Source organism: Arvicanthis niloticus, chromosome 23, assembly GCF_011762505.2.
Source record: "Arvicanthis niloticus isolate mArvNil1 chromosome 23, mArvNil1.pat.X, whole genome shotgun sequence".
NCBI classification, from domain to species: domain Eukaryota; kingdom Metazoa; phylum Chordata; class Mammalia; order Rodentia; family Muridae; genus Arvicanthis; species Arvicanthis niloticus.
The window spans coordinates 7,187,881-7,327,851 of NC_133430.1; the positions used below are offsets into that span (position 1 = coordinate 7,187,881).

Sequence of the window (139,971 nt, forward strand, 5' to 3'; positions counted from 1 at the left end):
CACTGTCTCATCTCCACAGGGAGGTGAATCATCACCAACCTGAGTGGTATATCCAGAGACTGAGCACATCCCCACCCCTGCACTCCTAAGGGTAGGTTACCCACCCAAGCTCTCCTGCCCAGAGGCCAAGTCTATAAAACTGAGGTCCCTTCCTTGGGAGGTCTTCCCAACCATGACCCCTATAAGAGAGGTAAGCCCTTGCTTTTCTCTGCTGCTCATCTCTCACACTGTAGGTCTGGTAAAACAGGCCAGCCATAGAAGCTCCTCTCCAATGGGGATACAGAGCTGGGAGCATTGGGCACTGACATCTCTCAGACATTCCTATGGCCTCATGAGCTCAGGCCTGAAGGAGGCCCCTCCCTAAGGAGTCTTATTCAACTGACCTAGCAAGAGCACCCCAGGCTGGCCTTAAGTCCATAGGACATTCACCAGCCCACCCTTTGGCTTCAGATGTAAAAGCTAGGTAGTTTTCTTTCTCCACCCCGGTAGCATTTCCAGTGGTGGGCAGGAAGCACTTGTCCCTGTTTTTGGAGTCCCCAGTAGCCTGCCTGTTCCCAGGATGCAGACTAGGCTGAGGCAGGAAGAGGCAACAGTACAAAGGTCAGGAGGGGAAAAAAGAGGACACAGGATCAAGGTCAAGTTCCAAGAGACCTAGACAATGTAAAAGGCAAATGTGTCCCTTGTACTACCCATTCCTCACCCGGAGACACAACACTAGATCCCAGTGCCCTTGCTGGAAACCCTCAAACACAAGGCAGCATGAGGCCTGGGCACAGCTTACAGGTGGCTCAGAAGGAGTATGCCCGAGTAAACTGACTACCCTGGCCCAGGAGCCTTCCAGCAGGTGAACCAGGATCTGCACCTACAGATGCATCTAGGGCTTCCCAGGGCTTGGCACTGCAAAGCAGACTCTTGCTAAGGAGGTTGAGGGGTGTGCTGCTGTTCTGGCCACAATGCAGGCTGGGACCCAGGAAAATATCTAAGGGAAAACTGAGGGCCAGAGACTGGAGTCAGGCTGGAAGGGAAGTTCCCAGGATTTTGCCCCATGATGAGTCCCGAGCCTCTGAGTCAGGTGCGCCCAGGATGGGCTAACTGAACTCACAGCCATGGCTGCAGGGTGCTCCGTTGCGAGTCAGGCTCAGTCTGTAGGACCTGGGGGCTTCCACGCTGAGGTGACCCTCAGATCAGTATAGGGTATGGACAGAGGATGACTGAGCTGAAGGCTCCTACCTAAGAGCAGGTGGGTCTGGGAAAGCAATCAAGAGGGGATCATTTAGCAAGGCATGGAGTGCACACCTCTAACACCAGTGTTCAGAAGGCAGAGACAGACATTTCTGAGTTCAAGGCTAGCCAGTTTTATAGAGCACGTTCCAGGTCAGCCAGGACTATGCAGAGAAACCCCCACCTCAATAACTAACTAATGAACTAGCTGATAAGAGGATGACTTGAGCAGAGCTGCAGAGACACAAAGGCTCATGGGTAGGTCCAGGGCCAGGTGGAGCTCCAGTCTGGGCTGGGTAAACTGGAGTTGGATGGACTCTTCAAGGCCCAGAGACTTTGGTTACCCCAAGGGACAATAAGTAGATTGAGTTTGCCAGCCTTGGCCAGGGTCCCTTCTGCAGGACATCTAGCCACAGTGAGACCCCTATGGAGAAAAGACATAACCTGGGCCTTAAGATTATACAGCCTGTGTCTCCCACAGCTGAGCAGGCTCTGTTCCACAGTAAAGCTGTTCCTTGACCTTTACCTGCTGGCCAGGAGCCCTTCCCCAAGGACAGATAGCCAGGGTTGGTCAGGCCAGGTAGCACGGTGCCCAGATCATCCAGCTTACAACCCTTCAGCAGTCCTGGTGCAGAAGGCGCCCACTTTATGTTGACCACGCCTGGGGACCTCGCCTCAGTCCCTTAGGCTAGGTATTATGTCAGCGCTGAGACCAGGTCCTGGAGGGAGGATAAGTCCCTGGAACAAGGCTAGTGGTCCTAGGGAGCCTGAACAGCTCTGAGGGCACACAGGACATGGGTCTCCAGGACCTACAGTTGATTTACACGGAGAGCAGGCAGGCTGGGAAGCCAACCCCAGGAACAGTGAGTTAGGTCCTCATAGGAATGTGGGAAGGAGCCCAGGACACAGAGCTCAGAAACCCCATAGTATCTACTCAGGGCAGAGGAAGCCAAGCGTGGGCAGCGGGCCTGGACCACAGCTGAAGGACTGCCCTCTGGCAGCCAGGAGAATAAGCACAGTGGGGCAAAACATTTATTGCTCCTTTAGGTATCCTCGGGTATGACATACGACAATGTGTCATTACCAGTACGACATGGGTAAGTCTCTCAATGGCTAGTTCCATGCAGCAGCAGCAGCTGCAGGGTAGCTGCACACCAAGATGATCTGAGCATTGAAACTCCCTCCAAGCTACCCACATACCAGAAATGGACACCAGGCCCAAGGTGGCACATGCAGCAAGTCCACAGCCAGGGCTCTTAGCCTCCTTGATGGCCTGCTCTGTGACCCCAGCTCCAACAGTGACAGGCCATTGGCAGCATGGCCCTATCCTGCTGCACTCCACCTCCACAGGATGATGACGCCTAACCCCAGATGACAGCACACCAGGAACTCACACACGTGTGCTCACACATGGCCTGTGCAGCACAAGATTATGGAGTCACCTCCTTTGATCCTAGGCCAGCCTGGTCCCTCCATCAGCCTCAAGGAAGTACAGGGAGATAAGAGTAGGGCCAGGCCTTCTGGTTAGCTAAGCTCTGGCCCACCAGGGGCTGGAGCCCTGGACCAGGGATGGGACAATCCATGCCCCTGTAGGTTAGCCCAGGCGTCAGGCAGTGCCCAAAGCTTCCGCCGCCCTCCACTTGTACCATTTGGTCTCAAAACCCAGGCAAGCCTATGGAGAGGAAACTTCATGTTGACAACAAAGAGCCAGGAGAGGGCTTGTGCTGGGCAGTGGTGAGGTGGAGGCTTCTCTCTCAGAAGACAGGAATGCCTCCCGACTGAGCAGGGCCAGCCTACTCACCCCCCTCAACCACCCAGGAGGCCCCCACCCCCCCATCTTTTTCTAAACACAAGCCACACAGGCAGTGGCTGACCATATAAGGCAGCCTCTGGCCTCCCTGCTTGCCCGGGATGCTCCTCTGGAGACCCACTAGCCTGGGGTCTTGGTGGCAAAAGTCAGGTAGCCAGTGTGGCCCACAGTCTCCTTCATGGGTGTGCCACTACGGAAGGGGCTTGCATCAGAGCCCACGTTGACCTCTACGTCGTTGGCCCCCAGGTCAGGCAAGGGCAGACTGACAGTGCGCACATTGTAGACCTGTGGCAATACCTCCAGGGTGCTGAGCTCTGTGAAGCCATGGGCTGCCAGCGCCTGGCATGTGCGCTGCACCTGCTCAATGCACGGAGAGAAGGAGCAGAAGCGCCCACCTGCAGGAGCAAGACTCAGGGTCAGAGGGCAGTGTAGTGGCACCCACAACCCACCCTGGACCTGAGGCTGGCTTAAGACTGACTGTAGACTGTAAGCCTTCAGACCAAGTCGCAATACAAGGGCCTTGGGAAGCTATACATTTGTACCAACCTGCTGGGCCACCTTTGGGCAGAAGCCCAGGTCAGTAGCCAGGCCCAAGACTAAGATGCCTAGGTCTCCCTGCCACCAGGCATCACCATCCTGCCTTGTAGGAGGCAGTGGAGGGCTGGGGGGGTCAGGGCTGTCAGAGCCAGTCCCAAGAATAGCTCTAACAATAGGGCAACATGGGGCGGTGTGTAGGCTGCTGTCACAGAAAATTAGAGGCTGTCGTTGGCTCTTGGGAACAGGAGGAGCCTCCAGCGAGCAGATTTGAGCTCCTCCCTGCTGCCTCCCACTGGGGCAGCCCACAGGCTTTACTCAGCCTGCCCAGAGACTGTGAAAGTGCCCGATCCCTATCTTAGTGCTCATGAGTAAGTCATGACAGAGATGGAGCTTGTACACATGACCCTAGGCCTGGTACCCACAGTGCTCCCTGACACAGGACATCTGCATGTATGAGACAGGCCTGATGCCAGGATAGAGTTCACTGTCACTAAACAGCAAACCACACCATATACTCCTTGCCAGAGGCCACTAGAGACCTAAGGACCCAGAGCATGAAGATCTGGGGAAAGAGCCTAGAAGAGGCGGACATGGGTCACGGGACAAGACCAAAGAGAAGGCAGAGGTGCCTCTGACTACTTTGTAAGGAGGCTCATCTACCTGGCTCAGACCTCACCAAGGCTGGACTGACCAATGACCCTGCATCAGGGAACTTTCAGGTGTAGTCCTCCAGGCTTCCCTTAGGCCACCTCAGCAGACAGCAGGGACACAGAGGTCTGGGAAGAACCTGAGGCAGCAGGAGAGCCTCACCTGCCCTCTTACAGAGCTGGGCCCTGGTTGCCAAGCCTGCTTCTTCTCCAGAAAAGGCGAACTCCCTGGGCTCAGCAGCCGCCTCTCTGGCTCACAGCCGACCTTCTCCAGGCCTTCCCATTGCCCCGCCTCCACACTCAGCATCTTCCCTAAAAGGGTCCAGCTGTCTGACTCTGCAGCATGGGTGTCGGGAGTCTGCAGGAAATGGCTGGGGGTAGGGGACTGCCCATGACCTCCATCTTGGATCCTGGCCCGTTCCATCATGCAAATCCTGCCTGCCTGCACTTGGATGGAGCTGTCAGGGCCCCAGAGCCCCAGTGAGTTCCCATCTTGGCTGGAGCATGGGACCTATCTTCTCTAACCCTAATCTCCAGCCAGCCTGAGCCAGTCCTCACAGTGGGCCAAAAGGAACCCTGATCTGGCCATTACTATGGTGTGGCCCTCAGGTACCTGGATCTTCCTGGGTTCCAGATGACCCAGAAGCTCAGACCCTACCAGTCCCTTACCAACACCACTGACGCACCTTCAACTTTGAGGGCATCCCAGGCATGGCCCACGGCTTCCCAGGGTGATGGAATGTCCAAGAAGACAGCGTCAGCCACGTGGACCACACCGAAGCCACTGCGGCATACATCCTGGGTGTGCACTGTCACCCACTGGCTCACCCGATGCTCCTGGAACTCCTCCCGGGCCTTGTCTGCCCGCTGTTGGTGGAACTCTACCGTGTGTAGGTGGCCAGTGGGGGCGATACTGCGGATGATTGCATGGGATACAGAGCCACTACCCGTGCCTGGCAGGAGAAACAAGGAGGGGGCCCTTGAGGACCATACCCACCCATCAACAGCTCCTCCTCTTCCTCCAAAAGGAGGAAGGAGTTCATGACAAGCATATGAGGGTAGAGACGGTGTTACATCATGAGCTACACGTCTGCTCTGGCAGCCTTGGTCTTGGGTTTGGGGTGCTGGGGCTGGAGTTGATGGGCTGAGCGGTATTGACACAGGTAGGGACAGGGCATCCCTACCCAGCACACACACAGAACAGACGTGAAGCATAGACTGAGTGAGGCCGACACAGGGCAAGTCTAGGCAGAGCTAATTCTGGGCCTACACTATCCTGGGACCTAACCTCTTCTACACTATAGTTAACCCGTGGGTCCTGCCAACAGCTGCATATTTCCCCTGTGAGCTTCTTGACGCAATCCTCCCTGCGATGCCAACCCTGCTAAATCTTCCTGTGACATAAAGCCAATTACACCACCCTTCCCATAATGTCATCAGTCTGTCAAAAACCAGACTTTCCAGGCAGTGGTGGTGCACACCTTTAATCCCAGCATTCGGGAAGCAAAGGCAGGCAGATATTTGAGACCAACCTGGTGTACAGAGGAAGTTCCAGGATAGCCAGGGCTACACAGAGAAACCCTGACTTGAAAAACAAAACAAAACAAAACAAAACAAAAAGCAAACCTCAGCTCTTCCTTAGAGGCAAGGCTACCCTTCTTCACCTGGACCTGGGCTAGCTTCATATACTCCAGGACCTGGGCTAGCTCTGGCTCCACTCATCCCTATAACTGTCCTTTCCACAGTTCCAAGTACCCGTGCTTGGTGACCAGCAATGTGCCCCACTGTAGCAGTGCGCTTGCAACTCCCGTCCCCCCAAACCCTAAGAGCAAAGATGGACCCCATCCAACCCTGATCACTCCAAGACCCAGGAAGGGACACCAACTGTTCCGTCCCCCATCCACAGGGCCAGCCCACCTCCAGTCTACCGGTGATTCCTTTCCCCTTCACCCCTCACCAGAGCCTCATCCCCCAGGTTCCTCCCTCTTTGCTCTGAGCAGCCTCTGTTCTTTCACTACTGTCAATCAGACCCATCCCTGACGCAGCGGCAAGGCTTACCTTCCCATTCAAGGGAGACTCCAGATCCTGACAGCTACCCGAAAGACACCCCTCTTGCCTCCCAACTTCATTCACTGCTCCTTGGCCCTCATGTCTAGCCACACTGATCCATCTTCTTACCAAAATGCCCAGGTGCTATTCATCTACCTCAGGGCACTGGTGGCGCTTTTCTTTGGCCTTTGGTAGTACCTCACCATCTATAGCTCAAAGGTCACCTCAGACCCCTGACTTCAGTGGTCTCATCTCACCAGGCTCACTGCCTGTCCTGTCTTTCAGAGGGTGGAGAAGGGGCCTGGTACCACATGGGAGCACAGGAGTGTGTTGACTGAAACAAGGCAAAGGCCTGAGAGAGGATAGCATTGCGTCTGAACAAGGTACGAAGGGAGAGCAGTTAGAGCTGACTTGCTCCAGAAAGCCAGCAGCAGGGAGAATGGGAACTCTTGTGACTCTGGACCCCAGCTAATTAGCCCACAAGAAACACACCACCAAGGATCTAGCCACGTCTGATCCTGGGGTCATTCTTGGCAGAGGTACATGGCTAGACTGCTGCACCCAGCAGCCATGGTGTCTAAGGGTGGGTATTCGAGAGACAGCTAGCTCAGACACGTCTGACACCAGGCCACCCCCCTGGCCTGGTATCAGTGACAGTGATAATCTTTGATGGAACTAGGGGAGGGCCTGGTTGTAGGTATGGGCAGAATTCTCTCTACCATGAGCTCTGGGGTTACCAGGCTCCCCAGGAAGGGGCAGCTGGCCTAGAGATAAGCAGTCAGCACCTTGGCTAGCATCAAGCACGTCAAGCAAGCCTAGCTCTGACCGTCTTAGGGCACCACCTCCTCCTCCTCTCTCTTCTGCAACCCAGGTTAGTCCCCGCCAGCTGCCATTCCAATGACAGCAGCTAGTACTGTTTCTGTCTTCCCTCCCTGCAGTCACACTCTCCCTAGCAAGTGGAGTTGCTAAATAAAAGTTAGGATAAAAACCAAGTAGCTCATCACACAACCGCAGGAAGGGTTGGCTGCAAACTTAACTGTGGGTGTGACTCCTACTGTCATGTACATGCTCAGCTCTGAAGACAGCAGAGGAGCTCACCTGATTCACAGACCACAGAACCGGGCCGCAGCTCCAGCATCATGGTGAGTAAGGCAATGTCGGTGGAGTAGAGGATCTGTGTGCGGTGGGGTAGGTTCACTGTCCAGAGCTCAGGAGTGGGGTGCAGCACATACACCCAGCCGCCTCTGCTGCAAATCACCTTGGAGCCAAATGGGCGGCCAATGAGATCCACCGAGTGCCGAAGAACTCCGTGCCGGGTCTGGGTCTGCGCCCCTCGCTGCACACGCACCGCCACCATCGAGCCATGGCCCAGTGACAGGATGGCTGTGTCGCCTTCCTTGATCAGCTCCTCGTATGCCACGAAACTCATGGTGTTAACGTTTGCCAAGTGTCAGGGACCTGGAGAAGTGGTGTGTGGGTGTGAGGTCAGAGGACCAGGAGGCAGGATGAAGATCTGTGGTCTGGAGAGAGAGGTCTGTGTGGGCCTGGGTTCTGAGCAGGGTTAGCTAACTTGCTTAGGCAACCCAACAGAGCTGCACTCTAGCCTAACATATGGAGCCATTTTGGAGGGCTCTGTTCTCTCGGAGGATACAAGACAGAGTGTGCAGTAGCAGAAGCCCACGGATTCTCACACAGGAAGGGCCAGATATAGTCTTTTCTCCATCCCCCAGTGTGAAGGCGACGGCCTCTAACAGGCGTGCACCAGCAGGGGAGAGAAGCCACCTCCGAGCCCGGATTCCCCGTAACCCCTTGCCCAGAGTCTCCACAGAGGGCTCCTGACGGCAGGGAAGGCCGGCTTTCCGCTGAACAGCACGGAACCTGCCAGCAAGCCCGGAGCACAGCTCCAAGCTCGGAAACTTACGCAGCATAAGCCGGCTCTGGGCTCCACACGTGGCTCCGCGGCGGCCGCAACACTTCCGGCGCCCTTTGATGACGTCGAACCGGCGCGGGGATTGCTGGGAGTCGCCGCGCTGTCCTTTGCGCGCTCCCAAAGGACGTTTCCTGGCTGCCTTCTCCGCGGCTGTGTTCTTGTGTGCATACTTGCGCGTTGCCTAGGAGATCCGAGCACTGTGCAAAATAAAAGTCCCCTGTTCGCCAGCGGATTGTCCGCGTGCGGCCTTTTACGGATGCCTAGTGCATGAAGCATCTGCCCGCGGGATTCGCCTGACCCTAAAGCACCCTTTGACAACTATGCAACCCCAGGGCCTCCCCACTATGGCCCACCAGGACATTTTGTCATTGCAAACGGCTCTGAAACTCCCTGTCTGGGCTCCAGGATAAATGCCAGAAAGTGCAGCCAAAGGGCAAAGGGACCGGGGTCGGTCGGCGCAGACTTTGGCTAGGGCTGGGCCGAGTATAGGTAGGGTTAGTCTAGAGTATTCTGCAAAAGTGGCCCTAGGCCAGGTCCGGCCTGAGAGGCAGGGGACATAGCGTCTCCTCCTAGGATCCCTGGCATCTTGAGAGCCTATGAAGTGGACTCACTAGTGCCCTGGGAGAGGGACTGCTGGAGGCCAACCAGAAAGGTGAAGCTGTAGTGATGCTTTGTCTCAGCAGAGCTGATCCAGAGCCCCCATGGGCTCCTCAAGAAGGAAGATTCTTCCTCAGATGTGTGCAGTGGAGAGGGGGGTAGGGATGGGGCAGAGAGAGTGGAGGGCCTTACTGCAGACCTTAGCTGGCAGAACTGGAGAGAATGAAACTTTAGCTATTTAGAACCAGTAGCAGTGACCAACTTCAGGCTGTGCTTTCCAGCGAAGAGGCTCGTAGCCTGGTAAAATGGGGGTGACCTAGCCTGCCTTTTCTAGAATCCTGCTGGCCTATAGGCCAGGCTAGGCCAACTTGTAATGTCCTTGCCCTAGAAACTCAGGTGCATGACTTCAGACCTCCTCAGATTTCTGTCCTGGCTGACTTTATGCCATGCTGTGAAGCTGCACTTTCAGCTGAGACATCCCGGCCATATCCATGGCTCCACAACCCCTGTTCTAACAGGGTACTTCATTCCCTTGACGGTGCACAGCCCAATACACATCCTAATTGTTCCTCTGGAGAGTTAGACTTTCCACTTCTGGGAGGTTCCTCTTCCCCAGCTTCTCCGAGGCATGGAGACCAGGCCTGACTGCATCCCCACCCAACCTATGAGGTCAACAAGGGGGGTTTCCCTTGGTTCCAGTTACCTACTGTAACTGGCTGGCTTCCCAGTACTTCCTGTGTACCTTCTCCAGTCCACCTTCTCAGAACTAGCCATCTGTCATGTGTTAACCTCAGCCTGGAGTCTTCAAGCAGAACCAGCCTCCTTAAGACCTTAGCTGGTGAGGTGAGGGTGGATAGATTTCCCAGGGTAGTTTATACACTGAGTTCTCCTAACAAGAACAGATGCTACATGGCGGCCAGATACCTCTCATGTCATTGAACCCTCTCCCCTACAATTTTATGACCACTTTACAGATGGGGAACAGAAGGTTAATTTGTGTGATATCATACAGCAACAAGGTTCAAACAGGACCGAATTTTGTCTTTGCGACAGTCTCCCTATATAGCCTTGGCTGGTCTGGAATTCATTATGTAGATCACTCAGAGATTTGCCTGCCTCTGCCAACCAAAGACTGAGCTTAAAGGCATGCCCCACCCTGGCCTGAGGGATTGCAGTTCAAGGCCGAGTTTCAGAGAACTGATACCACACTTGAGCCAGAACAGAGGCAGCCCAGAGGAAAAGAGGCTGAAGATGCTTTGGGCAGAAGCTGTTCCAACTGCACCTCTGACAGGGCCCGGGTCACCCTGAGGCCACTTTGACTGGTTCAGCCTCTCTTCTGACCCCTGCCAACTTCCCCTTTGTGTACCATGAGCAAGGGAGCAGAGAGGAAGAAATGCACCCTGGGCACAGACTGTGGATGGCCTCTGTGGAACCTGGAGCCCCGGGACCTAGCTGTTTCTCCACTTGCCCTGCTGGACTGGACCATACTCTATGAATAAAAACCTTAGGACTCCTTTGAGGCCCCTTCCTTCTCTGTGGTTAATGTACGACTTGGTGTGATTTTGGAAGGAAATGGGACCATAAATCTGTGGGATGATGTCATCCAGTTTCTTGCTCGGAAACTGCCAGACCAGCTACTGAGTCGGGAGGACAGCAGCGGGTCCACAGTCAGGAAAACAGCTGGATCAGCAGACCTTCATCTTGTTTCCTTGCTCTGAGGACCACCAGGGCTTCCAAGCAACACCCCAGTGGGTTCTTACATTGATATTTCGATCTGAAGGCTATGAAGACCCCTTCACCTCCCTACCCTGCTGTCACCTTCACTATAGCTGTCGTATACTCTGCTCTATGAATCTGCACAATGTCCCAAGGGTAGACACCCTAGGACCACTGGAGGATATCTGGACTTCTGAGCCAGCACTTCTTTGTGTATCTGCAGTAGAATGGGACAGGGGTCGAAGGTCACAGGAACCTCTGCCGGTGCTGGGTGTGGTTTAATGCTGGGATAGGCACCCCTGGCAGTCCTGCCTTCTAGTCCTCACCTCTACTGGAGTCCTGGTGTTGCTCTGGCAGAGCGATGGAAAGGGGTAAGGAAGGAGAAAAGGCTAAGAAGCTGTGAATCCTGGAGACAAAGAGGAAGCCTTAGGCCCCCTACCCCACCTCCAGCCTAGATAACAAGCTTGCTTCCTATTTCTGCAAACAGAAACTTGAGCACTTGGGGCTCAGCAGAACCAGCTTCCCAGAAAGGCGTAGAGACTGTGTAGGCAACTGCAGATATTTCCAAGATGGGAAGGGGCTGCAGGGAGCATAGACCACAGGCTGATGGCACACCTGCTGTCTAGTCAGAGATAAGGGCTCATGGAGCCCAGGCTGGCCTGGAATTTCTAATCCCCCCACCCTTTTTTTTTTTTTTTCTTTCTGAGACAGGCTCTCTCTATGTAACCCTGGCTGCCCCAGAATTCACTATGTAGACTAGGCTGGCCTTAACGCACAGATATGCATCTGTTTCTCCTTCCTGACTGCTGAAATACCTCCTTATGTGAGGTTGTTTTATTGACCTGGGCATGGTGGCTCAGTCCTATAATATCAGAACTTGGGATGCTGAGACAGGAAGAGCCTGGTCTACAGGGCTCTTTGTCCCAAAACACAATAGGTTGGAGCTGGCTAAGGTGAGTGAGAGACAGGAAGAGTCCCTGCTGTAGTTCTGGGGACAGAACAGTGGTGACTTTTCATGCTCACCCAGGCAGCAGGCAGGCAGCAGGCAGGCAGCAGGCAGGCAGGCAGGCTTTCTGTCCTGAGTTCTTCATTCCGGAGCCTTCTACCCGGGCACCTGCACATTCTCTCTCAGCCTGGAATTCCTGTCATACCACGCAGTTTGCTCAGGGCAGCCTGCCTCCACAGAAAGGCAGGGTCTCTGTGCCTCTTGTGTACTTCCTTCCATATTCATTGCATCCAGCACCTCATGTGTGGCTGGAGGTGCAGATGGAGCAGCCTTCCCCAAAGGCATCTTTCAGCTTCTTTTCCTATGGAGCTTAAGTGTGCTATCAGTTCTCAGAAGCTAGGCTTTGAACTGCAATCCCTCAGGGCAGGCTGACCACGTCTTTAAGTCCAAAATTGGGTAAGCTGAGGCAGGTAGATCTCTGTCTGAGATCTGCGTGGTGGTCTACATAGTGAATTCCAAGACTATAGATAGAGACTGCCAAAGACAAATGACTGAAGATATACTGCCAAGTATGAAAGGATGAAGATTTCTCTCGTTCTTGCTTTTTAGCCCAGAAGTAAGGGACTGAGTGGACATTAAACATGAAAGTATAGATTTTTTTTTTTTTTTTTTTTTTTTTTTTTTTTTGCTTTTTCGAGACAGGGTTTCTCTGTGTAGCCCTGGCTGTCCTGGAACTCACTCTGTAGACCAGCCTGGCCTTTAACTCAGAAATCCAACTGCCTCTGCCTCCCAAGTGCTGGGATTAAAAGCGTGCTCCACCACTGCCCGGCAAGATATTGATTTTTTTGAGACAGAATTTCTCTGTGGAACAGAGCCCTGGCTGTCCTGGACTCCCTTTGTAGATCAGGCTGGCCTCAAACTTACAAAGATTTGCCTGCCTCTGCCTCTCAAGTGCTCGGATTGAAGGGGTGTGCCACCACGCAGGACTTCACCTCTCTATTTTATCAACTGTACCGTCTACCATTCTGCACACTTTTCTACCCATGGCCATCCCCTTATGATCATCAGGTTGAATCTAAACTTGTCGTTTCCTCCACACGTTTCCTGATCTATTTGTAGAAGGAGGGACACTGTCTTTCTATAGGCTAGAAGCTATTCCTAGAAGTGGGAATGCTAGGTCATGGAGCAATTTTAAAAATTTTAATAAATACTGCCAAATTACTTTCCAGAAAAAGATGAAGCTCCTGGCAGCTGCAGGCAGACTGCGAACGCCTGTCTTCACGCATTCCAACTCACAGCCGGCACTGGTTGTGGTCAAATTCCAGGTTTCCCCGTACCTGCCTGTGTGGGGCACCAGGAGTGAGACTGTTTCAATGTGTTGGATCAGATTAGTGAGCTTATTTCTGACTGGTGCTTCCTCCACCCCCAGTTTGCCTGCCGACAGTGGGTAGGTCTTGTGGGTGGGGTGGTAGAACTCGGTCCCCCGAGAAAAGGTCCAGGGGATGGGGATTTGGAGATTCAAAAACAGTCTCTAGGAGCTAAGTGTCTTGAATCTTTCAGGGTCTGGGTCCAAGGGTCTTGGCTTGGTTCTTTAGAGCCTGTCCAAGGTCAGAACACCCTGGGTGCTTCCGGGCGGGATCGCAGCCAGACTGCGCCTCTGGTGTTGCACCAAGAACACCCAGGAGATGCCCGCAGGCACCTTGAGGAAGGTCAGCGGCTCTGTACCATTTTGTACCGCCTGGATGCAGTGGATGGATGCCGTATCCAATGTTAAAAACCTGGACTCTCTCACCATGACCCCCTCTCCAGCCCTGTCGGCCAGACGAGGGAGGCAGTGAAGGCAAGAGCCTCAAGTACCAACTGGCTTTCCAGACTCAGTTTCCTGCCCTGAGGCAGTGTGTGTGTGAAGCAGGTCTAGGGTATTTACAGCCCTGGGGTTTTGTCTGTGATCCTGCGCGAGCGCCACGGGGGTGACCAAACTGCGCAGTGGGGTCGAGACTTGGGGACTGCTGGGGTGGGCCGCTGGGGGTGTCAAGGGCTGCTGCTTCGGACAAAGCGGCGGCACCACCCCAAAGGGCGGGCCAATGGAATGAATGGGCTATAAATACCCGCCAATGGGAGGCCGGCGACGCGCCCCTTAAGAGCTCAGGGAGCAGCGAGCGGCCGTCGTCGTTCTTCAGCGCTGCGCCAGGAGCTGCAAGCACAGGGACTCTTCACCCCCTGCACCGTCCGGCATCCCGGTGAGCAGGTCCAAGGGTCGGGGTAGCCCTGCGGGGCGCTACGCGGTGGGGTGCGGGACAGGGAAATCACACGCAGTCTCCCTGCCGGGATCGCGCATCCGACCCGCCAGGGAACTTGGGATGCGCCCGACTCAGACGATACAGACCCCACTGACCTTGGTGGCGTCCGGGGAAAGCCTCGGGGGTCGCGAGTGGTTTGCAGGTCCCTGGATGTGTGTATAAAGCTCCTCTGATCCCGCTCTTTCCCGCAGCCCGCTGCTGCCGCCATGCCCTTCTCCAACAGCCATAACACGCAGAAGCTGCGCTTCCCGGCCGAGGATGAGTTCCCTGATCTGAGCAGCCACAACAACTACATGGCCAAGGTGCTGACCCCCGAGCTGTACGCCGAGCTCCGTGCCAAGTGCACGCCGAGCGGCTTTACGTTGGACGACGCCATTCAGACTGGCGTGGACAATCCGGGTATGCACATCCCTGTAGCGTCAGGCTTCGGCCTCCCCAAGAAGCCCTCCCCGGGCAAGGAGTGCATTGCTCTTCCCTGAACCTTCGGCGGGTTGGGGTCCCCTGGTCCTCTCTGCCCTTAGCCTTAAGGGCCTCGGCTTGCTTCTGCCTGGCGGTGACGTCACTGTTGCCGCGCCCCTCCTCCAGGCCACCCGTACATCCTGACAGTGGGTGCAGTGGCGGGCGACGAGGAGAGTTACGACGTATTCAAGGAGCTTTTCGACCCCATTATTGAAGACCGGCACGGTGGCTACCAGCCCACTGATGAGCACAAGACCGACCTCAACCCAGACAACCTGCAGGTGCGGGACGTCAGGGTCCGGGCGTGCTGGGGAGAGGGGTCTCAGCGCTCACTCCGGCCACCACTTTGTATCCCCAGGGCGGCGATGATCTGGACCCCAACTACGTGCTGAGCTCGCGGGTGCGCACAGGCCGCAGCATCCGCGGCTTCTGTCTCCCTCCGCACTGCAGCCGCGGGGAGCGCCGCGCCATCGAGAAGCTGGCAGTAGAAGGTAGGAGTCGGGTATCAGCCGCCAGAGCTGCTGCGCTCTTGCGCGCGCGCGTTTCCCCAGGGGACTGAGGGTCGGAGACCCACCTTCGCCTGCGGGGACACATTGCCGCAGGCGGGGCGGCTGGCTTGCTCGCCCGCCCACCCAGTCCTTGAACTCTGCACTCCGCAGCCCTGTCCAGCCTAGATGGCGACCTGTCTGGCAGGTACTACGCGCTCAAGAGCATGACCGAGGCGGAGCAGCAGCAGCTCATTGACGACCACTTCCTCTTCGACAAGCCAGTGTCGCCTCTGCTGCTGGCCTCCGGCATGGCCCGCGACTGGCCCGATGCTCGCGGCATATGGTACGAGCCCCTCCCCCCCTGGGCCCCCAGTCCCCGGAAGGTGGGACCCGGCCTGAATTCCTAGCTTGTGCGGTGCCACCCTCCGCTCAGGTGACCTTGGTTCTGAGGATGACTGAGGTCCCTGCGCTGCGGGAGGCCGCGCAGTCTCCAGGGATTCAAGGGTGGTGACCAGTCTCTTTGGCGTCTGTTCTCCGCCCTCCTCCTGGGAGCCGGCGCTTCTTGTTTTCTCTCCTCCTTTTCACCCCCTTATTCCGCCGGGATTGTGCCAGGTGCTAGTGACGCAAAAGCCTCCGCACCCGGGGCAGGGCTCCTACCCCTGCAGACTGCTCGCGCGGAGGCGTGCTTCCTCTGGTGGGCTGCTCTGGCTGCTCCAGACCCTTGCGGGCCATGACTGTATATGAGGTGCCCTGTTCTCCCTGCCTTCCTCCACTGTTGCTGGGATTGGAGTCTTGGTGACAGCCCACACTCCAGCACTCGGGAAGCTTTTTGTTTGAGGTCTCCCACCTATGGCGTCTTTCTGGGTGTGATCTAAGGCTATATTCTGGCAGGGACTTTGTCTTGACTATACCCCTCCTCCAGGCACAATGACAATAAGACTTTCCTGGTATGGATCAACGAGGAGGACCACCTGCGGGTCATCTCCATGCAGAAGGGGGGCAACATGAAGGAAGTGTTCACACGATTCTGCACTGGCCTCACTCAGGTCCGGCCTGGTCCTCACCCATGGCCTGCTCACTAAGGGGTTTGGTGCTAGGGAGGGGTGGGGGCAGTCCACATTTCCCAGGGTCCTTAAGGTTTCCAGCCAGGCTTCCCCTATTAACCTTCCCTTCTCCACCCTCAGATCGAAACTCTCTTCAAGTCCAAGAACTATGAGTTCATGTGGAACCCTCACCTGGGCTACATCCTCACGTGCCCATCCAACCTGGGCACCGGACTCCGGGCAGGTGTGCACATCAAGTTGCCCCACCTGGGAAAGCACGAGAAGTTTTCGGAGGTGCTCAAGCGGCTGCGGCTTCAGAAGCGAGGCACAGGTGAGGGGCAGACAGCACAGGTGGGGGCAGAAAATGCAGGTTTCCTCGGCCCTGCTGACCTGCCTGTCTCCCACCCCCAGGTGGCGTGGACACTGCTGCTGTCGGTGGAGTTTTTGATGTCTCCAATGCCGACCGCCTGGGCTTCTCGGAGGTGGAGCTGGTGCAGATGGTGGTGGACGGAGTGAAGTTACTCATTGAGATGGAGCAGCGGCTTGAGCAGGGTCAGGCTATCGATGACCTCATGCCCGCCCAGAAGTGAAGCCCGGTCCTCACCACCACCAGGCTGCCGCTTCCTAACTTATTACCCGGGCAGTGCCCGCCATGCATCCTTGATGCTTGCTGCCGCCTGGCGGCTAAGCCCTTAGCCTCGCTGTAGAGACTTCTGTCGCCCTGGGTAGAGTTTATTTTTTTGATGGCTAAGCTGTTGCTGACACTGAAATAAACTAGGGTTTGGCCTGCCCTATGTCTCTGAGTGTTGCTTCTCCTTTCCTTGGGACAGTTGTGTGTGTGTGTGTGTGTGTGTGTGGCCTGGCCTGGCCTTGTGTGTCATCTCACCTACCAGATGAAACATGAGCCATAGAAGATACAGGGCAGAGAAGGAGGGAGCCTCTGAGTCCAGCCTGAGCATCTAAGGACATTTGTGCTTATAGGGTGGAGCCTAGTATTTCCTTAGCTCCAGCCAGCTAGAGAGTCAGAAACTTGACATCTTCCCCAGTTTCTTCCGTGTTCCTGGCAGTTCTATCTCCTCACTTCCTTCCCCTCTAGGCTCCAACAGACTCCCAATTCCTAAAGAACCCTCTCCCTACTTCCTCCAGCTCCCACCCTCCAGGTTGAGGTGCTTCCTCCTGATCCCTCCGCCCAACTCTAGCCCCAGACAGCAGCAAGGACTTTGCAGGTTTGCAGCTTCCTCTCTGGGGCCCTGGTGGTTGGGAGGAAACTACTCTCTCCTAGCTTCTGTGCCACGTCATCTAGGAGACAGGACAGTGGCTAGAGGGGCTGTGCGGTGACCTGTCCATGGGACACATCAGGGGTCCTGGGCACAAACAAGGTTTGGCTGTCTTCGTGGTGACTTATCCTGGTTGGGCCTCATGAAAAGATCTGGCCCACATATGAAAGCTGAGAAAGGAAAAAAAAAAAAACCAGGCCCGGGACTACAGTTCCCCGCCCCCACAGTCACTCTTCCAAGAAGTCTGCTGCCACCTGCTGGTCAGACTCACCATAGGCTTAACCGATGATCAAGCCAGACTTTATATCCAGTAGATGGGGAGGCACCTTTGAGCTATGAGCTTACAGAGTTGTGTCCTGGTGTTTGCTTCAATGGCCAGACTCCAGCTATGGCTCATCTAGGTGGTGTCCAGGTTGGGGAAACTCTAATAGTGTGAGGACTGACCCTCTAGAAAGCTGCCAGAATGCACCTCACTAGGTGGGCTGGCTACAGGACAGGGCAGGTTCCCTAGAAGTACAGAGAGGTTAGGGGTCTCCGCTTCTCTCCTTAGTGTCCTGGGATAGCACTCACTCCTGTCTTCAGTCTCACATGTCCTAACAAATTTGCAGCTAGCACTTCTGACTTTCCTCCTGCTGCTTGAACCTAGAAGGGTTCTACTGGCTCAGGCCCCTTCCCACCAGTAGGGTTGGGGCCAGCTAACCTGATGTGGCTAGGGTAAAACAGATACCATCCCACTGGAGGTGGGCACAGCACCGTGTGTGTTCTCCTTCCCCATCCAAACCCCAAGGATCCACAGAGCTACAGCCTGAAACCCCACTCTGCTTACGCAGGATCCAGAGGGCAGACCCTGGCCTAGAAAGATGTGTTTTTCCCCAGACAGTGGCTCTCGTGAGCATCTTGGACCAGCCACTCAGCCTCCGGCACAGCTGGCTCTCTCTACCCCACCAGCTGTCCTTCTGTTTCCAGAGTTGAGCGGTTTCCTGGCCACGGGCACTTCCTGGCCTCTGTAGGCTCAGATACTCAGGACTCTTCCAGGCCCTGAAGTTCCTACCCCGACCTCACCCAGACAGAAGACAGAAGAATCTTGTTCTTGTGTCCCCTCCGCTGTGCTGCATGTTCCATTGTAAGCTGTACTGGTGTTAGGTGACACAGGGCTTGTGTGCACTTCACTCTCCTGTGCTCAGCAGACCTATGGGACATCTTACGGCAGTCCAGACAGCCCTGCTTTTTCTCTGGATCTGAGGTTCAAATGAGTGTGCTGAGCTTTCATGGGAGTGGGTGCAGAGAAGGTGCTGTGCTCACTGGGTGCAGGGGTGTCGTGAAGGCACATCTCCCTGGGACAGTCCGGCCACACTAAGTCGGGGATTGCCCTGATTTCTTGCCAGGAGCAAGCAGAGAAGGGTTTCACCAGGAGCCACCAACACTGGGGTAGTCCAATGAAAGGGGCGGGTGTTCTGTCCACTAAGACACCAACCTACCATACTAATAAAAACCCCAGCCCTGGCCCTGGCCCTGGCCCTGGCCCTGGTAGAACTTCTAGACGGCTGACGCAGGAAGACCACTATCCTCAAGAAATAATAAAAAAATACAACTGTTCAGAGGATGAAAGAACTGGTCAGGATTGTTTACTTGAAAAAAAAAGAAAACAGAAAAAAAGCTTGGACAACCCCACCCCACCCCTCCTACTTCATGCAAGCAAACTTCACACTCAGGGCTGTGAAGACAGGCTAAGGAAGCCGGGAAGCAAGCATGGGTTATAAAACAGCTCGCACTGAGAGCCCACACAGATTATGTATGGAAAAACCCCCAGAACAGTCTGGCTGTGGGTGGTAACAGGTGATTTCCTTCTTTATACTTCTTTCCCCGAATTTCTTCCACCGAGCATGTACTGCTTATGTAAGGCATTTTCTGTCATGTTGAGGGTCAGTCTGCGGGCTCTGCACATGCCAGATGAGTGCTCCACCATGGAGCTGCAGTCCCAGTCCTCCCTATGGACCTGAGGATGGAACTGAAATCCTCCCGCTTCCACTAACCAGCGGCCGGGATGATGGCTGTGTATCACCTCAGCCTGTTTTTGCAGTGTAATGTTTAGAATTAAAGCAAGGGCTTTGTTAGTGTTTGGCAGGCTGAGCTATAGCCTTGTACCAGTAAAACTGGAAATATTTTTCTTTCTTCTTCTATTTATATTTTAAGAATTTAATGTGTCCCAGCTGGTGGGAGTCCCCTAAGGCAGTAGCAAGAAGGCATCCACTGGCACCCTCCCCTATGATGAGGAAACTGAGGCTCAGATAGAAAAGCCTGACTCTAGGTCAAGCCTAACTCAAGCATGGATTGATTCCTCCGCTCTTTAACGTCTGGGGCTTGCCGGGCCCTTCAGGGGTGGGTCCAGCTTCTCGCAATAGTAGCTTAGAAGGCTGCAATTGCCCACAGGGTTCCTTACACAGCACTTCTATTTCTGACCCAGCCTGGTACTTAACAAACCTCCCAGATGCCCGAGGCAGCTAGACATTGTACCCACAGGGATTCAAGTTAAATATCTTTCCCACTGGCCAAAAGGAGAGTCAAACTACTAGTGTAGTGGGCAACAGCCTAGAGAAGCAAGGCTTTTCAGTTGGCTGGGACTCGTGTCCTGCAGCTACCGGGTGTCTCTTCATGCCCTTACTCTGCTTTGCTAATGACACCACGGCTCAGGCATCCTGACTACCACACCTTGGCAGATACAGTCCCTACTTGAACAATAGCTGGGTATTGCGGCACATACCTTTAACAGGACAGAAGCAGGACTGGCAGGAGCTCCCTCTGGCCAAAATTTAAGATACTGATGGCTTAAGGTCCCCTGGTTGTTCCAAACCAAACCAAACCAAACCAAACCAAACCAAACCAAACCATCTACTCAAACAACCAACCAATCAACCAACCAACCAACCAAACAAAAAACCAGGTAGAACCCAGTGTGGTGCTGCACGCCTTTCATCCCAACACTTGGGAGACAGAGGCAGACAGATCTCTGAGTTTAAGGCTAACTTGGTCTGTAGAGCGAGTTCCAGAGTGGCCAGGACTATAGAAAAACCCTGTCTTGGAAAATAAACAACAAAAAACCCAAACAAACAAACAAACAAAAAGAAAGAAAATCTGTTCTGTTGAAAGCAAAGACTGGCTCTGTTAGATGCTTCTGACCACTCACCAGTCCTGCACATACACAGGGGGCGGGGTGGTAGTGGAGGTGGTGGGGCTTGGGTACACCAGATGTCCAAGCTGGTTGGTTCTGGCTTGACAAGGACCACCTGTGTTGCTGCCTGGCCCAGAAGCCTCATCCTGTCCTTAGTCCCACAGACAGAAAGGAGGGGCCAGACATCGCTTTTCTCTGGCCTCCAGTCAAGGATTACATGAATTTGCTTTTTTAGCAAAGCCCCAGTGTTTGCCTAGGTTCATTAATGACATTCCACTCAGTAGTGCAACTCTGAAGAGTACACTCACTGCCACCAGAGCACAGGACATAAAGCTGCTCTGCGTGACAGGGTGGGTGCCCTAGGACTTACCAAATGGGGGAGGGGTGTGGCCAGTGGGTTGGGGCTCAGACTTGGGAGAACTGAGCTGTACGTCCAAGAGTCTGGCCTGAAAGATAGTGGTGGGCAGCAGATGCAGGCCTAGACTGTTCAGGGCAGCCTGGACCGGGGTCTCCTGAGGCTAGGGCTTCTCTACCTAGGACTATCCACTACCTCCCTGAATGTGTCTGTGGGGCCCAGGCCTGCTGGCAGCTCCTGTGAGGAGGCAAGCCAGTGCAGATCATGATCTAGAAGGCATGGTGGAGGCACACTGCATGCCAGGCCTTTCTAGATGCTTGGTGCAAGCCATCCCGTCTTGGTCTGGGACATAAGACAGCACCCATCTTACCGGAGGAGCGAGGGCACTCTTTGGTGAAGTACTGAGAACAGAGCCACTAAGAGAAGTGCATCATCAGACTTTATTGGGGACTTCCTGGTGTCATGGCCCCACATAGCATGAGTGGGAGACAAGCTGGGCTCTGTGCCTGCCACCTGCCTTCCCACTTCCTGCAGGCTCGTTATGCCTGTCAGCTCTGCATCTTCTCTGCCTGCATCCTGCTGGTGCAACCCCTTGGCCTCCTACGCTGTCCCTTCCCGTCTGGAAACCGAGCTTCTCAACAAGGGGAGTCTCCCTTGCTCATTTTTATAACTCTAGGATCAACACAAGGTCCTCCAGGGTAGCACCTTCGTTTAACCACCTACCATTTATACCTCGATAAACAGACCTTTGTTTAACCACCTACCATTTATACCTCGATAAACAGATCTGCTGTCTGACTGGCAAAGGGCATGGAGCAGTTAATCAACAGAAGGGAGGTCTCCATTTTTTTTTTTTCAACTTCTGATTCTAATTTAATCTTCAATACCTGACTCCTGATTACTTAAAAGTTCGCAAGACAGAAGTCTCTGGGGCAGCTCAGGAAGTAGCTATCTGTCTACTAGGAATAAGCAATTGTTCAGCTTCCTGAGTCCCTGACACTGAAGGCGTAGAAATGTACACAGAAAATGTAGAAGGTGACAGCTTAGCTCTGGAGGGTGGAGAGCGCCGGATGTGGTAGAGCAGGGTCTGCACAAGGCCGGGTCAGGGCAGGAAGCACAGCAGCAACCACTTGGTCCTCCTTACTTTGATTTACTTATTCTTTTTTTTTTTTTTTTTTTTTTTTTTTTTTTTTTTTTTTTTTATCATTTTTGAAACAGCTGCTCTTTGTAGCCCTGGCTGTCCAGAAACACCATTTGTAGACCAGGTTGACCTCAAACTCAAGAGATCCTCCTGCCTCTGCCTCCCAAGTGCTGGGATGAAAGGTGTGTGCTACCACCACCTGGTTTATTCTTTTTGTTGGTTTGTTTGTTTTCGTTTGTTTGTTTTTCCGAGACAGGGTTTCTCTGTGTAGTCCTGGCTGTCCTGGAACTAACTCTGTAGACCAGGCTGGCCTCGAACTCAGAAATCCGCCTGCCTCTGCCTCCCAAGTGCTGGGATTAAAGGAGTTCGCTTTTAACCACCACTGCCTGGCATGGTTTATTTATTTTTTATTTTTATTTTTATTTTTGGTTTTTCGAGACAAGGTTTTTCTGTGTAGCCCTGGCTGTCCTGAACTCACTCTGTAGACCAGGCTGGCCTCGAACTCAGAAATCCGCCTGCCTCCCAAGTGCTGGGATTAAAGGCGTGCGTCACCACCGCCCGGCGGTTTATTATTTTTAAAATATCTTTGTGTGTTCATGTGCCATGCAAGCAGATGCTTGTGGATGCCAGAAGGGGAGACTGGACCACTTGGATGCAGATACAGCTGAGGCTGTCTGCTGTGGGTGCTTAGGAATTAGGTTCCCTGGAAGAGGAGCAGCATTTGAACAGCTAAGCAACCTTTCCAGCGCATTTGTTCTTTCTGGCGAGACTCCTGAAGGCCCCAACTTATCAAACCCCAGGAATCACAAGATGAGCGTCTGGGGTTATGGAAAAACAAGCAGCCCTGATTTTGCAGTCAGCTTTGCCACAGCTGACATAAGAAGACCCACAGCCAACCAAAGTCACAGCCAGGAAACAAAACAAAACACAACACAACAAAACAAAAGCAGATGGGGCCTGTTTCTTTGGCCGTGTCTCAAAAAACAAAGCAATAGTAACAAAAACCAAAAACCAAACTGTTATCACCTTGATGATAGTGTACTGAACCTCTGAACCTGTAAACCAGCCCCAATTAAATGTTGTCTTTTATAAGACTTGCCTGGTGACAGTGTCTGTTCACAGCAGTAAAATCCTAAAACAGAAGAAGTTGGTACCAGGGACTGGGGTATTGCTGTAATAGGCCTGACATTGCTTTTGTTTGGAAGAATGTGGATTTGGAGGTCTTTGGATTTGGAAAGCAGTGGAATGCTTTAAATGGGGCTTAGTGGGCCATCCTAGTAGGAATATGAAAGACTTTGTTACAGAGAGTGATTTGAATTGTGCAGACCTGGCCCAAGAGGTTTCATTGGAGAACAATAACAAACAAACAAAAAGAACTTCAGTATATGGCCTAAAAGACCGTTTTTTGTGTTATTTTGGAGAAGAATGTGGCTGCTTTTTGCCCTGGTCTGAAGAGTCTGCCTGAGGCTCAGGTGAAGAGACTCAGATTAATTACACTGACAAAGGAAGTCTCAGAAAAGCCCACCATAGACTTTGTTCTCTAGTTAAATCTCATGAAGAGCGTTTTAAACAAGCACAACAAGCTGAGAAAGAAAAAAAAATATAAAACATAGTTTGAGTATTAAAGGGGCATCAGGAAGTGAAATGGAGCTGAATCCGAGGTTCTAGGAGATTGCAGATGGGGCAAGATCCTACCCAGCTAAATTTAGATCCAGCATGGTGGTACACACCTTTAATCCCTGGAGATAAAGCCAAACAGATTTCTGAGTTCAAGGCAGGCCAGCCTGAGACAGACCAAGTTCTAGGTAAAGAAAAGCTTAAATGCAGGCATGGTGGTACATACCTTTAATCCCAGGAGACAGGCCTACAGTTCAAGGTCAATCTACAGAGAAGATCCAGGACAGCCAAGCTTAGGCAGTGAAGGAGTTGGAAAAGAGGAAGCAAGTGATAATGTAATAGAATTAGAGGCCCTGTCCCAGATCCTGCAAGCAGCAGAACTTGGCAGCTTTGGCCATGTCCCTCTGGCTTTATGGTCAAAAGAGGAGACCACTGGGACAATTGATGCTGGCTAGCTGGAGCTAAGGAATTAGTGGTGATTAAGAAGAGACCAGCATCACCGAGGTGAATCTTCTTTTTTTTTTTTTTCTCGAGACAGGGTTTCTCTGTTAGCCTTGGCTGTCCTGGAACTCACTCTGTAGACCAGGCTGGCCTCGAACTCAGAAATCCGCCTGCCTCTGCCTCCCAAGTGCTGGGATTAAAGGCGTGCACCACCACTGCCCGGCTTGAGGTGACTCTTCTGGGAAATGTTTTCTAAAAGCACAAAGAAGCTGTCTTCCAGAGAGAGACAAGGTTGTACCTTGTGCTGCAGCTGGACTTGGTTAAGCGTAAGAGTCATCCAGGTGACTAAGACACAAACCCATCCCAAAATAAAACAAGGTAGGAAAATAACGATTATTCTTACCCAGCTGTGACCCCTGTGAGACACAGTAATGGGCAGTCTGGCAAGGTATACCCATGTGGGCAACAGTGAAACAAACATTGCTTGAGATAGTCTTAAAACTAAGCCAGGTGTGTTGGTGGTACATGCTTTCAATCCCAGCACTCAGGAACCAGAAGCAGGAGGATCTCTGGAAGCAAACATGTTCAACATAATAAAACCGTCTCAAAATAAAAGGCAAATGGTAACAACAAAATTGCCCAAAGTACAGGCAGGTTAGTGGAAGGCAAAGCGATAGTCCTATCTAATAGCCTGGATCTACTCCCAGTCCAACCTCTGGGTCTCCACCCACTCTGTCCTACAGGAAGGGTTCTGATGGCTGGAAATCAGTGTTAACCGACCCACAGCAGCTGCCTGTCTGCTGAGGTGCAGCCACAGGGGAGTGTGGGAGACAAGGACACAGGTCTCAGCCAGTAAGGATGCCCTGCTCTTTCCAGACATCTAAAACGTCATTAATGTAAGAAGGAACCAAATTGAAGCCATTTTGAATAAAAACTTCCATTTTGAATAGGGGTCAAATAAAGGTTAAGTTCCTAAGCCCTCCCTGGCTGACTGACATTCTGGTTGGCTGGTGAACGCTCATCAGGTCGCCCCACCAAAGTTGAATAATCCACCCAATGGGACCAGGATAAGTGTACCACAAAGGCAGGTTCCTAAGAAGCCCCCTAAGCCTAAACACTGACTGGCGGGATAACTTGGCCTCGTCGTTTGTGGATTCCAGGCTTTAAACTGTACCATTTTGGCTCTGGGTTCGAGCTCAGCTCCCTAGTCTGTTCTGTGGCTCTAATTGATCAGTAGCTGCCTGAATACAATCGGTTTTTGTCATCTGCTTAAATACTTACTAAGATGAACATTCAAAGATGTACTCAGTTCCCCTGCACACTGTTGTCTCTGACTGGTCAGGTTTTGCTGCCTAATTCAAATAAGGATCTTGCTTTGCTGGACTCTTTTGCTTGCTTGGGCTGTTTTGTTGGCTTCTGGACCCCCAAATGTTAGTGCTTCTGCACACACCCCTTCCACGCTTCAGGCTGTCACTATTCTGGGTCCCTGGGATGAAGGAAAAGGAGATGAAACTTTCCTACCCTATACAGGACTTACATTGTTGGGTGGGGAGGGCAGATGGCCCAGACTGGGTAGATTTGTAAACAAAGCCCATAGTCAACTGTGGGTTGTCATTGTGCTGGCTGCTGTCCAAGGAGCACCAACGACCTCCCACTTACCTCTACCTTTGTGCTGGGCTCAGTGCCTCTCCCCTGAGAGGGTCTATGTTGTCCTGCTGTCCTGAAAATTGCCATGTAGATTCTCCTCCACTGTTCCCCTCCAAGTGATGGGAGTTACTTTCTTACTAGGTTTGTGCTGGCTGGCAGGGTGCTCTCCCGAGAGCCATGTGAACCACAAGTGGGCTAAACCAGGAGAGAGGCGACTCCTCATCCTAGTGCTTCTGGAAATGGAACCCACACCAGACCTTGGATGTGCTTTGCCACAGGCATGCCCTGAGACATTCTGTCAGAGCTCTTGCAGAGTGGCCATGATGCGCTGGTTACCTGTCTGTCCTGGCTGTTGTCTGCCTAGCAAGCACAAGACAGGTGTTACTGCTGCTGTTCTTGATTTCTTTGTTTTGTCGAGACAGGGTCACATGGTATAGCCCTGGCTGTCCTGACACTCACTCTGTTTACCAGGCTGGCCTCAAACTCAGAGAGATCCCCCTGCCTCTGCCTTATAAGTACTGCAATTAAAGGTGCAAGCCATCATACCAGGCTGTCTCCTTCTGACTTCTGGAGGAGGCAGGTGGGGGAGGTTAGACCCATCAGTGTTCACAGAGTGGAGTCTGCACTCATCCTACTGCTCAGAGGTGCTAGCATGTTTCAGGCCTTTGGTTCAATCCCCAGAAGCACACATTCCCTAGCCCAATCTCCTATAACTTTAAAAAAGTTTCCCCAGACATAGTAGTATTCTCTAAGAGCAGTTCAAGATCAGCAAAGGGTACATGAGATACTCTCTGAAAACCAAAGGAAAAACCAAGGAGTCTGTACACTAGACGGTTAGACCTACCCAAAGCACACACCTCAACCACTAGGCTTCTCTGTCTAACCTGTTAGCCACCCACCCTCTGTAGCCTAGACAAGGTCTTGCTGTGGACAACTGTCTTTAAGACAGTACTGTCAGCTGTAAGATTCCTACACTGGTTGTATTGAGAGACTTACTATTGACTTTAGTCTTTCTGCCCTGCCATCTGAGGAAAGAGACCACAAAGGCGAACCACCGTACCTGGCTTAATTTTGAACCGGTCCTGCTTCAGAATGATGCCCCTCCCCCGGGCCTTCCCACACTCAAGATATTTTATTATTACATCAATCAATCAATCAATCAATCAATCTTGGTGCCTTTGCTGGAACTGGGTTTTGGTCTCCCTACAAAGTACTTGTGTTCCACCAGTGAGCTAACAATCAAAGTGGTGGCCTTCTTGTTGGCCTCAGACTGACTTTTGTATGGTGGCCCAGCATCTCCAGAGATGAAAAGAGGCCCTAGGAGCCTGGCGCCTTTGTCTCTGGTAAGAAAGTTTGCAATATTAACCCTACCCTCAGAACCATGCGGCCTCCCAGGTTCCTTAACTAATTTGAGATACTCCCAGGAAGTAGACAAGAAACAAACAGTGCCACTGTGTAGGTCTGAAACAATTTTCAATATTAATGCCTTATTTTGGACTCTAAAGAAAGGACATGGGCCCCATTTGTGGTGGGAGTTTTCCTGTTTTACCCTAAAATGCTGCCACTGAAACGAACATCAATAATAAGTCTTCTAGCTAGGCACAGTATTACACAGGTTCAATACCAGCACTTAGGAGGGAGAGGCAGGCAGATTGCTGAGTTTGAGGCCAGCCTGGTGTACAAAGTAAGTTCCAGGACAGGGCCACACATAAACTCTTTCTAAAAAAAAAAAAAAAACCCCAAAAACCCAAAAAACAAAAACAAATTAGTAACCTAATTACAACCAGTTAAGGAACCTGGTGGGTGTCTATATTTCTTAGAGGGAGTTACTCATTTGATCCATAACATTTAAATGCAGTCAAACAGCAAACAAAACAAAACCCACAAGAGAGTTTGCATTCACACAGAGGGTGGCCATGCTGATCAGGGTACATGGCCGACTTCTAGAACCCCACTGGCTTAGAGACTATAGAGACTGAGAAGCAATAAGAGTCAAGTTCTTTTTTCCTTCGCTTTGGCTCTGGCTGGCTTGAAACTTGTGTAGACCAGGCTGGCCTCACTCACAGACATCTCCCACCTCTGCCTCCCAAGTGCTGAGATTAAAGTTGTACACCGCTACACCCAGCCTGAGCCCTTTTTGACAGACATCTGCTGAGTTCTGTAGGCCATCCCCTGACTGGATTTCTAGGGCAGGATTCTTTGAGACAGGGCCTCACTAGGCAGTCCTAGCTGTTCAAGACTTCTTGCTACAGAGATCTGCTTGCTGTGGTCTCTCCAAGTGCTTGGATAAAAGGCATGATGAAAGGCATGTCATCATACCCAGCTTAGGGCAGGATTCATGGATCAATGGCTGGTCATTATTCCTAAAGAACAGCTCAGCAGCTCTACCTTGATGAAGGAAGTCATATATGGCGGGCTGGCTAGCAAAGCTACAGTGACCTAGAGCATTCATGTGCATGATCTACATGCAGACCTCAAGAGAAGCCCATGCGGACCTAGACAGTACCCATTGTTGTGACCCTTTAAAGGATCTTTTAAAGAGAATGAAAAAGCTGGCACCAGACCAAGAGGCTGGGTAGTCTCTGCTTAGCAGCGCACGGCTACAGCAGCACATCTCTCTAGAAGCTTTGAATCCAGGGACTAAGAGATAGTAAGACTTCAGGGGCCTTCTTTCTACTGTATTGCTGTCTTTATCCACCTGCTGAAGGTCCTGGAGTATCTCTCTCTCTCCTCCTAGTTTAGCCACTTGCAAGCCCCTGCTGCTGCCTGCTGTTCACACCAGGTACCGCCCCTTTGCTCTCTCACTCACCCTAGACCAATCAAAGGGCCCATTCGGCCGCCTCACTGGGAGTGCCTGCAGCAGGCGACCCGCTGGCCATGGCCAAGGGCATCTGCTAGGCTTTCCTGGCTTGTTCTAGTTCTCTCCTTTTGCCATGAGACTCAGTGAGCCATCCTCACCTTTCCCCATTCCTTTGTAGGTCCTGGAGGCCCTGTCCTCTGGGTCCCCAAGCTGCTCTGCAGTGGATGTCACACACTTCCCGCTGTGTTCCACTCCATGTCTTCGCTTGGTTTCTTTTCTTTCTTTAAAGTTTTTCAAGACAGGGTGTTTCTGTGTGGCCCTAACTATCCTGGAACACTCACTTTTAAACACATGTAAATGTGGGGTGTGTGTGTTATATATGCATGTGAGTGCAAGCGCCCACGAAAGTGCTGGATCCCATGGACCTAGAGTTACAGGTGTGTGAGCCACCCTATGCGGATGGCTGGAAATCGAACCCTGGCCCTCGGTAGGTGCAGTATGTGCTCCTAACCACGCAGCAATCTCTCCAGCTACTAAGTGTTGACTTCTTGTTGTTGACTGACTGCTGGAATGTAAATTTCGGGGTCTCTGGTCTGTGTTTTTAGTCATCTATGTTGTCTTGTCCAAGTGTCTTGACCATGGCAGACAAGACAACAAACAGCTGTGGCTTATGCGCTAGTCCAGACTTCAGGATCAGGCAACAGCCGCCTAAAACAGCACTCTCAAGCAATGTGACAATTTCTTTGTGACATTAAATTGTTAAACTAGGTGTCAAGTTCATTACTCCACCCCCTAGATCTAACCACGTAGGTGTTGGGGAGAAGCTGGAGGTCTGATTCATGTGTGAATCACAGGGAGGGTGAGGACTATCAGGCACCACGTGGAAAAAAAAAAACAATTCAGTGAGGCCAGGGCCTGGTGTTTCCTCATGGGAGTGCATGGGCCCCAAGGACTAAGCAGCCACCATCCCCTCCCAGGGAGCAGGAGGGCTGGGAGAAAGGGTGCTTCAGATCTAATGCTGGGGTCAGTGCAGAGCATCCAGCGCTCGGAGCTTCACACACATCCGCTGCGGCTCTTCAGCCAACTGGAGGCAGCAGCAGGCTTCAGGGCTGCCTTAGGCTGAGGCTTCAATAGAGCATGAGGAGACAGTGCAAAGTTTTACTGAGAAAAAGTGAATTTTTAATTATCTTGTGAATCTACTTAGAAAAACACACACAAGCAATGTTCACAACTATAAATTTAAACCTTTTGCACTAAAAAAAAAAAAAAAAAAAAAAGGTCACGAAACAAACACAAAACCACAGGCATGAACTGTAAACCTGTATTAATTATCAACTAGTCTTAAGGTTAATTCTTAGCAGTAATTCAGTATTTTCCTTCTTGGCAATTGTAATGTTTTAGCACCAAATGATCTCCCACAGAGGTACTGGTAATGCCGGCTGCCAGAGTGAGGAGACGTTTCCAATACAGTGCTCCCCACACACACCACAGTGCTCCCCACTCACACCACACTCAGGAGTCGCGTGCAGATGGTGTCACACTCTGACTCCCAGGGCAATGGAAACAAGACAGAGGCACGGTCACAGACTTTAATGTAGTGCATTCGTAGAGAAGGCCAGCCTTCGCTCCCAGGCGCGCTCTCGTCCTCAGACTTTAATGTCATGATTTAGAAGATGCAGACGTTATTGCCTAAATATGACTCTATACATTTCCATCAGTGCTCTGGAAAACACCTTAAATTGCTACTTAATTTACACCATAATTACTGGGTTACAGCTTTAGCTCATTGGCAATTTTGGAAGCAATATTTTTGAAAGCTATGGATGTCCCCGATATCCGCTTAAACCGGACTCCATTCAGAGACAGTCTTGGCAGCTTACAGACTTCCATTTCCCACTGCACCAGGTTCTCTGCATGCCCGTCGCCATGGACACAGAAGAGCAGGAAGCGCTCCCTCTGCTCGTAGTCGCAGCTGTTGGCGTCCAGCACTTTGCGGATCTCCCGCATCATGTCGCTGGGATCCATGGAACTAGTGGTTTTCATGCTCCAGGTGAAGCGCAGGGAACGGGGCTTTGCCTCTCTGTTTTCATCTTTTTGTTCCGAAGATACATTGCGACTGAAATGCACAGGGCAGTGTGATTTTTAATTGCACTGGAAAAAGAACCTCTTTTTACCTTAGCTAGTTATCAACTTCTCCCATGCACCACACGTTTACCAGAGGCGCACACCTGTATCTCCAACCCCTACACACAGAGAGTGCACGCAAGATTCTACCTGGCTGGAAAACGTCCAGGAGCCATCTGTACTGGAAATCTTTGAAATCAGGCAAAACAGAGTGCACTCCTGTACCTGGGGTGGGTGCAGACCAGCAACAGCCTTCTGCTCTATCACGGGCAGCTTCACTATTACCAGCAGCTATGCTTGCCACAGAAACCAGTGTTAAAGGCTGCTGACTCAGTGTTCCCAGTCAGGCGCCGAGTGCACGGGTAGGCCGCCCATTCCCAGACACTACCATCTACCTTACTGTCTCTACTTCTTACAGTTTCTCTCCTTTGTTACAATTCTAATTTCAGCGTTGAAAATACCCAGGTCATGTTCCCAAGGTACCAGCTGCTCAGAAGGCTGAGAAAGAAGGATCAGAGGAGCCATGAGCATGAGGTGACCTGAACAACAGTGAGACCCATCTCAAAACAGGCAAAACCAAGCACTACAAATACCCACAACTTAAGATGATCTCACTTTAATGAAACAGGGAAAAATGAAATGCTACCACTCGCTGTCTGTGGAGAGCTGAAATGACGGGTTTGCACAGGTGAGGGCTCAGAGTGCAGTTAAATTGCTACGTTAGATAGACACTGCACGGGGTACATAGGCAAACGCAAGCTTGGCAACACTTTTGGGATCAAGAAACCTTATGTGAGGAGGCAGCAGCAGCACAAAAGAGATTAGAAACAGAGGTTGGGGGTTGCTGTTTCTCTCTCTCTCTCTCTCTCTCTCTCTCTCTCTCTCTCTCTCTCTCTCTCTCTCTCCCTCCCTCCCTCCCTCCCTCTCTGATACTCTCTCCCCCCTCCCTCCCTCCCTCCCTCCCTCCCTCCCTGACAATAGGGTCTCATGAAGCTCACACTTGCCTTGGCCCATGGGCCTCCTGCTCTACTTGTCAAGTGTAGAGACTCTAGGTGTTTGCCACCAGTACTGCTGAGTTCTTCTTTTGAACAGAGACACAGCCACCAAACGAAGAGGTAGGAAAGTGCAGGATGCACTTAAGACCCTAGATCAGATGGCATACCCCAAAGTGCTGGCCCTTACAAAGCACCTGCATGGCAAGCCTTATCTTGCTCTGTACCAGGAGGCAGGTTCCATCACCTCCTTCCTATTGTAGATGGGGCAATATATATCTGGAAAGGCAGAGCCCACTCTGTGCTGAGACAGGCCTGGGAGGAGACTACTTGCTCACCTCAACTCTATCTTAAAGGAAGTCTACACAGTGCTCAGGGCCTCACAGAGAAGTAGTCAAGCAGCAGGTGGCAGTGAGGATTTTCACTCGCAAGGGTAGTCTCACCACAGTCTGTACTGGGAAGGACAGCAGGAGGCCTACCATACAGACATGGAAGCCTGAGTCTATCTGTGGTTCTATAGTCACACAATGAGAGCTACACAAAACCAAAAGGCAAACATACAACTTCTATAATCATCATTTAAAAAGAACACCGAGTTGGAGAGATGGCTCAGAGGTTAGGAGCAACGTCTGCTCATCCAGAGGTCCTGAGTTCAATTCCCAGCAACCACATGGTGGCTCACAACCATCTGTAATGGGATCCAATGCCCTCTTCTGGTGTGTCTGAAGACAGCTATGGTGTACTTACATACATAAAATAAATAAATCTTAAAAAAAAAAAAGAAAAGTAAAAGAAGAAAAAAAGAAACACCAACTCAGCCCCCCTAAACTTACTCAAGGCATCAAGAGACAAACGTGAACTGGGGCTGAGGCTGCTTAGGAAGCTCTCCTGGCACACTGGTGCCCTCTTATGGCTGATGGGACAAAAAGCAGTCTCCTAGGTCCAGCAGGCAGAGCCAGCAGCTTCAAGAACATTGTAGAACCAGAACCTCACCACAGTACCAGGCCCCCTATACTTGAATGAATAAGCAGAAACCAGCACTGGTCACCCTGACATAATAACAACGAGGTAGGTAAGCACTCAGGCAATATTCGAAGTAAAAGTCATTCCCTCACCTTGAGCCCTCATATCTCCCGTTCCTCTCATATTCAGTTGGAAGTCTCAATGGACAGAACGTAGAAGCAAAGGAAAGTGGGAAAGAGAAAAGAAATCTTACAAACCAGTACACAACCAATGTACATCAACAAAAACATTACACAATGAATAAGCCTAGGCATTTTTCAGTTACAGCTGAACTAATTCCCTCCTCCTCCTCGTCTGACTCCAGTGATCTGTGCTCTGAGGACAGAGGCAGGCTGCATATCAGGAAAGTTGTTTTCCAGTTCTGCACCACTCATGGCTAGGACTAGAAGCTGTTCTGTGTTCTAGTACCGCTCGACACAGTGCAGTTTCCATTAAAAAAGAAATGAAGTTATCAAGAGACCTCCACATTCAAATATAACAAATTTGTGAAATGAAAAATTAGCTAGCCGGGCGGTGGTGGCGCACGCCTTTAATCCCAGCACTTGGGAGGCAGAGGCAGGCGGATTTCTGAGTTTGAGGCCAGCCTGGTCTACAGAGTGAGTTCCAGGACAGCCAGGGCTACACAGAGAAAACCTGTCTCGAAAACCAAAAAAAAAAAAAAAAAAAAGAGCCACAGGCAGATAGGAAGGAACTGTAACTAACTTTACTTTCTTCTCTTCCTCTCTCCCTCTCCCGCCCTCTCTCTCAAAACAGAGTCCCTTTTATGTGTCCTAGTCTAGTCTAGAACTCAACAGAACTGGCTTTGGAACTCAGAGGTCGGCCTGTCTCTGCCTCCCAGGTGACCAGGATGAAGTGAGCCACAGTAACCTAACAGCAGAGCGGCTTCTGCTTTATATGCACATTCCAAGAACATCAGTATTTTCTGTCTCTTATTGGCAAAACCAAAGACATTAACCCAACTGGCACCTACTTACTGTGGTGCTCTAGTAAAACAATGAATGGCCTGCGCTTCCCTCACTGAGAAGCAGCTTATAAGAACACTGTACTAAACATTCCTGCTGTGAAGTTACTGAGCTTCTACATGAGCCAAACAGAATGAGGCTGGAGGGTTTTCTGTCCATCTCCAGCATTGGAGACAGCCTTGCCAACTCAATCCTCAGTCAATAATGGTAACAACTAACACAATTATCACTTACCTTCTGTACGCTTGCGGCTCAATCATTAATTGTACACTGATTACTGAACATATCATCTTTAAACAGGAGCATGCTAAGTGCTATTAGTACCAAGACAGAATTATCTGGATGCTAAATCATTCTACTGAAGACAGACAGTGCACAGGGCATGCACAGGCCTTTATTGAGTGGGTGCTGCGGTGCCTTTAAAATGCCCAACAGAGTTAATCTATTTCTTTCCAGTTTCCTTTCAAGGAAATGAGAATTTAGTTCTTAGCAGAAAGTTTAGTTTTAAAGCAAAGAACAAAAAAATAATAAAAAATAGGACCAAAAGCCAAACCTGATGTTAATTGCAGAAGCCATTTGGGGAGGGTGGGTGAGCACTGAGGAGTAAGTGTACATATAGAAATCCTACCTTTTGATAAACCTGAATGACATGTTTCTAAAAGAAATTAAGCCAAAAAAAAAATTAACAGAAAAGACTTGTACAAATTAAACAGAAAATCTAATTAATTATAGAAAGAATAGAAAAAACAAACAAAAACAAACATCAGGGCTCCTCTTCTGGTCAATATAAATAAAAAGAACATTTGTTGAAAAAGTAAAATTACTATAAAAACTTGAGTGTGGCTTTAATTTGAAACATAAAACTTGTTTAGCCATAGTAACTAAATTCATTACAAAATCTTTTAAAATAAAATTCAGTCTTTAAAAACTATCATGAACAGCGGTGTGTGGTGGTACATGCCTTTAATCACAGCACTTGGGAGGTAGAGGAGGCAGGTGGAACTCTGAATTTGAGGCTAGCCTGGTCTACAGAGTGAGTTCCAGGGCAGCTAGGCTATACAGAGAAACCCTGTCTTGAAAAACAAAAACAAACCCCAAAATTCCCACAAAACACACCCAACCAAACGACAAGTGATCACAATCATTACCATGCTATTCTTGATTCAGGCCCTTGCTGTATATATCAGAGGCTGCCTTGCGTTTGCAACCTGCTTCCATCTGAGTGCTGAAATTACAGACTGGCCACCATGCCTGCAAATTCAATGTCGCCTAACAAGTACTTTATGATGTACATGTAATAAATACGATTTCTCAAATTTCTAAATATTAACTTATGAGCAGAACTCTTGCCTTCTGTTGCATAAACACAAAAGCTCTAATTACAAGTGATTTAGGCATGAGGGGACCATCACTGAACCACGTGTGATGGCATGGTCCTACAGTACAGCTGTGACAGAGGCACGAAGGCTGCACACTTGAGGCCAGTCAGGTCTATTAATGTCAAGTTCCAGAGCCAGTGCTGCACAGCAAGATCATGTCTTTATAAAAGAGGGGCAGGGCTGGCAACTCTTCTTAGTAGTGTTTGCTTAACATGTATAAAAACTTTGGGGTTCATCTGCAGTACTTCATGAAATGGGGCATGACTGGGCATATCTGTCTTGAAGACAGGATCAAAAGTTCAAGGTCATCCTTGGCTACATAGAGAGTTTGAAGCCAACCTGGGCTATATGAAACCCTGTCTCAAACAACAATAACAACAACAACAACAACAACAACAAAAAACAAAACACAACAACAAATTTAAAGAGACACAGGCTGTGCCGAATAGAATCTGACAAGATCCTTCTCACAATAAGCATCTCTGGGAGAGTGTAGGTAGGAAAAGTCCAGCAGTGTTATAATGGACATACACATATATTCACCAAACGATGGTGCTAACAGAGTTTTTGAATTTTCCCTTTTGGGTTTAACTTTGCACTGCCTTTTAGGGAAGTTCAAACCCTTGACCGTGTCATCTGTAACTGTGTTGGGCTCCATCCACAGTTATTCTGGGTTAGATGTAGCCTGTGAACTGTAGGTTAGACACACTTGCAGTCTATGCTGTAGACAACTGCCGTCCACATCCTACAGACCAAACAGTGGTACACAGCAGGATAGACACTGTATAGAAGACTGTGCATGGAAAATGCTTTTAATTAGACCCCACAAAAATATATATTATTTCAAAAAGTTTTCCAGTCCCAACCTCCTCTCTCGGTGCTGGAGATCAAACTCAGGCCTTCTGAATTAGATCACTGAACTACATGCATAGACAGCAAGGTTTTAAAGATGATTTCTTCATCTGTTTTAGGTGTATGAGGCTTTTGCCTGTGTGTCAGTGTGATGGAGCAGCAGCCATCAGCAGACATGTGGGTGCAGGAACAAGCAATGATGCTTTACCCTGGGCTAGCCCTCCAGCCTCTCACAAGGTTTTTAAAATGCATTTTAGTTCCTGATTTTCTAGGTAAGTCAAAAGTTACTGCTGAATAAAACTTAATGTACTTTTCTTAATTTTTTCTACCTCAAACCTTTTTAATATACAAGTAAGGTAGAGAGAAGATAGTGGAAAACAGACCTACTCTGCTTGGGGGTCATGTGGACCAATGGGAGTCCTGTGTCTGAGCTGGAGCTATAAACTGCCTGCAGGGTCTGGCAGATTTGTTTATTTATGTTTAAGTGTGTGTGCGCACCTGTACTTGTGCATACATAGATGACATCAAATCCTCCTGGTGTTCTAGTTACAGTGTCTGTGACTCAGATTAAGTGGGTATTAGGAGTCAAACGCCTGTCTACTACAAGATCAGTATGGTATTCCTAAACACTGACCCATCTTTAGGGTTGGAAGATTCTGCTAGCCTGGGATACAGAGGAAAATTCTGCCTCAAATAAAAGTAAAAAGTAGAAAATAAAAAAACTGGAGGTGGAGGTGGGAGGTGGGGTGCTTGGTGAGATTGCTCAGTGGTTAAGAACACTAGACACTCCTCCAGATGATGCAGGCAGCTGAGTCCCAGCACCTGCATGGTAGCTTACAACTATCTGTAACTCTGGTTTCAGGGGAATCCAATGTGCGTACAGGCACTAGACACATACATAGTACCTTGACGTACATGCAGGCAAAACATTCATATACATAAAGTAGGATTTTTTTTTTTTTTTTTTGAGACAGGGTTTCTTCTCTATGTAGCCTTAGCTATACTGGAACTTGCTCTGTAGACCAGGTTGGTCTTAAACTCCCAAGTGTTGGGATCAAACACATAACCCCCACTGCCCAGCCTAGATTCTCAAAAAAAAAAAAAAAAAGACGGAGGAAAAGAAAACAAAAAACAACTAGAAGTGCCTATAAATTATAAAATATGATCCAGAGGAGGCAGTAGGTTTCTGTGAGTTCAAGGCCAGCTTGGTCTACAAAGCAAGTTCTAGGACAGCCAGGACTACACAGAGAAACCCTGTCTTGAAATACCAGAAAAAAAAAGGTGAAGAGAGAAATAGGGAATAGAATATTCAGATAGATATATACTCATTGTACATGTAAAAATATATGTACTACTTATAGAGAGATAGCATATATAAAATGTGCATGATACAGATTCACATAATATACAAATATAATGTATATGTAGAGAATAACTATACAGCCAGGTGTGGCCTTGAATATCTTTATTCCTCTAGCACTAGGGAGGCAGAGTGGATCCTTGTGAGTTGGAGGCCCGCCTGGTTTGCACTGCAAATTCCAGGACAGCCAGGGCTACAGGAAGACTCTGACTCAAACACTGCCCTGGGAGCCAGAGTACCTGCTCCTTCACAGGACCCACACAATGTCCCACAACTGTCCAGGACTCCAGTTTCAGGGGACCTGACACCCTCTTCTGTCCTCCTCCAGCACCAGGCATGAGTGTGATACATAGACACACATTTGAGCAAAACATTTGTACACATAAAATAAATAAATCTACAAGAACAAAACCAAACCCAAACAACTAAAAAACCCAAACCAAACCACATACGGACAGCTATCTGCATATGTATTTTAGCACAAAATAGCCTTCAAATATTAGCTGATCTTTCCTCTTTAAAAATGTTTTATGTGGGGGGCTGGAGAGATGGCTTAGTGGTTAAGAGCACTGACTGCTCTTCCACAGGTCCTGAGTTCAATTCCCAGCAACCACATGGTGGCTCACAACCATCTGTAATGGGATCTGACATCCTCTTCTGGTGCGTCTGAAGAGAGCAATGGGGGGTGTACACATATGCATAAAATAAATAAATCTTTTAAAAAATGTTTTATGTGTATGATATCCACTCACATACTATGTTTGTGTGGGTATGAGTGTGAGCACATGGTCCATGGCTGAAGGTCAGAGGACAACTGAGCCATCTTGACAAGCCCACTGTGGCATTTTGCAAGAATCTACATGGTGTGTGTGCAAGTGAGCTCGGAGGCCAAAGGACAATGTCAGATATTCTGCCTATCACTCTTTGCCTCACTCCTGTAGATAGGACCTTTTTTCCCCTTCCATCCCTCCTTCGATATGTGTGGGTCTTTTGCCTACATGTAAGTGCACCACATGCATGCCGTGCCTATGGAGGCCAGAGCAGGGCATCAGATCCCCAGGAGCTGGAGTTGTGGCTAATTGACAGCTGCTATGTGGGCAGAAAACTGAGCCTGGGGCCTCTATAGGAGCAGCTTAACTGCTGAGCCATCTCTATAGCCCTTAGAAAGGGGTCTTTACTGAACCTGAAACTAGTATAGTGGACAGGAAGTCTCAGCAACTGTCTTGTCTGTTCACCACAGTGCTGTGGTCCTAGGCATGAGTCAGTGGCCACATGCTTCTTTAGGAACCGCTTTGACTGAGACAAGTAGACGGCTCCCAAGTGCTGGTATCTTAAATCACTGCTAGTCTCACATTAGCAAAGAGTAAAAAGGAGACAAGTTGGAGGGTTTTAATGATACTCAAATTATTATTTAAGTGTCAGTTCTAGGGGCTGGTGAGATGGCTCTGTGGTTAAGATGCTTGGTAACAAGCCAGCCATGGAAGAGAGCAATGGCTGTGGCTTTAGACACATTCAGTGACACTGGTTTCCTTGGTGACTGCTAAACTGAAATGGGCATGCCCTGTGGACAGTTGTGTGAACAGAACAAATAATTCTTCCCAAGTGCTGGGCGACTGTTACTACTATGTCATTCTACTTTAGAACTCTTGAGTCTAAAGTTGGAGACACGTAAACTAGATGCACACGAGCTAAGAGAAGACTGGCAAGGGCCCAGGCAGCAGCCTCTCACATTAGGAGAGGATTTACGTTTTCTCTTTGTTTTTGCTGCAACAGAGTCGGCATCACATGACACTTACCTCCTTGTGAGTTTGGAAGTTAATTTACTAAAAAGATTAGTGGAACCTCGGCTTCGAGTCTGGGACAGCGGTGTGGCTTCATGAGACAAGCTGGGTGAGGCAGGTGGGCCATTATATGTTGCAGTTCGCCGCTCCCGAGGTTGGCCGTGGAAAGTGCTACGGCTGGCTGTGCCCCTTGGGAAACGGATGCGATCTGGGGTGGTCGCACTGCTAATACTGTGGGTAGAAGCAACTGGAGTTCTCTGATCGGGAACAGTGCTAGGAAAGCAGAAAGAGAAACATCTTTGTTCCCAATAGGACACAGGAAAACTTACAATATACCTTTCACAAAGTGAAGTCAATCAGCCATTGTGAATCCAGATCCAAAGGGTATTTTACAGGACTTAGGAGCAAAAGCTCAGTGGGAAAGGATATAAAAGGAACAGGACAAGAAACAAAGCTCAAAGAATTTAGGGGTACAGCATATGTACATTTTCAAAATGAAGATTAATATATAGTGGAGAATAGCTAACCCAGCTTCCCCCACTGCTTCCCTTTCAAGCTGCTTCCACACAGAGAACTGTGACAAAAAGAAAGAAATACTTGCACATGAAAAGGAACAGCCAACCAAAAATTCGTGGAAGCACACAGATGGTATAAGTATAAAAAAATCCCACATGCTGAAAGCAGGTTGGGGAGGGGATTTCTTATACCCTCTGTAGTATGCCAAGGCACGAAAACAGGCACACAGACCCACACACAGACACCACAAGGAAACAGGATGTGCTTAACTAAAACTGTATGGAGGAAGAACACCTGGTGAACAACTGGAACAAAGTCTTGGACCATAAAATCCACAGCACAAACTAAGCGGCAGTGGGTACACATGAGCTTCACAGGAATGTGCGTTTTCTTACATAGCCTTGAAGGTATCTCCTTCACTGTCTATTGGAGGTAACACCATCTTGGGGTGCCCAGAGGCTGACACGGACATCGACCTCTGATGTCTCAGCCGACAGGTAGATGTGGCACAGAGTGAGGCAGGGCTAGCTGCGTAAGCGAGCACTTCTGTCAGGCTGGGAGAGGGTGTGGGTTCAGGCAGAGGCAGAAACAACAGTGTGATGGAACAGTGACCAAAGAGCAGCCTGCTGTCTAACATACACCCCTTCTCCCCAGACCCCTGCACACCTCCTAAGAGTAAAAATCTCTTTAACTTGTTTGGGGATTCTGGGACAATTGCTGACCTGTAACTGGTTGTGCAAATAGCAATTTTAAAAGCTGATTTTCTTAAAGAAAATAACACTTTTACATGTTTGACTACTTCTATATGTGCCCTCCAAACTCTGACTAAAATAAAACACATCCTAAAGGAGATGTCTATATAAATGTACTGGTGAAATGAATTTGGCACTGGAACATGGTACCCCTTTAAATGAATGACTAAATCGTGGGCATACGAGTTATAATCAGATCATCCTATGTCATTGGAACATCACAGTTTAGAACTTTCCCATTGAGAAGACATTTACTCCTCATAAACAACATTTAGGACTCCTAATGGGCACAGAGGCCCTTCTTATCAAGATGGGGAAGCTCAGCATATGGACTACTCACAGAGAGAGTACCACAGTGACTTGAAGCCTTCATTCAGTATTACCTTTACAACAGCTTCAGACATACCCGCATAGAGCAGTCTCCTAGGAATTGGTTCTCTTTTCACCTTTACATGGGTTCTGGAGATCAAAGTCCATATAACTAGGGTCATATGGCAAATGACAAATGCCTTTCCCTGTAAAGCTGTCTCATTTGACTGCTCTGCCCAGCTGCTAACAATTTTTATCTAACTGGATGGAAGCATCAACATGTGCATGGAACACATCAAGAAATGAGAAAGCAGGAGAGGTTTGGCTTCTCCTCTGGAGAAGGTAAGTGGCCTTTAAAGACTCAGAAGGGACAGGCTTGAGGGTAGAGGAAGAGGTTGTTCTCTTTCTCCAAGAAGTAGCTACAGGGGAGACTGGCCCAAAAGTCTGGGTGAGGTCTACAGATTCACAGCATGGAGAGGGCAAGTGCAGACGGATACTCTGCAACACTGACTGGATCCTCCTCCAACGACAAGACCTATCTAAAGTACAGTTATTTTAATTATGAGCTATTTGGTGAAATTATTGTTTTTAAACTGTGGTGTGCGTGTGTGTGTGTGTGTGTGTGTGTGTGCGTGTGTGTGTGTGCGTGTGTGTGTGTGCGTGTGTGCGCGCGCGCAAGTGACTAGCTTGGAAACTCTAGGATCTCAATTCCCTGGAGCTGAGCCCTCTCTCCGACCACCACCCTCCACTCGCTTTTTTGTTGTTTTGTTTTTGAAACATGGTGTCACTGTGTACCTCTGGGCGTACTGGAACTTACTATGTCATCAGGCTGGCCTTGAACTCATGGAGGTACACCCCCTTCTGCCTCCCAAGTGCTAGATTAGAGGTGAATTCTCTAAATTTTAAGCTGGTACAATCAAATTCTCAAAACCATTCTATTTATGATACAGCAATCATAAGAGGCGACATATTCTACGTGTTCATCAGGTTGGTTGTTATAGATTCAAAAAGTATCTAACACTGGCTATAAACACTCTAATCTACAACAATCTATAAAAGCAAGGTAACAAGATATATTAAAATTTTAGAAGTTCTGGGCCCAAGGGGGCATTTTTTTTTTTTTTTAAACAGACAAGTCTTTAAGATCCCCGTCTCAGCTTCCCAAGCCCTGTGATTATATATATGTATCACCCTGCTTAGTTTCATTTTTAAAAAAATCTAATAGGAATAGTGTTTTTTTTCCCAAGACAGGGTTTCTTTGCATAGTCTAGCTATCCTGGAAGTTGCTCTGTAGACCAGGCTGGTCTTGTATTCAGAGATACAGCTGCCTCTGCTTCTCCAGTTCTGGGATTAAGGGCAGGCATGAAGACGAAGCCGACCACCACCACCACACCACCACATCACACCACCACCACCACCACCACCACACCCACCACCACCACCACCACCACCACGCTCCTCTCTCCCCACAATAGCATTTTTCTTAACATTCAAGCAGAATGAAACCAGCATTCTACAAAGTATCCTGTGCTAACCCTAATCCTGAATCATTTGGATTCAATTCAAACTCACAATTGAGAAAATATCTCCGTAAGACGGGCCTATAGGCAGGTCAGTTAGGCATTTTCATGATTAATGCCCGATGTGGGACGGCTCAGCCCACTGTGGGTGGAGTCACCCCTGGCCAGGGAGGTGAGAAGCTAGCAAGCAGCTCTCTCCCATGGCCACACTTCTTGCAGCCAGGCTCCTTCTCTGATCTCCTTCAGTGACAGACTGTAACCTGTGTGGTGAGATACACCCTTTCTTCCTCTTCCAGTTGCTTTTGGTCAAGGAGTTTTATCCCAGCAACAGAAACCTTAAGACATGCCCCAACTGTTTTGTGTTTGGGACTGATTTCCTTTTTCTTTTTTTAAAAGCTGGAATTCTCTAGGATGCTAGGAAATAGGTCTGAGAGCTCACATCAGGACTCTGTGAAATGTTTTGGTGCTCAGTAAAAGCACACTCAGCAGCTAGGCCCACTGGTGAAGGCCTACAGTTCCAGATACACAGGAGGACAAAGCTAAAAAGTCCAAAGTTCAAGGCCTGCCTAGACAACTTGTGAGACCCTGTCCAAAAGACTAGCCATACAGCCAGCTCACTGGTAGACTTCTCTAGCCTTAGGTTGAAAGCCCAGTAGTGGAAAAAAAATAAACAGAGAACAATAATATCATCACCGCACACGGCAAGAAGATAAATCTCATTATCTGGAGAGCCTTTAGGATACTTCAAGTTCAGAGTATAAGAGAGAAGGTACTGCTGGGCAGTGGTGGCGCACGCCTTTAATCCCAGCACTTGGGAGGCAGAGGCAGGTGGATTTCTGTGAGTTTGAAGGCAGCCTAGTCTACACGTTAAATTCAAGGACAACCAGGGCTATGTAGAGAGACCCTGTCTCAAACAAACAAACAAAACACAAAGTAATAAATAAATACATAAATAAGGAAAAGAAAAGGCACAGGGCTAGGGAACGGCCTGGTGGCAGAGCACCTGCCTAGAAGCACAAGTCCTTGAGAGCTGTCCTTGTCACTCAAGAGTAACTGGAGAAGGAGGAGGGAGACCGATGCCCTTGGCACAGGGAGTGCCTGATGCCAGACTACAATAAACAGTAGCTTACTGTTGACACCACTGCTAAAAGCAAGATGATGGTTTTAGTCCGATCACAAGGCTGATCCCCGGCTCTACCTCCAGGCCTCAATATAGAGCTCCTGGGCCCAGGTGACCTCTGTCCAGACACCAAGGTACTAATTTTAAACAGTTACCAGCTTCACTCCACCTTAGAAGCCCCTGATCTACGCAGGTAAGGAAGGGACCATAGTAGGCAGACAGTTCTTCCCACTGTGAATTATGCCCCAAATCTGACCTTTCCCACACTCCTCTGCCACATGAGTACCAGTCAAGGGTACTCAATAGTCACAGAGACCAGCTCTAGACAGCTGTGGCCATGTCCCACCAATTGTGCTTACCCAGGAGGCCATGGGCAAAAGACACACGCCTCCCGCCTGTTCGGCATCAGTGTGACAACTGTGGGTCTGGGGCCCTCACTGTGATGATTTGTGTCCTGACCCCCATCTGACACTGTAGATGTAACTGAAGGCTGGGCAGCGGTGGCACACGCCTTTAATCCCAGCACTTGGAAGGCAGAGGCAGGTGGATTTCTGAGTTCGAGGCCAGCCTGGTGTACAGAGTGAGTTCCAGGACAGCCAGGACTACACAGAGAAACCCTGTCTCGAACCCCCCCCACCCCCCAGAGAGAGAGAGAGAGAGAGAGAGAGAGAGAGAGAGAGAGAGAGAGAGAGAGAGAGAGAGAGAGAGGGTACTTAGCACTTAAGACATGCATCACGCATGGTTTTATCAGAGATCTTTGCTGGGTTGGAATAACCTCACAGTCCAACATATTTAAGATATAATGGAATGGGCTGGTTTCACAAGTCCATGGACACAGAGCACCCACAGCTCATGTGCATTTCATTTATTTAGTTTTTTCCAAGATTGGGTCTCTCTGTGTAGCCCTGTCTGGCCTGGAACTCAGAGATCTGCCTACCTCTGCCTCCCTACTGCTGGGATTAAAGTCCTGTGGCAGCACTTCCTGGCTTCTGTATTTTAAATGAATAAAGGAATTAAGATCTACAGGTGAGCCTGGCAGTGGTGGCCTTTAATCCCAGCACTGCAGGTGAGAGGGAGATGAAGTCATGATCTAGAAACCCTGGGCAGAGAGGAGCAACGCTCATCTTGGTCACCTGAAGATTCAGCAACTGTTCAAGGGAAAGAACACTGCCTCACTTGACTGGTCTGGTTTGCACCTGCTAGGTCAGTACTCTACAACTGAACAGTCTGTGATGGTCTTACTCAGCAGGGACAGGGAGCTAGGCTTGAACCAGGAAGCACTTCTTCCTCAACATCCCTGTAGCTAGGATTGGAGGCCCTTTACACCACACCTAGTTTTTTTTTGTTTTTTGTTTTTTTGTTTTTGTTTTTAAAAAAGCATTATTTATTTTATGTATGAGTACACTGTAGCTCTCTTCAGACATACCAGATCCCATTACAGATGGCTGTGAGCCACCACATAGTTGCTGGGAACTGAACTCAGGACCTCTGGAAGAGCAGTCAGTGCTCTTAACCAATTCCCCAGCTCCATTTCATTTCTAAGATAAAAAGTGTAGGAGAATTTTAGCAGAGTCACTGTGTATGGCATGAATTTGGAGAGATGGCATCTAGGAACTGAAGTAGCGTTTGTAAATAGCCAGTGGTTGTTATGTGAGGTTTATGAAGTTGCTCTTCCTGAAGGATTCAGAGCCTTCGCATAACTTAAATTCAGGGGAAAAGCTGGCAAACCGGGAAGTCTCCTACGGCCAAGAACTGCTTAGGGAACGGATCCTCCAGACAACTTCTAGATCAGATTAGAGGTTTTGGTACACAGAAAGTAACTTCTTAAAAGTGCCTTTTGTGTAACAATAACGAGGCCTCTGAAAAGCTGGAGTTGAGTCCCTCAGAGGTTGGTCCTCCCACTGCTGAGAAGCCTAACTTCATCCTGCAGGGTCTCTCTTGCATAACCCAGAACATATTACATTTGGTGCCAATCTCATGCAGGTCAGAGAAAAGAGGGGGTCTGGACACTCCAGAACTGGAAGTAAAACTGGACTCACAGGGTAAGTGAGACTCTAGGATTCAGCAGGGACCTGAAAATTCCTCATTTAGGGTGGGGATTGTACAGTTGCAACAGAGGCAAATTTAAAAAGCTCCAGAGATAAAGAATTAAAAAAATAAAAAAGTATTTTCCTGGTAGAAGGAGGAGAAATGTTTGATTAAGGCCTACAAATAGAAAGGCTCCAGAAGAAAAAAAAAGGGGTGGGGGTGGGGGTGGGAAGTCTCTTCCTGGTAGAAACAGAGGGAGGAAAAAAGGCTCTTCCTGACAGAACATGATGGTGGTAGTGGCCGATCGTCCAGCTAATGCTCAGCACTGAGCTCTATCGCTGGGCACACTCTTAATCTGCTTATCACTACCAGAGAGTTGGCTCTACTCTTTAAGTGGCTTCCTGGAAGCTCTCAGTTACGTTCTATAAGCACTGAACACCCGGGGAGAAGGGATGCTTCTTTGAGCTGTGGAGGTAAAGGATCGGTGGCTGATGATTTTGAAAGTAAATTTGGGGCAAAACCAGGAGAGACACTTGGCTTTAAAATATTCCTGGGCAGCTGGGAGAGGTAGCATACTCCTGCAGTCTGAGCGCTTGGGAAGCAGAGGCACTAAAGTGGGCACCCAGAAAGATGTGCAACCACCAAACCAGCAGCCAAGGATACGTATCTGTGGAGTGTCACCCCGAGATTGAGATAAAATCCAGGGATCCAACTGGATGCAGAGATGTGGACACAGAATAGCGTACAAGAAAAGGACTAACAGATTGGTGGTTTTGATGCTCGATGAAGCAGGAGAGTCAGGAGTGTCTTCATTCATATATTTGCCTCACTCATGTCTCTCTTTAACTTAGTTTACTTAATGTAATGACGACAACTGTATGCCTATGATTTCATTTTAGAAATGCAATTGTATTTTAATACTTTGTATAAAGGAAATTTTGGTTCAACATATGACTTAATTTATTTTTCTTGTAATTCCTCACACAGTGAAGATTAAAAGTGCCCCCCCCCCCCACCAATGTAACACCTGAAACCAAACAGCTTATTAAATAACAGGGCTGCTAAGTCCATAGCTCATATAAACACTTTCTTACTGACAAAAAGCCTAGGTGCTATCCCTCTGGAATTCATGCCAGATACAGCGGCTTTGCTAAAATCCTGTCACTGAAAGAAAAAAACAGGAAATACAAATATAACATTTAAAGCCAATCTGCCACAGAGGAGAGATCAACCCCCAAAACTCCTCAAACAAAAAACCCACACAGGTTCCACCTTACAGGTGTGAGGTGGTACTGGGACAGGCTAAAGAAACATCTTCAGGAAGGAAAGCACTTGCTGGGCAGTGGTGGCACATGCTCCAGCACAGCACTGTGGGTCCAGCACAGCATTTCGGGGGCTGAGGCAGGCAGGTCTTCCAGGTCCAGGCCAGCTTGGCTTACAAAGTGAGTTTCAGGAAGGCCAGGGCTACACGATTTTGGGAAACCCTGTTGTTGAAACGCCTCCAACACACAAAAACCCAATAACAACAAACACCCAAGCAAACAACAAAAAAGGGAAGCATTTGTCTGTCTGCTGTCCTTCTCCTTTTTAGTGTGTCAAATGTGGTGTATGCTCCAGTTTGTCAGATGTTTTCTAGCACTCTCTACCTTTTACTGCCTTGAGACAAGGTCTTTCACTGAACCAGAAGCTCACCATTTTGGCTAGGCTGACTGGCTGGCCAGCTCCTGGGATCTGCCAGTCTACACCCTATAGTACTGGAATTCCAGACATGCACAGTCATGCCTGGCTTTTTACTTAACACAGGTGCTGGGAATTCAAACTCATGTCCCTCATGTTTCCAGAGCAAATGCTCAAATTTATGGAGTCATGTCCCTAGGCTGAGCTAAGTTTTTTCAATGAATCTGGCTGAGAGAAGCAAATAGATCCTCGGAGGATACATGGGAATCAACCCCAAGGAGGAGGATATTCTTCAGAACATAGAAAGGAAATGACTGCAAAGTGACAATGTCTGCAAACTATTTCCAAAGATGGAATAGTGATATAGAACAAGTGAGCTGGTAAGTTGGAAGAACAGGTGAGAGGGGGTCAAGTGGATGCACGTGCAGACAGCCATAAGACAGAGCAGCGGAAGGGGCTGGGCTTGTAACGGTCCAAACGCTCAGCAAATTATCTCCTTTTTATGCGGTTCAGGACCCCAGCCCAGAGAATGGTAACCCGCACACTTTAACGCCCCAAAGGGGATTTTAGTAGTTCAACAACTAAGAAACTTTACAAAACCAAACCAAAACAAGGACCATGAAATAGCAGCTTTTGAGTCCCGTGGAATAAAATCTCTAACCAAAATTCTAGGCGTTAACCGGTATCTCTCCTAGTAAGTCAGCTGTGATCTAGAATATACTCAGAAGAGTTGAGAATGGAACTGTCATAAAAGAACATCTACTGATGGCTGTGTTGAGTTGGATACACTTGGCCCAGGGAGCGGCACTATTGGAAAGGTGTGGCTTGTCTGAATAGGCGTGGTCTTGCTGGAGGAAGCGTGTCACTGAGCATGAGCTTGAGAGCCTCCTATCTACCTGGGAGACAATGTAGAACTCTCAGGTCCTTCACTAGCACTGTGTCTGCATAGACACTGCCATGTTTTCCTGCCTTGATAATGGATTAAACCTGTGAGCCTGTAAACCAGCCCTCAATTAAATGTTGTCCATTGTAAGAGTTGCATTGGTCATGGTGTCTGTTCAAAGCCAGAAAAACATAACGAAGATAAAAGCTGGTATCAGGGACTGGGGATTGATGTGATAGGCCTGACCATGTTTTTGATTGGAAGATTGTGGATTTTGGGACTTTGGATTTGGAAAGCAGTGGAATGCTTTAAGTGGGGTTTAGTGAGCCATCCTAGTAAGAATATTGGTTCTGAGGGTTATTTGAACTGTGGGGGCCTGCGAGGTTTCAGAGGAGAACTTCAGTATGTGGCTTAGAGACTGTTTTTGTGCTATTTTGGAGAAGAATGTAGCTGCTTTTTGCCCTTGTCTGAAGAGTCTGCCTGAGGCTAAGTCTAAGGTGAAAAGAATCAGATTAATTGCACTGATAAAACATCAGAAAAGCCTAGCCTGGTTTACTTTCATGAAGAGTGTTTTTGATCAAGTGTATCAAGCTTAGCAAGGAAAAAATGTTTGGTTCAAGTAATAAAGGAGAATCAGGAAGTGAAATGGAACAGAATCCTGTGATCAAGATGAACAAATGAAGAGACTGATGATCTCAGGGCAAGATCTGCTTCCCTACCCCCCAACCCCCTACCCCCACCCTGGCTAAGCTTATTTTTTTGTGTGTTTGCAGTTGAACAAGAAACAGTTGTGTCAAGTAAGTTGTTATTACCTGACTTTTCACTTGAACTTTTAATCCGGAATGAACTACAATCCAGAAATGGAGGGCACACTTGTGATCCGGATCTTGAGGCTGGAAGGCAGGCTTTTGATCCACAACTTAAGGAACAGTGGCTGTGGAAAGCATAGGCCCAGACATGGTGGCACACACCTTTAATCCCAGGAGACAAAGCCAGGCAGATCTCTGAGTTCAAGGACATCCTGGGACATAGCAAGTTCTAGGTGAAGAAAAGCTTTAGTCCAGGAGTGGTGCTATACACCTTTTATGGAAGCATTCAGGAGACAGGCATGCGGAGGTCAAGGTATCTACAGAGGAGGTTCTAGGACAGCTAAGTTTAGGCACTAAAGGATCTGAAAAACAGAAAGCTGCTGATAATGTAATAGAACAAGTGGGCAATGTTCCAGTTCCAGCAAGTAGCACAACATGGCACCTTCAGCCATGTAGCACTGGCTTTAGAGTGAAGAACAGAAGGTACAACTGGGATAATTGAAGCTGCTTAGCTAGAGTTAAGAAGTTAGCAGTGATTAAGAGGCGAGGTGAAACTTTTTGGGAAGTATTTTCTAAGAGCACAAAAAGCTATGTTCCAGAGATAGCCAAGGATGTATCTCATGCTGCAGCTAGACTGGGTAATGTGTAAGAGTCACCCAGGTGGTGAGTCTACTGGTTTTGAAGGCATGAAGGGGTGACAAAGAGCAGCTGAGGCCTAGAACTGTGACAGGGCAAGAAAGGCCATTGGGGAAAGGTGTAGCCTCAGTTGCAGGTGATGACCCAGGATTGAAGAGGTCATTCCAAAATGTTGACCCCTGGCATCATGAGAGGGTACTGGTGAAGCCTAGTTGCCCATGTGTTGGAAAGGCCAGTACCATGGGATGACTGCCAAGAACAGCAGCAGCAGTGGAGTGGAGTCAAGCAGAGCTGAGAGTGCTACAGAGGGCACAGCTGGAGAAGTAACCCAAGCTGTTTGTAGGAGCCCAGAAGATCATGTGTGGAACCCAGAAACTGGAACAAGAAGCTGTAACGTTGAAGACCCCAAGATGTTACAGACGCCAGAGCCCTGGGATACCTGCTGAGGTAAGCTGCTAACAGGGAGTGGAACCAGCCAAAAAGAATTGTACTGCCGTCAACAAAGCAAGGAAGAATTGGACATCAGACATGGAGATGCAGAGTTTGGAGTTTGCTCAGCTGGCTTTTGGTCTTGCTTTTGTCCAGGATTTCCTCACTATGCCATTTTGGAATGGTAATGTGTATCCTGTGATGCTGGAGATATGCGATCTCCTTTTTTTATTTTGATTTTATAGGGGATTACAGTTAAGTGACAGGATGAATCTCAGAAGAGACTTTGGACTTTTAAACATTGTTGAGATTGATAAGACTATGGAGACTTTTGAAGTTGAACTAAATGTATTTTACATTATACAATGGCTAGGTATGGTCCCCCACAGACTCATGGGGTTTGAACAAGCCTATAGGGGCCAGGGAGTGGAATGCGGTGGTTTGAATATGCTTGGCCTAGGGAGTGGAACTATTAGGAGGTGTGGCCTTTTTGGAGAAAGTGTGTCACTGTGGGGGTGGTCTTTGAGACCCTCCTAGCTGTGACAGTCCTCTCCTGGTTGCAGTTGGGTCAAGATGTAGAACTCTCTGCTCCTTCTCCAAAACCATGTTTGCCTGGATGTTGCCACGCTTTCCTTCTTAATGATAAGGGACTGAACCTCTGAATCTGTAAGCCAACTACAATTAAATGCTCTCTCCCTCCCTCTCTTTTCCCCCCTCTCCCCCCTCTCCCTCCCTCTCACTCCCTCTCCTCTCTCTCTCTCTCTCTCTCTCTCTCTCTCTCTCTCTCTCTCTCTCTCTCTCTCTCTCTCTCTCTCTCTGTCTTAGTCATGGTTTCTCTTCACAGCAATGGATACTGATGACCAGCCTAGCATCACAGAATTTTCCTGAGGAAGGCATCAAAGGGGGAGTCAGTGGTTTCAGTGGCAGAACTTGGTTTTGTGAGAGTAAAACTTGCCCATTTTTGGTAATATTTACTTTTCTTTAACTTTTTGCTATTCTAAGACAAGAAGCTGGCTTCTGGTAAATTGACTCCTGCTATTCAACAGGAAGTGATTAAGAAGAAAAAAGGCTTAATTGCTAGGTATTTTTTCTCTCTGGCTTAAGGACCTCTCACTGGCCAGGAGAGAGTTTTGGAACTCTTTGTGAATCAGAGAGAAAAGAAGAGAAAGAAAGAATGAAAAAAGAAAATTCATGCATGAAGAAAACATTCACTCATTCTCGATGATGCTGAGGAAATCTGTACCCATTCACTACTGGGTTAAGCAGAGAAGAGCTAACTGCTTCTTTATTGTTGTCCTCAGTATTTGTGCTTTCTTGGGGAAATTGATCACATGGTTTTCCACACATTTTACATTCCATAAGTTCATGACATAAATTGATAAGACTTAAGGAATAACAACAGAATTGTTTACATGTCTTTCCATTTAGACTAGTACATGACTAAACATCCATTCTCTTCTAGATATATAAGCTCATTTTAAGTTTAAAGCAATTTTTATGTCACAATTCAGCAGTTTTGTCAAAAGACAAATCATCTGGCTTGTGTCTTATTAGTTTTAAATAGATGAATTAGTCAATATTTTATTTTTTGTTGTTTTATCTATAATAAATTGTGCATTCCAAGTTTATGACCTTTAGTTACTAGATAGTGGCCTTATTCCTAGCCTAGAAGGAATGCTTTCCTTGATCATAAGTATGTTTTCAAGTCTGCTTTCTTATCCTAGTGCAATTAGCCCGTGACACATGAAGGTTTACAGAGCTCTAATTGCAGCTTTTAGAGGGCTCGAAACTACTTGTATAAATTTAGGAATTTTATAAAATCATTAATTTGTTTACACAGCTTTACTATATGAGAGGAAGTCTATATGTTGATCTGCAGAAAATCTGGCTAATAGGGTGGCCTAATGACCATCAATCATTAGACTATGTAACAGTGACAGGAAAGACATAAAACAAGTAATCCTGGGATGAGATTTCTTGGGGCCTTGCCTCAGAGTTCACCCATCGTAGAAGTGCAAGAAACTACCTTGCACGTGGGCTATCTCCAGAGAAACTCGATTGCTTTTCTTACACTCTTCTAAATGGCCCGTGACAACAGAAGCAATAAGTTGCTTCTAAGACAACTAAGACAATACTTAACTTAATAGGGTCTAGAGTCACTTACAAGACAAGTCTCTAGGTATCTGTGAGAGATTATCTAAAGCAGGTAAACTGAGTTTGGAAAACCACCTTAACTGTCGGAGACACCATTGCATTGTATAGGCTGGGGTCCTGAATTACATAGAGGAGAAAGACAGTTGACCACAAGCACTTGTTTCTTTGTATCCAGACTTTGGGTGTAACACCTGCAGCTGCCTCACGCCCCTGCTGCCATGACTTGCCAACATGATGAACTATACCCTGGAACTGTAAGTCCAAACAAGCCCTTCCTTCCACCTTTTTTATTTTTTTTAATTTTTTTTGGTTAAGGGATTTTGTCCTAGCAGTAAGAAAAGTACAAAATTAATATGCATCTTTCTTAGGTAGTCAGGTCACTGGTACATACATTGTCTAACGTGATCAAACCAACAGAAACTTCTGATTCAATAAAACAAAGCAATGTCACAAGACAGGTATGGCAACACACACCTGTAATTCCAGCACTAGAGGGTAGAGACAGGAGGATCAGGAGTTTCAAACTTTGAAAGAAAAAGGGTGTCTGTCAGCCTGACCTGATACTTCTCATCGTTTCTGCTGTTGATGAAGTGCTGGTGACTGAACCTCAGTGTTTCATACATGCTACAGGAACATGCCTTTCAACTCTCTCTCTCTCAATATTAAATATGACTAGAGAGTGGTCAAGATGCAAAGCAGAGGACAATAAAAGATAACTTGTGTCTTTCATTTCCTCACTTAGAATTTAGTCTATATAGAGTAGGTATTTCACCACACCCCACCAACTGGACTTCTCTTCCTCCCCGGCCCCTCAAATCAATAGTACTTCATGGTTCCTGCATCTATCTAATCCTATTTTCTTCCATAAACTCTGAAAAGCTGTCTGCATGATTTCATTGGCACTTCAACCCATGCAGAAGATGGACTCTCTGCACTCCTAGTGTCTCAGGTGTACTTCTCTGAGACTATGTTGGCACTGGCCACCTGTACCTGGAGGCCGGCTGTCGGCCTTTCACTGAGCTCTCCATCCCAGGTGTGGTTAGTGTGAGCATCCCTAGTCAATGTGTTCAAGAAATGCTGAGTCTTTCTGGAAGCTCCCTGGCTTAACTTCTCCTCGTCACAACTGCTAATTACAGGGGCAGAGGCTCTGGGCAAGAGAAGACTCTGGAATCCTAATATCTTGTTAGAAACTAGCATTTAAAGTTTACTTACCTTAAAAGAATAATTGGTAGACATTTGAATTATAAATTGATTATAAAAGTGAGAAGTAACATACTTCTTTTGGGAGAAAACTTTTTTTGGCAATAGGTAAATTTCACACCTGTTTTCTTTGCCGTTCTGAATCACTGAATGTCTGTCGGCTGCACATCTCTCACTGCAAACATACGTGTTCCGCCGTGTCATCCCACCAGATGCTGTATTACTCTGCAAGATAGGAGCATTTTTAATTTGGACTATTTGGAAAGTATAATTCAGTAAGGACCCCCCCCCAACACACCCACACCCACAAATGCACACAAAACAACAACAAAAAATTGAACTTAACTGTTTATTTATGCAAACAAAAAAATGTCCAAGGGGTCCTGCCTGTACCTGGATGGTGGAGATTTGTGTCTGCTGTGTTTCTCGATTACTCTCTACTAACTGAGGAGTATATCTGAACTCAGAGCTCTTAGACTGAGGTTGAAGTATTTAGCCAGCTTTTCCAAGGGACATCCTGTTTCTGCCTCTACAGAATTGAGACTATAGGCAAGTGGCCACACCTATCTGGCTTTTATGTGGGTGCTGAGGCCCTGAACTCTGGTACTCATACTTGGGTGGCAAGCATTTTATCCATTAAATCATTTCCTCAGACCAACATAGTAATTAATAAACAAACAAACAAATAAATAAAAATAGCGTTTGTGCATGCACATCCATGTGTGCTCGTGAGGATACCAGCAGAGGGCACTGGACCTTCTAGAGCTAGAACTATGGGTAATTGTGAGCTTTTCAATGTAGGTATTGGGAATTAAACTTTGGTTCACTGCAAGAACAGAAAGCACTCTTAGCCAATGAGCCATCATTCCAGTCTCTTTAAAAAATAGTCTCTAAATGAATCTAGTAATCTCATCATTTGAGAGGCTGAGACAGGAGGATCATGAGGTTGAGGCCAGTCTGGATTACATAGCAAGCCCTTGTCTCAAAAGGACAAAAGAAAATTCAATGTAGTACTTTAAGAATAAGCTTAATATACATGCAAAACTGTATATTAATATACATTTAAATAAACATATTAAAAGTATAAAGGATTAGGGCTAGAGAGACGGCTCAGCAGGTAAGAGACTCACTAGCTGCTCTTCCAGAAGACCTGGGCTCAATTCTCAGCTCCTTCATGATGGTTCACAACCATCTGTAACTACTATTCTAGGGATCAGAGGCTCTTTAAGCCTCTAGGGGTACCACAAATGGGTGTGTACACTGATTCACATGTAGGCAAAACACTCATATACATTTTTAAAAAGTGACAGAAATATTGTGAAAGGAAATGAAGAGAGAATATACACAAGGACAGGAAATATTTGCAACCTTCAGTCTGGTTAGTGTCTAGAGTTCAGAATACACAAAGAACTCCCACAACACAATCCCACAACAACTTAAAAATGGGCTTAATGCTGGGCAGTGGTGGCACGTCTTTAATCCCAGCACTTGGGAGGCAGAGGCAGGCGGATTTCTGAGTTCGAAGCCAGCCTGGTCTACAGAGTGAGTTCCAGGACAGCCAGGGCTATACAGAAAACCCTGTCTAAAAAAACAAAACAAAACAAACAAAACAAAACAAAAACAAAACCACAACAACACCAACAACAAAAACCCCAACCAAACAAAAAAAAAACAAAAACAAACCACCACCACCACCAAAACAAAAAAAGCTTAATTGGTAATGTCTTTGATTCCGAGAACATACACAGTAGAAAACAAGAGATAACTCCATGCAAATCTCTTGTATACGTGTGCACTGAGTTGAATGTGTATACACTTCATACACAACATAAATGCAGTCAAAATTTTTTAAAAATTGGCAGTTTGAAAAGACAATGCTGCTTTCCAGCCTTCGCCTCGGACCCTGCAGCCACCATGATGTTGATGCCTAAAAAGAATCGGATTGCCATCTACGAACTCCTTTTTAAGGAAGGTGTGGTGGTCACCAAGAAAGATGTCCACATGCCCAAACACTCCGAGCTGGCAGACAAGAATGTGCCCAACCTTCATGTAATGAAGGCCATGCAGTCTCTCAAGTCTCAAGGCTATGTGAAGGAGCAGTTTGCTTGGAGACATTTCTACTGGTACTTCACAAATGAGGACATCCAGTATCTCCGGGATTACCTGTACCTACCTCCGGAGATCGTGCCTGCTACCCTGCACCTCAGCCGCCCCAAGACTGGCAGGCCTCGGCCCAAAGGTCCAGAGGGTGAGCAGCCTGCAAGATTCACAAGAGGAGAGGCAGACAGAGACACGCACAGAAGGAGCACTATGCTCCCTGGAGCTGACAAGAAGGCTGAGGCTGGGGCTGGCTAGGCAACCGAATTCCAGTTTAGAGGCGGCTTTGGTTGTGGATGTGGTCAGCCACCTCAGTGATGTTGGAGATTATGTTGTATTGAATAAACTTTAAATAAAAAAAGAAGAAGAAAAGAAAAGACAATGCTCCAAAGAAGTTATACCAACGACCAAAAAGGCACACGAAAAGACTACGGTCAATAAGTCAATGCAATTCCCAGCCATAGCTATTACTTCAAACTTGCTAAGGATGGCTACAATAAAACATGAAAATAGGAAGGACTTGAAGGGCAAAGCACTTTCTGAGAAGGACCCGAGTTCAGATCCAAACAACCCATGAAGAACGCATGGAGAAGAGAATGCATCTGCAAACACATTCTGGGCTCATGGTGACAAGTGGATTCCTAAGACTTGCTGGATTCTAGGTTTAGCAAGAAACCCTGTCTCAAAAAGTAAGTTGGAGAGTAACCGAAGGAGGCACCCGTACAATAACCTCTGGCCTGTACACAAACAAGTGTAGCATACATGACAAACAAGCAAGTGTTGACAAGGAGTCAGAATGATAATAACAACTCTCACTTATTGCTAGAAAGAATTTCCAGCACTTTTGAGACTGAGGCAGGAGAACTGCTGTGAGTTCAAGGCTATATCCTAAACTACATAGTGAGAGCCCATTTTGGTTTAATGTCTAGGACCCACAAGGTAGAAAGAAACAACTTTACAGGCATGTGGTTGTCTGGCCTAATCAGTGGGTTCAGAGGCCCTTGCTTCTAAAGAACTAAGGTGAGAACAGTCCTGTAGCAGAAACTGGAGACCCCAAGAGTGAGCCAGAGAACCCTGAAAATAAAGGTAGAAAGCACTGACAAAACCATTCCCACTGTCAACCTCTGCCCTGCATCCTCACCCGCATAAGCAAGTGCATGCACAAGCACATCACACACAGACACACAGAGAACTCTAGTCCACATTTTATACCAACGTTTACAATGTCATTCTTTATGTCAAGAAGGTAAAAATAACCTAAATATCTATTAACAGATGAGCCAATGGATTGTCGTCTGTACATGCAATGGCATAGCACTCAAGCTTTAGAAGGAATGAGGTGTTAATACTGGCCGAGACCTGAAGGAATCCTTACAACATTACACTGAATTCAAGAAACCAAACACAAAGGTGTGTGTGTGTGTGTGTGTGTGTGTGTGTGTGTGTGTGTGTGCATGTGCACGCACACTTTCTGTTCCATTTGTGAGTAGTCATCAAAGAAGGCAGAAAGTAGAATGCTATATGCCAGGAGGAGAAATGGCAAGTTATCCCAGTTAAAGCTGGGCAATGCCTCATGTCTTTAATTGTAGCACTTAGGATACTGAGGCTGAGCTGAGGTTAACATACATTACAGAGACCATGTTACAAACAAATCAAGTGAAACAAAACAAATTTTTAAAAAAGCAAATTCTTTTTTTAAAGATTTATTTTGTGTATATGAGTACACTGCAGCTGTCTTCAGACACACCGCCAGAAGAGGGCATCTGATCCCATTACAGATGGTTGTGAGCCACCATGTGGTTGCTGGGAATTGAACTCAGGACCTTGGGAAGAGCAGTCAGTGCTCTTAACTGCTGAGCCATCTCTCCAGCCCAGCAAATTCTTAAAAATGGTTGTATACGTGAGCTGCATACTTTAAAATGGCTAATTATATGTCATGTGGATTTTATGTTAATTTAACTTTGTAAATAAACAATGAAAAAAAAACAAGGAGTGAAAGTTATAATGAAAGATTCTTCCCATATAACATCTTTATTTACTTATTTTTGGTGGTGCTAAAAATTGAATCAGGAGCCTAGCACACACCAGGGGATTGCACTAACAGCTGAGGTCAATCAGATACTGTTTTTAAATTAAAATTTTATATTGCCAGGCAGTAGTGGTGCATGCCTTTAATTTTAGCACTTGGGAGGTAGAGGTAGGTGGATTTCTGAGTTTGGGGTTAACCTAGTCTACAGAGAGAGTTCCAGGACAGCCAGTGCTACATAGAGAAACCTTGTCTCAAAAATAAATAAATACATAAAATTTTATGTTGTTGTTATTATTATTATCATCATTATTGTTTTGTAGTATAGGTGCATGCACGCTATGGTGCACATATGGATTTTATGTTGCTGTATTATTATTGTTTTGTAGTATAGGTGCATGCATGCTATGGTGCACATATGGATTTTATGTTGCTGTATTATTATTGTTTTGTAGTATAGGTGCATGCATGCTATGGTGCACATATGGATTTTATGTTGCTGTGTTGTTATTATTATCATTGTTCTGTAGTATAGGTGCATGCATGCTATGGTGCACAAATGGAGATCAGAAGGTAACTTTTTTTATTTCCACAACAGGATTTCTCTGGGTTGTCCTCCCTCTGCCACATGCAGGGTGGCAGAAGGTAACTATTACAAGTCAATTGTCTGCTTCCATCATGAGCCAAAGGGAGAAAATTCAGGTCATCAGGTATGCTAGGGAATCACTTTTTCCCTTCCAAGCCATCTCACCAGCCAGAACCCCGTGGCCAGCACTCTGGTTTTTCAGGACAGGGTTTCTCTGTGTAGCCTCCAATGTCCTCAATCTCAGAGATCCACCTGCCTAAACCTCCCAAGTGCTGCGACTAAAGGTGTGTCTTCCTGCCACCACCATCACCACAGGGCCAGAACATTTTATTTCTTGAGGTTTGGTTTTATTTTACATATATGAATGTTTTTCCTACATGCATGTCTGCGCACATGTGTATACAGTGCCTCTGGTGATCAGAAAGGGTATTAGATTCCTCTGTTACTGGAGTTACAGGTAGCTTTGAGCCACCACCATCTGGGTACCGGGAAAAATTGAACCCCTGTCTTCTAGATGAGAAACAACTGCTCTTACCCTCTGAGTTAACTGTCTAGCTGTAGTTTATTTTATTTTTAATTATGCGTCTACATGTACCTGCAGATGTCATGTACCCGCAGATGTCAGCAGCAACCGACAGATGTGGAACCAGAGTTACAGATGGCGGTGATCCACCTGATGGGTGCTGGCAACCACATTCTGGTCCTCGGCAAAGACTCTTTAACTACTGACCCATTTCTCCAGTCCCTTCACCTTGAACTCCTGATCAAGGTGTTCTGCCTGTACTATCTTCCAAGTACTATGATTAGGGGTATCCACCACCACACCCAGTTTATGTGGTGACAAAAACTCAATTCAGGCCTCTTCCCTGCTATGTAAACACTGTATCAACTGAACTTCACCTTCAATACCAACTACACCATTTAAAAAAGAAAAAATGAGATTTTTGTTTGAGACAGGGTTTCATTGTGTAGTCCTTGATGGTCTGGAGTTGCCTATATGGACCAGGCTGGTCTCAAACTCCCAGGGAATTCACCTGCTTCTCTCTTCCTAGTGTAGGGATGAAAGGCTGCTGGCACCACACAACAAAATAAAATGTCTAAGAATGACATAGTAAATCAGACTCAAATGAAGTTAGTGAGCCTGTGGAGTGGATGGGAGACATATGGACAAACCTGTATGATTCACACTTCCTGCCTTCAAAACGTAATACAAAACAGCAAGCATGTCTGGGTGTGGTGGCACATGCCTTTAATCCCAGCACTTGGACGGCAGAGGCAGATGGAAGTCGAGTTTGAGGTCAGCTGGGTCTAAAGAGCGAGTAAATGAAAAAAAATTTTTTAAAGACAGAATCTCTCTGTGTAGCCCTAGCAATCCCGTAAGTCACTCTGTGGACCACCAGCATTGCCTCCTGAGTGCTGGCATTAAAGCCGTGTACTAGCATCTCTAGGCAGAAAGATTGGTTTTTATTTGTAGGAGTGTTTGCTGCATGATGGCTGGTGTAAGTTGTAAGTCGCCACTCGGATATTGACAGCTAACCCCAGGTCTTCTGAAAAAGTAGTAAGGGTGGGGTTTTTTTTGTTTGTTTGTTTTGTTTTAATTTTTTAAAAAGATGTATTCTTTTGTGTGTAAAGGTGGCTTGCCTACAATGTGTGTCTCTGGGCCAGGTCACTAACTGGATTTACAGGTGAGCTGCAGTTGAGCTGCCATATGAGCAGCAGGAATCAAAGCTGGCCCGTGTAACTGCTGAGCCACCTCTTCAGCACAATCAGAATTTAGTTTTTAAATTTTATGTGCATTGGTGTTTTGCCTCCATGTATGTCTGTGTGTGTCAGATTCTGGAGTTACAGAAGGTTGTGAGGTGTCATATGGGTGCTCAGAACTGAACCTGGTCCTCTGGGAAAGCAGTCAGTGCTCCTAACCAACAGTCATTTCTCTGGCCTCTCAATCATACAATTTTTAAGTGAAGATAAAGCTTCAATATCTCATGAGTGGATAATGTGCAATGACACTCCACGAATGATTGAGAGAAAATTCCTGATGCTGTTCTTACACTTCAGATGACTGCACCTCAACAGTCCATAAAGTAAAGGCCTAGGTGGGCCACTGGGAGGTAACAGAATATTTAGGAGGCAGGCCCTTGTGGAAGGTTCTAAAGTCACCAGAGCGTGTCCATGAAAAGTGTGTTGTGTCGCTAGCCTATTGAGTCACTTGTTTCCTGCCTCACACGTGAAGAAAACGGTTCTTCTACGTGCTCTCTGATGGACTGCCTTTACAGTCCTATGAATGGAGCCATAAACCTAACCCACTTTGGACTGGAACTAGCCCTGAGCTAAAATATCTTTCCTCTTTTTAAGTTAATTGCCTCAGAATTCTGCTATAGTAACAAGACTATAAAATATTGCTGTTACTTATATTATTTTTTATAAACAGTAAGTACTGACTGTTGACAATCCTCAGGATACACTTAATGCATAAATAAGAAACATGAGGAGAAAAGCCACAGGTGGAGAGAGAGGAAACTGTAACATCTGTCATCAAAAGTGAGGGACTGAGTTTAGAATGCAGGAGACTGAGATTAAAGTACAAAGCTGCACTCCCCCTTTATAAGGCATGTTGAAGCCAAAATGTAAATATTTTAAATGTTTTATTTTGACTAGGCACAATGCCAAGGATAAAACGAACAAGAGCCTTGTGAACTCCTGGCTCAGAACATAATTGGGGTTCCTCTCTCAGTTTTCTATGTGTAGAAGAAGGCTGCACTCCTGTCAATCGCGTGTGGAAATCAAGACTGTTCATTGCTCTGCAAATTCTGCCCACAATTACTTCTATAAGCACCAATAATTAACATGTTATGTCAGAACCATTTCTAGTCACAAGAAAAAGGCTCTTGGAACTAGTGGATTGTACTTACTCTAACAAACAGAAACTCCTTGCTGAGGGAATTGTACTCAAGTTAAGGATTCAGAGTTGTATAATTTTAGCATACCCATTATGTAACGTTTCTTCCCCTGCGGTTTAGCTAGTCTATAGTCTCTGGTACCCAGAAAGGGCTCAAGGAAAAACATTCTCCCCGAGGACAGGCAGACTTCTGTCTGCACTGGCACTTTTTTGTGTATGCCTCTATCATTCAGTGTTGACACAACTTAGGGAGAGTAGATGTCTCTGGAGGAATGGCATAGTGCCTCTAACACACAGGACCTGAGTCTCAGCTCCTCCAGAGCTCATGGGAAAGAAGTCCTAGTGCAATGGTATAAGAACTGGGCTTCTAGGAGGTCATTTGTGCTTTATAAAGGGGGAGGTCCTGCTCCTTCTCTGTGGGAAGATACCATGTCCCCACCTCTGAAGCAGAAAAGAAGGTATCCTTCACTAGACAATGAACATGTTTGTGCCTTGATCCTAGACTCTCCAGCTTCTAGAACCCAAGTAATACACTTCTGTTCCTTATAAATGTGTCTCAGATATTCTGTTAAAGCAGCAGGAATGAACTAGAAAAAAATAGGAATTACAAAAAAAATCCAAAAAAATCACGCAATGTGGGAAACAGGGTATGGTACCCTGGAGGAAAGACACTGCGGGCAGAGAGTGGAGAGTGAAACGGATAGATGCAAAGGTGTAGCTGGTTCAAGCCCCACACTTGATCCCGGGACTGGGATCCTATCCAGGTACTTACACTGGGGACAGCAGGGCTTTTCTTGCGCTCAGGAATATCCGCTTTATTGGGATTGCTTGCATTCCCAAGCATGGGACTGGCAGGAGCAATCCCCTTTCCTCCTACAGCACTGCCGCCTGGTTTTCGGGAGGGAATTCCATCTTCTTTGAGGTCACTATCTGCAGTGCTGGTCTGACTCCTCTTTGGATATGCCACAACTGAAGGAATAGCTGGTCCAGCTACAATAAAGAGTTCATTCTTTAAAAGACAGAATGCAGTTCATATTTTATTCTGTGAAAATTAACATTTTGTAAGATTATTTAATTTTTTATTCATCTATAACTGCAAACTAGTAAAATTCTCTAATTTGTTTTCTATTTGCTTATTATTTAAATATTCTATTTCTTACATTCTTTTTGTTGTTGTTTTTCGAGATAGGGTTTCTCTGTGTAGCCCTGGCTGTGTTGGAACTCACTCTATAGAACAGGCTGGCCTAGAACTCAGAAATCCGCCTGCCTCTGCCTCCCAAGAGCTGGGATTAAAAGCGTGCGCCACCACTGCCTGGCAGTATTCTACTTCTTAACATGACTATAAAAAATTAACAAGTTGAGTGATCCTTTGGAAACAATATTGTGTCATTATCTACAATATCACTATCAGATTAACTGATGCACAGGCAGCATGTAGAACAAACTACTCTGGTACAATCAAGCAAATTACATTCTTTAGGTATGAGCTATTTTTATCTTGTGGGAATAAGACAGCACAGATTTTTAGATAAGCAAGAAGTGGAGGAAACATGGTCTTTTTGGAATGCTAGAAAGAAAATGCTCATAGCCATGTTTTAGGAGAGCACATGCAAGCAGGACCCTAGTAGATGATTAACTGGTCTCCTACAGTTAGCCACCCGGAGGCCCCAGTGTTAACATAGGTGATCCAGAGTTCAAAACATTGGAAATGGATACAGAGCTACCATAAACATTAAGATACAATGCCCACGATCTTGGTGCTGCTCACCTATCATCCCAGTACCTAAGAGGCTGAGGCAGGAAGACTACAAGTTCCAAGACAGTTACAGTTTAAGTACTACAGTGAGACCTTGACTCAAAACAGATTATCAACAAACATATAGAGAAGGCATCTTAGGTCTACCGAAAGAGTGACTATTTCCTGGACAAAAATCTAAATGGTAGCTGTATTTGGAAATTAGATCTTAAAAAGGATTGATTTATAAAAGACAACTATCTTAGCTCTTGGATGTGCTACTGTAACATACAAAACTAAGAATCAATCAAACACAGGGGAATGCTGCCATTGGCACTATCTATCTTCCCATTATCTTTTTTTTGTTTGTTTTGTTTTGTTTTTCGAGACAGGGTTTCTCTGTGTAGCCCTGGCTGTCCTGGAACTCACTCTTGTCTTCTCATTATCTTAACTACTCATTATCATTACAACTGACACTGTAAACCATTTCAACATTAGATTCGATATTAGCTGTTTCACTTATGTATCTGTCTGTATACTTTACACCCTTCATCATGTATGTAGTTTCATGTATCATGTGACTGCACTGAATTACATCATCTGATACTTCTCACTCCTCTAACCCCAATTCTATTATCCTGTCATTTTTAAGAATATTGTTTAAATATAATCAATAGTACAGAGCTGAAGTTTTTGCTGTTATTTTTTTTTTTTCCAGAACAGGAGTTCTCTGTGTAACTCTGGCTGTCCTGGAACTTGCTCCAGACTAGGTGGGCCTTGAACTCATAGAGATACACCTGCCTCTGGTTACCAAATGTTGGGATTAAAGACATGTACTGCCACTTCCTGGGGTTAAGTTTTTGTTTGTTTGTTGTCTTAAATTAATTTGTGAGAAAACATACACATGGAAGCCAAACTATTTCAGTGTCTGTCCTGGGTATTTATCCACTGAGCCATCTTACTGCTGGCCCAATGTACTTTTTCCTTCCTTTGCTAGCCTGTTTTTTTTTTTTCCTTTTTAAAAATTTATGTGTATGAATATTCTGCTTGAATGTAAATATGTCCTTCATGTGGATGCTTGGTGTCTGTGGAGATGAGAAGGCACTGGATCCCCTACAAGTGAAGTCATGGTAGTTGTTAAGTCAACTTGTGGGTGACTGCGTATTGAGCCCCAGTCCTGTGTAAGAGCAACAAGTGCTTTAAATAACTTGAGCCATTTCTCCAGCCTCTGAGTTATTCTTTCTCCATAAATTATTCCCTTGACATATATCTAAGTTGTGTGCAGAGGTAGTTGCTTTTTCTTTTCTTTAAAAATTAAAAAAAAAAAAACACTAATCATTCATTTTATTTTATGTATATGTATGTACATGCTACGGTGTACATTCAGAGGTCAGAGGATGGCTTGCAGAAATAGGTTCTCCTGCCTGCTCCACTGTGTGGGTCCAATGTACCAAACCAGGCAGTCAAGCTGTCAGCAAGCACGGTCACCTGCTGCATGAGTGCGTGTGTTGAGGACGGAGGTCAGGTACAATGTCACGGTATAGTACACATTTAAAGACTTCTTTATTTATATGTACGTGTGTTTGCCTTTGTGGGTTTATGAGCAATGTGTGCATGTGAGAGCCCATGAAGGACACTGGAGTGCCTGGAACCGCAGTCAGTTATAAAAAACACACGGACACTGGGAACCAAACTGTAGTCCTACATGTCAGAGCAGTTGAATATGTGCTCGCTCCAGTCCTGTGTATCACTTATGCATTCAGATGAAGTGGTATTCTCAGTAAGTATTATTTTAAAGATAATAAAAGTATTTTTATAATCTAAAAGGATTATTACAAGTAAGAAATGAATTTGAAAAAATACTATGGGTAGTGTTCTATGTCCTGTAGAATCAAAACTCAGTCAACATTTAGTTCTCATCTGGTATGGTGATACAGATCTTTAATCCTCAAACTCAGGAAGTAAAGACAGATTTCTAGAAATTCAAGGCCAGACTGGATCTATATAGCAAGTTTCAGGCCACCTAGAAATACAGAATGAGACCATGTCTCAATAAAACAAACAAACAAAAAAATCAACAACAAAAAGATCTATGTAAAAATAAAAAAGAATAAGTATCTCATTAGCATCAAAATTTTCCCTTTTAATAAAACAGTAACTGTGGGGAGCCGACAGAAGGCGGTTATCATCCTTGCAGCCATCTTGAACCACATACCCTGACAAGAGACTTGATTACAATAGCCTACAACAGCTGAGCACACTCTGATAACATCTTGTTTTAGATACCCAGGATTTTCCCTTGAGGGTGCCAGACTTGAAGGTGTGATTTAGAGCTGAGGCTTAAAGGCGTGACTTAAAGGAGTGATTTAGAGATAAGACTTAAAGGTGTGACTTAAAGGCGTGACTTAAAAAGTGAGACATATAAGAAGGGCAGACAGAAGAAATTATTATTAGATGTTCCGCGCGCCTCTCGTGTCCCCTTTTCACCCGTGGAAGAGAAACACGAGAGGCAGAATTCGGGTATCACCACAGCGAGGCTTTAATCTGTATCAGCAGATGTGAAAGACCGCGGAAGGGGCAAAGACAGGAAGAGGCACAGCTTAAATACACCCTAGAGTGACGTGTTCACTTCTGATTGGCTGTTCACTCATCACCCAATATTACGCCTCGGGATTGGCCAGTGACTTTGGTGGGCTTTCTGCCTTTGCACCTGCGCAGTTAATTGTTTACTAGTGGGAGGACACAATGTCCGTGCCATCTTGGAATGGCGGATACTGACATACTCACTGTGGCTCCCAAAAATTAGACACTTGTACTTGGAAGAGTACTTGAGACTTGAGGCAGAGAACTTGGAACTGGGAAAGAGACTAGCAATTTGGAACAGAGATTAGGACTTGAGATTTATTACAGAGGAACTAGGAATTGGGACCTGAGACTTGGTACTAGGAACTAGGGACTTGGAAAGAGAGACTGAAGAATAAACGGGATTGAATCACACTCTGTCTGGTCTCTATTTTTCACGTCCATCTGTCCTGACCACTCTCTCTCTCTTGCTGAACCCCGACCCATGGACTGGACCAGCTTGGGGCAGTGTGGGCTCTAACAATTTAGCCCCCAAGGCTTTTGGCAGTGTGAGTTCCAACATTGACAGAGTGGTCTCTGTCAGATTATAAAAATATTTTGGCCCCCAAATGTGGGGCAGTGTGGTTCCCAACAAGTAACATCACCTATATATTAAATAATTACTTTAAAATAAATTACTTTTATGACTTACAAGTGATATTTGGCCCTATATACACCCATACACCTGGGGCCACATCGAACTTTTCTAGTGAAAATGGATTATGAGTGGATAAAGTCCTAGTTTAGCAGATGAACCACAGGGCTGGGGATAAGGAGCCAACCTTGCGCTCAAACAACCAGGCATTCCTCAGCAGCTCTGTCTCCTGGAGACATGCTGACATTCCTTTCTCAGTGCCTTACCGATAAAATGAAGGTTCTAAAAATTAAAAAAAAAAAAAAAAAGTCTGGGGGAAAAAAAACCCATAAAACTCAGGTGAAATCTACATGCTTACGGAAGAATAAATTTACTAAATTATTCTCTTGATAAAAGTGGAAATTCCACTGGTTTCTTTCAGGATTTAGGAGTAATTCCCTTTAAATTGGGTATTTTAAGGGCAGTATATAAGCATATGAAGTTGGCATTCAGTTGGTCCTTTTTAGCTAACATGAATACATGGGAAGAGAGATATCAACATAACCTCCTTATCTACAGACCCTACAGACAGGATAAATTTAATACACACACCCCCACCTGCTCTTTTGTCTTCTTTCCAAAGGGTCTTGGTACATAGCCAAGGATGACCTTCTTCTGAAGTTTAAAAAGAAATATTTTATGCAGATAATTGTTTTGCTTGTATGTATGTCTGTGCATCTGTGTGCCTGGTACCCATAATGGCCAGAAGATGGAGTTGAATCCCCCAGAACTGGAAGTATAGATAGATGAAAGTGCTAGGAACTGAACACAGGTCCTTAGAAAGAACAGCAAGTACTTTTTTTTTGGTTTTTTCGAGACAGGGTTTCTCTGTGTAGTCCTGGCTGTCCTGGACTCACTCTGTAGACCAGGCTGGCCTCAAACTCAGAAATCCACCTGCCTCTGCCTCCCAAGTGCTGGGATTAAAGGCGTGCACCACCACTGCCTGTACTCTTAACCACTGAAGCCACCTCTTTAGTTTCAACCTTAAATTCTTGATCCTCCTGCCTCTGCCTCCCAAGTGCTGGGATTATAAGCAGTTATCAAAATGCCCACCCTCAGATTTTCACCTTTAATTGAAATTACAATAGAAAATTCTAGCTGGGTGGTGGCGGCACACACCTTTAATCCCAGCCTTCGGGAGGTTGCGGCAGGTAGGTCTGTGTGAAGCCATCCGGTTCTATAGAGTAAGTTTCAGGACAGCGAGGGCTACACAGTAAAATGCCCTTCTTGAGAAAAATCTACATACATACATACATATATACCTACCCCTTGAGACTGGAAAGATGATCCAGCAGTTAAGAACACTGCTACTATTACAGAGGACCCAGCACCCACATCATAGCTCACAAGCATCTATATTCCAGGAGCTCTAACACACTCTCCGGCTCTACAGGCACCAGGCACAAGTGGTGCAGTTATAGACATGACGTTAAAATACTCATACACATAAGAGACAGACTGGGACAGTCGTTTCCTCCATCCAAGTGCTCCACAGCCTCCCATGGTTAGCTGTCCCAACCCTCTCTGAACAGAGAACACTTCCATCAGAACAGAGAGCTCCACCAGCTGCAATGCTCTGGTCAGGTATCTTACACAGACATAGAAGAGATATACATAACTACGGCTTTCATTCTGATAAGCCTTACTCAACAATATCTGCCAAATGTTCCAAATAGTTAGAGGACCTTAACCATATCAGTCCCTAGTGCTACAGGGATAGCAAGCCACTCTCTGCCCCACCAGGCTCTACACAAAGGAACACACTCAGAAACTGGGAATGGTCTCGGACTCACCGTGGTCACTGTACCGTCTCTGCTTCTGACTTGAAGAAGCGGTCCTCTGCCCTTTGTGATGAGGAGATTGGCCAGTGCTATTGCTGAGGTCACTGCTTGGCCGCACCTTAGCAAGTGAAAGGTTGCTGCTAGAACTGGAGTCACTAGCGTCCAGCTACGGGAGAATGAGAAGAGCAGCAACCATGCACAGAGCCCAACGCTTGTCAGGAAACTCCTCATGTCTGTCTCTCTCTCTCTCTCTCTCTCTCTCTCTCTCTCTCTCTCTCTCTCTCTCTCTCACACACACACACACACACACACACACACACACACACACACACACACCCCTACCTCTCAATCAGGGAGGAGTTACCACAATGTACAAAAGAACAACTTTAAACTCAGTCAAAAGTTTGTTTCTGACCCCTGGGAATAAGATCCTAAGTTAATGACTCCTTCCTAGACCTTTTCAAAGAACTAAGATACCATACTGTTTCCTTCTTTTGTTTGGGTATTTTACATCATTTTCAAACTATTAGTGACAAAAATTAACTTATAATTGTACACATTTGTGACATTATTGATGATAAAGAGTTATTATCTTAAAGTTAAAATAGTTGTTTTTGGGCTAGACTCACAACCAAAAATATAAAACTACAATAGCTTATAATGGTCAACGAAGTTAAACCATTATTTATAGACAAAGTTTTCAAATGAATACCAAATGTTATATTAAAAAATTGAGAAAACAGTTACATAACTAATAACTGTTGGTTTTTAAATAAGTTAAGGTCAACTATTTTTGGGACACTTTTTTTATAGTTTAGACTGGCCCTGAACTCAGCAGAATGGCATTAATTCCTGAGTCTCCTGTCTCCGTTTGCTGAGTGCTATGAGTAAGGCCATCATACATGGAAACCGGTCCCCTCTGCCCCAGGTGCTTACTGAATGTCGTCTCTTAGCGCTCTTACCTCTGCAGACTTCCTCCCCAGTAACAAGTATGTAGCTGTGATTTCATCATATTTCATTTTACTGAGAGATTCTTGAATCTCTTCTTGGGAATATCCCATTCCCACCATAATGTCTAAAAGAGACAATAGGATTTATATGTTTTATTTTGGTTGGAAATCCTGGTAGCATAGAGAAAAAGAATTTTCTTTCATTTAGAAGATTACATATTTTCTGACAGGGGAGCTGCTGAGCACAACTGCAGGGAGTAATCTGATTAGGACACAACAGGTAACCATCTCTACATTTTGTGTTTATTTTTGTTTAAGCCACACACAGAGGAGCAAAACAACATAGTGCATGCACGCACGTTACCTATTCTCTTCTGGTCAGAGATGTCTAGTTCTGGTTCAACAAATGGCTTAAGCTCATCTTCCTCATGACCCGCATTGATCCACCTGTCCTTCATGATTTGCTGAAAGGCAAATTGTGTGTGAGCAGCACAGAACCAAGTTATCTCAACAATCACAATACTTAGCAACATGGTTTACAGCATTTCACTGAGTAACACTCTCAAAGTGTTAAAACCTAAAAACAAGGGAGTTAAAGTCTTAAAAAACGAGGGAGTCTTTTGTTATTGTTCACTTAGTGCTAAAATTCCAGCAGTGTTCAGTGTCACACAAACCAAGCACATTCCTGTAAATACTCCCTTCCCCCGAGCGTGGTTACCTCAAGAGTGCCACGTTTAACTGGGTTCAGCACCAGGAAGCGTTTGAGAAGGTTCTCACAGTCTGTGGACATGTAGAACGGGATTCTGTACTTCCCCCGGAGTACTCTTTCTCTCAGTTCCTTTGGGGATGGAGGAACCAAAGAAGAGTTCACTTTTAGATTAAAACAGTAACAATGAACCAAAACCATAATGCACCCATACAGGTAGAGAATTAAAATATCAATTTACATAATTTTATAAAAGGCTTTAGTTTTTGGAGTGCATGGCTGCAACTGCTTCTTTTACCTTCAGGTTCTGACCGTCAAAGGGAAGCGACCCACTGACGAGGGTGTAGAGAATGACACCGAGACTCCACACGTCCACTTCTGGCCCATCATACTTCTTGCCCTGGAAGAGCTCAGGGGCTGCATATGGAGGACTACCACAAAATGTGTCTAGTTTACTGCCAACAGTAAACTCATTGCTAAAACCAAAATCTGCTATCTTAATATTCATATCCGCATCTAATAACAGATTTTCAGCCTAGAGGGAAAACATCAAGACAAAAATGAAACTTAACTAAAATACAATTATGACAATAGTACTGGACATTTCATAAAGGCTTTTTACGAGGACTTATCTTTAATTAGTAAATGTAAAAACATTATTTTGAGAGAAAAACAGAAGATAAATTACAATTCTTAATTTGGTATTAACAATCAAATACATAATAATTACAAGACAATTTTAAATAGAAAACACTTCAAGGTCAAAAAAACTCAGAAAGCTTCTTCAATTAGTAAGAGTCCTCTTAAAAATACAGGTGTTTGTTTAGGTACTCACACTGGATAAACACTATTAAGTGGCTGTAAATGGGTATTGCTGGGGAAGGAGAACTCTCAGCCTCACCCCAGAGACAAGCCAGTCCCTTTTAGCTGGCAGGCACTAAGCAGCTGCTACACAGCAAGCACTAGACTGCTGGGCACCCACCAACCACAGGCTCAGCACAAGAAAGTCACAGAAGCTTCCCAGCACAAGTGAAACTGAGAGAGGCAGAGCTTGTCACAGGTGTGTTTGGGGCAGAGTAGAGAGTTGGATGTCCACACAGGTGAGAGTACATTTCTACCGACAACTGAAAGACAATGTATGGAGAGATGCCCCACAGAGATAGCTGGGGAGGTGGCAGGTACCAACTAAGCAGTAAGTATTTACAAACTTCAGCTTTCTAATCTCAGGGTAAGAGAAAACCACTCAAGAGCTGTTAAACAAGGAAAGGACAATCTTATGTGCACATTTTTTGGTGTTTGTTTGTTTGTTTGTTTTGTGCTAGAGTCTCATCCTTTAGCTCTGTCTGCACAGGAACTCTCTATGTAGGCTAGGTTGCCCTTAAACTCTCAGATATCCAGCTGTGCCTGCCTCCTCTGAGCATGGGGATTAGAAGCATGTGTCATCATCATGCCTTGAATAGTGTTTTTTAAAGGTCATTCTGAAGACTGGAGAGGTGGCTTAGCAGAGAAGACACTGGTGCTCTTCCGGAAGATCCAGGTTTGATTCCCAGTGTCTATTTGGAAGCTAAAAACCACCTAGTTGTTGTTGGGAGGCTGAGTGGGAGGAGTTGTTGATGGCCTCTTCTGGCTTCTACAGGTACTGCACACATACAGTGCACAGACATACAATCAAGGAAAACACCATATACATAAAATAAAGATAGAATGGGAACGAGGGAAAGTCAGGAGTAGAGAAAACAGGAAATTGTTTTGAGTGACTATAACATGGCTGTGGTCTGGCTTTGCAGAGTGGCAATAGTATAGAAGGGACAGGTGACAGCAACAAAAGGACGTGAGGACTGAAGGCTATGCAGAAGGCTCCTGAGAAGCTTTAGTTACAATAATAAAAACAGCACACTCCAGTTTAGAAAGAAAAACTTTTGACTTAGAACTGGCTATATCAGAAGTGTCCAAGAGATACTCTTTGCCTAGGTACCAGGATGCTTGGGTCCTAGGACAGCTCTGGATGAAGGTATAGACTGGGGGTCATTTTCATGTAGACAGCTACCATAACTGGATGGATGCACTCAGGGCCAGGTGCTGAGAGGGACAAGCAGTAAACAGTAACCTTATGAGCAGAGTGGATCCAAGTCTTAAGCTAAGACTGAGTGTCTAAGGAAGCAGAGCGGGGAACAGCAGAGGTATCCAAGTTCCAGGAACAAGAGAGAAGTGAGGAGTGCACATAGAAATAGTCGAGCTGAAAGCCTCCAAAAAAAAAAAAAAACAAAAAAAAAAAAACAAAAAAAAAAACAAAAAAAAAAAAAAACAAAACAAAAAAAAAAAAAACAAAAAAAAACCAAAAAAACAAAACAAAAAAACAAAAAAACCAAAAAAAAAAAAAAACAAAAAACAAAAAACAAAAAAAACCAAAAAAACGCACTATGAGTCCTAACTCAGCCACAGGAAAGCAGAGCTGCAGCCCTTGCAGGCCTCCAACAGACGCCACAGCTTATAAGATAGGATGTCTTCCTACAGACACAGGGACAGGCACAGGCATCCACTGTTCAGGTGGGTCCTATGTTTCAGGGGACCTCTGTGAGACTGTCTCCCAGAGATGAAGCACTAGGAACCTTTACTGAGACCTGAAATACTTTTTGTAAACTTTACTTAAAGCAAGAAATATCTCTTTACTATATCTTTGTCAAAAAGAGTGAGTCATGATAGAACCTAACTTTCCTATTGAACCACACAGTTCAATCTGAGAAACAGTTGCCAAAATAACTATACAGCTTAGCAAGAGTGCTTGGGCTTACCTTGAGGTCTCTGTGAACAATCCGTTTTTGGTGGCAATACTGTACTGCAGATACAATCTGGACATGAGAAAAGTAGTGTTAGTCACCACCAGTGCGGGCTCACAATTATAATATTCATTCACTCTTTTGTTGTTGTTCTTCTGAGACAGGCTCTCACTACACAGCTCCGGCTGGCCTGGAAATCACTCTGTAGAGACTCACAGATATGCCTGCTTTGCCTCCTGTGGACTGAAGGAATGTGCCACCACATCCTGCTTTGTTGTACTCAATTTTAATTGCCCAGGTTGACCCTGAACTTTCTATATAGGTGACAGTGATCCTGAACTCCTTCTGATTTTGTTTCCTGGCCCAATATAAAGTCATCCAACATGCTAAATGCGGTTTGCGTGGTGCTGGGAACTGAACCCAGGGCTGTACGAAGGCTAGTAAAGTGCTCTATCCGCAGGGCTGTATCTCCAACATATTTTTCTGATATTGAGATTATTCTTAAAGGTTATTTTCAAGTTCTGCTTTTGAATCACATCTCCTGTCACTCTTCCATCTCCTCCTCTAGCTCCAAACAACTTGAAGCTAACCTGATAACCATAGTAACGGGAAAATACTCAAAACCTCTTGCTGCTTTTCTGGTATTAAGCTAGAAATAATTATTTCTAAGAAACACTCAGAGCCTGGGCATTTTCTATGTTGGACTTTGAGACAGTTAAGTGGGGAAAGGCACAAGGCATCAAGCCTGCTGACCTGTATTCAATCTCTGGGGCCCACATGGAAGAAAGGAAGAACTGATCACTGTAGGTTGCCTGAGGAATCTGGGCTTGCATGTACACACATGCTAAATAAATATAGTTTTAAAACCTATCGAATCTATCAAGTGTGATCCACATTTGCTGGTAACACAGTATCTCAGGCATAAAAAGCTCTTTAAAAAATGTAACTAGCCAATCAATACTTCGAGCCCAGAGGGCAACACTAGGTGTCTTCCATCAACTGCTCTCCACCTTAATTTGTTGGTTTGTTGTAAGTGGATCTCTGTAGAGGCCAGAGGTCAGCACCCATTGTCTTCCTTCACTACTTTCTATCTTATTGTTTGGATATGGTTTCTCACTGGACCTGGTGCTCACTGATTGGCTAGACTGCCTGTCCAATGAGCTTCAAAGATCTGTTGGTCTCCTCTTTCCCAGTATTGGGGTTATAGGCACACATCACAATGCCCATCCTTCTGCGGGATTCAAACCTAGGTCCTTGTGCTTGCACTGCAGGCGTTTTACTGACTGAGCTGTCTCCCAGCTCTGGATGCCACTCTTAATTGCACTATCAAGATTAACAATGTAACTTATGAATTAACAAACTAAGCCCATCCCATGTTAACTCATACCTGTCTAAATTTAGCTCTTGCTTCTTTTTCCTTCATTCTTCCATGTGCAACCAAATAGTCAAACACTTCACCTAAACAGAGAGAAATAAAATTAAGCAGAAATCCTACAACTGGGAGTTAATTTTCCCACAAATGGATAATGTTCTGTTTTTAGTAAAGTTCTAGTCTTTTTAAATTTAAAATATTTTTAAATTTATTTACTTTACATGTATGTGTGTTTTGCCTGGATGTATGCCCGATGTCTGCAGAGATCAAAAAGAGGTACTTTATTCTCCTAGAGCTTGGTTACAAATGGATGGTTGAGTCACTCTGTGGGTGCTGGGAACTGAACCCAGGTCCTCCACAAAAGTGGAGATGCTTTTCATTGAGCCAATTCTCCAGCTGTTATTTTTAAAATTTAAATACATTCAAATTGATGCATGAAGTTAATAGTTCTAAAACATGGTCACTAAGCTATAACTGATGCTAACTAAGCTCACAAGGATAATCCTAAAACTGAAATATACTATGATAAGTTATTATGCACTTTCCGTTGTTCAACAGGCCTCAACAGAAACTGAGCAATTAAGATGGAAAGGTTAGGCAAGTATGGTGGTGCAGGCATGTAGCCCAGTGCCCAGGAAGCAGAGATAGGCAGGTCTCTGAGTTCTAGGCAAGCCTGGTCTAAAGAGAGAGCCTATCTCTCTCCACACCTCGCCCCCCAAAAGTATCTTCCTGTAAGATTATTATCACCAAGCATTACTTTTTTCAGCAAATGTCTTGATTTACTAATTAATAAATCAAGTATTAGTTGTTTCTATTATTAATGAATTATTATTTAATTATTAAATGTAACTATTAATTAACTGTAAGGCAATGCTCTGTGCTCTGGGAAATTGAGCAGCAAGTTCAGTAGAGCCCCTTTCCTGAATTTCCTGGCTAATAGGAGAAACAATAAACATATATGTACAGAGTGTATCAGAGGCCCATGGATGCTGTGAAGAAAAAGAAGAAAATAACAAGAGTTTGTAGGGCACATGTTTATGCTCTCCTAGCTATCTAATGGAGTGGACAATGAAGCTGTCAGAGTGAAACCATAGATACACACACACATTCACAGTGTGGGGGCAGGAGAGGGAGGCAGTAAGGCAGCCACAGATACTGGAGAAGTGTAAGCAATGGGGAAAATGAAGGGCAGGTTCACAAGAGTTCAGCAGGTTTGGGAAAGGGCTCTGCTATACTCTTAAATGAGGTTGAGGATCTAAAATTGATTTTATAAAAGGATCACTGAAGAAGAGTGAGAAGGGTCAGGATGAAGGGAAAGGATGGGAAGCCCACTGTGGGATATATGCAGTAATCAATTCGAGCATAAGCCCAACTGGCTATGTGGGGTATGCACGGTAGTGAGCAGTGAGGATCAGGAAAGGATGAAGGAGATGCCAACAGAGCTTGCTATGGTGAGTACCAGCAGCAATCCCATCCCTAGGATGGTGGAAGGAGGACCAGAAGTTCAGTGTCATCTTTGGCTACTGCAGTAGTTTAAATGAGAGTTCCTATAGATTCTGGTATTTGGATACTTGGTTCACAGCTATTTGATGAGGTTTCATAGGTATGACCTTGCTGAATTAAGCATGTTCACTGCAGGGTGGGCTTTTAGAGTTTAAAACCTCACCCTACTTCCAGTTTGTTCTCTCGGCCTAGTGCTAGAGGTTTAAGATGGGAGCTCTCAGCTTCCTGATCCTGCTGCCATGATGCTGCTTGCTGCTATGTCTTCCTGTCATGATGAATGCTTATCCTCTAGGAGCTACCAGCCCAAATAAACTCTTCCTTCTATAAGCTGCGTTAGTCATGGTGTTTTAAAATAGTAACAGAAAGGTAACACACATACAAACAGCTACATAGCAAGTTCATGGCTAGCCTGGGATACAATAGACCTTGCCAAACTACCTCACTATCCTACACTAAAAACAAACAAAAAACATAGAGGCAGAAACTTGGCTTAGTGGTTAAAAGTGCTTTTTACTCAACCAAGAAGACTTGAAGGTGGATTGCCAGCCATATCCTTGGAACAAGGCAGATGTGATCTCCGCAGGTCTGTATCTCCAGTGCCATAGAGGGAGTCAGGAGGATCTCTGGAGCTTACTGGCTGACAGTAAGCTGAAAAACTCTAGTTCTAGGTTCAAGAAGAGATCCTTCCTCAAAGGAATAAGGGACAGAATGATAGAGGAAGAAACCTAGCCCTCTCCTGTTTTCTGTGGCATGCATGCCGAAGCATACACACATGGACACATATCAACATACACATAAGAAAAAAAACTATTAGTAAATGAAACCGACTCACTGTTGTATAAACCATAGATGAGGTCCAAACATCCAAACCATTATTTATAATTTACATACAATAATAGCCCTCTTAAAAGGTTTCTACAACTATGAAGCACACTCACAATAAGGAACTAAGTTTTATAAATCAGGAATATAATTTATAAGCTAGAAAAAAATTTCCTATTTCAAACGTGTTAACTTTCAGATGAAGCAGCTGGACACAGAGCCTCTAAAGGCTCTAAGTGAGAGGCACTGAGCAGCACTCATGTAAGGCCAGGGAACACGGCTGGGACAGGACTGAATGAGAACTTCAGAGCACCTTTCCTTCTTGAACCCAGCTGGGTACGTGAGGCCTGACCTTTCCGAGCTTTCATCTTATCTGTAAAAAGTCGATGACATCGATGGTTTCTAAGGACTTCTTTGCAATTCTAAGGTTCCACCCAATGAAAAGGCACTGCCAGGCACAACATGAATGCCTTTATCTTCAGCACTCGGGAGGCAGAATCAGGCAGATCTCTGTGACTTTAAGATCAGCTTGGTCGGGTTAGAGAAATGGCTCAGTGGTTAAGAGCTGAGCTGCTCATGCAAAGGTCCTGAGTTCAATTCCCAGCAACCACATGGTGGCTCACAACCATCTGCAATGGGATCTAATGTCCTCTTCTGATGTGTCTCACAGTGTACTCACATACATTTAAATAAATAAATAAATAAATAAATATTAAAAAAAAAAAAAAAAAAAAAAAGATCAGCCTGGTCTACAGAGCTAGTTCTGAGGCAGCAATGGCTACATAGTGAAAGCCAGTTTCAAACACAAAGAAAGAAGGGAAGGGAGAGTGGGTAAGGAAAGGTATCGAGTTGGTGCTAGTGAGCCAATTTAATACAACTTTTTTTTTTGTTTGTTTGTTTTTGGTTTTTTCCGAGACAGGGTTTCTCTGTGTGGTCCTGGCTGTCCGTAATACAACTTTTATCACTCCTGTGTCCTGTAGAACGACAAGCTGATTTCAACAACAACACATGACATATTCAAGACCGTGAGCCATCTTAAGTTATACTGCTGGAGGCTTCATCAACACACCCACTGTGCACTCAGCCCAACAGACATTAATATGCCAGAGTCCACATTGGATTCATCATATAATCTGTCTTTTCCAAAGCCCATCTTCATTTTACAGGAAACCCGTCCCACTCCTTCTCTTCTCTTCCAGTTAAGTTTAATAATCGACAGCCTGAGCACTTTAAACAAAAACAGAAACCAGCGACAGACTGACAAAGCAGAGACTCTAGCTCTCAGAGGCTTGGTATTTACTATGTAGAAGAGGCAGGCTAGCCTTGAACTCAGAGAGATCCTTTTGGTTCTGCCAGAAGTGATGGGGTTAAACAAGTGTGCCACAATGCCTTTTAAAAAGACAGTAGTTTAATTTTTTCCCCTTTGTAAGAAAATAAAGTGTGTGCAGTATGTGTATAGCACATGTATATGCAAGTGAGAACCTATGTTTGAGGAAGGCAAAGAGGACAGAAGGTGCTCTGCCACATCACTCTTCAATTTATTCCCTCGAGATAGGGTCTATCAGTGAAACTAAAGCTAGGCTGGCCCCACCAATCCCCCTGTCTCTGCTCTCAAGAGTGCTGGAGAGGTGCGTGTGTGCGTGTGCATGCGTACACTGTTCATGCAGAGGTTCTGGGTTCAGCTCCTAGCACCCACATAAGAAGGTACACAATTGCCTCTTAACTCCAGTTTCAGAAAAGCAGATGCCCTCTGGACACCAGCACCCATGCATGTGGAATACAAAAATTTGTGCAGACTCACCTACATACACATAACTAAAAATAATAAATCTTAAATAAAATCACGTCCATTGATGTTTGCCTGCACGTATGCCTGTGTGAGGGTGTCAGGGCCACTGGAATTGGAGTCAGAGACAGTTGTGAACTGACATGTGGTTGCTGGGAATTGAACCTGAGTCCTCTGGAAGAGCAGGCAGTGCTCTTAACCCCTGAGCCATTTCTCCAGCCTCCCTCCCCTTTTAAAATAGTTACAATTTTTTATGTGCATAGTTGTTTGCCTGCATATAGTTCTGCACAGTATGTGTAAGCATGCATCCTCAGAGGCCAAAAAGAAAAAAAAGAAAAAGAAAAAGAAAAAGAAAAAAACAAACAAAAAAACAAAAAAACAAAAAACAAAACAAAACAAAACAAAAAAATCAGCACTGGGTCCCCTGGAGCTGGAGTTCCAGGTAGTTGCAAGCCTCCACGGTGCTAGAGGCGAAGAAAGAAGACATGACCAGGAAAGCACCTGTTCTGTACACAGTGGAACTTAGAGGTGGCTCCAAACACTAGGACCATCAACCTCAACCCTCAAGGAGAATCTTTATAACCACAGAAACTATACACATCTACTTGTAGTCACATATGCTAAAACCATCATTTTTGGCTTTGGGAAAGATAAGACATTAATGGAATTAAATCTGTTAGGGCTGGAGATATAATTCTGTGATAAAGTGTGTTTTTAAACCCTAGATTTCAATCCCAAGAGCAAAAACAACACAACAGCCAATCAAAACTAAGAAACTAATAAATCATCAAACATGCATTAATGCATTAAACACCTCTAATACTTGGGATAAAAAAAATGTACTTAGGCCGGGCGGTGGTGGCGCACGCCTTTAATCCCAGCACTTGGGAGGCAGAGGCAGAGGCAGGCGGATTTCTGAGTTTGAGGCCAGCCTGGTCTACCGAGTGAGTTCCAAGACAGCCAAGGCTATACACCCTGTCTCGAAAAACAAAACAAAACCAAAACAAAACAAAACGTACTTAGACCCATATCTCCCTTTCCCTCTCAGATTCCACATTAAGAAAGAAATCTCAGCACACGCCACCATGTAGAAGACTTTGACAATGTTCTATTAAGTATAACATCGTGAGTCTGGGACAAATATTGTATAATCTCGTTATATTTGGTACCTAAACTAGTCAAATTCAGAACACAAAATAATTTGGTGAATGTAAGGAGCTAAGAAAGAGAAAAGAGACATTTATGGTTTCTCTATGTACAGCCCCAGTTTTGAACATTTCTGGAGAAATAGATGACAGTAAGGGTGTATAGTTATGTAAATGTCATTGTGCTAGCTAGCTTTATGTCAACCTGACAAAGAACCTCCATTGCAGTCAAGCCTGTAAACATTTTATTTGGTGATTAATATTGGGGAGCCCAGCTCATGTGGGTGTGCCACCCCTAGGCTGGTAGTCCTGGGTTCTGTAAGAAAGCAGGCTGAGTGAACCATGAGAAGCCAGTATAGCACTCCTCCAAGGCCTCTGAATCAGCTCCTGCCTCTGCTTCCTGCCCTCTTTGAGTTTCTGTCCTGACTTCCATCAGTGATGGACTATGATGTGGAACTGTAAGCCAAATAAACCCTTTTTTGGGTTTAAGAGGATTCCCAACTTACTTTTGAACATGGTGTTTATTACAGCAATAGAACTCCTGGCAGTGGTCGTACATGCCTTTAATCCCAGCACGTAAGAGGCTAAAGCAGGTGAAGCTCTGAGTTCAAGGCTAGCCTGGCCTACAAAATGAATTCTAGATAGCCAGGGCTACACATAGAAACCTTGTCTCCCAAAATCAAAAAACAAGAAGGAAGATGATCAGAAGTTCAAGGACATCATGATAGAAAGAGAGATTCAGATCCTAAATTTTATGAGATGCATATTTACCACAGTGGAAAAAGGAGAGTTGCTCATATTATCACCTAGTGATGCTGCTAGAAAAGCCAGAGGACAGTTCTGGAGGGCAGTGCTGGTCATGCATGCCTAATCGTGTGAGATTAAGGCCAGGGTGGAAGCAAAGAACCAAGCCTTACACACTGTCCTCTGACCTCCGTAAGTGTGCTGTTACACACGCATCTATACATACACACAAGTAAACATAATAAAGACAGGAATGCTAATATCAACCACTATAATCCACAGTACTGACAAGGTTAGGTCTGACTCTGATCCCAGGTGACTACGTGTGAGTGTTAACTAATACTTAAGACTATCCACACAGGCACTGCCGCTCAGATTGTTCTTAAAGAAAAGAAAATACATACACATAATTTCTTACTCTGTAAGCAATATAAATGTGCTTACCTCCACTTGCATATTCCATGATTAAGTAGAGTGTTTTTTCCGTTTCAATGACCTCGAACAACTTCACTGGGGGAGGGGAGAAAGCAGACAACGAAAAAGAACAAATGTCTGTATGTATAAAACAACATGCACAAAAACTACAAACCCCCTACCTTTTCCTGTTAAAAGTTTTTAGAGAGCTGGCTCTTATAACTGTTTTTAGGGGTTAAAAAAAAATTCTGTATTACAGAATTTTGTAAACAACAACAACAAAGAAACCATAAACATAAAGCTCCTTTCTGGGTGTGGAGAATGTCCTGTTTCAGTCTGTGCTGTCTGTGTGGGTGGGCCTTCCTCCCAGCAGCTTCCGTGTTTCAGCCTCTCCTCCCCGCCTGTCCTCCACAGCCCTCCAAGGCTTTCTGCCCATCTCAGACTCTCACTTGAGAAACTCACTGCAGCTCTAAGAGAACGAGGTTCCTTTGTTAATAATCTGAGAGTAAAACTAGAAATAATTAAAGGGGAAATGTGCCAATTAAATACATCTTTGTAGTAATGCTAGTCAAATGCTATCCCCAAACTTTTTAATATTTATTTTGAGATATGCTCTAAATTGTAAGGTTGGCCTTGAAACTCATTCTGAAGCCTAGGCAAGCTGGGGACTTAGGGTTTTCCTGCTTCAGCCTCTCTAGAAGGTAAGATTGGGCCCTAGACCAGTAAAAATAACTTTTTTTTTTCTTCCCTCTAGAGCTGAGCTCTGAGTCCAGGATCCCAGGGTCTTAGGCTTGCAAGGGAAGTATTCTATCTCCGAGCTGAATCCCTACACTCTAGAACTTAAAAAAGAAAAGAAAAGAAAAGAAAAGAAAAGAGAAGAGAAGAGAAGAGAAGAGAGAGAGGAGGGAAGGAAGATAGATAGATAGATAGATAGATAGATCGATCGATCGATCGATAGATAGATAGATAGATCCATCAGAGGCCATCATGGTCTACATGACCTGAGATCCAAGACAGCCAGAGCTACATACTGAAGCCTTGTTTAAAAACAAAACAAAACAAAACAAAAACCCAAACAAACCAAAACACACACACACAAACCCTCAAACCCAAAACCCAAACAAAGCAAAGCAAACAAAAGAGAATTCTTTTCAAGGGGAGGGGGTTAAGTCAGTGAAATTTTACTATGATGGCTCCTTTATTTAAGTAGAACTTTCTGTTTCTGCTGATTCATAGAGCTATGACACATCAATTAGAAATAAACATTTTAAAAGGAGAAAATAAAGCAAATCTCAAGCTATTAAGTCACTATTATATAGATCTACTTGGTTTTCTTGTTTTCTTGAAACTTTTCTCAACAAACCAGGATGCATCTAAATGATTTCTTTGATGTTTCATGATGACTTACTAAGACACTAGATAGACCAGAGAAAATACCTGACACGGTGGTTGAAAGTGTAAATGAACTGATCGGATTCTCAGACCATTACTTAATTACTTAGCTTCCATGTTCAAACCGCTAAGAAAACTAACTCAAGAAAGTTAAAGCAGTTCTGGTAAATAAGCAACATAAGAATAAATTATTTTTAATATGTAAAAGCAGATAATAGCTCTTTTGAGTAAATTCCTTAACTCTATTGACATTAATCCCTTTAATCCCAGCACTTTGAAGACAGAGCCAGCCAGGGATACACAGAGAAACCCTGTCTCTAAACAAACAAACAAACAAACAAACAAAAAAATCCCAAAAAAACAAAACAAACAAAAAAAAAAAAAAACAAGAAAAAAACAAACAAAAGAACCAAAAAAAAAAAAAAAGGTGTAATGTAAATACATTCTATCAAATAAGTAGAGAACTGTGATCTATCAAATTCACTTTGCATTTATGCTTTGATCCCAGGGACAGTAGTGATGAAATTCTGACCAGTAGGGATAAAATAAATTTTTGGTGAAAAATTAGAATCTAGAATCCATTTATTAATGATTAACCTCAAAGAGCTGAAATGAAAAAGAAAGGATTTTTTCCATCATTATACTTCTTATGATTTTTTTTTGGTCTCCAAACATATTTACCAATTCTAATATATACCATTTTTTTCATTAATACCCTTTCAGAATGATAGCTTAGTAACATTGTTTTTGCACAGTAGTGCATACAACAACAATGCTAAACATAACATTACCCATCTCATTTACTCTTGAAATAATATTTTTAAAATAAAGGAGTTGGGAGGTGCTGGGTCTTAATCCCAATATCTGAAGGCAGAGAAGAAGGCAGATTTCTATGAGTTCAAGGCCAGCCTGGTCTATTCTAGGACATCCAGGGCTACACAAAAGAACTAAAAGAATAAAGGAGCCATCATTTTATAAAAATACAATTACACTATTTAAAAGGCCCTTTTATGACATAGAATCAAAGGTTTTCACTAGTGTGAAACTTGTGTGTTTCATCTTGGTCCTATAATTGTGAGAGTAGGATAACGTCCTTTCCTCTTCTCTGAATGCTTGTCACAGTTATGTACACAGGACACATGGATACTTCCTATACAATTACATTATACAGCATGCATCCCATATTTTATATACTACTTTTTGAAAATATTACCAGCTAATGAAATGTAAATTTATCAGCCTGATTATACATATTCTTATGGCACTAAACCTTAAGTCAAATGCTTAATACCTGAAATCTCAAAGAGCTAGTATAAACTAACTTGTATATATATTATTTAAAAAAGACATGGGCATGGAGAAAAGGGATGGGGCCTCCTATCACTTCAGAAATATGTTTATTTTAGCTTTATAAGTATTTTCAAGACTGCATATTTAAACCCCAAAGTATTTAAGAAAACAGAAAGTACCTATGTTTGGGTGATTTAAAATCTTCATTATTCTTACTTCTCTGAAGAGCTAAAAAAGCAAAAGACAAACCCTTATGTTATTACATGTTATAGTCTGCTTATAGAACAAATAAGTTTTCTCTTAGATAACTGCTTCATTATTTATATTTTTTACCCTATTCCTAAAAAATAAGAGAGAAATCCCGAGTAACCCTGAAGTCTGTTTATACCCTATCAGCACATGCTCCCACTCATGGTATAGCAGCAGTCCTGAGAGGAGCGTGGGCCACACTGTGAATTGACTTTGCCATCTTTAAAACCAAGGTCAGATTTAGAATAGAATAGTTTGTGATTAAACTTCATTGTCCACAAGCCTGAGGTCCAATAGAAACCTGTGCAGACCCAGAGAACTATATTAGGATGTCATAAGATTTCTTGATTCCAAACGATTCTCCAGGAAGACTCTGAATGACATGGATTGGAAGTCCTAGGTAGAGAGGACAGGTGACAGCACAGTGAGAGCCATCTGCAGTGCAGGCCCTCCTGAGCCACACAGACACACAGCTGGAGAATGTCTGGCCATCAGAGTCCATTGTCTTAAAGCAGCATAAAGTTGGCCCCTGCCTCTTTCAAGATGAGAGGCAGTACAAAGAAAGAGACCTTCTACCCAAGAGTCAAGCCCCTGCCAATCTAATAGCACACACTACACCAGTGAACCAGACTTTGCACATCAGGCTGAAGCAGAATATGCAGAGATGGTACACAGAAGTAATAAAAATGTGTGGTAGAGAGAGACACATGCTGAGGACTCAGAGAGGGGAAGAAATGTATCACTGTGGATTGGATTAACAACTGGATCCAAAAGCTGCAAAGGGTAGAGTTCATTTTGGCCAACCTCTTCCAAAGTTGTACAACCTTTCTATGGGGAACACAGCTGAGAAAGGCCTGGAGATTGCATCTGCTGAAAGCTGGTGAGATAGCCCAGGGTTTCCACTTTGCTGCTCTGTTTACTGTGTCTAACATCAATTTAAATGAACAGCCCTAGACAGATGGCTACAGGCAGATTCTGGCATATAACCTGAGGTCATATCTTAAGTGTAAGGATTGATATAGATTCCTGTCTTAAACACTTTATGATTTTTAATTATGCGGGAGTTCAAGTGGGCATAAGTGCCTGTGGAAGCCAGACAGAAGAAATGCCTGTTTTGTCTGCACATGTTTATGTGCACTACATGTGTTCCTGGTACCCTAGAAAGTCAAAAGAGGGTAGTTGAGCATTTGATCCCCTGGAACTGGATGAAGTTCCTAACGGCTGTAAGCTGCCATGCGAGTTCCAGGAACCAAACCCAGGTCTCTAAAAGCAACAGGTGTTCTTTACCACTGATCCAGCCCTAACATGGATTAACCCTGACTCTGCCTCCCAAATCATGAGCCATCATGTCCAGCAGAACAGGAATGTTTTTATTTCCAACATAAATACCTCCTGTTGGTTCTATATTTTGTGTTGAGTTGAGAAGACTGCCACTCTGGAATGTTTATTATATTAAAAAATTGTTATATGCTATTGACATTCTGGAATCTGGCTTACAACCCCTGAGCTTCAAACCCAAGCATGGTTATCTCAAGTGTCTTCCAAGGTTCCTTGCTTGGGGATGGTTCCCCCTAACTCTGTGACAGGGAGAAGGTAACAGCAAAACAGCCCAAAGTCAAAACAGCTTTAAGAACAGCTAGAAGACAAACCATCTCTGACAGAGGTTACTATTTGTTGAGGCCCGGGCCGACCCACGTTTGGGCGGCCACTGTATCCCGGCCCAAGCTGCTGCTCCGGTCCTCGGGTCGGGGTTCAGCAAGAGCGAGAGTGAGGACGGACTCGAAGAATGCAGACCAGACAGAGTGTAATTCAATCCCGTTTATTCTTCAGTCTAAGTCCTAAGTCTTGAGTTCCTAGTTCCTAGTCCCTAGCTCCTAGTCCCTCCAAGTTCCAAGTTACTTCTTCCAAGTTTTCTTCCAAGTGCCTGCTACCTAATGCCTAATTCCTACTTCAAGTTGTACTCCAAGTTGTACTCTCTGAAGTGTCTCCTAAGTGTCTCATTCTCTGTCTTCTCTCTGCTGTGTCTGAATCTCTCCTGTGTCTCTGTAATGTCTGATGTGTCTGATTCTCCCTCTATAGTCTGATTCTCTACTGTCTGTCTCTACCTTTTATATGTCTTACTTCTAAGCCACGCCTCTAAGTTACACCTTTAATCATGCCCTTAGGTCTTGTCTCTAAATCTGATCTCTACACTTCTAAGTCATACTCTTAGGTCACACACCTTTAATCTCACACACCTTTAATCTCACACACCCAAGGTATCTAAACCAAGATTATCGGAGTGTTCTCAGCTGTTGTAGGCTATTGTAATCCAAGTCTCATGTCAGGGTATATGGCTCAAGATGGCTGCAAAGCTGATAGCCGCTTTCTGCTAAAAGTCGGCCCCCAACAACTATTGTTTATTCCATGATATAGAAGTGCCTAAAGGTCATGAAAGGCTCAGTCCTACAGAAAGTTCAACTGAAAACTCCATCTGACCTTCTCCATCTCCTAGCCAGCCAGTTTCTACTGGATGCTCTAAGTACTAATGTGATGATGTTGCCTTCTTGATGTTTAAATTCTTTTACTTGGAAGCCTCCTCTGAGGGGAACACTCTTCTCTGCTCAGGAGTCTTCCTACTGGGAATCACAGCTGGCTGTCTTAAAAGAGCTTCCCTAGCTGATGTCTGCCTGATGTTTCAAATGCCCGATCTGATGGTGTTTGCTGGTTGCTGTCTGTCTAAATTCTACTTGCTACGTATTCTTTTATTTTGGTTTGCTGTATACTTAATAAATTCATTCAATACCCACATCTGACTATTGTGGATTATTTTTTGGACCAGACAAAACACAACCACACTCCTGACAGCCATTCAGATTTGGCTTCTTTTCTGGCTTCCCTCTATCCTGCAAACAGAGATAGAGATAACATGTTTTATATGTATTACAGTTGAATCTGTAGCTATCATTTGTATCTCTCAACTGTTTGTTTTCACAAGCCCTAAGCTAGAAGACTTCATAATCCACTGCTACAATCTACCTTAGGACACTGTACCAAGACCACAAATAGCAAGCCATGCCCATAATGGGACATGTTCTGTTCTTAGAAAATCTCTTCTTTTCATTTATCAAGTACCAGGGGCAGAATTATCTAAGTGAATCTCCTGTTTGACAACACAATTATTACCTCACTTCTTCTTTGAAGTGTCTTGAGTATCCCAAAGGAGGAGATGCTGTCACTTTTTTTTTCTACCCAAGACAAGGTCTTACTGTATATAGCCTTAGCTTACATTGAACTTGATACATAGACCAGGTTGGCTTCAAATTTACAAAGATCTGTCTGCCTCTAGCTCCCAAGTTGTAGGATTAAAGGTAAGCACTACCGTGACCTACACATTTTTGTATGTGCATGTTTCTTATCATGTCATACCTCCATAGGACCTGAAACCAAGTCTGGCACACAACAGAAATAACATCACTAAATCCCCCAGGCATGGTGGCGCACGCCTTCAATCCCAGCACTAAGTAGGCAGAGGCAGGTAGATCTCTGTGGGTTCAAGGCCAGCCTGGTCTACACAGAGAAGACCTGTCTTGAAACAACAAAAGCACCAAGCCTCCCCAGGTTGGAGCCAGCCTCTGTGGCATTCTAATGATCACACGTCTTAAGTCCTGTCCGCAAGAAGTATTGTTACAGAGCTGTGTCAGGGTTCTATCGACAAATGAAAACAATTATTTCTGAAAGATTTTTAAAAACGACTGTTTAATGAATATGAGCGTTCTGCCTGCATGTAAGTGCACCTTGTGCATGCAGTGCTGTGGAGGCCGGGAGAGGGTGCTGGATCCCCAGGAGCTATAGTTACAGACAAGCGTGAACCACCACATGGGTACTGAGAACCAAATCTGGGTCATCTAAAAGAGAAGCCACTGCTCATAACTACTGAGCCATTTCTCCAACACCCTCCCCACACCTTTTTTTTCCCCTCTATCTCTCCCTTTCCCCCACAGGACAAGGTCCCACTATGTAGCTGGCATACCTGAAGCTTGCTAAGTCGACCAGGGTAGCCTTGAACTCACAGAAAACTACCTGTCTCTGATTCCCAAATACTATGCTTAAAAACCATGCACCACACATCCTTTCTCTGTGTAGCCCTGGTTGTCCTGGCACTAGCTCTGTGGACCAGGCTGGCCTTGAACTGAGAAATCCACCTGCCTCTGCCTAACCTGGTGTTGGGATCAAAGGCATGTGCCTGCCACCCAGTTGACAGATTTCTTTTAACAGAAAGTAACACATCTTGCTAGGCAGAATGCAACTTGTGGGAGTTGGTTCTTTCTGTCTATCAGGTTCCCAGGATTAAACCTAAGAACTAAATCTTGGCAGCAAGAACCTGCTGGGGTATCTTCTTGGGTCAGAGTTTTAATTGTGCCAGTGCTTCATTTTGCCATTTCAGAAAATTTACCAAAGAACACACTATTTAAGGGAGTTGAGTACACATGGTCAGGGACAAGTTAGATGTCTGAGAGAGAGACGAGGAGACACACAAGAGTCACCGTTTCACATCTAGTGTTTACTGTGCCAGATGGTGTTTATGTTGCTCCATGGTCACAGGGTACTGTACATCCTTCAGTGTGCACTTATTGTTGGGCCCAAGTAATTCAGGTAGCTGGAGAAGTAAACTTTTATGTAGCCCAGGATGGCCTATGTAGCCCAGGCTGGCCTCACACTAAAAGATCCATCTGCTTCTGCCTCTCAAGCGCTAGGATGAAAGCCTCGCAGCAGCTAAAGACAGCTCAGCCAGTGAAATCACTTGCTTCCTGGACTGGTGACTTGAGTCTGATACTCAAGACCTACAGGTGGAGAGAACCAACTCCTTCAAGTTTTCCTGACCTCCACATGTACACACAAAAAATTAATATAATTTTTTTAAAAAGCACTAAATGTTTCAAAGGAGAAAAATATGAACTGGTTACAAGAAATCAAAGAAACTAAGATGGAGTTCTTGCTGTCTAACAGAGAACAAGTGAATGCTGGTTTTCATCTGTTGAGGTCTCATAAAGAGATTCTGTAAATTCACCAGGTCATGTGAAGAAAGATGGTATGAAAACTATATCCTTTCCAAAGGTCTCCGGTGTGGACTTTTGGACTAACGGAATTACAGCATATGGATAGGAATTTGATGCAAACTATCCTAGCTTCAAAGACAATAGCTACCATAAAAGACACTGTTTTAAATTGTTACTTATGTGTATGGCTGTTTTATCTGCATGTATGATGTGCACCACATGTGTGCTTGTTGCATACAGGGACTAGAAGGTGTTGTCTCCTAGAACCAGAACTACTGATGGAGTACTGATGGATCTTGGCTCCTCTAGAAGAGCAAAAAGCACTCTCAAACATGAGCCACCTCTCTAGCCAAAACAAAAGTATTTTTCAGAGCTGGCAATCAGACATAAATACAGATCATCCATCAACATCTGAGAAGAGTAAGATCCGAGGAGCCATTGTTCTAAGAGCTCAGCAACCACTAAGCTAAGCCGTGCTTGCTGAGATAATCTCAGAGCCTTACGTTTACTTTCTCCATATGCAGAGAGTAGAACAATGATATTCTACAAGTGGAAGACACACACACACACACACACACACACACACACACATATATACATATAATCTGCCATTACCTCTTAAGTTATATTCGCCTCTTGGCTAATCCTAGTTCTGTTTAGTTCTCTCAAGAAACTGGCCTGGTTTCCCTTGCGCTTCAGAGGGGACTGTAATCCCAGCACTTAAGAAGTTAGGACAGAGGAATGCCATTGCTGTGGATTCTGGTCCAACCTGGGCTATTAAAAGACTGACTTAGAATTTTTTGTATAAAAATCATCAACAAATTAAGAGGAGGGATGATAGTGGCTGATGGTTCCAGCACTAACACCGAGGATGGAGTCTGAGGCCTGCCAAGGCAGCATGAAGATATCCTGTCTTCAAAAATAAAAGACAGTCGGCTCACTAGTTAAGAGCGCTCTTACCAAGGACCCAGATTTGATTTCTGGCATCTATGTGGTAGCTCATAGACATCCATAATCCTGTCCCATGGACTCCAACAGAGTTAACATAACCCTGTCCTATGGAATATTACAGGGTTACACAGAGGTGGTACATATACATGCACACAGGCAAAACATTCATACACATAAGTAAAATAAATCCAAACGCTTTACTACTGACTCCACAGCAGTAACTTAGGAGTATTCTCCACTGAAAGATATTTTGTCCCGACCCTGCTGAATATATTATATGCTGAATATTCTAAATAGGTAAAAAGCCTCATACCTAATTTAGATAATATCAAAGTAGAAGTGATGGTTAATATAAAAGATTCATGGCTCAGCTGGGTTGTAGTGGTGCACTACAATCCCAGCACTCTAGAGGCAAAGGCAGGCAGATCTCTGAGTTTAGGCCAATCTGGCCTACAGAATCAATTCCAGGGTGGCCAGGGATACACAGAAACACTGTCTCAAAACAAAACAAAACAAAAAGAAAGAAAAAAAAAAAAAAAAGGAGGGTGTAACTATGTAACTCACAAATAGACAGACATAAACATAGACCCCAAGGTCCAAATTATAGCAGAAGTCCATTTTAGCAGGAACCAAGTAATTTAGGTAATGAAAACAATGTAAGTACAGCATAAATCTAACCTATATTAGGTGTCTCTCAGAGCCTCTTGCCTGGCCAGGGAGGGGCCCTTAAACCAAAGACAAAATAGAGCCCAAATAACTAAGCCTTTCTTCTTAATCCCCTGCTGTCATCAGCAAGAGTTAATGGCCAGAAGCCACCAGCTTTTGGCCAAAGAATAACAAAGAGTTTAAGAGTTTAAGAAAGTTATAAGCCGGGCAGTGGTGGTGCACACATTTAATCCCAGCACTTGGGAGGCAAAGGTAGGTGGATTTCTGAGTTCGAGGCCAGCCTGGTCTACAGAGTGAGTTCCAGGACAGCCAGGGCTACACAGAGAAACCCTGTCTCAAAAAACAAAAAAAACAAAAACAAAAACAAAAAAACAAAAAAAAACAAAACAAAAAAAAGGAAAAAAAAAGAAAGGTATAAAAATTGCTAAGTCGTAAGCAACTTTTACCCCAGCAATCGCAACTTTTGCCACCCATTGCTGCCCGTCTCAGTCTACCCTGGGCAATTCTACATATTGTGGTGGGGCCCCTCCTCTTAGAAAAACTGTACCCTGGATGCTGGGCAATTTTGCATATTGTGGTGGGTCTCCTCCTCTTAGAAAAACTGTAAGAAGCTATCTCTTCATTGGCAGTCACCTGGTGACATGTATTACAAATACAGGTCAGGCCTTTATTATGGCTTTCAGAGAAAGACAAACTACAGCAAGAAGCTGGGCTAGGACTGGCTGGCTACTCAGGATAATTTCAAAAACTCTAAAAGACAGGCAGGCAGTCTCTAGCTAACTTATAACCCCAGGGTGTTGTGTAAGAGCTAGTTAGAGCAGGTGGTTTCAAATACAGGCTCTAAAATGTCTGCTTTGCATATGAAAGGCACACTTAAAAATTAGCTCACACTGGGTTGAACCAGAAATCCCAGAACCAGATACCACAGAACCAAGACAAGAAAATAATAGTGTGCAGCCTGTTTTGGTTTCCTTCACAGTATTTTCCAAGAGAGCAAGAACTTCACCTAGCTTAGTGTTGTCCTTACTGTCCACGGAATGGTGCCGGACAGTCCATGCAGTCTGGCTTCCACATGGCCCTAAGCATTACTCCTCTGCTGACAGTCTACTTCCAAGACTGAAGGAAAACATTCTCTTTAGGTGCGTTACACTTAGTAAACAGACATGCCTCAACACAGCAGTGTACACCTTTAATCCCAGAGCTCAGGAGGCAGAGGCAAGAGGAGTTCTGAATTCTAGGCCAGACTGATCTATGAAGGGAGCTGTAGGACAGCCAGGGATACACCGACACTCTGTCTCAACAAACCAAAATGGACGTAAATATAAGTTTAGAGATCAGACAACAACTTCGGGTGTCATTCTTCAGGTGCTATTCAACCTATTATTTATTTGTTAACTCTTTGTGGTCCACACCTCTCACTGGGCTGGAACTTGCAAAGCAGACTGGGCTGGCCAGCCCACAAGATCTTTGTCTCAGCCCACCTGTCTTTGTCTCCCCAGGGCTAGGATTATAAACATACTACTACAACTGTAAAATGTGTTTTGTGTTTTGTTTTTGTTTGGTTGGTTGCTGTTTTGAGACAGGGTTTCTCTGTGTAGCACTGGCTGTCCTGGAACTTGCTTTAGACCTGGCTGACCTCAAACTCACAGAGATACGCCTGCTCCTGCCTCCCCAGAGCTGAGATTAAAGGCCTACACCACCATGCCCAGTATTACTCGCTTCTTAACGACAGACTTCAATTTAATATGACAAGTTTGAGCAAAACTACCTATTATTTAACCAAACTCGATCTAATAATGCTTTGTAAACCAGGAGCACTAAGATTTTTTATTATTCCTGTTTGTTTTCAAAACAACTGTATCCATAAAACATTACAGAATTCATTAAAAACTGACCCTAGTAGTGGTTAGTTGAAGGTAAAAATACAAAAACAATGGGGAAAAAGAAATCTTCAGTTATCCTTTATTTTATATTATCATATTGTATATTAACTCAATGGCTTGTCTATGAAAACAACATCTCTTTTCAGGTTTCCTTACATGCATGTAGTAAACTCATCTGACTCAGCGTGACAGCCTGAATATAACAAAATCAACACAATTTAAGATGTGTTCAAAGCTGCCTGGGTGAGCTGGTGAACATCTTTTGGTAATGGTAACATGAATGGACTAACTATACAATTGATGGCAGAATGTGACTAAATTGATACTACCAGGGCAGATTCAAACCTTTATGTCACTAGCCACAGATTACTCTTTGTGGGAGGGAGCTTAGTGGCTTGGACTCTAGAACCCAGAGGCAAGAGGACCACCACAAGCTCAAAGCCAGATCCAGCTACACAATAAACCTGTTAAAAAACAAAATGGGGGTTGGGAGGGATTGTTACTTTTAAAATTGTGAGTGATGACCAAAGAACAAGCTGTTAGAACACTTCTCCAGGGCTAAAGAGATGGCTCAGTGGTTAAGAGCACTGACTGCTCTTACAGAGGTCCTGAGTTCAATTCCCAGAAACTACATGGTAGCTCACAACCATCTGTAAAGAGATCCGATGCCCTCTTCTGGTGTGTCTGAAAACAGCTAAGCTACAGTGCACTCATATAAATGAAATAAATATATCTTTAAAATGAAACAAAACAAAACAAAAAAACCTACTGCTCCAAAAATGGGCAATGCTGTCACACATCCTGTTACAATTTTCCCAAAACAACACAGTATGAAAGAATATGAAACAAATATATAAAGACTGCTTATAACTTATTTTCATGTAAAAAAAAAAAAAAGCTACTTACTTAATACACCTGGTTTTAAATATTGCCAAATAAATCAAATATACTCATCAAGTTACTTGTCTTAGATACATCTAATTTTGGGACAAGCCTTTATTCAGTGGCTAAGTTTTAACTACTAGATTATTATAAACAATAATGAATGACAGTGCAAAAATGCATAATCAAACTATTGGGCTAATCAGAAAACATAGAAGGTCTTACTTGATGCTGTGGTTATAGTATCTTATAATAAATAATAGCAATGACCAAGTAAAATAAAAAACTAAAGCAAGCAAAACCAAAGAGAAAGTATAGCCAACCTGAGACAAGCTATGTTAAAACTTGTGGGAAACTGATGGAATCCTAGCTCTCTCTAGGTTCCTATGAACTGTGAGACTTGTCTCACTATTAGTAAGTTCAGAAGCACCACTCAAAAGTCTCACAACATGCCAAATGTCAGCTGAACAAGGATGACACCTGAATAGATATGCCAAACTGGACAGAACAAAGCAGGAAGCCTCAGCCCTACACCAACCTACAGATGGCTGAGAGCTGGGAGCAGCACTGGGCCTGGACAGACACAGTTTTGAAGATTACAGTGTGAGCTGTGAGAAATGCAAGCCTCACTTGTTTCAAGTGAGCTCAGTTTGTATCACTTTAGGAAAGTGTATGTCTCAAATGAAAATATTTTCATATGTTGTTTTTTTTTAAATTCCCTCTTAAGTCAAACATTTAAAAAAAAAAGCTGCCCTCAAACCCAACTATTTTTATGAAAATATTTGCTTAAGTTTTGGGAGGGCAGGGGATGCCTAATTAGAAAGCCCAGAGTATCCTTAAAACTTGAGGGGTGGTTCTGCCTCTGCTTTGCAAGTGCTGGGGTTACAAGCATACAATCATCATGGCCAACAAGCTACACTCACTGGAGGAACAAAAAGCCTTGTTGCACTAACTACTGATAGTTAAAGATTTAAGAGGCAAATTACACAGCAATTCAAACAGAATGTTTTAAAAAATATTAAATACTAAATCAACATACCTTTTGTAGACTTGTTGGATTCAACTGAGTTTTGTCAATTATTTTTATTGCAACCTAGAAAAAAAGTATTTACATATTTTTAGAACTTGCTAATTATAGACTTACCAGTAACAGTTTTGTAAATTCTCATACATATGGCATTGTTAAAAAGCAATCAAAACAGCAAATCCCAGCTGGTTATGACAAAGCAATTAGAACTTTATAAGACTATTATATGATTATTAAGACCAACTCATGAGAACCTTATGCAAATGATATTATAACATTTTAAATACTCATTACTTACATAGGAGGTAAAATTACCTACTCTATTCTTCCCTCAAAATATTACAGAATGAATACTTCAAAAAATTATATACAGTGTAGCCAATCTCTTTCCTTTGGGGGTAGCAGTGCTGGCTAGACAGACTCTCACTCATGCTAAACGAGTGCTCTGCTACTGACCTTCATCTCCCATCCCTACTTTGCTATTTACTGAAACTGATTTTAGCAGACTTTGGAATCCCAGGGCAGAAACCTGAAAGGAATATTCAGCCTAAAATACCTGTTGGAGTGTCTCGCACACAGAGCTTTTGTAAGTAATGAAGTAAGTTGGTACTGAATCTGAAAACATCTAGCAACGCAAGAAACCCACTTCAGACAGAAGACCTGGTAAGACCCAGGCATCTGTCCTTCTAGTGCCAAGGACACTTCAGGTGAGTAAAGTTAAGACCAGTCTGAGGAACACTCAGGAATCTATCTCAAAGAACAATGGAACAGTCCCTGAGACTGTTAAAGAAAGCTCCAAACCAATCTGTGGGCTAACCATGCAAAACATATACAGAGGCAATAAAGGTGTCACTTGGCAACTTTTGTTCAGAAAGAGCATATATTAGCAAATAGTATTTAAGGCAAAAACAAACAAAACCCCACTAGCACACAGGGAGAAACTATAGCTTCTAATAATACGTATTTCTTACTTAAAAGGAAAGGTATCAGTTTCACTAGTGTTTAGTAAATGGATGCATGCATATCCTTACCTGGTAAGCTTATCACCTGTTGCATTAAAAAGGCTGGGAGAAAAGTCCTGTGTTAAGGACATATTCATACCATGCACAAGGCCTTGGGTTTTGACTGATACCCAGCAACAAAGAAGGAAGGGAAGAGTAATTTTTAAAAAAGCTCTACAGATTATGTGTGTCAAGTGTTAACAAGTGGAGGGAGACTTAAGAAGAAAAGGATCAGCTATGAGTAGAGTATGAACTGAATTCAGCTTCCCACTTAAGGTGCCGATCAGTAAACAGACTGCTTTATAAGATGCAGGAGAGCCCATTTCCCACTGTGCATCCTGTAGAACTCATATCCTGCAAACCCACTGAAAAAAAGTACAGCAGTCAAAGTCTGGGACAGGAACTTGTAGACTTTCCATGCCAATGATTCTCAAACTTCTTGGTGCCTTTACATCCTTAAGGATTATTGATGACCCTAAGTCTGGGCTGTATCTGTCAATATTTACCACATCATAAATGAAAAAAAAATTATAAAAACAAGCATCTACCCATTCATTACAAAATAACAATAAACCCATTGTGTTACCATAGCAAACTTAATGGAATTCCTTTTGTTTTTAAAACAGGGTCTCCCTATATAGCTCTGTAGACTAGGCTGGCTGACTTTACCGAGATCTGCTTGCCTCTGCCTCCTGAGTGCTGGGATTAAAGGTGTGTGGCAACTTCTGGATATATGCGTCATCTTTTGTGATACTCCTTATCATGTGGCCTCTGGAAAAATCCTACTTTCTATTTGTGTGAAAATTTAAAAAGTAGTTCGAGGCCAGCCTGGTCTACAGAGTGAGTTCCAGGACAGCCAGGACTATACAGAGAAACCCTGTCTCGAAAAACAAATAAACAAACAAACAAACAAACAAACAAACACCAAAACAAAAAAAATTAAAAAGTAAATGGTTTAATAGTATTAGTACAAAAAATGTTTTTAAGATTTATTTTTGTGCCCAGCTTGGTAACTCACACCACACCTTTAATCCCAGCACTTGGGAGCCAGAAGCAGAGCTCTATGAGCTCGAGGCCAGCCTGGTCTTACGGCACAAGTTCCAGGACAGCCAACACTACACAGAAAAACCCTATCTTCAAAAACAAAAAGTATCTGTCTGTGTGTCTGTCTGTCTATCTACCTACTGTGTATGTGCACACATACATGCTACTGATGACAACTGTCTGAAGTTAATTCTCTCTTTCCACTATTGTGGGTTCCAGGGATTAAATTCAGATTATTTGATGAGACAAAGACATAGGAACCTTTACCCACAGAGAACCATCTTGCCAACCAACACCTTATGATTTTTAAAAATTACTGAACTTGGTCAAAAATAAATTACTGATTAGCTATGAACCTGTTAGCCTCTAGGAATAAAAGAAACATTGCAGCAATAATTCTGACTCCAGGGTGAAAAGACTACTTTTTTCTGCTCCACAGAAACACAGAATAGAGAGAAATGTGGAGAATGTATATACATGCATTTATAAAAAAGTCAAAATACTAGTTCCATATTTGGGAAATATAAATTTAAGTGGAAACTGTGCTCAAAAAGAGAAAAATTATTTGCTGGTAGGATATTTGAATATTACCTATACATATCTCCTCTGGGAAGGAGACAGGCTATTTATTAATCTTTACAGACCAAGTTGTTCTGCAGTTAGGTAGTTTCCTCTGAGACCAAGACATTCCATCCTGTAATGAAGCCCCTTCAAGCAGGGGGATAAACAACTGAAAATAGTTTCAGGAAGTCCTGGAAACTGACCAGATTCACTAGGCCCCTCCTTGCCAGAATACCACAATAAAACCTGAGAGTAAAACCAGCCAGGGTTACACAGAGAAACTATCTTGAAAAACAAAACAAACAAGACAACAAAAACCTGAAGAGTCCTTCTCAGATAAATGGAGTTCAGCTTCAAAGAAGGCTCTTGAGACAGGCCAGCAGTGGCAGGCACCTGCAGAAGACACTCTCCAACCAACTGAACTGCCTGAAACTCCATGTTTATAGTGTGCTCCAGGTTCCCACCAATGCTGGGGTGGCTTTAGGGATATGACTGTCTGAGTCATTTCTGTTCCTGGAAGTAACCCCTCACCTCTATTCCTGTATGTAACCCAAATAAGACTTAGAATTCACCAAGCTGGACTGTGGTGGTATGTACTTTGGTTTGTTATGAACTCCCTAACTGGGGTGAGATTTTTGTGTGTTGTCTCCCCAGGAAAAGTTTTGTCACACAAAGAGCGTGCATGGTACTTAAGTTTGTTGAGCTGATCTAAGGCCTTGAATACTCATAATAAGCAACAAAGATATATTAAAAATGGAGGTAGGACATAGAAAAAACATGATCTCCAGCATTTTAAATGTACACTAAAGTAGAATTTTCTTCAGACTTGTTCTTTTTATGACTTATATTTAGTTTTACATGCACTGGTAATATTTGCCTTTGTGTGTCTGTGTGAGGGTGTCGGATCCCCTGGAATTGGGAGTTGCAGACAGTTGTGAGCTACCATGTGGGTGCTGGAAATTGAAACTGGGTCCTTTGGAAAAACAGACAGTGCGGTATACTTAACAACTGAGTCATTTCTCCAGCCCCCAAACTTTATTCTCATGAGCATTTTTATATGGTGTATTTGGAATTTCTTTCTTTTCTGGTCATCATCTTCATTCTCAGGGAAAACCTGGCAGTCTGTCACTTTCTTCTGACACTTGGGTTTTCTAAGCTTAATATTCCTCTTCACAATTGCTAGCTTTCTTCTGGTTATAAATCACACCTTCCTATCCTAAAGAGTCTCTCTCTCTCCTGTTTCTGTTCTTACATATTTCATATTCAGGAACTGCTTTGTTTGGGGGTTTCTGGGAGTTTGAGGGTTTTATGAGACAGAGTTCCTCTGTGTAGTCCTGGCTGTCCTGGAACTCACTCTGTAGACCAGGCTGGCCTGAACTCAGAGATCTGCCTGCCTCTGCATTCTGTGTGCTGGATTACTGCCCTGCACAGCCACTGCTCTTAACTCCTGAGCTATCACTCATTCAGGGACTACTTTTCAAAAAAGGTCAAATATGTTGTATACAGCTCCACTAAAGTATATGAAAGTCCTCAAAGCTGCTGTGAGTGAAAGATAATTATTTAACATATATACACAGCAAGAAACCTGATGAGAAAATTCTCAATTTCTTTTTCCCCAGATAAACCTTGAGATCAGGAAGAAAGGGCGACTGACTATAGGGTATGATCACTGTGGTATATCAGACAGGTCAAGGCTAGAGAGGAGATTACAATTCATTCTCAAGCAGTGGGTGGGGTTTGGGGAAGAGTGGTACAAAATGAAACCACCAAGGTTCCCTAGGTGAGGGAAGAAGATTGTACGTGTCACATCCTGTATCAAGTTCTGGGAATTTTTATTCAGTAACTCTAACTCCAGAAACCAAGTGAGAGTTTGAAAACAGAAATGAAGATGCTCACGGAGGAGAGCAGGTCACGCAAACACTCCTTCTACCCTCCTGATCCAAACATTTGAGCCAGAGAGGTGTCCAAGCATCCAAAACCATTAAGAGAGCAGTCAAATGTATGTAGTATTCTTGAAGAGGGCCTAAGTTCAGTCAACTCCCAGCGACCAAGTTCAGCAACAGACAACCACCTGCAATCTGAGTGTGGCAGAATCTAATGTCTTTGACTTTCTTGGGCACCTACACCCATCAGTACAAAACTACATAGACAGTATACACACACATGTAATAAAAAAAAATCTTTAATGATAAAAAAAAAAAAACCCTCTAAATCCCTTAAGCTCTCAATAGCCTGAATACTAGTCTACTTAAGCTGATATAATAAATACCACCAACTGTAGCTTAAACAACAGAAATTCACTTCTTCTCTTTTTAGAGGATGACATTCGAAATCCAAGTGCCAGCAGGGAGGTTCTGGGGAGGGCTTTGTTCCTAGCTCCAGATAGTTTCCTTCTCACTGTGACTTCATGGGCACAAAACAGTGAGGGAAGACAGAAAAATACAAATGATTCTCTGTTGTCTCTTTTTACAAAAACACAAATACTACTTATTAAGGCCCTGGGTTCAAGATTAATGAGTTCAGCAGGGGACAGGAGTGAGGCACGGAAACAAAGCTGAAGAACTAGTGGTCACTGGGACAAGCTGCTGTCCTCCAACCCTGCTCCAGGCAGAAGAGAGGATCCCTACCTAGATGAATGTAACATACCCAGAGAAGAGATAAAGTGTCAGGGGTCTCCGTAAAACTACCCTACACCTGCCAATGGCAAGCCTAGTGGCCATATCCTGTACACATGAACACAACCCACTTCTTAGAGCTCCAACTTAAACAGATAGCCAGAGATGACCAGATTGCAAAAAGACAGTTCATACAAGTAAGAAATGCTGCCCCCTTGTGACCACATAAGTACAAAGACAGACACACACACACCCAAGACAGAGTCTCTCTGTGTATCCTGGCTGTCTTGGAATTCACTCTGTAGACCAGGCTGGTCTCAAACTCAGAGCTCTGCCTGCCTCTGCCTTTGCCTCTGGAGCAAAGACTAAAGGTGTGTGCCACCACAGTTGTCAATTTTTTTTTTTAAGATTTACTTTTTATTAATTTAAGTTTTGTGTGCTACGTATGTGCACATGCTCTAGCCTAGAGTTTACATGACCTGATAAGACTACTAGGAATCAAGCTTGGGTCCTCTAGAGAATAGTCCATGCTCAACCACTGACCTATCTCTCCAGCCCCAAATAAAATTTTTAAAAAAATAATCTAGAAACCAAAAGTTACCAGAAGTACATAAGAGACAGAAGCAGGAGGATAACTGTGAGCTGAAAGCTAGCTTAGTCCACATAGTAAGTTTCAATCAAGGCTATACAGTCAGTCTCTGTCTTACACACACACAGACAAAAAACACACACACACACACACCCCAGATCTAATAGACAACCAAAACACAAAGAGTTTAATCACTAATATTTTAAAAGAACAAATAGATAATAAATGAGGACTGGTGAGACAGCTCAGTGGGCAAAGGCACTGTGGCCTGCTAAGTCTAATCCCCAAAAGCATAGTGGAGGGGGGGGGGATTCAATTCTCACAAATTGATCTCTTCTACATGTGAACAATGACACATGCACTTATGCACATATGTTCATACATATGCACACATATACATACATACTAGATATAATTTTTTTTAAAAAAAGGGTATAAAAAGGAAGTAAAAATATGCATAATGGGGGTTAGAGATAGCTCAAAAGTTAGAAGCACTTACTTCTAAAGAAAAGGACCCAGGCATCAAAAAAAAAAAGAAAGAAAAAAGAAAAAAGAAAAAAGAAAAAAAGAAAAAGAAAAAAAAAAAACCCAAAAGAAAAGACAGGCATGGTACCACACACCTTTAACCCCAGAACTTGAGGAGCAGAGGCAGGTGGATCTCTGTGAAGATAACCTGGTCTATAGATCGAGTCCCTGGATAGCCAGGGCTACACAGAGAACCCGATCTCAAAAAAACAAAACCAAAAAGTTCTCCGCACTTACATGAGACCCCACACTGTCTGTAACTTCATTTCCAGGGACTCCTAGAAGCTTTCTTTTGGCAGTGCACATACTGTAAGTAAAACACTCACACATGAGCTGGAGAGATGGCTCAATGGTTAAGAGCACTGACTGTTCTTCCAGGTCCTGAGTTCAATCCCCAGCAACCACATGGTGGCTCACAACCATCTGTAATGGGATCTGATGCCTCTTCTGGTGTGGCTAAAGACAGCAGTGGTATACATGATATATATCATATGTATATGATATATATCTATATCATTTTTTAAGAAGAAATAACAAAACAAGGGCAGCCTGAATTTGAACCCTAAAATCCACAGTGGTAGGAGAGTGGCTCTAATCTTTACACATGCAGTGTTGTGCATGCCTGTTGGGAGCCGACTTTAGCAGAAAGCGGCTAGATCAACTTTGCAGCCATCTGGAACCATATACCCTGACGAAAGATTTGGTTTTCAATAGCCTACAACAGCTGAAGCACACTCTGATATCCCACATATTTTGTGTTGCTGTTTACTGGCCCCAGCTGCAAGGTGCACTTGGTGGCCACGCCTGCAAGGCATGCAGTTCACGTGCTGTCCACGTGCTATCTACACCATACATGCTTATAAGGCGCATGTGCTATCCACGCCTGCAAGGCATTGCGGTGCACGTGCTGTCCACGCTATAGACGCCTGTAAGGCTTACGTCATATCAACACCTGCAAGGCACGTGGCATCCACGTGCCTACAAGGCACGTGGCAAAAGCCTATAAATAGCTCAGAATTCCCTTCAATAAAAGAGACTTGATCAGAATCTCTGTCTTGTCTCCATTCTTCGCGTCTCTTCCCCTTTATCCCCCCCCCTCTCTCTCTCTCTCTCTCTCTCTCTCTCTCTCTCTCTCTCTCTCTCTCTCGCTAGACCCTGACCCTCGGAGCGGAACGGGCAGTACGGGCTGCAACACGTGCCCATGCTCATGTACACTCTGATAAGAACAACAGTACTGCTATTAGAAATATCCAAATAGGGATCACTATTATGCCCATAAGTCTGTTTTTTAAAAACGGTATTTCCTGATTTATTTAACTGGAAGCTAACCTTTGAATATTCTTTTTTTTTAAAGATTTATTTATATATATGAGTACACCATTGCTCTCTTCAGACACACCAGAAGAGGGCATCAGATCCCATTACAGATGGTCGTGAGCCACCATGTGGTTGCTGGGAATTGAACTCAGGATCTCTAGAAGAGCAGTCGGTGCTCTTAACCACTGAGCCATCTCTCCAGCCCAAGTTTCTTTTTTGTTAAGCCAAAAGTTAATGTCTATAACTGTAGAAATTCTCTTGGAATAGAGAAAATTTTAAAAAACAAAATTTTTGCTTTCTACATAATAACTTGTATGATGTTTACATATTCTGATCATACCTATAATAGAAAGGAGAAAGCGAAAAATAATTTTGACTAAAGTTTTTGAAAACTGAGAAAAACCTTATTAAGTCACTATGGTCACCTTCTGGAGAAAGACTACAATAAAAGTAAGCACAGTAGACCAGACTCCAGCAAACATTGTTGGTCTGTCTGTCTGTCTGTCTGGTTAACCTCTAAGCTCAGGAAACTGAAGCAAACAACTGGGAATGGTAGGCATTAACGTGGTATGTCAAGAACTCATCATCTTGCTGGGCCGAGGTGGCACATGTCTTTAGTCCCACCACTCGGGAAGCAGAGGCAGGCACATCTCTTGGTTGGAGGCCAGCCTGGTCTTTAGAGTGAGTTCCAGGACAGCCAGGCTACACTGAGAAACCCTATTTTGAGAAAGAAGAGAAGAGGAGGGGAGGGGAGGGGAGGGGAGGGAAAAAAAGAGCTTATTATCTCTAGAAAACTCCACTCTAGGATAACAGGGATGGCTTCCCCCTTTCAGGGTGTTTTCAGATCTTAAGCAGGAGACTCCACATTTCCACAGGAATATAGGCACTAAAACTGGGAACTGACAAGAGGCATATTTTCCTTTGCTGTCTTAAGATTCTAGTTTAGGGTAAACAGGGCTTCCCAACCTTTTACAAGTTCTAGCAAGAACAAAATCTAGAAGAGCTCACGGACACATGGCAGAGGTCTGTCAAGAGAGTAGGGCTCAGGCTGGGTGCAGCGGTGCACAACTTTAATCTCAGCACTTGGGAGGCAGAGGAGGGTAGATGTCTGAGTGAGGCCAGCCTGGTCTACATAACAAGTTCCAAGTCATTCAGAGCCAAAGCAAAGGAAAAAAGAACTGGCTCTTATTAACTGCTTCTCCATCTCTATATTCTCTAAGCCAGTGGGGTTCTAGAGGTCGGCCATGTGCCCTGATTAGCCTGGCCACCTTCTGTGTGAATGCAAACACTCTCGTGGGTTTGGTTTTGTTTGCCATTTGGCTGCATTTTAATGTTATGGATCAAATGAATAACTACCTCTAAGAAGTACAGACAACCACTAGGTTCCTGAACTGGTTGTACTTAGAAGGTTTACTAATTTGTTTTGTTTTGTTTTTGAGAAAGGGGTTTCTATGTGTAGCCCTGACTGTCCTGGAACTTAATCTGTAGACCAGACCTGCCTCGAACTCAAAGAGATCCTATTGCCTCTGCCTTCCAAGTGTTGAGACCAAAGGTATGTACCACCACACCCAACCAGAACATCTTTTTTAAAAAGCATCTTTCAATCACACAATTATAGTCATCTGACTGGTATTTATTATGCATATAACAAACAAATACCAAGCATTTACCATTAGAGTATCAGAGGGAAAGACAAGTCAATCAATAAGATAAACCTGCTTGTGTAAGGGAGGTATCAGGATTTTTAAGGAGTCTAATGCTTGAGGAAAGGGGTGTGCCAATTATTTCTCAGAAGTAATCCCTACAAAGAAGGATAAAGAATACTTCAGGCAGACAACAGGTGCCAAGACCTAGATACAAGAACTCAAAGCAGAAAAGAGGCTCTATACCATACAAGAAGATGCAAAGAGAAAGTTAATTCTGTGGTTTCCTTATATGAATGTTGATAAAGAATGCAAGAGAGGAAACAGCCAGGATCACAAAAGCTGGGAAAACATGTGCCTTCTGGCAAACCTGGCCAACATGGCTACCAGAAATCCTCAGAAAAGGAAGGAAACCTGTGGGATAAGCCTGCATATACAGACAACCATTGATCTACAAGTAACATGAACATATGGGCTTATATACAGAAGTGCATACATGTAGTTAGAGACAATTTTATTGATTTTTTTTTTCCACTGAAAAAAGACACAGAATTACTAATTTTTCAAGTTAGATCATTCACTTGGTGCATCTACAGCAAAAGGAAAGCAGAACTGCCCAGTTGTTATTGATGTATCCTGGTCCTTAAAAGATTAGCAGGACAAATACCACAGTAAAAGCAAGCACGAGCATTTACCTCTCTGCCTGTGAGGATGTGTCTTGCCAATTTCACTTTTGCAAAGTTCCCCTTGCCGATTGTTTTCAATAGTCTGTAGTTTCCAATGTGAGGCTGTTCATCTGCACAGGAAGCTATTGAGTTTCTACACCGAGCTCCAGAGCGCCCAGTTCGGGAGGTGACTTCTTGCCTTCCGTCTCCATGTGAAATGTGCTGAAACGTAATGTACACAAAAACAAGGAAGTGAGAGGACACACAGTACTGCCAAGTTCTAGGAGCATCTAGTGGTTAGAAACAAAACATCAAGGCTTTCATTGAATCCTAAAGGACTGAAGCACGTGATATAAATTTAAGAGGAAAACAAGAGACTGTTACAAAAACATTATCAAGTGTTATAGCTCTATCTAGTGTTCTGAGAGCTCAGACAACTCCAGTTGATGATTTTTCCAATTTATCACGGTACAAAAGCATACACGGAGTACATTTAGTAGAAAAACTGTACTTCAAATTTTGCATTGCAACTTTTTCCTGAGTCATTGGTGCACAGTGTAACAGTCTAAAAACACCATGTGCACCGTGTGGTCTGCCTTGTTTGGGGGGTGGGGGTGGGGAGCGGGAGTGTGGAATACAGGTATTCAATTAAATTACCCAAGATATACAACACAACACTTTCTTAAGAAATATGTTCGGCCGGGTGGTGGCGGCGCAGGCCTTTAATCCCAGCACTTGGGAGGCAGAGGCAGGCGGATTTCCAAGTTTGAGGCCAGCCTGGTCTACAGAGTGAGTTCCAGGACAGCCAGGGCTACACAGAGAAACCCTGTCTCGGGGGAAAAAAAAAGAAAAGAAAAGAAAGAAAAATATGTTCATTTTAAGTGATTTTTGCAAAATTGTAGGCTAATTTAAAGTAGGCCAGTTTAACTAAGATGTAAAATTTGGTGGGTTAGGGGTAATCATTAGACATCTGCAAGAAAAATTACTACAATGTAACCCCTGTCAGCAAAGGAACATATATTTTGAATAGGTGACTATCATATAAAACAGACTTCATTCTCTGTAGCAGCATCTGTATGTCTGATGCTCACCATACACAGCCTGTATAGAAACAGATGTTAAACGTCACCATTCGGTGATGAAAATGGGACCAATAATCAATTAGTAAGAAATCTATTTTTTGTTACATTCTTTTTTTTAATTTATTTTATGAACTATTTTCATTTTAGGGCTTTTGGAGTTTTACTGATTTTTTGTTGTTCTTACTGCTGTTGGGTTTTTGTTTTGTTGTTAGAAGAGCTGTGTGTAGGGCTGGAGAAGTGGCTCAATGGTTGGTGCCCTCCTGCAAAGGACTTGGGTTTGAGTCCCAGCACTCACATACTGGCTCAAAACCATCTCTAACTCCAGTTCCAGGGGGTCTGATGCCCTCTTCTGGCCTCTACAGACATTAATTACACACATGGTGTACAAACATGCATGCAGGCAAAACCTTGAAGCATATTAAATAAAGAAATCTAAAACAACTAAAAGAGCTAAATGTTATAAGTTACTTTCTTTAGAAATACGTGTGCGTGTGTGCGTGCATGCATGCATGCATGCGTATTTTTTAAGTTTTATTTTAACTTAACAAATATGGTCTCAACCTGAAGTTGAAAGTCCTACTTCAGTATCTCCCAAATAAGCCACCAAGTTTACAAACTACAAATTCTTTTAGAATATTTATGTGTATGATTATTTTGTCTAAATGTATGTCTGTGTACTGCATGTATGTATGCATGCAGTGGCTGAGAAGATCCAAGGAGGTCTTATGGCAAAACAAGGGCATCAGACCCTCTAGTCTCTTGTTTATAACACAATACACATACCATATACATCTTGTCTAGTCCTGAAAACATAAGCCATATCCTTAACTCATAGGAAAGGTTTTCCAAATGTTAAAAATAACCTACAAAGCCAAATTGTGACAGTAAGTGGCTATTCTTTCAAATTTTGTACTTTAGATACACAAAGTCAATTTTTACTTTTAAAAATATCTAGAGGGGAAAAACCATCTAGGGACCCTGGTGTGGTAGCACACAACTTTAATCTCAACACTTGGGAGGCAGAGATAGATCTCTGAGACCTAGGCCAGTATGGTGAAAGTAGAGTGAGTTCTAGGAGAGCCTGGGCTACACGGAGACTCTGTCTGAGGTTGGGTGGTTAGGATATTATTTCACTTTCATTTTAGGACTCCATAACACTGACCAATTTATGGCTTAAAAGAAAAACTATTAGCAAACCAGGATTAGAATAAACCTTCCTGTGATACATGCTTTTAATGCCAGCACTTGGGAGGCAGATGCAGGCAGATCTCTGTGAGTTCGAGGCAGCCTGATCTACACAATTCTAGCACAACCTACCCTGTCTCAAAAACAAAAGAATGGACCTTCCTTGATGGGGTAAGAATTACAGAATCACAGACCATACCCAGCTGATAATCCCATTACTATCATGCTGGCCCTCTGTTCTCCTTGCAGTGTATTAAATAACCTGTTTCTTCCCCCCCCACACACACACACACCTTTTATGGATACAAGGCTTCAAACTTACTATATAACTGAAGAATGACTGAATTCCTGATCCTCCTGCTTCCATCTCCCAGCAGCTATTCCAACAAATATTACAGTTAAAGATAAAAACTTCAGAATCTACTCTCTCCTCCCTCCCCCTTTCATTTACTCCTACCTCTCCGGACTCATTGCTGCACCCAGGTTGGTTACAAACTTTGTCTCAAACTCTTTAGTATTGGGAATACAGGCATGTACCACCACATACAAGAATCATCATCTTGTATTTTCTTTCTTCATTTTAATTCTTTTTTGGATTTAGTTATTTTCTATGTTTTCCCCACATGTATGTATGAGCATATGTGTGCCTCATGCCCATGGAAGACAGAAGAGGGTGTCCCTCCTCTCTGCAAGGATCTCCTGTAAGTTAGGAGTGTTTGTGAGCCACATATCAGTGACAGGAACCAAACTTAGGTGGCTCTTAACTTTTGAATATCCAGTCCCAGAATAATTTCTTTTAAGAAATATAGAGAATCTAATTTGTGCATCTTTCATCCAAAAGTATATACTTAAAAGGTTTCAGACACCAGAGAATGTCTGACTTAGCATTAAGGATGCTCAACAGGTAGGGCTGCTGCTGTTGTGGTGGTTGTTGTTATTGCTGTTGCTGTTCTTGTTGCTGTTGTTGTTGTTTTGGTTTTTTCCTAATTCAATCTAATATATTTCCAAGCCAGGCATGGTGGCACACGCCTTTAGTCCAAGCACTCAAGAGGCAGAGGCAGAGGCAGAAAGATCTCTGAGTTTGAGGCCAGCCTGGTCTACAGAGCAAGTTCCAGGACAGCCAGGGCTACACAGAGAAAACCCTGTCTTGGAAACAAAACAAAAACCCAAAATCAAATCTAATATATTTCCAAATATTTCAACATGTAATATATAATATTTTATTCATTCATTCATTCATTTGTTTGTTTGTTTGTTTGTTTGTTTCAAGACAGTGTACCTAAGTGTAACAGCACTGGCTCTCCTGGAATTCAGAGATCCCATCTGCCTCTGCTTCCCAAATGCTGGAATTAAAGGCCATGCCTGGAACAACTGTATTTTTTAAAATATTGTCTTTCAAGCTGAAGAGAAAACAAAAGCATAGTGCTTTGCTGTGCAACCATGAGAACCTGAGCTGAGACCAAGAATCCACACAAAAAAGCCACGCACTGTGGTTCAAGTTGTAACCCCAGTGCTGAGGGAGTAGAAGTACAAGGATTTCTGGGCCTCACAAAGTTAAGGACTGACTGGTGAGATGGTCAGTGGGTGAAGGTGCCTGCTGCCAGGCCTGATGGCAGGAGTTTAATCCCAGGGCCTGGGAAGGCAGATGGAGGGAACTGATTCCCCACAAATCGTCCTCTGACCATGTCTGCTACACCACACATATTCCCACATATAGAAATGTGAAACACATTAACACAAAAATAAAAGAAGGTGGACAGCATCTGAGTAGACCCGAGGAATTTTAACTAACTTCTAACCTCTATAAACTCCCACGCGTATCTGCATATGTAATGAGATACAAGTGCACCCCTCCACACATACACAAATAGTGTATGTGAAACTGGTAGTAGTGATCAAATACCACTAGCAGTATATTTAGTTATTCAGAGTTTACTGCTGATGTTTGTTTGGACTTTTGTGTCTTTTCCATTTTGTCCTTGCGTTCAGTCACTAAGTGTTCTGCCACTGATCTCTCTAGGCTGTTCATTATCAAAACAACTCAAAGAATAAACAGTAGCTTTTGGGTTGCCACAACCTCCTCATCATGGCAGCCTGTCTATCTCAGTATAAGTCAGACCATATTGTACTTTTATCCGTCCTGAGGTGGCCTTCACTATACAGCCTCCACTGGTCTGCATTTATAACCTGTCTACCTCAGCTGCCTCACTGCTAAAATTAACGGCATGCATCACCATACCCAGCGCAAAAGCTTTCTAGAACAAAAAATGTTTTTAAATAATTTAAAAAAGATCTAAGTAAGCCAGGTATGGTTCCAGAACTAGAAAGAAGGCTGGCACAAATCAAGGTCAACCTGGTGGGCTACATCTCAGGTTGTGTAGGCCAGCCAGTACATAACAAACCTTGCCATTAAATTAAAAAAAAAAAAAAAAAAAAAAAAAAAAACCTGACAAATTAGGAAAATACCTATGTACAGAAGAGATAATATATTGAATTTATTATAAGTACTAATCATAAATACAACTTTGTAGAAAAATTAATAATCAGATTTTAAAATCTAATCAACTAAAAGATGGTAAAGTCAGAAATGAAAGAGAAAGGGCCAGAAATGTAGCTCAATGGTAGAGTACTTGCCTAGCGAGTGCAAGGCCCTGATTTCTATCACGGCATTTTAAAAAGGGGGTGGGGGTGGGGTGAGGATGAAAGAATATGGAGAAGTTAGGAGGGTTGATGGGCAGGACCAAAAGATGTGAAGAGAAGAGATGTTAATCAGGATCCCTTTAGCTTTCTCACAACCCTTTAAAGTGTTTAGCATTTCTTCTACAAAAAATTAACTACATATAGGTCGGCACAGTGACACAAGCCTTTAATCCCAGCTCTCAGAGGCAGAAGCATCCAGATCTCTGTGAATTTGAGGCCAGACTGGCTTACACAGAAAGTTCCAGAGCTATATAGTAAGCCTGTCTCAAAGAGAGAGAGATGGATGGAAAGACACAACTAGACAAACATACATCTTGAGAGAAGTTTTTTTAGTTGGTTGTTTTTGTTTTTCCCCGACAGGGTTTCTTTGCATGGTTCTGGATATCCTGGAACTAGGTTTATGGACCAGTCTGACCTGGAACTCAGATCCTCCTGCCTCTGCCTCCTGAGTGCTTAGGATTAAAGGCCTGGGCCACCACTGCCCAGCTTGAGAAATTTTTTAGTCCCATCCAAGACCATCTATTATAAACTTGGTAAATAATTAGTTCTTGGAAAATCAGTTTTATTTAAATTAAATTGTCTTTGTATAAACCTTTTAGGCAAATGATTTTCAATAAAGGGAACTTTCCAGAAAAGCACTGTAACTCAACTAAGGGGAAGGGAATTTTACTTCCACAGCGAATACTTGGCAATGATGGAGACATTTTCAGAGGTTAAGTTGAGGAGATGCTACTAATACCCGGCTGTTCCTACAACACATAGGAATGGGCCAGATGGCTCAGCCAGCCAAGGCGTTTGCTGGCAAGCCTAACAAACCTGAGACAGATCCCCAAGACTGAAGGTGAAAGGAGAGAAAGAACTTCAGAGTTGTACTCTGACCTCCACTTAGACACCATAGCACATGCAACAAGCTACCAAGAAATAATTAAGTATAATAAAAAATATTTAAATAAATCACAGAACTGCAGGCCAAAGCTTGGTATAGTAGCACATGTCTGTCTGTGCTACTGGCAAGGTTAAGGAGGGAAGAGGCCAGCTTGGGCGAGACATCGTGAGCCACAAGCAAAAACAAAACAAACTAGACAAAAGCCAAGAAACCCTAACAACAACAAAAACTGTTCAAAATATCAATCATTCCAAGGTTAAAATGATCTGCTATAGGGAAACAAAACTCCCTAAAACCCCTATCTTCTTCTCAGCTGTAAACCATCATCTCTGTCTTGTACAGAGAAACTATGGCATCATCCACTGCTCCTTCCTCTCCATGTCCCCTCACTTTTAAGTCAATCTGGGCTTCATCTTCAGTCTCTCAAACTCATCACTCCTCCCTTTCTACCATATTGCTCTCATCCTGGGAGCAGCCTGTGTCTCAGCCCTCTCTAATACAGCCTCTTCAGCTCCTCACACACACGCCAAAGGCGGAGGGTACGGCCTTCAGTTTGCACAGTTCGTCTCCTACGCCTCCTTTCATGTGCCAGGACTACTGAAAAAACAGCTCCAGATCCTTGACGCATCATGGCCGATAGCAACTTTTACTCCTCCCACCCAGGTTTTTTGAGATAGGTTCTCTATCCACCATAAAACCTTGGCTAGTCTGGAATCTCTATGTAGGCTGGCCCCAAACTGAGAGATCCATCTGCTTCTGCCTCCCAAGTGCTGGGATTAAAGGCACAGATTAAAGGCACCACCGCACCTGGCAATAGCAATGTCTCTTCTTCATTCTTTTCACCAGGCTGTCCTTCGCACCACACCTGCACTTGTCTCCCCAAGGCTTCACCTATGAGCTCTGCTTGATGAGCTCCAAGAAAGCAGGGTCATCTCAAGAGTCTATATTATCAGTACACAGAACTCTGTATGCATCAGGTGTCAACTGCTAAATAAACAAATGGCCAAGCTGACTTGTCTGGTTCAATACTGTTTGTATAGTTGAACAGTAAGACACACCAAAGAGAAACTGCTCACCTAGCACATGTAAGGCCCTGGGTTCAATTCTCAGCATGGCAAAAATAAAGTTAAATTAATTAATAAGTAATAATGGTGAAAATAACAAAATTAATGATTTTGGATTAACTCAGTTTTTGCACTGAAATACTTTATCCAGAAAAACTACAAAAGTCATCTTCGGGTGGGATTAACATTTAAAGAAGCCCTACAGTCAGTCTGGAAGGACTGTGAAAGCATTTCCTTCATAGGCATTTTTCCTACATCACAACAATGAGGGGGAGATGATGTTACTCCTTTTTTATAGATAAGGATTACAGAGATTGAAGAGCTGCTAAAGCCTCTCCCACCACACTTCTGCTGCCCTGAGGCTCCCCTTTAGCTCCACAGTGTCTCTCCTCAGCCGGCCATCTTCCTCTCCGTCATGCCTCACTTAAGCAGTCAGTCTGGCCTGGCATGCTGGCACACATCTTTACTCGGAGACAGATCTCTGAGTTCGAGGCCAGCCTGGTCTACAGAGTGAGTTCCAGGGTAGCCAGGGCTACACAGAGAAACCCTGTCTCAAAACCACCATCACCCAGCCCCACCCCCAAAAAGAGATCAGTCTAAATGTGGTGGTGCACAGCTTTGATCCCAGCCTTTAGGAAGCAGAAACAGGTCTCTGTGAGTTCAAAGCCAACTCTGGTCTATTCCAAGCCAGCCAGAGCCACACAATAAGACCTTGTTTTAAAAGAAGAAAAAAGAAAAACAACAACAACTAAAACTGAAGCAAACACAACAGATACCGCTCTGAAGGAAATATGGGGCCCATATTGCCTCCCATGTCTAGGCAAGGGTTTAATCACCAGCACCACACACAAGGAAATCGTGTGAGGTTTTAAATAAGAAAGGAGAAAGAAGGTGATCTCACTGGAGTGAAATCCAGAAGGTACAGTGGCAGAGGTGGGGTGGACCTTGAACTATCATGGTAACTGACTTTTATGTATTTTGTCAGACTTACCCTATTTATTCATCTCATCATATCTTAGTAATTCAACAAATATTTGCTTATTGGCCATCTATAATAGATAAATTATTTCTTTCTAGATATTTAGAATATTGGTAAGCAAAGCAATCCTGCAGTCAAGGAGTTTTAGTATAACATAGGAAGCATAATGAATACAGTAACTTTTGACCAAAAATTTAAAATGTCAGCATTTACTGTACTGCAGCAGTTCTCAACTTGTGGGCCTCAAACCCTTCAAAGGGGTCACATAAGACCACCTGAAAACATATTACAATTCATAACAGTAACAAAATGAAGTAGCACTGAAAATAATTTTATGGTTAGGTTAGGGGTTACACAACATGAGGAACTGTATTAAAAGGTCCACTGGTGTATGGGTTTCTAGTTCTAGACAGACTAGCTACAGCCCTGGAGTGTCCCTGAAGTGTTCCAAAAACAGCATGGAAATGCCTGGGACTACCAGTAGAGGGAGCAGGAGAGACAAGTGATATACACAAAAAGAGGAGAACAGATTGTAGGATAGTTATGTCCACTATCACCAATTCAGTTTTATAGATGAGGTGACAGAGGCACAAGAAAGAATTTATCCAAAATCATACAAAGTTAAATAATTTACCCAAGGCCACACAACAAAATATACGCAAGATTATACATCCGAAGAATCATTCCTATAAGTGCCTTTAAAATATGACCTAAAAGCCGGAGTAGTGCCGGGTGGTGGTGGTGCACACCTTTAATCCCAGCGCTTGGGAACAAACAAACAAAAAACAACAACAACAACAACAAAAAACAAACAAACAAAAAAAAGCCGGAGTAGTGACACATGCCTTTGATCCCAGCATTCAGAGCAGAGGCAGGCAGGTCTCTCTAAGTTTGAGGCCAGTCTGGTCTACATAGTGAGCCACAGGACAGCAAGAGCTATATACAAAGAAACCCTGTGTCAAGAAAAACCAAATTAATAAGAAGGGGAAAGGAAAGTAGAATACATTACCATAATGTGTAAAAGATACTTTATCATTGAATATCTTCTTTCTTCTGGTAATTTAAGAGAGGAATAAACTCCTAAGTCTCCTCTCCCAGTAAAGCTAGAATAACACAGCAGGCCTAGGATAGGTAAGGGCTGGATAAAGCAGAGGAAGAGCTGGGGACAAAATGTGAAAAGAACACCAAACCGCCTCAAAGGCCTCCCACAACAAAGGACTGCCCAGTTTAAATGACTCTTCTGGTTAAGTCTTACAGCAGTAGGCTCTGGTCTGCTCCCTTACAGGATTCTCATTCTAGAATGTACTCCTGTAGACAGTACAGTCACAAAGTACTGAGTGCATATAAAATGGCTTATACAGAATCTTGGGATCAAAATCTGTGGGCTAACTTACGCAAATTTAGTATTAAATGCTACAAATAGAAATTTTCATGTAAAATTTAACACAAATCCCATAGTATTTAGGCTCCACCCAGAAGCAACTACCAAACTATTAACAAGAAATACAGACAAAACCCCTCCTGATTTGAGCCTCAAGATTAACCACAGTTGAGTGGTTAAGTGATTAGAGGGTAGAATCCTGGTTTGGGAGCCTCTCTCTGAACATGCCTTTAATCACAGCACTTGGGAGGCAGGGGAAGGCCACTCTCTATCACTGTGAGTTCAAGGCCAGCCTCGTGGGTCTGCAAAGGGAGTACCAGGATAGTCAAGGCTACTCAAACAAACAAAAGAATCCTAGGTTGTCTGGGTGTGGTGGTGAATGCCTTTAATCTCAGTTCTTAAAAGGCAGAAGTACGCCAATTTCTTGAGTTTGAGATTAGCTTCGTAGTCTACAAAGCTAGTACCAGGACAACTAAAGCTACACAGAAAAACCCTGTCTCTAAAAAAAACAAAACAAAAGAAATCCTAGACTAAATAGTTGGACTCTTACTTAGTCAGCTTCTGTTATTCTAATAAAATACCTGAGATAATTAACTCAAGAGAAAAGGTTTATTTAGCTCACAGGTATGGCTATTCCAGAAGGTCATGATGCAGCTGACAGAGTAAAAACTGTCCACCTCATGAGCCAGGAAGAGATACAGAAAAAAGAATGCCCCTAGTGATATCATTTTTGTCTGCATATCAACTCTAAGAAAAAAGAACACACACACAGACAGGACAGAATGTCTCACACTAGAGCCCAGGCTGGCCTCAAACTATGTAGCCTAGGTTGTTCATAAATTCTGGACAAACACTTGTCTCAGCCCCTCACATGCTTCAAGTGTATTTTTTAAAGATGTATTTTATGTGCATGGATGTTCTGCCTGCATGTCTATCTGTGCACTTTATGTGTGTGTGATTCCCCAACTGTAGTTATAGCTACAAGCCATTATGTAGGTGCTGGGAACTAAAACCAAGTCCTCTGCAAGAGCAACAAGTACCCTAAACCACCCAGCCATCTCTTTCAAGTATATGGTTTAACTTCTGTCAAATGTACATGAAAGCATTCCAGGTAGATTTATTCTTCATTCATATTAGGAAGATCTGCACTCCCTGGCTCTTACAAACTCCAGGCTAGACAAACTCTAGGGCTAAAATTTGGTTATATTTTAGGATGATAAAATTTAGAAACTTTAAAAAAAAAAGATTTATTTTTACATATGAGTGTTTTGTCTACATGTATGTATATATGCATGCATGCATGCATGTATGTATGTGTGTGTGTGTGTGCAGCACCTGTAGGCCTGGTGCCTGAGGAAGTCAGAAAAGAGCATCAGATACCCTAGAACTAGAGTTGTGGATGGTTGTGAGCCACCATGTGGACTCTAAAATGAAACCTAGGTCCTCTGGAAGTGCAACAAGTGCTCTTAAAGACGAAGACAGACAGACAGACAGACAGACAGACAGACAGACAGACAGAACAAAGACACATTGAGACAGGGTCTTATTTTATAGCCAGGTTGGCCCTGACCCCACCCCACCCAACTCCATCCACCCTAGATCCTCTGCCTCTCAAGTGCTGGGATTACCCTCCATAGTTTGCTTGCCAACACAACAAACAACCCCTTTTGAAATAATGCAACAGGTACAATCAACTCATACCAAACTGGGTATATGTCTCTAAGACAGTGGTTCTCAGCCTCCCTACTGCTATGACCCTTTAATATAGTTCCTCATGCTGTGGTGACCCCCCAACCATAAAATTATATTCATTACTACTTCATAACTGTAATTTTGCCACTGTTATGAATTGTAATGTAATATTTTTGGAGACAGGTTTGACAAAGGGGTCATCAAAGGCACTGGCTGCTCTTTCAGAGGACCCAGGCTTGAATCCCAGCCCCGCCACAGCAGCACACATTCTCCAAGGGATCCAACCTCTTCTGGCTTTTGGGGGCACCAGTGACACATGTAGTATAGTCATACAGGCAAAACAATCATATATATAAGACAATAAAACAAGAAGCTTATAAGAGAGAAAAGAGATAAATTTGGCTGAGGAAGAATGCTGACCAAGTAAGCTGCCTGCAGCCGACCTGCCAATCACCAGGATCTACATGGCAGAAGGTAAAAGTGACCTCTGTGATTGTGCACATAGGGAAGATGTCACCAGGCTGCCCAGGCAGGGCTCACATTGACTGCCCTCACACAACCCAGCCCCCATCCCCCCATCGATGGGCATGTACTATCCTTCCCAGATCATACTACATAGTTGAAAAGTTAACATATTTTAGGTGTATGGGTGTTTGCCTGTATATATGAGTGTGAACCACATATACACCATTGGATCCCCTGGAACTGGAGTTACAGCTGGTTTAAAGACACCATACAGGAGCTGGGAACTGAACCTGGCTCCCTGGAAGAGCAGCCAGTGCTCTTATCCACTGAGGCATCTCTTCAGCCCCACATACTAACATATTTAAGTGAGATACTATATAAACTACTTTGTACTGTTACTTGAATATAATGAAGTAAGAACAAGTAGTAACAACTATTCCTATGTCCCACCGCCACATCTTCCTTTTAAGTCATTTAATGAAAATTCAGAGCACTTGAGGTCAGCTGACTTAAATAGGCAGTTCCAGGATCCAAGACTACATGGTGGACCCTGTCTCAAAAACAACTTAGAGAATCTGAAAACCCCATTGAATCTAGTAAAAAGTCTCTCTAGAAACCTGGCCAATCTAAAAAGAAAGGTAGCCTGGTTACAAGCTCATCTCAAATGTGGTCCCTGGGTGCCACATCACTGTCCTGGGACCTGTTAGGAATGCAGCCTGCTCTAAAGTGAGACCAGAGGAGCTGAGCACTTCAGCCACAGCCACCCTCTAGGTGATCTGCTCAGGTTACACAGTAGACTCCTTCCACAAAGCCCTGAGGACTTTTCTGTTGGACAAGCAAGTCCAAAAGAACAAGAACAATCTGGTTGTCGAGCGCATAAAACACCCTTTGTTGCACAGCCTCATACTCAGTAAGCATTCCAAATTGTTCAACAATTTAATTCACTAATCACCCAATCAACAGCTGGCTAGAAAATACCACCATTAGTTTATTTCACAAAAGTTAACAATCCTGATCACTCTATATACTAACTTCTAAATACCTGCTATAGCTGGGTGTGGCTGTGCATACCTTTAGTTTGCCCATGTGGGAGGCAGAGGCAGGAAGATCTCTGAATTCCAGGCCAGCCTAATCTACACGGCAAATTCCAGACCAGCCTGCAGAGCGGCGGTCTTCAACCTTCCTGATGCTGTGACCCTTTAATAACAATTTCTCATGCTGAGGTAACTCCAACCATAAAATGATTCTTGTTGCTACTTCATAATTGTAACTTTGCTAATGTTATGGATCATAATGTAAATATTTTTGAAGACAGAGGTTTCCAAAGGAGCAGGACCCACAGGCTGAGAACTGCACCACAGAGAAATAAGACAGGAGGTCCATGATGGACATGGCCAGAGATATTAGTTAACAAACCTCTGCTTCCAGTCCTCTAGCAAGTAATCCAGCCGTACAAAACGTCAACTGCTTTGAAATCTAAGAGAAAAATTCACTCCTAATCTTGACAAATAAAGACAGGATTTACTAATGGATCCCTCTGCAAGTCAATTATAGAACATACAATGAAAGATAAACTTTATCTTTAAAAGGCCCCCTGCTTTGGGGCTGGAGAGATGGCTAAATGATTAGGGTCTTCCAAACCCAGGTTGAGTTCCCAGGACCCACACTGGGTCTCACAACCACATGAAATTCCAGTTCTAGAACACCGGACACAACCATTGTCTGGCCCCAGAGTTTTAACTGGTTTTTCTGAGCTATGATGAACTTTTATATCCCCGTCCATAGGTGAGTGGTGACATGAAAATCAAACACATGACAACAGAAGAGTATACAAGTATACAAGGAGCAAACAACTAGTATTACTGCAAAGTATGTTTCTTTCTTTCTTTCTTTCTTTCTTTTGTTTTTTTTTTTTTGTTTTTGTTTTTTTGTTTTTTTGTTTGTTTGTTCTGTTTTGTTTTTCAAGACAGGGTTTCTCTGTGTAGCCCTGGCTGTCCTGGAACTCACTCTGTAGACCAGGCTGGCCTCGAACTCAGAAATCCACCTGTCTCTGCCTCCCAAGTGCTGGGATTAAAGGCATGTGCCACCACCGCCTGGCGCAAATTATGTTTCTTGATTTATATTTACACTGCAGATAAAAGCCAGAGCTTCTTAAAAGCTAGGATGCAAGGGTCCACAAATTTAATCTCAACACTTAGGAGGCAGAGGCAAGTGGAACTCTGAGTTAAAGCCAGCTTGGTCTACATAGGTAGTTCCAGGTCAACAAGTTATATGATGAAAGCCTGTCTCAAAAAGAAGCCCGACCTCCCCAGCCCCCGCCCCCACAAAGGCTAGGTAAGATACATCCTCAGCCCAATTTATTATACCTGATTAAATGAGCAACACTCTTTAACACAAGTGAATGTAACCATTTAAAATACCTCGAATAAAAGTCTTCACACACGCAAAGCTGCTCTAGTCATAATTGCCAACGACCACCAACTAGTAAAAGAATTTTTTTAAAATCATAATATATCTGATGAAATACTAATTAGCAATAAAAACAAACGAACCATTAATATACTTTAAAATACAATCTCAAAAGCATTATGCACCTGGTAGCAGTGAAGCATGTCTTTAATCCGAGTAGTAGAGAGGTAGAGACAGGCAGATCTCTGAGGTTGACGCCAGCCTGTTCTACAGAGTGAGTTCCAGGGTGGCCAGGGCTACACATTGAAACCCTGTCTCAAAAAACAAACCTAAATAAATAAGATAATAAATTTAAAGTGGCTGGACAGTGATGGCAAGCACCTTTTTTTTTTTTTTTTTTTTTTTTTTTAAGATTTATTTACTTTATGTGAGTACTGTGTAGCTATCTTCATACACACAAGAAGAGGGCATCAGATCCCATTACAGATAGATGGTTGTGAGCCACCCTGTGGTTGCTAAGAATTGAACTCAGGACCTCTGGGTGAGCAAGCAGTCAGTGCTCTTAATTGCTGAGCCATCTCTCCAGCCCAATGACAAACACCTTTATTTCCAGCACTTGGGATGCAGAGGCAGGCAGACCTCTGAATTTGAGGCCAACCTGGTCTACAGAGTAAGTTCCAGAACAGCCAGGGGTACACAGTCTTCAAAACAAAACAAAAGCATTATGTACAGCTAGGGATATTTAAATCAAACTTGTATTAAAAAAAGACAGTCAGGCAAGGAAAGCATTCTGTTACATGGAAGAAGTCACCCAACACCACTGTAAGGAGGCTGAAGCACAAGGATGAGTTTGAGGCCAACCTCAGCTACATTGAGACTGTCTTAAATTTTTTTTTAAAGTTATGTATTTTATGGCTCCACTTACAAAACAAAGGTAAAGATAAAGGGACAGAAATGAGCCAGTGCTTGCCAAGGTCAGGGAAGGGTTACCAAGAGCCACAAGAGACCTCTCTAGGAGATGGAAATGTAATTTATCCTGACTGTAGTGATGACCACGTGACTGCATATCTGTCAGATTCATCAGACTGTCCACTTAAAATGTGTTCATCTTGTATGTCCAGAACTTTGATTAACAAAAGAGCTTCTCAACAGGCAGAGAGCTCATTCCCTGCTGCACTTTCATGCACCTGGCAAAAGTCTAACTTAAGTTGTGCAGTAACAACAGGTAAGGCAGGCTATGCTTAAAGTGAACGTGAGATGTGCAGGTGACACAGGCCCCCAGTGTAGCAGAGACATTTCCATATCAGACATATGCAAGGACTCCATGAAGAACATGACAAGGTGAATTAGTGCAACCAGTTGAATGTGGCATAAGCTCTTGATTTTAGCAATGTTGAAACCTCAGATACATTAAGAATAAGACATCCTTCCCATCCTGAGCTTTTCTCTCTTACTCAGTGGTGCTAGGGAGTGAGCTGGGACATCACAGGTAGGAGATGTATCTCCAGCCCTTAGGTTGTTTTAAAAAACAAAGGTAGTAATTCTAGCACACACAAAAATCACAAAACAACTTAACAAATTGAAAAAGAACATGTGAAGAATGAGCCACTTCAGTCTAAAATAATCACAAATAACCACCTAAAACCATGCATTCCGGACTAAAAATAGACTACTTCTCCTTGAGTCTTCCTGCCCCCATTGAAATACACTATTAAAGCCAGGCATGGTGGAGCACGCCTTTAACCCCCAGCACTTCAGAGGCAGGCAAGTCCTGGTCTACATAGTGAACTTCAGGATAGCCAGAGCTATACAGTGACATGATTGGTTGATTGATAGATAGATAGACAGACAGATAGATAGATACATAGATGATAGGTAGTATACAAATTAAAATAGACTAAAATGCTGTCTTTCATTATTATAAATCTCCTGTTTCTTATTTCAATCTAGAAAGCAAAAGTTCTGGTTCTACTTAAAGTTTTGATTTTGAGTTAAAAAAAAATTAATGATCAAAGTCAATCAATCAGTTTAATTGCTTCATATTTTAGAGTGGCCAAAGAATATGATGATCAATCAGGTCAAAGATAAGTTTCTTCAAAAGAACATAAAGAAAGGTCTTGGGATTCCAAGGTTGGTGGATGTGTCTGTATCCTCCGCTATGGGGAAACTGAGACAGAAGGCTCCCTTAGCCCAAGCAAGAACTACGGAACAAAGAAGGGAGGAAGAAGAAAAAGAGATGGAAGGAGAAAGGGTGAGGAAAAAAGAGGAGGGGAAAGTCTAATCTAAGCGCCCCTAGTTAGATAACTTTCTAATCTATCTCAGGTGGAAGAATGTATACAACTGTATATTAATATCCCACAGAGGTGACTTAGACCAAGTTCTACATAAATAGATTAAATTACCTAATAGCTATCAAGCACAGTGGCATTTTGAAGATTAAAATGAAGGCATTTGATACCACTAGGTCACCATGTCTAAGAATGGTTTTCAAAGCATGAAAACACCCGGAGCATGAAAGCTTTTCCAAAGAGACAGCATTTTCTTGCCAGCAGTTACCTCATAGCTCCGTATAATGAAAGGCCAGCGAAGTTTCTTTACAAGTTATTTACTAAACGCTTTACAGAGGACAAAGCTAGGCTGGAACACTTTGGAATCCGATGCGGAAGAAGGGTTCAAAAAACACTTGGGCAGGTCAAACATTTCTTCAGAAAAACTTCTACTACACGTTTGTCACACTCCCTACCAATGCTATTCCACAGACTGTGGTTTGGTTTGGTTCTGCAGGTCCTTCCAAACAAAATCCTTTTATATAGAGATTTGCTGGGTGTACACACTGGGACGGGCCTGAGAGCTACTCCAAGCCAACCTTTGCAGCGGAAGGAAAAGGCAACCCAGTGGGTGTCCCTCGGCTGGGCAGCAGAACAGAGCAGAGCTTCACATCTGCCTCTCAAAACACTTAGCCCACTGCTTCCGAACAGATTTAGCTTTGCAAGGACGGGAAGCTACCCCTTGATAAAGGCAGCGGCTCTCGAGCAGAAATGACTCTTGTGCGTTCAGGAACTACGGGGAGGGAGGGGTCCACAAGGATCTCTCCATGGGACACTTAGTTTTAGCGGTTGACATTAAACTTAGTCCCCTTTTAAAGGACGGTCGGTCCACTCGATCCGGTTGGATCGTATTAATCTGCACCAGGGACAGGCAGGCTCTTAACCTGCCCGATGTAAGAGGAGAGTAGTGTTCAAACACGCACTGGCCGCAGCAGCGCACGGACGGGTAATGCTCAGCAGACCGTAAGGACAGCGCGCAGGCCGCACGCGCGCGGCAGGACCGGGCTGCGCCTTGACCCCTGCCTGGAGCATCTGGGCTGGGTCCCCCTGCTACCACCCCGAGGGTCTGCCACTCTGCAGCGCAGTCCACTTACGTTTTCAGTGTCTCGTTCATTCACCGTTGGCAAAGGGGTCCTTGTGGACATCTTATTGCGCTTTGATTCTGCACAACGCCAAGGCGAAAACAAAACCGCCCAGCTCTGGGCAGCCGGCGAGCAGCGGCCGCGAGCCTCCGGGCCCTGCTCTCCCGGGCCGGAGTCTAGATCTTCGGCCTGGCCCGGGCCGTGCGCCCGCGGGCCCCGGGGCTCATTCTCCCCCAGCGCCGGCGGCCGCAGTAGAAGCGGACCGAGTGGCCGCCGCAAGCCTCAGGGCGCCTCGCGGGCCTCGCGGGCCCCTCGCCTCCTCGCCGCTCGCCGCTCGCAGCCGCAGCGCCGTGGAGCTCAGCCCCGGGGGCTCGACACAGCACGGCCGGCAGCCCCTGAAGAGGCAGCGGCACAGGAGGATGGAGCGGAGATGAAGCGCAAGACAGGCCGCCGCGGCCTGCAGGCGCCGACCATGGAGGGGGCCGCGGAGGAGGCGCCCACGCCCGGCTGCTTTCCCTTCTCCCGCTCGCTTTCCGCCCGGCCTCGCCCAGCCGGCTGCCACCGCCTCTCCCCGGCACCTCAGGAGCCTTACAGACTCAAGATGGCCGCGCCTCGGCTTCCTCCGCTGCCTCCGGCTGCCGGAAGTGACGCTACGGCCGCCTGGAGTTCCGCCAATCAGCGCGGTCGAAGCTCGCTGCCGGCTGCTGTTGCTAGGGGCGACTCGTCCTGTTGGGTCTGAGGGGGTGGTGCAGTTGGAAAAGACTTGCTCGGTCTCCTCCAGCTCTATCGGGCGGAGAGTTCCAATGGTCCTGATCGCCTGGGCATCCCTGAATCCTCTGAACCACTGCCCTAGTGGACGTCCTATGCCCGACTGCTGGGCTGGCATTTACAGAATACAGATCTAGGCTGTCTGGATTATACTACACATGGAGATCCTACTGTTTGCAAAAGTTGACTTTTCTTTCCCGCGGCCAAGCTGCAAAGGATGGAGCTACCGTAGCGAAGCAGCAGTTGCAGGTCTAGCAGAAGAGGAAGGAGCCAGGCTCCTGCTTCATAACGGAGACATCTAGCATCCAGCTAAAGAACTTTTTTGCCTCTGACTAAGGGGGGGGGGGGGAGGCACTGATTATCGGACCCGGCCAACTGAATACTCATTGGGATGAAAGAGTGAAGTGTGAAATAACAAAGGTAGCACCAAAGAATGGGAAGAGGAATTCGATGAGATCGTGTAGACACCCCCAGGGATCAATTCCTAAATGCCGGTAGGGGCTTATATAATCAATGTCTCTGTTTCTTCCTCTCCCTTTCGCTCTCTCGCTTCCTCTATCCCTCACTGTTCCCCTCTCTCCCTTTCTCCTTTCTCTTTTCCTCTCTTGCTTCAGTCTTCTGAAAAGTGGTATTGCTATAGGCTTGGGCCAGGCTGAGTGACCTGCAGCTGGAACTCTGAGTATGCTGGCTCTTCTAGAAGCCCCCACCTTATCACCTCTTGATGAATTCTGAGGACAGAATTCATCGGTAGAGGAAGGAGGGCTGTGTGAGCTGGGGTAAGCCAAACTGCTACTAATAGTCCACCTTGTACTGGTTATTCATTAAGCCTCAGTGTGCCCGTATAAGATGGACAGACACAGCATGTGATCTAAAGTCTGGATAAGTTAGTTACTTCACCCAAATCGTTGGGGGGTTGTTGCTTATAGAAGGATCTGAACCCCATTCCTACAACTTTAGAAATGGCTAAACTTGTGAGTGACTAAACTTTGCTTTCTTTCCTTCTTATGTTTTATTTGCTTGCTTGCTATGGTTCTGGTCCCCCAACACCCCAATATCTTGGTGTATCCTGCTTTGTGAAACAACAGATCTTCAAACACTAGCATCACTTCCAGAGGCCAGAGGGTCACAATACAAAACAACCCAGGGAGATACATTCAGAACTCCTATCTTAGGAACTAACTCTTAGGGGTGTGCTCAGGGGGACCAGATGGGTCTATTTAAAATGCTGTTCCCTTTTTGGTTAAGCAGAGAGCTGCAGAGGAAATCCTAGCAATCAAATGTGTGCTCCACACAGTTCAACTGAGATGCAGGTTGTGATCAGTGGACATGTGTTCCAGAGCTAGGAGACCAACTGTGCTCACCCCGTCCCACGTGTGGGTGTAAGCAGGGGAAAACTTACTGAAGGCATGCTTACTCTGAAGATGGAATGATAGCTGAAGAGACAGAGTGATCCCTGGGGCCTGTTGAACACTCAGTTTAGCCTAAGACAGAAGCATGGGGGTGAGAAACAACGGGTGAATTCAAGTAAATTCATCAAGAGCATGTGAACGTGAGAAGTCAAGATTGAAGAGGCAGGAGCCAGGTAAATTTAGACACGGCGTGGAACCAGTTCTCCCCCTCCACCCTGACAGATTCTGGTGCTGCAACACTGGCTCCTGATGAGTTGGGGAAACCTCCTAAAAGGTTGTCAGCCTAAAGCAGGTGCTTTGGAAAAGCCCGTGGACGCTTCAGAGCATCCCACGTTGGCCAGAGAAATAACTGGTCACGAGGCTTCCCCCCCTAGGGGGACTTCCTCATTCAAGCTACACATTAAACTCTTGAGTCAGTGAATGCCAAAGGTTAGGGGTAAAGATGACAGCACTTGACCTCCAGATGCTCCCTAGTTTTCACAGTTTGGAATTGAAGCTATTGAAGTGTAAACTCACCATAAAGAGCTGGAAGCAGTAGACATGTTTGTGGCCTGTGAAAAGGGAGAGGGGGACCAGGAGGTCATGATCGGGAGGAGGACGCTGTTTTGTCCAGTGGAACTTATGTGCATCTGTGATCTATCCAGGAGGAATGGAGCAATTAAACTTTAAAACTACTGTTTTCATAATTCTTGTTTCCGGTCTGATTCTTCTCCCCTTTATATTTTTTAGACAGTCTTGCTGCATAGCTCAGGCTAGCCTCCAATTCCTACCCCACCTCAGCCTTCCTGATGCCAAAAGTGTAAGTGTACACCCTCATGCCCAGTTTGTTTCCTGTCTTCCTATTTAAGTAGTTCCTACCTTGAGCATCAAAACAGCAAACTCACTGCAATTCAGAAATGCACCCAGGGCTGGGGAGATGTCTCAGGGGAAATAGGTCTTGACACTCAAGCAGAAATATCAGATCTCCCAAAATCCACTAAATTCCAGCTTAAGCAAAACAGCTCACTTGTGTTCCAGTGGTTGAAAGGCAGATCTCTCAGTGGTCTAGAGCTCCCCACCATTTAGCTGGCTGTCCAGCAGGCCCCAGAGATCATTCTATCTTTGCCTCTTCAGCCCTAGGGTTACAAGCATAGACGGTCACAGCTGTCTTATTTACCTCGGCTCTGAGGATGAGGCTCAGGTCCCTGTTGTTGCACGGCTAGCACTTCACTTCTGAACATCTCTCCAGCACTTGAAAGGCAGAGGCAGGAAGACCTATGAGTTTGAGGCCAATCTGGTGTAGAGAGTTCCAAGCCAGCCAAGATGACATAGAAGCTGTCTCAGAAAGAAAGAAAGAAAGAAAGAAAGAAAGAAAGAAAGAAAGAAAGAAAGAAAGAAAGAAAGGAAGAAAGGAAGGAAGGAAGGAAGGAAGGAAGGAAGGAAGGAAGGAAGGAAGGAAGGAAGAAAAAAGGGAGGGGTGCAGGAGAGCTGGCTCAGCACTCAGCATTGACAAGTACTTGCTGCTTTTGTAGAGGACCTGTGTCCAGTTCCCTGCACCCACCTGACAGCTCACAACTTTCTGGAACTCCAGTTCCAGGGGATCTAATGCCCTCTTCTGTCCCTTAGGTACAGCCATGCTCCCATATACACGCAGAGCCAAAACACACTTAAAATAGTTTCTAAATTTTATTAATTTTTATTTATTTGTTTTCTTTTGTTTTCAAAACAGGGTTTCTCTGTGTAGCAGTGGCTGTTCTGGAACTCCCTCTGTAGACTAGGCTAGCCTTGGACTCAGAGATCCATCTGCCTCTGTCTCCAGAGGGCTGGGACTAAAGGCATGCAACACCACCTCTGGGCAAAAATAATTTTTTAAAATGACATGTTGGGAGAATTTAACAACAGCTAGTAACATTAGCAACATCACCAGGTTATGCATGCTCCACGATACCACAATTCTATGCAAATTCTATGTGTGTACCTGAACATAGGCTGGCAAGGTGGCTCATCAGATGAGAATGCTTGTCACCAAGCCTGTCTCCCTGAGTTCAATCCCTAGGAACCCAATGGAGAAGAGCAATGACTCTTGCAGGTTGTCCTCTGATTTCTACACCTGCCTTGACACATGTATGTAAATATGCACGCATAAATGAATAAACTAAAATTCTTAGTTACTGTTTTGAGATAGTATCTTACTATATAGCCCTGAGTGGCCTGGAACTTGCTATGTAGACCAGCTGGCCTCATATTCAGAGATTGGCCTGCCTCTGCCTGTAGTGAGAATTTTTATTTCTTTTAAAACCCAGTTATGATATGTGAATGTTTTTTTGCTTTAATCCCAGGCGTGGGATAAGAGGCTGCCTCACAGTAGGTGATTATGATTTGCCTCAGGCATTAGCAGGAGTGAGATACTTGCCAGCTACAGATAGTTGAATTCTGGGGATTCTGGAGAGATAACTTGAAAAGCCCCAAGAGGGCCTTGCTGCTGTTGTGGTTTGTCAGATGTCCATGAGCAAAGAGACAAGAAGTTGGGGATATCCTGACTGGACAGTCCCAAGGAACCCAGTGCCCCTAATCAGCAGGAAATAGTCTATTTTGTTGGCTGAAAGAGGTCATCCCCCTCTAGCCTTTCTCTCCTACCTAGTGTTGTGGGGTTAGAAGAGTGATAGGTATAAGAGCCCAATAAAAAAGCCACCAAAAGAAAAATCATGCCAACATCTGCCTTGCTATTAAAGGTGTGCACTTGACTGCCTGGCTGATTTTCAAAAATTGTAAGGGAGCTGGAAAGATGGGTCATTGGTTAGATACGTGTTCTGCTCTTACTGGGGACCAGAGTTGAGTCCCCAGTTATTAGGACACATTAGGCAACTGATAATACTTCAACTTTTAAGGAATCTGACACCTTCTAGCCTCTACAGGCACTACAGGCACATGCACAGACCCACACATAGACATACATCCATATACATAACTAAAAATCAAAATAAAGATGTTTTAAAGAAAGGTTTGGCTGGATGTTAGTGCCATACACCTTTAATTCCAGTGCAAGGGACTCTGAGGTTGAAGCCAACCTGGTCTACAGAATGAGTTTCAGGAGGGCCAGAACTACACAGAGATACTCTGTCTAGAAAGAAAGAAAGAAAGAAAGAAAGAAAGAAAGAAAGAAAGAAAGAAAGAAAGAAAGTTTTGAAATGTACTGAAAGAACATGTATAAAACAAATAACATTCCACATCCTATAGCAAAAAAAACCTAGAAATGACATAAATATCCATTATCAGTATGAATAGAGACATGGAATGATTGCATCAAAACTAATGTGTAACAGAAAGAAAAACTTTATTGGCTCTGTCCTTGGACAGTAAAGGAACTGAATCTCAGGGACATAATGTAGAGCTGGTGGTAAATTGGTTCAGTGGGTAAAGACCAATGCTGCCAAACTTGATGACCTGAGTTCAATTCCTGGGAAGCCATGCAGTAAAAGAGGAGAACGGACTCCTGCAAATTGTCCTCCGACTTGCATATATTCTGATATTTGCCACCAGTGTGGAAAAGGGGAGAGGAACGAGCGTGCAGAACCTCAGCGCACCAGCCTTACAACGTGCTAAGTCCCTGACCTCACACGGGCAACTCCCGACCCAGGCAGGCAGGACAAGAAGGAGCCAGAGAAGTTGTCAGGACAGATTCCGTTCCTGAAGCTAGCATGCCTCCTCTCCTGTGGTGTGACCTCAGACATGAGCTGTCCCTGTGAGTCAGCCCTGAGTCCCACCTCACGCCTTTCCCGTGGGGCCTCAGGACTCAAAGCCTTCTTTCAGAATGAGGCCAGGAAAACCAAGGACGTAATGTGACCAAGTACAAATGAATAACCGGTGTGTCTGAATGTTAATAGGAAGCAGCTTTTGTAGCCAAGGAAATCTAAGATTCTCTTAAAACAAGATCTCTAATCTAGACCTAAGTCAAACAAGCAGAAAACAAGAAAACCCCCAAATTCCTAAATCTCCCTAATAATGGAAACCTCAGAAGAAAGCCATCTTTTATGTTAAAGTGTTGTTTTAAAAAAAATTTTACAGTTTCAGTCTGGACATAGTAGCACACACCTCTAATTCAAGCACTAGGAAGGCAGAGAATGGCAACTCCCTCTGGGTTAGGGTCTTCACAGCGAATTCCAGGTCATCCCAATCCAGATCTACATAGTGAAACCCTGCCTCAAAACCATAAAAAACAAAACAAACAAACAAAAAACAAAACAAACAAACAAACAAAAAAACCCACCAAATTCTTTTTGTTGTTGTTGTTTGTTAATGCTATGGGCCAAGCCCAGAGCGTTGTGCATGCTAGACAAACAGCTTCTCCACTGCTGAGCTATAGCTTCTTCATCTTAGGCCAGGCCTTGAGTTACCTTTTAGCCTGAGCTGCCCTCAATCTCAACCATACGATTTAGTTTTTGTTGTTGACATAAAATATCCTGGCAAATGCCAAGCAGCACTCAGGAGGCAGAGGCAGACAGATCTCTCTGAGTTCTAGGACAGCCTGGTCTACAGAGTGATTCCAGGACAGCCAGAGCTACACAGAGAAACCCTGTCTTGGAAAACAACAAAACAAAACAAGCATTGCTGGCAAAAACATCTTAGGGAAGAAAGGGTTTGCTTTATCTTACAGCTCCGGATTCTAATCCATCATTGTCAGGGAGTCATAAGGGCAGGAGCATGAAGCCGCTAGGGCAGAGAAATACATGCCTTGCCTGGTACTCAGCTAGCGCTCCCTGTTCCCTATTCATACACAACCCTGGGTTCAAGCCCAGGGAATGTGACTGCTGCTTTCAGCCTGGATCTTCCCACATCAATTCGGGCAACCCAGACAAGCTCCTACTTGCACCAGGCCAGCCTTTCCTGGTGATTCTAGGCTGTGTCAAGTAACCAGCACAGATGGGCGGTAGTAGCACAGTTACTCAGCAAAGGGGAGGCTCTGAGATGAATTCCCTAGCCCCACACAACAAAATAAAATTCCTAAGGAATCTCCGGGAAATCAAAGAGCTCAGATGAGTCCGGTGAACCTGTAGAGGTGCTGGACACCGAAACGAACCTGGACAGTCACATCTCCCGATTTCAAAACTCAGCATAAAACTACAAACACCGCCGGGCATGGTGGGTCACACCTTCAATTCCAGCACTCTGCAGGCAGAGGCAGGTGGAGTTTAAGACCAGCCTGGTCTACAGAGCGAGATCCAAGACATCAGGGCAACTACATAGATAAACCCTGTTTAGGAAAAAAAAAAAAACAACCCTACAGTTCTGAGGTGTGAAGAGATGGTTTAGTGATTCAGAGGTTACTCACTTGTGGTCAATTCACAGCAGCAGGTGGAGCCTCACAGGCTTCTATAACTTCCTTTCCAGGGGCTTTTTTTTTTTTTTTTTTTTTTTTTTTTTTTTTTTTTTTTGGTTTTTCAAGACAGGGTTTCTCTGTGTGTAGCACTGGCTTTCCTGGAACTCACTCTGTAGACCAGGCTAGCCTCGAACTCAGAAATCCGCCTGCCTCTGCCTCCCAAGTGCTGGGATTAAAGGCGTGCGCCACCACTGCCTGGCTTTCCAGAGTATTTTAAGACCTCTTCAGGCCTACACAGAGCTTCTTTGAACACTGACACAGTGTCTTGGATACATTTCTATTGCTGTGATAAAACCAGAAACAAGGTAACTTATAAAAGGAAACATTGATTTGGGGCCTTGCTCGGCACTTCCGAGGATTAGGTCAGAGTCATCATGGTGGGAGTATGGTGGCGGGCCAGTACACTGATGGGATAGTAGCTGAGAGTCATACTTGACCCTCAAGATGCAGACTGCCTAGGGCCTGACCTGCACTTTTGAAATCACAAGTCAGTCAGGCATTGGTGGCATACACCTTGAAATCTCAAAGCCCATCCCAGCTCATTGATGGTTCCCACACACACAAGGCCACACCTACTTCAACAAGACCATGCCTTTGAATCCTTCCTAAGTGGGAATCAAGCATTGAAATATATGAGCCCGTGGGAGCCAATCTTATCCAAACCACCACACATGCTTATGAGCAAAATGCCCATGATTAACAATAATAATAATAATTTTAAAGTTACAATTATTAAGACTCCATGGTACTTTTACGATATACATGTAAGGGAGCCAGAGACAGCTCAACACCTACCTAGCATGCTAAATTAACAGTATTGAACCCATACCCGGCCCTGTGATGGTTTGTATATGCTTGACCCAGGGAATGGCACTATTTGAAGGTGTGGCCTTGTTGGAGTTGGTGTGGTCCTATTGAGTGGGTGTGTTGCAATGGGCGTGGGCGTTAAAACCCTCATCCTAGCTGCCTGGAAGCCAGTCTTCTCCTAGCAGCCTTCAGATGAAGATGTAGAACTCTCAGCTCTGCCTGCACCATGACTGCCTGGATGATGCTCCCACCTCGATGATAATAAACTGAACCTCTGGCTGGGTGGTGGTGGCGTACGCCTTTAATCCCAGCACTTGGGAGGCAGAGGCAGGTGGATTTCTGAGTTCGAGGCCAGCCTGGTCTACAGAGTGAGTTCCAGGACAGCCAGGGCTACACAGAGAAACCCTGTCTCGAAAAACCAAAAATAAAATAAAATAAAATAAACTGAACCTCTGAACCTGTAAACCAGCCCCGATTAAATGTTGTTCTTATAAGAGTTGCCTTGTGGGGCTGGTGAGATGGCTTAATGGTTAAAAGCACTGACTGTTCTTCCGGAGGGCATGAGTTCAAATCCCAGCAACTATATGGAGGCTCACAACCATCCGTAATGAGATCTGATGCCTTCTTATGGGCTGTCTGAAGACTACAGTGGACTTACATATAATAAATATATAAATTAATAAATTAATGCATACATACATATATTCATACGTACATACATTTGGGCCAGAGTGAGTGGAGCTAGAGCAAGACGGAGAAGGGAAGGGGGAAAAAAAAGAGTTGCCTTGGTCATGGTGTCTGTTCACAGCAGTAAAACCCTAACTAAGACACACCCAAACCCTTGCATTACAGTCAATCTTTTAAAAAATGTATTCATTTTTCATATGTGAGTGTTTGCCTGGATATATGTCCGTGTGACACCTTATGTGCCTGGTGCCCACAGAGATCAGAAGAGGGTATCAGATCTGGAGCATCAGAGGGTCATAAGTCACCATGTGGATGCTGGAATCAAGCCCAAGTTCTCTGAAGATCACTAAGTGTGCTTAACCATGGAGCCATCTCACCAGAGCCCATTGGTGTTTTCTGAGACTGCACTTATATACCCTGGCTGTCTGGAACTTAAAGGGAACCTCCTGATTCTGGCCTCTCAAGTGCTGGAATCACACCCAGCTTCAGCTGGTTTTTTTTTTTTTTTTTTTGTTTTTTTTTGTTTTTGTTTTTGTTTTTTTTGTTTTTTTTTTTTTAACCATGAAAAGGCTATTCAGTGGGGAAGAATGTAGCACTGAGATAACCCAGACACATGCAAAAGAATGAAGTTGAGCCAGACAGTGGTGGTGCTTGCCTTTCATTCCAGCGCTCATATAGCAGGTGCGTCTCTGAGTTAGAAGCTAGCTTGTTCTCCAGAGCGAGTTCCAGGACAGCCAGGACTACACAGAGATACCTTGTCTTAAAAAGATCAAAACACCACCACCACCACCACCACCACCACCACCACCACCACCCACACACACACACACACACAAGAAAGAGACAGACACAGAGAGAGTTGAATCCTCATCTCAAACCAAATACAAAAATTAACATAAATTCCTGGTCATGTGTTAGTGCATGCCTTTAATCCCAGCACTCAGGAGGCAGAGGCAGGTGGATCTCTTTTGAGTTTGAGGCCAGCCTGGTCTAAGAAGTGAGTTTCAGGACATTCAGGGCTATATAGAGCAACTTCTCTTTTAGGGGAAAAAAGTAAGAATTACAAAAAGCTCTAAGGGGGGGGGGGCAAGATTAAAAGGTAATGTGAAGCCGGCCACAAGCCGGTAATGTGAAGTCGTATGTAGCAGCACTGAATGCTTTCATATCTGAGGACCCTGTGGGCAGGTCTTCGGTGTTAGGTGAGGATGAGGGGTGCCTTGGGATTCTATACCAGATTAACAGGAGTTATAGAAAGAAAAGAGGGAAAAAAAATTAAACAGTAAGAGGATTTAAAATTTTTCTGTTCACCAGGCAGTGGTGGCGCACGCCTTTAATCCCAGCACTTGGCAGGCGGATTTCTGAGTTCGAGGCCAGCCTGGTCTACAGAGTGAGTTCCAGGACAGCCAGGGCTACACAGAGAAACCCTGTCTCAAAAAAAACTAAATAAATAAATAAATAAATAAATAAATAAATAAATAAATAAATAAAATAAAATATTTCTCTGTGTGACCACAAGTGTGCATGTGTCCCCATTGCATATGGAGGTCAGAGGACAACCTGGGACCTGAATTCTTACATTCCACCCTCATAGGAAACAAGGTGTTACAGCTCACCCTTCTCCTGCCTCTGCTTCCCATCTGGCCGCAGAAGTGCTTGAATTATAGACCTGTCAGTCGCTGGTGTTAGGAACTTGGGTGTCCATGCCTATGTGGCCAGTGCTTTCCCAATGAGTTGTCTCCCCAAACTGAGAAAAGGCTGCCCAAATCTGGAAAACACATTGAATGTGATTTCAATACCACACCAGGGACAAAAACTGAGCCTTCTGCTTCCGACAGTGGTGGCTTTCTTGGCGTCTGAGGCTTAACTTCAGGGTAATTGGGCCCTGGGTAACACATGGTCTTTGAGTAGCTTACGGCCTCAAAAGAGTCTCTGCTGTTAGGGAACTTGCTCTCTGAATGTAGACCAGGCTGGCTTTGACTTCAGAGATCCATCTGCCTCTGCCTCCACAGTGCTGGGATTAAAGGTGTAAGCTACCACCTCTGGGCTTTCAAAAGAGATTCTAAGAAATGTCATTGTATTCATGGGAAAGGAAGGGTGAGATATTCTATGGTTTTTCCTGGGAGACATAAAGAAAAGCAATTCACCTCAGACAGAGAGGGCACCTACAGAAGCAAACAAGAACTTTACCCGAGGCCAGCCATGTAAACCAGTTAGCGTCTTGGAGTTACTTATAGAGTCATTGGTGACTCAGGCAGCTACACCACCATGTCCCGGGCAACTGTTCGCCTCTTATATAGTGGCTATCGGAATCCTGGGGAAGGGAAGGGGCTAATGAGACTCCAGAGTGTCATGACCCTCTCCTGTCCCACCATAAAGGACAGTTAGTAGGCCTGACCTACAAGGGAGGCTTTCAGGTCATCATAGCTGCTCTGCTTCAAGGCAGTAAAGTCACGGCCAACCTAGAGGACACAGCTGTACTACAGACATGCTTGGAATTTACAGTCTGGTGATACAGGGACTGCTAGCTTATTGGGTGAAGAAGCACCAGGAGATTAATATATCACAGCTTTGAGTGTGTTCTTTCCAGAGAGGGTTAGCAGAAGAAGACTGGACCTGAAAGGCTGGAACTGAGTAAAAGAGAAAAGCCCTAAACTAGACCTCTGCCTCTCCCCTTCCTCTTCCCTCCCCACCGTGATGGGCTTAACCTCTGCAACTGGGCATCAAAATAACCCTCTCCTTAAGCAGTTTTCTCTGGGTATTGTGTCACAGTGAGGAAGAGAGCACCCAGGCCACACACAGTGTGAAGACCCAACGTAGACACGCCAAAACAGAAAGGAGAACAAACTACAAAAATGTGACCGTATCACAGACAACGCCCTCTTACCCTCCCAACAAAGGCAAGTGTGTGTGAGGGGCTGGAGAGAGGGCTACGTGGTTAAGAGCACTTGCTGCTTTTTGTAGAGGATCAGAACTCAGATCTCAGCACCCACATGTGGACACCGGACAGTCACATGGTACACATATATACAGGCAAAACACTCACATATATAAATTTAAAAAAATTTAAACAGAAGTATGCCAGGCATGATGGTGCAGCCTTCTAATAGCACTCAAGAGGCAGAGGCGGTTGGATCTCTGTGTATTCAAGGCGAGCCTAATCTACAAAGGGAGTTCCAGGCAGCTGGGCTGGCCCTGGATGAGGGCTACATAGTGAGAACCTGTCTCAAGAATGTGTGAACGTGTGTGTGTGCGTGTGTGTGTGTGTGTGTGTGTGTGTGTGCGCGCGCGCACACGCGCGCGTGCATGTGTGTGTGTGTACACGTGCTTGTGTGGTTTTTTTGTGTGTGTTGGGAGACAGAGAACAGAAATTCAGAAACAATAAAAATAAGTAAGCCAAGCAGTGGTGGCACACACCTTTAATCCCAGCACTTGTGAGGCAGAGGCAGGCTGATTTCTGAGTGAGTTCCAGGACAGCCAGGGCTACACAGAGAAACCCTGTCTCGAAAAACCAAAACCAAAACAAAACAAAAAAATAAAAAATAAGTAAGATAGTTGTGATGTTTAATAATTAATTGTCAACCCGATTGCACCTAGAATCAGCTAAGAAGAGGTCAGCCTAGGGCAGGTCTGTGAGTATCTCCAAAAGGTTTCACTGAGGGGGAAAGATGTCCCTGCCTCAGAGTGAACAGCATCTTCCAGATGAGGTCCAATCACAAACAGTGCCTGAATAAGACATCTAAGCCAGAATGGGGCTCCAGGCTTTTTTTTTTTTTTTTTTTTTTTAATGTATATGAACATGTTATAGTTGTCTTCAGACACAGCAGAAGAGGGCATTAGATTCCATCACAGATGGTTGTCACCCACCACATGGTTGCTGGGAATTGAACTCAGGACCTTTGGAAGAACAGTCAGTGCTCTTAACCACTGAGCCATCTCTCCAGCCCCAAATGACCCCAGCCTTTAATCCCAGGACTTGAGAAAAAGAGTGAGTTTGAGGCCATCCTCATCTACACAGTGAGTTCTAGGACAGCCATGTACTCATAGAGAGGTCCTGTAGGTAGGTAGGTAGGTAGGTAGGTAGGTACATAGATAGATAGATAGATAGATAGATAGATAGATAGATAGATAGATAGATAGATAGATAGATAGAGTAAATAAATAAAAGTTCTTGCAGGACACTAAGAAACAGTGACCACAAATGCAGTACAGTATTCCACTGTGTTCACAACAGGCTTTGTTTATCCTGTGCAGTTGGACATTTGGGGCGATTGTCACTAATGCTGCTGTAGTATTATCTGACGAGCTGTTACTTGGAGGTATACTTCCTTCTCTCCTGAGTGTGCTCTGAGTAGCGGGATTGCTCACTTCCTGCTATCCCTGTGTTTAACCTCTTGAAAATCTGAAGTTCTTGGCCACGTGGTGGTGGCGCATGCCTTTAATCCTAGCACTTAGGAGGCAGAGGCAGGCGGATTTCTGAGTTCGAGGCCAGCCTGGTCTACAGAGTGAGTTCTAGGACAGCCAAGGCTAACAGAGAAACCCTGTCTCAAAAAAAGCAAAAAGAAAAGAAAAGAAAAGAAAATCTGAAGTTCACTTTCTAAAGCTGGAGCCATCTTACTTTCCCACCAGCAGTGCATGTGCAAGGCGGCCCCCACTGTCTGCCAGGTCTCTTTTGTCTCTGCCACCTGCATGGATAAATCACAGGCTGGGTAACACAACTCAACAGACTTTCCCTCTCCCATGGCAACATCACAATCTAATGCAAGCTCTGTTTCACGACTCTTACAGGTTGCCATTCTTTGGCTTGAGGCCATATCAGTCTAATTTCTGCCTTTGTTTCATCTCCCCTCACCGTTCCCACCGTGTGTGTGTGTGTGTGTGTGTGCGTGTGCGTGTGTGTGCGCGCGCGTGTGCTACATGTGCTGCCTGGCATCGTGGTGTACACTTGTAACCATAGCAATTGGAAGGCAGAGAGACAAGAAGATTGCAGGTCTGAGGTCAGCCTGGGCCGCACAGCCAGAGCTTGTCAAAACTGAAACAAACAAACCCCACTGCACAAGCTTCTTTCTCATGGTGGCACAGGCGGTTACATCTGAAAAGCAGCCAGATGATTCAGGATAAGCTGCTAGCCTCAAGCTCTCTACACCTTTTGCCATATAAGGTAACACACAGGTTGTGAGATTTGCTGTGCAGTGGAATCTCATCACGGTTTTGAACGATGCTAACACCTTCTCATGTGCTTCGTAGCAGCTTGGATTCTTCGGTGAAATGTGTGTGCGTGGATCCTTTGTCCAGTTTTCAAGCCACTTGTTTCTCATTGTTGGTGTGTAAGTTCCTTATACAGCAGTGGGATCTGGGAGGAGGATGAAACAGGAAGTGGCAGGAACCGACTCATCATCCTCTAGATGACGTCACAGCAGAATCTGTCGGATGTGACCGGTGTGAATCCCTGGATCTGTTGGGAAGTTCACAGTGTCCAGACCAAGGCTTGTGGTGCTCAGCTCCTCTGATGCGCAGAGGTAGGATACTAGGGACCTGGTAACTGTGTGAGTGTCGGTGTAGTCACCTGTGTGTGCACATGTGGAGGACAGAAATTGCTGTCCAGTGTCTTCCTATATTCAGTATGGTATATTGATATCCAATGTCTTCCTATACTCAATAGGATATATTGATGTCTGATGTCTTCCTGTATGCAATAGCATATATTAATGTTCAATGTCTTCCTATGTCAATATGGTATATTGTTGCAACCTTATTTTTTTGCAGCAGGGTCACTCACTGGAGCTGGAGGTCACTGCTTTGGCTAGATTGGGTGGCCTGTGAGCTTCCGTGATCTGTCTCTACTCTCCAGTGCTGAGGCTACACACTTGTACCACCAAGTCTGGCTTGTATATGGATTCTGGGGATTCAAACTCAGGTCTTCATGATTAAACAGCAAGCACCTTACCCATTGAACTATTGAGTCAGCCCTATGGATAATATAATGAGCAGAAATGTATTGTCTCACAGGGCTGGAGCCTGTCCACCATTGTGGCTCATTGTCTAGTAGAGGCCTTCTTGCCTGAAAAAGGAGAAAAAAGAAAGGCAGAAAAAGAGAAAAAGAATTATTGCTGTTTTGTTTTTAAACTAAATGAGGAGAGAGATCGTGTGGAAAAAAAAATGGCTGAGAACTTCTTAAATGTGATGAAATAATAATAATAATAATAATAATAATAATAATAATAATGAGAGAGACTCTACTGAGACCCAGGTGGCCATGAACGCTCCACCTTCCTCAAGAAGAGAGATGGTAGCTGCTCATTTCCACTGTCATAAGTCCCCTGTCATGCGCCCCTAACCAAGATCTACCGCAGTCAACCAGGCCACACCCTACAGCTTCCCAGTGCCCATGGGAGATAATGGGAACCTGCCAGATGTACCCAGCCAGGCCCAGGCCCTTCAGGGCTCAAGCCTGGAGTGTCTGGAGAACCTGTAAATACTCCCACTAATGGAAGAGGTCCCTTTCCCTGTGACCCCCAACGAAAACATAAAAACAAATCCTACCCTAAAAGGAGATTCTAGCTCTTGGGAGGCTGAGGTGAAGGATGGAAAACTTATGGCCAACCTGAGCTACAAAGCAAGTTTGAGTCCACCCTGGTCTACATAAAGAGACCCTGTCTCAAACACACACACACACACACACACACACACACACACACACACACACAAAGGAGGGAGGGATAAGAAATTTCCAGATAACAGAAAGCCAAGAGTGTTCATTATTACTATATGTGCTTCCCCCACATACTAAATCATAGGCATGGTGCCTCATTCCTGTAACACTAACTCTTTCCAGAGGCTGAGGCAGGAGGATTACTATGATTTTGAATCCAGCCTTTGATAGCTGGAAGCCCAAACTAACTATCAAGTAAGACCCTGTCTCAAAAAAAAAAAAAAAACAAAAAAAACAAAAAACAAAAAACAAAACAAACAAAACTCCAGATAATAAACAAATTAAAAAGAAAAAAAATAAAGCAAAATAAGAAGAGACTGCATATTCATCCCTAAACAGGAAGTCATCATGTTCTGTAAACTAAATCGTGTTTTCTTCAACATGCAGAGATTAGATTTGTTTACGTGGTGGTAACAAGACTAGAGAGGAGCTGGCTATGTGGGAGGAGGAGGAGTCCTTGAGGGAAGGGGAGTAGAGAAGGCAATGGGGTCAACCGTAATACAAAAGCAGAAGCTGAGGCTCTGGGGGGAAGAAGTGGTGGGGGTGGCTAGGGAGATGGCTATTGGCTAAGAGCACTTATTCCCAGCACCCAGGAGGCGGCTTACAGCTGTTAATTTCCTAACTTCAGTTCCAGAGGCTGTAACTCCTTCTGATCTCCAGAGGGACCAAGCACACATGTGGTATATATACATGCAGGTAGAATACTCATAAACATAAGATAAATGATAATTTTTTTAAAGAGGCCACAGGCACTGAGGAGAGCAGTGAAGTACACCCTTTCCTCAGAATACAAAAATAAACTAGGTATAATGAAGAATCTAGTGAAATAGAAGGCTTACACAATACAGTAAACCATCCACAGGCAACAGAGGCATACAGGGAAGACAGCAAACATCTCACAAGGACACAGAAACCTTCTCCAGGACAGGCCATATGGGGAGGTGTACACAAATCCAGGCCTGATGTATTTTAAAAGCTGTGCAAAGGTTCTCTTCGCCCACAACAGGATGATATGAGAGCTCACAAGGAGCAAGCCAGGAACAATGCCAGCACTGAGGAGGCTGAGGCAGGAGAATCCAGAATTCCAGGCCTCCCTGGTGTGCGCAAGAGCCCTTCTCCAAAGGAGTAAAAAAGATCTATGAGGGCTGGTGAGATGGCTCAGTGGTTAAGAGCACTGACTGCTCCTCCAGAGGTTCTGAGTTCAATTCCCAGCAACCACATGGTGGCTCACAACCATCTGTAATAAGATCTGATGCCCTCTTCTGGTGTGTCTGAAGACAGTGACAGTGTACTCATATAAAATAAATAAATGGGCTAGAGAGCAGGCTCAGCCTTTAAGAACACTGACTGCTCTTCCAAATGACCTAAGTTCAATTCCCAGCAACCACACGGTGGCTCACAACAATCTGTAATGGGATCTGATGCCCTCTTCTGGTGTGTCTGAAGACAGCTACCATGTACTCATATAAAATAAATAAATCTTTTAAAAAATAAATAAATAATTTCTTTTTTAAAAAAATCTATGAATAATTGTTCATTACAACTTTGACTTATGGTTCAGTATGTATTGTATATGTATTCTCTAGTATATACCAAATATATTACAAAGAAAAACCAGAAAAGAAATAAATGTACATGCCTTTAACCTCAGCACTCAGAAGGCAGAGGCAGGTGGATATCTGTGAGTTTTAGGACAGGCTGGTCTAGAGTGAGTTCAGGGCAGCCAAGGCTACACAGAGAAACCCTGTCTTGAAAACTCAAAACCAAAACAAAAAGAGGAAGACAATTATAAAAAAAAACTCTAAGGGGTGGGACAAGCAAGATAAAAGGTTAATATCTAACGTGAATGTGGTCACATCTAGCAGCACAGAATACTTTCATATGTAAAGACCCAGGTCTTCAGTGTTAGGGAAAAATGAGCACTGCCTTGGGGTTCTATACCCAGCTAACTTATCCATAAAATGAAGCGCAGCATAAAGGCATGTCAAACCTACCCACTGTGGAAGATTAGATCATTGCCCCAAAATACTTATTCCCTTACCTTGATTTCCAAGAAGGAGCATACTTTTTTGCCTCATCAAGGTGGGGCTTGGCCATGTGACTTGTTTTGATTAACAAAATGTAAGAGATGTAACTCAGACAGAGGCTTGAATTATGCCCCTCATGGGTTTGAGCTTGACTTTTACCTCCAGAAACATTCCTCATGTTGAAATAAAATGACGACAGGCCCAGGGTCAAGTCCAGCCAAGTCCTGGGAGATCAGATGATCCAAAGGTGAGCTGTAGTTTGTAGAAAGAAAGCAATAGTATTTTGTCATAGAAATTTATGTTGGTTTGATGTCCAACAAGAGCAAAGTAATGGCCAGACAAAGTCACACACACACACACACACACACAAACACACACACACACGAAAACATAGATATTTTCTAATTTGTTGAACTACTTGTCAGAGTAGGGTGTGGTGGTGCGTACCTTTATAATCTTAGCACTCAGGAGGCAGAGGAATATATTTATGAATTAGAGGCCAGCCTGATGTACACAGAGAGTTCCCTGATACCCAGGGCGATGTAGAGAGAACCAGTCTCCAAAATAACAGTGACAACAACAAAAACAAAACAAACCAAGTCACACAGTGTAAGAAAACAGAAAACATCACCCCCACTGACCTTTGGAAGATATTTGGAGATCTGAGAGGACAGACAGGGGGACTTGTGGGACTTTAGAAACAGGACTCAGGTCTTCAGAGTGAGAAGGAAGATCCAGGCACTAGCACAGGACCACAGACAGGAGCTGGGAAGTAAGACTGCTGAGAGAAAGGACCACAGACAGGAGCTGGGAAGTAAGACTGCTGAGAGAAAGGCATTCAGACAGAACTTCCCAGGTTCTGCTGTATCCCTGGGATTCTGGAAGAGCATACAGATGTAAGAAAGGAAGGAAAGTAATTTTTTTTTGTTTTTTTCGAGACAGGGTTTCTCTGTGTATCCCTGGCTATCCTGGAATTCACTCTGTAGACCAGGCTGGCCTCGAACTCAGAAATCTGCCTGCCTCTGCCTCCCAAGTGCTGGGATTAAAGGCGTGCGCCACCACCGCAGGAAAGCAATTTAAACACAGGATGCTGATGGAACTCAGAGGAGAAAAATGTGATGAGCCGACCCGTGCCTGTGACGGCCCGTGCCTGTGACGGCCCGTGCCTGTGACGGCCCGTGCCTGTAAACCCAACACTGGGGAGGTGGATGCTGGAGGGAAAGTAGTTCAAGGCTATATACTAAGTTCAAGACTACTCTGGTTTTCAAGAGATGATGTTTCAAAAAGAAAAGAAATGTGTCTATACATTTGTAAATAATAAACAAACAAATAAATAAATAACACCAGATCTGGAGCTAAGAAGAAGGCTCAGTTGCCTGCCCTGCAAACTGAGGATCCAGACTCAGGTCCCAAACACCTGTGCAAAAAGCCTGCCGTGGCCACATGTGTCTATAACTCAGCTTCAGGGTTATTAAGAGAGCCTGTCTCAAAAAATAAGAAATAAAATTGGCAGTGATTATGGTAGACATCCAGTGTTGACCTCTGGCCTCTGTGTGCACGCGCGTGCATGTACACACACACACACACACACACACACACAGAGATAGAAGCACACATACATATATGAACACAGAGAGAAACATCCTTGTATACAACACACACAGAGACATACACCACTCACAAACACATGTACAGAGAGAAACATACAAGTACATATACTACAGACACATATGTACATACACCATACAGGGAGAGAGAAACACTCATACACTTATAAACATACCACACACACACACACACACACACACACACACGGCTGACAGATCTTCACCCTTTGACTCAATCTATAAAACCCAGAACGCTTTATTGTAATTGTAGATGGATTAGAATTACTTGAGTGTTGACAATGTAAAAGGAGCCATAAAGATGACTTAAGCTGGGAGCCAGAAAGCCAAGTTAGAGAATAAACACGTTCATCTTCCCTCCGGGCAGTCAAGGGTGTTCTTACGGACAGAAGCATAATTAATGAAATTGCAAACACTATGTTTAAGCTTGTGAAAGTAACCAATAGATGGGCTGGGGATAATAACCATGTTGTGAGAAAAGAGTGGGGTTTGGAGTTAGTTCCTCTCGTGTCCTTGTGAGACAGGAGTGAAATAATGTCCCCTAGTGATGGCAGCACATGTCAGGAGGGATCGTGTACCACACAGTACCATGATGCACTACTTAAAGGGGTTCACGTCAGCACACCACATGCATAGTCCAAGTCTTCTATGGTCTTAAGGAAGCTGGATTTCCCCACCTTCTCCCCAGATGGGATTT

The 139,971-nt window shown here is 44.7% G+C and overlaps 3 protein-coding genes and 1 pseudogene across 16 annotated transcripts; 2 read left to right on the plus strand and 2 right to left on the minus strand.

The window, feature by feature from the left end:
* Positions 1–2,235: 2,235 nt before the first annotated feature.
* Positions 2,236–8,676, minus strand: Trmt61a (tRNA methyltransferase 61A). Of its 2 annotated transcripts, none has more exons than XM_076921079.1 (4): positions 8,186–8,676; positions 7,363–7,784; positions 4,902–5,168; positions 2,236–3,426 (listed from the first exon to the last, which is right to left on the minus strand). In XM_076921079.1, the coding sequence occupies exons 2-4, from the start codon at positions 7,691–7,693 to the stop codon at positions 3,152–3,154; spliced, it is 873 nt and encodes a 290-aa protein (XP_076777194.1). In that variant the 5' UTR covers positions 7,694–7,784; positions 8,186–8,676; the 3' UTR covers positions 2,236–3,151. The 2 variants fall into 2 exon arrangements, with proteins under 2 accessions (XP_076777194.1, XP_076777193.1); XM_076921078.1 differs by having other exon boundaries at positions 7,363–7,722; positions 8,186–8,673.
* A 4,857-nt stretch (positions 8,677–13,533) lies between these two features.
* Positions 13,534–16,537, plus strand: Ckb (creatine kinase B). The gene is made up of 8 exons (XM_076921077.1): positions 13,534–13,693; positions 13,945–14,152; positions 14,339–14,493; positions 14,571–14,703; positions 14,872–15,043; positions 15,623–15,746; positions 15,885–16,074; positions 16,155–16,537. Exons 2-8 carry the CDS (start codon positions 13,960–13,962, stop codon positions 16,331–16,333), a joined length of 1,146 nt encoding a protein of 381 aa, XP_076777192.1. The 5' UTR covers positions 13,534–13,693; positions 13,945–13,959; the 3' UTR covers positions 16,334–16,537.
* Positions 16,538–29,765: 13,228 nt separating this feature from the next.
* On the minus strand, positions 29,766–120,042 carry Mark3 (microtubule affinity regulating kinase 3). 13 transcript variants are annotated; one of them, XM_076921082.1, is made up of 19 exons: positions 119,899–120,042; positions 102,665–102,856; positions 92,687–92,740; positions 82,157–82,205; positions 79,326–79,391; positions 72,897–72,967; positions 71,525–71,581; positions 69,031–69,267; positions 68,745–68,864; positions 68,391–68,490; positions 68,039–68,151; positions 67,089–67,194; positions 61,077–61,294; positions 52,818–52,921; positions 39,575–39,733; positions 38,679–38,936; positions 33,920–33,946; positions 32,422–32,466; positions 29,766–30,306 (listed from the first exon to the last, which is right to left on the minus strand). In XM_076921082.1, the coding sequence occupies exons 1-19, from the start codon at positions 119,947–119,949 to the stop codon at positions 29,961–29,963; spliced, it is 2,373 nt and encodes a 790-aa protein (XP_076777197.1). In that variant the 5' UTR covers positions 119,950–120,042; the 3' UTR covers positions 29,766–29,960. The 13 variants fall into 13 exon arrangements, with proteins under 13 accessions (XP_076777197.1, XP_076777206.1, XP_076777202.1 ...); XM_076921091.1 differs by having other exon boundaries at positions 67,089–67,242; XM_076921087.1 differs by lacking the exon at positions 39,575–39,733.
* On the plus strand, positions 54,538–55,051 carry LOC143436745 (small ribosomal subunit protein eS10 pseudogene; annotated as a pseudogene).
* Positions 120,043–139,971: the final 19,929 nt, after the last annotated feature.

Coding starts and splice junctions, on each gene's coding strand:
- Ckb (XM_076921077.1), top strand. CDS start 13,960: ATGCCCTTCTCCAACAGCCATAACACGCAGAAGCTGCGCTTCCCGGCC. Junction 14,704..14,871: donor CGAGAAGCTGGCAGTAGAAG/GTAGGAGTCGGG, acceptor TGCACTCCGCAG/CCCTGTCCAGCCTAGATGGC. Junction 16,075..16,154: donor GCTTCAGAAGCGAGGCACAG/GTGAGGGGCAGA, acceptor TCCCACCCCCAG/GTGGCGTGGACACTGCTGCT.
- Trmt61a (XM_076921079.1), bottom strand. CDS start 7,693: ATGAGTTTCGTGGCATACGAGGAGCTGATCAAGGAAGGCGACACAGCC. Junction 5,169..7,362: donor TTCTGTGGTCTGTGAATCAG/GTGAGCTCCTCT, acceptor TTCTCCTGCCAG/GCACGGGTAGTGGCTCTGTA. Junction 3,427..4,901: donor GGATGCCCTCAAAGTTGAAG/GTGCGTCAGTGG, acceptor TTGCTCCTGCAG/GTGGGCGCTTCTGCTCCTTC.
- Mark3 (XM_076921091.1), bottom strand. CDS start 119,949: ATGTCCACAAGGACCCCTTTGCCAACGGTGAATGAACGAGACACTGAA. Junction 39,734..52,817: donor CAGAACGGCAAAGAAAACAG/GTGTGAAATTTA, acceptor ACCCTCTCCCAG/CCTGACAGAAGTGCTCGCTT. Junction 38,937..39,574: donor GGAGATACCTTCAAGGCTAT/GTAAGAAAACGC, acceptor CTGCTTTCCTAG/CACTGTTCCCGATCAGAGAA.